The 144,179-nt window shown below is 38.3% G+C and overlaps 4 protein-coding genes across 4 annotated transcripts in view; 2 read left to right on the top strand and 2 right to left on the bottom strand.

Moving 5' to 3' along the window:
* Positions 1-47,713, bottom strand: part of TMEM163 (transmembrane protein 163) — a gene marked incomplete at both ends in the record, with an annotated part of 106,128 nt that extends 58,415 nt beyond the window's left edge. The window contains 2 exons of the mRNA XM_082484470.1: positions 42,262-42,381; positions 47,560-47,713. Coding sequence (XP_082340596.1) covers positions 42,262-42,381; positions 47,560-47,713 — 274 coding nt within the window. The remainder of the gene's footprint in view (positions 1-42,261; positions 42,382-47,559) is intronic.
* Positions 47,714-71,589: 23,876 nt separating this feature from the next.
* On the top strand, positions 71,590-97,812 carry ACMSD (aminocarboxymuconate semialdehyde decarboxylase; the record flags this gene model as incomplete). The annotated part of the gene is made up of 10 exons (XM_082484379.1): positions 71,590-71,646; positions 74,560-74,604; positions 80,298-80,394; positions 84,936-84,985; positions 86,175-86,411; positions 88,689-88,782; positions 90,440-90,535; positions 91,005-91,177; positions 97,437-97,535; positions 97,750-97,812. 10 exons carry the CDS (start codon positions 71,590-71,592, stop codon positions 97,810-97,812), a joined length of 1,011 nt encoding a protein of 336 aa, XP_082340505.1.
* Positions 97,813-102,628: 4,816 nt separating this feature from the next.
* Positions 102,629-128,759, top strand: CCNT2 (cyclin T2; the record flags this gene model as incomplete). The annotated part of the gene is given in 12 exon segments (XM_082483164.1): positions 102,629-102,831; positions 103,383-103,464; positions 111,326-111,454; positions 112,583-112,643; positions 113,761-113,823; positions 117,182-117,202; positions 117,205-117,281; positions 117,283-117,358; positions 120,267-120,312; positions 121,636-121,799; positions 123,591-123,661; positions 123,897-128,759. Coding segments are annotated over 12 exon segments (2,409 nt in total). The 3' UTR covers positions 125,313-128,759.
* Positions 128,760-132,771: 4,012 nt separating this feature from the next.
* MAP3K19 (mitogen-activated protein kinase kinase kinase 19) lies at positions 132,772-143,718 on the bottom strand (the record flags this gene model as incomplete). Its single annotated transcript, XM_082483293.1, has 8 exons — positions 132,772-132,838; positions 134,404-135,101; positions 135,322-135,471; positions 136,687-139,137; positions 141,268-141,311; positions 141,982-142,223; positions 143,045-143,129; positions 143,679-143,718. The coding sequence occupies 8 exons, from the start codon at positions 143,716-143,718 to the stop codon at positions 132,772-132,774; spliced, it is 3,777 nt and encodes a 1,258-aa protein (XP_082339419.1).
* Between the last annotated feature and the right edge of the window lie 461 nt (positions 143,719-144,179).

The following is a 144,179-nucleotide window of genomic DNA, read 5'->3' as shown; positions in this document are numbered from 1 at the left end:
ATTCGGGCAGGAGCCTGAATTAGCATTCAGCAATACACAGATTCTGATTTTTACACCTTAAGAAAACATTAAATATTTACTGCAACTTTGATTCTTTACAATTGAGGATCTGACAGTCACACTAGAACAGCTCTAGGCCTTTAACACTGGGTGATGTTCAGATAAGCTCTCAGAAAAGCTATTCTACTGGTGCTAATTTTTTTTTAAATTTCTGTCTTGCAGCTGACCTGAAGTAGATGTACAGCATCTGTTTCCTCTCAGCACCACTTTCAATTTATACAGTTCCATACCAAAAAATATACTTTCTACTGAAAAAATCTCACTGCAAAAACACAGATTTAAAACAAGAACCTCAAATACTTAATTACCTTTATATGACTGTTGGGAGAGAAAAATTTTTATTCCTGTGCAAATGAGACAAGCTGTTTGGGTTGTTTTGAAATATAAAATAATACCCCATCACCTTTTCTAGGCCCTTTTCAAAGCAAACTTACTGACAATGACAAAGGCTAATCACACAGAGAGATACCATAGTATCTACAAAACCTGGCTGATTTGCAATGACTTACCACACTTCTACATGATTCCTGTAGTTTGAGAGAGACTAACATAAGATACCATTGCCATTGGATAAACATGGAGAGAAATTAAAAACAATCACAACATGTAAATGTAGTTATATACCTGTTTATTCTATCTCATTTTAATATAGAATCCATCATTAAAATCAGGTCTTATCCAGCATCCAACAAAAATAATGGAATGACTTCAATTGATCTTAGTATACACTGGACCAGATCTACAATTTGTTTAGAAATATTATTTTGTTGTTATTAATTTTATATGTGGTAAGTATGTATACCTATACAAGTGGATTTCAACCTTTTCTAAAAATGCATTAAAACCTAATAAAAGTGAATCAGTGGCCTAATTCACTCTTGAAGATAGCTCACTACAAAGCTCTAGACTTAACGATCTTCAAAAAGAAGTCTTATTTTTGAAGCTAATCTACTCTAACAAAATGAAAGCAGTTATGCTCTTCCAATGTTACTTAAGCCCTATGTCTGAATACCAACATTTCAGTAGTTTTTCCACAACAACTTGAAAACATTTTTGATTCCTTATAAAACTAACTCTAAGAAGAAATTCTGATCCATCAGCAAAAAAATGTCAAATTAAAGCACACCAGTAAGCTACCGGTTCAGCCTTAAACTTCGAAAGAAATACTTAAGAATCCACCTAAAAGTTTATTACAGCAAAGATAATGGAAATATTCTTTCTTAAAGAAACAGTCATGTAGCTTAAAGAACAATATGTAACTACCTTTTGTTTTGCAACCAGACAGAAATGTTGGCTGAATAAAAATATCTACAAACAACATCAAAGAAAACCCTGTATAATGTTACTACACAGATCTGTATAATTATTAAAAATGTTATAAGACAAATGTCTGCATAGCAAGTTCTGCACAGAAGATGAGCTGATTTCCTAAAGAATTCGGTCAATTATATACCTTTTATGTTACTTTAAAGATGCAGGTCCTCTCTTTATTACAGAATTTAGTGTAATGTGTTCTTGTGACACATAACGGCATTATGAGAACATGAAACTTAAACAAATATATATTCTTATTTTTCCTTTGCTTTTTGGAACTACTGCAGAACAAGCACCGTCTCCAAAGCTGCTCAAGTAATGAAAAACATAGTAAAAACAACCAGCCAAAACTAATCCCTCAGCCCCTACACATTACTAAGGACTTGAGAAGCTGCACTGAAGTACAACAAAGCATAATTCAGATAAAATCAAAACAAATGCAAACTAGTAATTTGTACACATCTTCCAACTAAAGAAAAAGACCAGTTTCGCACAGCAAAGCATGTATATGGAGGCACAAATATACACGCATTGGGAGGACGGAAAGTAAACCAAACTGAGCTGACAGATGTGGCAATGTCCTACATTTGTAGAAACACAGATTGGTCCTAACACTGAGCTAGTCTGTGGGTAAGCTGGAAGAAGCGGAGTTGGCCTAAAACATCAAAGAGCAAGAAGGAATAGTCACACTTGCCAACATTCATCACCAGCAGATCCATCCTCAGGTCCCAGCATTGTGTCATCAGCAGAAAATGCTTCAAATGGGGGAAAGCAACAGGAATTGTATACAGTCTTAAACAAAGTCTTCAAATTCAACCACTCAAAGCTAGCTACCGCTTTTCCTATCTAATTTAATATATACTGCCAAAGCAAAACGAGAGATCAACATTCAGCTGGTTAGGTTGCAGGTTCAAAACAACAGGCAAGGTGTTGGCTTCAGCTTGGGCAAGCCTAAGACTTCTGCTTCGTCCATTCATGACACATCTTCAGCTGTTGCCATGACAACACTGACATCTCCCCATGCTGTGAAGTGCTCTCAGTTTAAATATTGTATAAATGAACATACATCTTTCATATATCTTATGCAGTTATTGTTTGTGAAATGGGGGCAGTATTCCTCTTCTCAGTTTTATTAGAGGAAGAAATATTATACAAATCAGTCATATTGTTGTTCAGTGAACACTGAAATTTTTCAATAGCCCAAGTCAGCATAACGTTAATATGTTTTATGAATAGCAGTACAGTAAGGCTCTCTGTATCTTGAGTACAGGAAAGGACAGTTGCAACCAATTTTCTGTCCTGAAAAATTCAGGTGTGATGGAAAACAAGACCTCTATGATAACTTATTTTCCATGTAGAGACTTAAGCTAGCTCAAGTAAAAGAATTTTTAGAAAAATAAGTGAGCATTTTGCAGAGTTTTTGATATTTTAATTCCTTTTGGATGTTCTTAGGACGAGGGGGAATGGCTTTAAACTGGAAGAGGGCAGGTTCAGATTAAACATTAGGAAGAAGTTTTTCACTTTGAGGGTGGTAAGGCACTGGCACAGGTTGCCCAGAGAGGTTGTTGAGACCCCATCCCTGGAGGTGTTCAAGGCCAGGCTGGACGTGGCCTTGGGCAACCTGGTCTAGTGGGAGGTGTCCCTGCCCATGGCAGGAGGGTTGGAACTCGATGATCTTCAAGGTCCCTTCCAACCTAAACCATTCTATGATTGAAAAATTTCTTAGGATAACAACACTCCTATTCATCTTCATTTGAGTCTCAAAGCACAAACACGATGCCATGCTTTCTCTCAGGGCATTCTGCACTTGAGAATCAGTACAAACCCTTATAGACAGAGTACAACTTCTATTATCACGTACATGTAAACCTGTAACAGATTCCATTATTTTAAATTCTACATTCATGGAAGTATTTGAGATAATCTAGAAATAAATTAGATCTTCCTAGTTTTCTATTTGATTGGAGAGTTTTTAGAACAAATACACAACAAAAGAACAGTCAACCCTTAAAAAAAAACAACAAAGCAGTACTTTTCCACTGCAAAGGCCTATGAAGACATTCATGTAGGTATTATGATGTAAAATGGACACCCATATGCTGTTATCACTTTACATCACTGCTTTTGATACCGATTGGTTGTTTAATAGGGTTGTCTTCTAGTGGGTGGACCCATGGCTTTTCTGACAGAGTTGATAAATTCCATCCACATTGGTAAAAACAAGGATGAGTTTATATAGGATGGAATGTAGCTTATAGGATTGGGAGTGCACATACTGCAGCAGACACTGTTAACATCAGAGACAGGGTGTTTTGACTACCCTAATAAATCCACACCCTTCAGGTCTTTTCCCCACAACAGAAATCAACCTTGTGTGAGCTCTCTATCCCGTGCCTTTCTTTCCATACAGAAAATACAGAGCTTCTACTAATGTCTCATAACATATATGTACATTTTCTATTACTTATATACAGATATTCCAGAATAAGATGACACTGGGGAGCAGGGTATTTTGTTTGCAAATACACAGCAATTCTGTAATGACCTCTAAGTAAATGCATGCGGTAACATCAGCCTCATCTTTAATCACTCCCTATATTTTCTTTACAGACAAGCAGATAGATAGATATTTCATCTTCTCATTTTTCTTTTCAGCTCACTTTTTGTGGCTGCTGTAGCATTTAAATAGAGTTAATCAGTTCCCTCTGGAGCAAAGGCGAGTACTATAAACAGAGCTGCATGGCTCAAGGGATGTTCAGCAAATGTGTTCAATCAACACTTGCTCCTTCTGGAATACAGAGGATGTGCCTCTGCATCAGATTTAGCCCTTGTCTACTATTTGAATAGTGGGGCAGTCTCTGTCTATGCCATAATGTGATTTGGATTGAGGGGAAAAGGGCATAGGGTTATTCTAAAACTGTACTGCAACGCCCAACTTTCATCTAATGAGGATTATCTAATTTACATCTGAAAACCTGTACCTACTGCAAACGTGCAAGTTACAAAAGAAGGCGTGTGCAGGGCTGGAGCTGCTGGTGGGAAGGCAGATTTAAATCCACTCTGCTAGGACCCTTATTCTCTATGAGCATGTGAATTATTATCACTAGAATAATGGTTTTATTAAACAAATGAATAAAATCTTGAATCACAATATTATCCTTTTTTTCTGATGAATGTACATACCTCAAAGTTAATTATAATTGAAAATAGCAAGCTGACAAGCATAGCATTTGCTAGTACATGAGGTGGCGTGCTGCTTTGAAAGGTGATAGTGATAGATAAGTCATTTAGTCGTAATATGCATTAAAGAAAGGATCCTTATGAATATCATCAATAAATATCAAATAGTAGTCTTGATTCTGTAAACCCCTACAGGAACCAGCAATTTCACCCATGTTTAATAACGCATTTAAACTGGTAAGATTATCCAAATTCTCACAGTAACACTCACTCTCTCTCTCTCTCTCTCTCATTATTTTAGTACATTACAGGTTAATTATTAAAAGATTTGGAGCCTTCCTGACCTATCATTTTACATCCCTGAAATCCATTAAGGAAAGATAACACAGGGCCATTGTTGAAGGCAGACACGTAGGTTCCTTTCATCTCTAGAGCCAAGTTGTATGACTCCAATTTCCCATTAATTAGATAATCTTTCAGAGGATTATTTGCTAATTATCCTCAGTAGGATTTCACCATATCAAAAAATACACAGGAAAAAAAAAAAAAAGACTTCTCTGAGAAACCTGGCATGCTGTATGGAACACAGTATGGGAATACCCCACAGATGCTTGGGACTCCTTCAACCACGACATTCCAGGTGTAAAAACCTAGTTGTGTTAACTGCTCCTGGGATACAAACTACCCACGGTCTACTATACTTCAAAATCATCCAACACCAGGCAGGATTTTGAAATAAGATTATTTTACTAAAAAGCATGTTTAAGCAACTACTTGACAGATTTGGAAATAAGCACAAAAAATAAGTGTGATATCTAATAAGCATGTGTCATTTATTAGCCAGGGGAATTTCCTTCTTTTTCATTCTGCTAGCAGAGCTGCAGACAGACACAGGAGGGATTTTCGCACTAGTAGTGACCAAGGATCAATTCTTAGATGAAGCAAGTTTTCCAAGCAGTCTCTTCCCAATCAGAAACGCTTGCTTGGGTGGGAATCTTCCCTACTACCTCCCTAATAAGAACTCCTTAATTCCTCAGGTTTCCTGCAATGTTTAATTCTGACAGCAAATTCAATCAAGAAATATTTTCAGCTTCCTTACTAATGAAATACTATTTGTGGCAGTCTTACTTTTAGCTATATGATGGTGCTTTTGAAATATGCAGTCCCTTCTGCCAGATCTAAAAAGTATTAGCACGTGGTTCACTAATAAAATATTCATATGATGCAAACATGATTAATTCTGCCAGAGCAGCTAAAGTCCTGGTACATGATATGCATTTTGAGAATCACTTCTCACACAACAATGTTAGTGACACTAACAAGTGCACCTTAATACTTGCTTATGATCAAAAATATCTGTGGCAGATTAATTCAAATTTGAGCATTCTGGTATATTTGGGCAAGGTTACAACTTTATCACAATTTCCAGGATTCAGAGGGCATAAGTTTCTATACACTCTTGCTGCCTATATGCTTTTTGCATATAGGTATTAATAATAAAGGTATCAAGATGATTCAATGCACTGGTCAAATGGGCTAAACAAGAAATGTTGAAGTGCTGCTTCAACTAGAGCTGAACATGTGGTAAAAAAAAAAAAGCACTCTCAGACATCATGTGCTTGAAGAAACCTTTTTTTCAGCCTTGCAGTTGTAACTATTCATCCTTTACAGACTTTCTTTCACAGTCCTTCACTTTCCTTCACAAAGTTAAACCACAGTTGCCTGATACTCATGTGTCCACCTGACATAAAAAGTCTAATTCTGGGTTCTGAGTTACAGGTTACATCTATAACCAGTAAATGGCTCCAAAACTGCTATTCAGTTGACAAATTAGACATCTATAACCAGAAAGGACGAAACAGGAGAGAGCTGTCAGATTTCTCCTAGCAGTAGCAGAGGTTTATTCCTTCACCTCCTCCCACTTAACCAAACCATGGCACAGAGTTTTGGCTGCTGCTGTCCTTGACTGTTCTGACTTGCTGCTGCCAGATCCTCCTCTTCCAATATTTCCAAGACATAGGAATGCCACTTCCGTTCCAGGATCTCCTACACCCAAAATCTGAGCAGCAATTTGCAATCGCATGATTTGATGCAACTAAGATAAGCAAAACGATACCTCAGCCAACTATCCAGCAACCGGAAAAACAGTGGATCAAAACTGGCAGCTGCAGACCAGTCTTTGTTTGCTGCTGAGTCAAGCATTTGCAGCACGTTTGACAGCAGCAGACACAGCCAAGTGTGTTTAAGTACCAACAGTGTGGAAGCATCCTGCCAGCAACTCCAGAGCCACAAAAATCCTAATGAAGACATGATCTAAGTTCATTAGCCTCCAAGTACTTACCGGATGTGAACTTTGGTCACTGAAGTTAAAAGAGCTATTCAGAGAAAGTCAAGCATTGTTTAAGCAGGTGTAGAACTTGGGTGCCTTGGGTATACGTCAGAAATTTGGAAAGAAAATAACCAAAAATGTTGTGTACATGTCTATATGTGAAAAAAGCATCTATCTCTTCTGATGATTTAAAGGAAAGGTAAAAATCCTTACCTATAATAGATTCATAAATACTTCTTATGCTACATTTCCTGTGTAATGTGCTGATGTCTTGAGTTACTGTAGATTGAGTATACTCAAGAAGATAAATATTACTGTCCTGTAGCACTTGTGTATAGCCTGACATAACAAGAATATTTTTCAGTTTGACAGAAAGGAAAGAAAAAATATCCATGAACTGTTCAACAAGAGCTGATGGTTTATTAGTAAAGATGACTTTCTTAGAGCACTTCAGAGACATCTGGATGTGCACTGCCTATACTTCCTTGAGGGATTGCTTTTTTAAAGAAGTAAGGCACCTAAGTTTTGAAGTTAAAATAATGAAATAAAAGATACTCCAGTCTTACATTCTTTTAATTATCAAGGAAGAAAGAACTGTCAAAATGTGTTATACGTCAACGTCTTGTTTTTAAAATTATCTACTTTTTACAAACCCATCACTGAAGAGTCATGCATGCTATTCTGCACCTCAACCCTTGTGATAACATTTAGAAATCTAAGGGATATTTTGTCATTGTTACAAACTTCATGGTTATAAAGATGTTGTTACTAGATTATGCTCCATGCCCCATTGAAGATTTCTGAGCACAGATACTCATTCACATGCACTAAAGGGTAAGAAATTCAGTCCTCAAAAAAGGAAAAGTAATCACTGCCACATATATTTGACACATATCTGGTGGCCAAACTTAAAAAATTGGCAATTGCTCTTTCTTCAGTAAATGATTTTATACTCATCTAACCATGTTGTCATGCATATGATGTGAAAGCAGGACACTAACACAATGTTACTTGGGAGAATATTAGGTGAGCTGGACAAGGCAGGCAAACACATTTTGTCCAGAAAAGGAAAAGATAAATTATAGTACATAATATGAAATTGTTACACTGTCTGTGGCATATAAGTGAAAGGTTCATAGGTGAATTTGGTGGGTATTCTGCAGATGTTACAGATATTGTCAGCATACTGTCATATTCACAGAAGTCCCAGAGCAAGCAAAGAAAACAGGGAGAGAGAGATTCAAAACAAAGCCATCTGGACAGTACATTTAAGCAAGACAACGTCCCATATTAATGAATGTGCAACTCAGGGTTCAGCTATTCTTCTCTCCGTACAGCTAAGGTCAAGGAGAAGAATGCATCGCTAATCTCTGCACTACCTTTATGAGAATCATTTTTAATTGAAATTCTCTGGTATATGCATTTGCTGCCAAAACTGGCTTCCCTTATACTTGTTCACTGAGAGTACAAATGCAGCGGTGCTTCAGACTTGCTTCTGGACAGTGTAAAGGGATGCATCTAGTGTGTGATACATAATTTTTACATTTCTATTGGCATCAAACTGCAACAAAATTTTGAGTTCCTTAGTTGTACCACACAAACATTGCTGGCATTAAAACTTAAAGAGCAGAATCATAGAATGGTTTAGGTTGGAAAGGACTTTGAAGATCATCGAGTTCCAACCCCCCTGCCATAGGCAGGGACACCTCCCACTAGACCAGGTTGCCCAAGGCCACGTCCAGCCTGGCCTTGAACACCTCCAGGGATGGGGTCTCAACAACCTCTCTGGGCAACCTGTGCCAGTGCCTTACCACCCTCACAGGGAAAAACTTCTTCCTAATGTTCAATCTGAACCTGCCCTCTTCCAGTTTAAAGCCATTCCCCCTCGTCCTATCGCTACATGCCCGAGTAAAAGTCCTTCCCCAGCTCTCCTGTAGGCCCCCTTTAGGGACTGGAAGGCTGCAATAAGATCTCCCTGGAGCCTTCTCTTCTCCAGGCTGAACAGCCCCAACTCTTTCAGCCTCTCCTCATAGGAGAGGTGCTCTAGCCCTTGGATCATCCTCGTGGCTCTTCACTGGACATGCTCCAGCAGGTCCATGTCCTTCTGTTGGGGACTCCAGAGGTGGATGCAGTACGCCAGGTGGGGTCTCACAAGAGTGGAGTAGAGGGGCAGAATCACCTCCTTTGACCTGCTGGCCACACTGCTTTTGATGCAGCCCAGGATACGGTTGGCCTTCTGGGTTGCGATCGCACACTGCTGGCTCATGTTGAGCTTCTCGTCAATCAGCACACCCAGGTCCTTCTCCTCAGGGCTGCTCTCCAGCCATTCCCCGCTGATCTTGTATTTGTGCTTGGGATTCCCCAACCCAGATGTAAGACCTTGCACTTGGCCTCGTTGAACTGCATGAGGTTGGCTTGGGCCCACCTCTGCAGCCAGTCCAGGTCCCTCTGGATGGCATCCCTCCCCTCCAGTGTGTCTACCTCACCAAAGAGTTTGGTATCATCGGCAAACTTGCTGAGGGTGCACTCAACCCCACTGTCCATGTCGCCGACAAAGATATTGAACAGTACAGGTCCCAGTACCTGCATTTGCATTTTTATTTTCTCTTTCCTGTTGTCTGTAATGCAATCTAAAAGGCCTTGCATCAGATCCAATATGCATATTAAAAAAATCTGTTTGGTTTCTATTTTTAAAATAACTGGAATAAAACAATGGGTTCAAAGTTTCATATGTATAATGAGCAGCCCCAGAACAGACTTCATTTTCCCCGGCAAACCTCCTATTATAAATGCAGATGTTGAAACACAAATATTAATGTCAACAACAAAAATAATTTGTATTTATATGTATTTATGGGCAAAATAGATGGACCTAAGGAGACCAATCATGCCACTATAGTCTACCATAATAATATATTTTAGAAAATTATATAAATACTCACCTTATAAGTAGGGTGGGTTTTTTTTAAAGATTCATTACAATCTCCCCAATAAATATCAGATGTTCTAGTGTTTTTAGAACCACTGTATTGTTGTAGTCAGTCCTTTCCCAAAAACAAGACTTAAAAGAGCAACATGAGGCGAGAGGTTATAGAGAGTTTAGCATTAAATTCTACACTTACATGATGCCAGTTCTGTTTATCCAAGCAAAAAGAGCAACTGTGTATGCTCAAACAGATCAGATTTTATTTTACGTTAAAAAGAAAAAACACTCACAAAAGACGGGAGTAAAATTTCCATGAGAACAAAACTCATACTGCTCTGGTATACTGTATTACCAATTTTACTGCTGAGAATGCTTCTGCACACATCAAGTTCCTAGAAACTTACTTTTTTCAACTCTTATTCAGGAGTCACATACAAACCTTTATATAATTAACAACTTGCAGTCTAAAATCATCCTGGAGATGACCAACACAATTTGTCTGAAAATAAGACTCCAATCATGAATCAATTTCAATTCATGCTCTTGCACATGCACTGAGGCAGTCTCATTTATGTCAAATGGTATCCATATTTAAACAAATTTAAGTAAATAAATATACATAAACAATATATATATAATATTGCTGCTTATTCTGAAACTTCCCTTTCTCCCAGTCCCTTCCCTTCCTACCACCATTCTGACATAGTAAGAACATACTCCAGTAAATCTTGGATTTATCAATGAAGTAGCCAGAAAAAAAATAAAAATCAACAACCAAACCTGTTATGAATAAGGATCACCATATGAATCTGATGATCTATATTCTTCTTTTCCAAATTTTTATATGCATTTCCTTTATAATATTACAGGACTGACAACTGTCATAATAAAGAACTAATCCTAAAATGAGCTCTAAGTATTTTTTAACTCACAATTTTATAGTAAGCCAGCTGTCTGGGGTGGTTCAAAGTTCAGAATCTCCTATGTCTGATTTTCAGCTGCTGAAATTATGAATTTGACAAGCTGTAGCTTTTGCATCTTATTCTACAGAATGGGATGTTATACAGACATCAGCTTAACAAAACACCTGAACCTCAGAGTAAAACTGCCTCCTGGTGCTCACAGAATTAACACTTAGTTTTTACCATTACACAGGCACTCCATTAGTATTTCAATTCTTTAGTTAACTATAGCCATGGACAGTACAGTTAAACACTATTAAAACATGTAACAAGCCCAGGAATTTGGATTTAACACAACAGCCATTTGCTACTCCTCTGCCAAAACAGAGCCTCAAAGGATTGCCAATATCAAAAATTTGAGTAAGAGGTGAGAAAAAATAATTGACTTGGAACCATTAATCTTCAACGAAGGACCTTCACTGGTCAAGACTTATGGCAGCTGATGACAGCAGTAGGTATCGTACTACAAATTGAAGATGAAATCCTGGCTCCAAAGCCCATGCCAAATTCCAGCAGTACTTTTGAGCAATTCTTAGCCCTTCTGACTCAGTTTTTGAACTGTCAGTTGAGTGGGAGGTGTGAATTGAGGAAATGTTTTCATGAGTTTCCTCATTTAGCCATTTTCCATAACATACATTGGCAGAGCTCAGAGAAAAAAAAAAAAAAAAAGGAGAAAAAAAAAAACCCACGCCACTCTGCAGACTGTTCACTGTTTTCTGAGTGAATTACTCAGCTTTTTAGCTAAGCCAACGCATACACCTCCCAGGGTTTCTAGAAATGCTGAAGGCTGCAATTCTTACTCCTCAACACAAAGAACCAAAACCCAGGAACAATTCTCTTTCTACAATTGTATTTGTGTAGGTCCCTCATCATACAGATATCCACACGAAACCTATTAAATTTTAAGCTATTACTGAAAGGAAAAAACTGCTTGGAGACTTCAACGCAAAAGAAGAAACACATATGAATGCATAATATCAATTATCATCATAACTTCAATACTTATCATAGCTTGAACTTCAGAAAAATTTGAGCAGGTTGGCGTAGGTAGGAATTCCAGAGCAAGAAAGCAAAGATGACTCTGACTAACACTTAAGCCAGGAGTTAGCAGTCTGATCTCTGGGGTCCCATTTCCAGCTCTGCTACTGCCTGATTCTGTGACTTCAGAGAGTGTGGTACAAAATGTAAAATGTAAAGATCCCTGTAGGGCCCAATCAGCTCGGTAAGTTTTGGCCTGCCTTTATGAATTCGTAACAGAGAGAATAAGAAACATCCATCTGCCTTTGAAACACTTACTTGAAAGGGGATAAACCTTCAGCATTCCTTGTCTAAGAGAACAAAATGTCAATTGGTTGGATGGTTGCAACCAGAGGGCTCAATGTCCAGAGGGAGATTGGTGACAACTGGTGTCCCTCAGGGGTCTGTATTGGGTCCAGTACTGTTCATCAGTGGGATACCTTCATCAAGAAAATAGACAGTGGGATCAAGCGCAAAGTTGGACAGGAGCCAACAATCTGCGCTCACAGCCCAGAAGGCCAACCACATCCTGGGCTGCATCAAAAGAAGTGTCGCCAGCAGGTCAAAGGAGGCGATTCTGTCCCTCTACTCTGTGCTTGTGAGACCCCACCTGGAGTACTGCATCCAGCTGTGGAGCCCTCAGCACAGGAAAAACATGGAGCTGTTGGAGTGGGTCCAGAGGAGGGTCACAAAAATGATCAGAGGGATGGAACACCTCTCCTTGAGGAAAGGTTGAGATGAGAGAGTTGGGGTTGTTCAGCCCGAAGAAGAGAAGGCTCCAGGGAGACCTTATTGAGGCCTTTCAGTACTTAAAGGGGGCCTACAGGAAAGATGGGGACAAACTTTTAGCAGGGCCTGTTGCAATAGGACAAGGGATAATGGTATTAAACTAAAAGAGAGAAGATTTAGACTAGATATAAGGAAGAAATGAGGGTGGCTAGACACTGGCACAGGTTGCCCAGAGAGTTGGTAGATGCCTCATCCCTGGAAACATTCAAGGCCAGGCTGAACAGGGCTCTGAGCAACCTGGTCTAGTGGAAGATGTCTCTGGTCATTTCAGGAGAGGTTGGACTAGATGACCTTTAAAGGTCCCTTTCAATCCAAATTATTCTATGATTCTATGAAAAGGTCAGACCTAGAGTTTTCAGCAGCAGGACTCTCCAGCCTTTACTGCTCCATAGTTTCAGGACCCCAGGTATTTTAAGCACTTACAGAGGTGCCTGCCTGGACGACCCTTGGCAAAATGGCCTTAAGAACAGCTGTCAAGGTATGGGTGCAAGTGTAATAACTATGAGTGAATGGAACACTCAAAAACTGTCTATGAAGTGTCTGCCCAAAACTGACTATAGAAGAGGACATAGGGGAAGCATGAAGAAACATTTGAAACAGAGAAATGTAAACATTTGTAATAACAGCAGGGAAGCAGCGGTGGAAACAGCAGTAATCAAAACCAGGTCTGGCACTACTAGAAGTCACCCCACCAGCATTGCAACCTCTGCCTAGGAGCCACAGTGCAGCCTCCTTGTCACGCCCCCTGAGAAGCTGGCACTCTAAGCTGTGGGGCAACAGTATGGGGTACAACAGGTAGGGATCCTGCATGCCTACGACCTTGCAGGGTACCCAAGGGTGTGAGTTACCAGACGCACAAAGTAAGAACACCCACATCTCCAACTGGAGGGGTGTGGGACAGGCCCAGCACGTGCCCAGAGAAGACGTGTTCTCATAAACCTTCCTTTCTATAATGCGGGCGCACATATAACCTTGGGAGGACTAGTGTTGCTTATAAAAGAGTATTTAGAAATTTGCTGTTGCATATAAATATTTTGTAAGCATCTAATATTGTGGTTTATCCATTGCATTGCCAATATTGATCCTTAATGTAGAATTTACTGATTGCCAGTTAATTACATGTCATTAATAAATCAATAAACCACTTTGATCCTTGTTCGATTTATTCTATGTTAACTGAGTAGTTTGTCCCTGCAACCAGCATTCAAATCAAGTTCCACTGCTGGAAGAAACCCAAAAGTCACTATTGGCTAAATAATTACCTGGATGTCCCCACATAAAAAATTCCTTTGTGGGCCACAACAGACATGGAGAGTTCCAGGGCAGATAGCATTTCCAGTCAGAACAGCAGCAGTCTCCAGATACACTACAGCTCCCTACACACATAAATCCAGGCTATTATTATATTGCTGTATGCCATTATGCATGCATAAGAGTACTTTGCAATGGTTGGGAGAGAGCCCAAACTCTAATCAATAAATACTAAACTTTGTTGCAGTCACAACTGGGAAAAGTGCATTTTAAGTACAATGTACCACCAAGAATCTCCTCAGTTTGAGACAATATTGCTTTCCATAGCAACAGCCATCACGCACAGAGTCTGCAGAAATGTATTTCAATGGATCTGTAAGCCTATTGCAGCTGATTTTATTTAAAAGATAACAACAATGGAATTAGCAGGGAGATAAAAAAAAAAAAGTAGAAAAAAATAAAATCCAAATACATTTTAAACGCAATCCTTTCCAACGGGTCAAATTACTTATCTTTCCCATGTTTACCATTATGAAAGCACTTTTCAGTTACACTGGTTTACTAATTGCCAGTCTCCCCACAAAATGTTGACAAAACAAAACCAAAAATAACAAACACAAGAATACACAGCACTAGTTTCTCAAGGGACCCATGTATTGTGTTGATGCATGACTGCAACATGCATAATTCAGAATCTTCCTATCTGAAAAGGGTTTTTACATAACAGAGGTCTAAACCCCCTTACATTCATTAAGAAAGATTAATAGCAAGACCTGCAAATTCTGGGATTTCTTATTGTCATTAGACTTAATGGTTAGAATGTGTGTTTTATACAGGCAAGGGACAATGATCTGTCCGTGCTCTGCATCTTCTGAATAAATCATTCAATAGCTTTTCCTTAAAATGCATTTTAATACTATTGATCACTCAGGTGTGTCACATTAAAAATGCACTATTTAAAATACTGTTAGGGTAAACAGCTAAATAAAAAGCTAAAAGGAAGCTTCTAATAAGCAACAGCATGAAGTCTGTCAACCAGACAATGATATGCAATTTTGTGTCATACCACTGATGAATCTGAGCAAATACTACATGGTTCTCAGGGACTCACCCTGACGCAAATGAAAATCCTTAGCAGGAGGGAGGAAAGGCAGTAGATCCTACAACAGCCACCCTCTCTTCTGCCAAGGGAAGACATTCCAGTTCCCTGCTTTTTGAAGATATTAGCAGATCATGCAAGTTAACAAGTCCTACAGTGACTTTTATTTACACCATGACACAGTTATCGCAAGGATGCGTGACCTGGACAGGCTGGAGAGTTGGGCAGGGAGGAACCTTATGAAATTCAACAAGGGTAAATGTAGGGTACTGCATCTGGGGAGGAATAACCCCACGCATCAGTACATGTTGGGGGCTGACCTCCTGGAGAGCAGCTCTGTGGAAAGGGACCTGGGAGTCCTGGTGGACAACAGGATGACCATGAGCCAGAAATGTGCCCTAGCAGCCAAGAGGGCCAATGGCATCCTGGGGTGCATCAAAAAGAGTGTGGCCAGCAGGTCAAGGGAGGTCATCCTCCCCCTCTACTCTGCCCTGGTGAGGCCGCATCTGGAGTACTGCGTCCAGTTCTGGGCTCCCCAGTTCAAGAAAGACAGGGATCTGCTGGAGAGGGTGCAGCAAAGGGCTACGAAGATGATTAGGGGATTAGAACATCTTTCATATGAGGAAAGTCTGAGGAACTTGGGTCTCTTTAGTCTAGAGAAAAGAAAAATGAGGGGGGATCTTATTAATGCTTTCAAATACTTAAAGGGAGGATGCCAGAGGGAGGGGAGGAGTCTTTTTTCAGTGGTGCCCATTGATAGGACGAGGGGTAATGGGCACAAGCTTGAACATAGGAAGTTCCATCTTAACATGAGGAGGAACTTCTTCACTTTGAGGGTAGTGGAGCACTGGAACAGGCTGCCCAGAAAGGTTGTGGAGTTCAAAACCCGCCTGGATGCTGTCCTGTGCAACCTGTTGTAGGTGACCCTGCTCTGGCAGGGGGGTTGGACTAGATGATCTCCAGAGGTCCCTTCCAACCCTGACTATTCTGTGATTCTGTGAAGTTCGGATAGGGGTGGGGAGGGAAGCAAGAGAGAGAAAATGCTCTAGGCTACCATTTTTGCAGTGTCCTAAGTCCAGTTAATTGCATTGCATGGAGTTCAAGTAGAATCCAGCGAAGCCCTACGAAATTCTCAATTCTGTCACTTGGGTGATAGCAAAGGATGATGTCCAATTATTGGTTAGCTTTAAACATTTTTTAAAGCAGAAAATGTGTTTATGCTTCCAAAGAGCGGCGTCTTCCAAGAAAAACAGTCAAAGCACCAAACCATAAATTAAATATCCCATAACCTTTTATAAGTGATCCCTCTAATATTAAATAAGGTTAAATAAGCCTCACTGAAATGATTCCATTGACGTATTTACATTCTGTATTTGCGGCTTGTGTGTTCTTCTGCAGACCCCACTAACGATAACAGGGCAATTCAATATACATGCATCACCCATTAAAGCCCAGATATCAAAAAATGTCTTTAGATAGTGTCACTTACTAATTTCTGGGTTTTGCTGAAGACATGTCTGGAGAACCAGTGTTATCCTAACAGACCCTTGAGATTAAACTACAGTAAGACTTCTTAAAGAAACACAAAATGAGTCAAACACCTCTTTCCATGCAGGTATAGTGAGACTCACATGAGAAAATACATCTCGAAGAGTTGAAATGCATTTGCTTGTAAACCTAAATAAAGCATGGGATCAACTCAACAGATCCACTGAGAAAGTTTATTTTTCCAACGAAGCTTTGAACCTTCTCCTTTGCAGCTAAGGCGATCGGTTCAACTGCTGTGGCTTAAACATAGCCACCCAGCTGAGAGAAGGGCCACTGTTTTAATAAGAGGAGTGAATGGTGAATGACCAAAGGGACACAATAAGCAGGAAACCAGAGAATTGCTACAAGGTAGCTGAGCAGCAAGGAAGCACCACTTCCCATGCCATTTGCTGTTTCATTGCTCTCTTCAGTACTTTTGGTCCAGGTCTGCACACAGTAAGCCCACAGGCCAGGTACGTCTTGCAATCACCAGTAAGACTATACTGTATTATGTTATAAATGATATTTCAAGAACACTGAATAATTTATATCAAGTATCACTTGTACTTCCAAATACTAAGACATCAGAAGGCACTATTCCAGGAAAGGAAATAATCACTGCATAAGTTGGAAGGAACTGTTCCCCTTAGGCAAAATATTAGCTACCAAAAATATAAGTGAGATTTTCAAGTTCCTCCAAATGTTTTCAACTTGCAAAATCCGAACCAGAAAAGCTCATGCTATGATGTCAGTAGTGCAGCAAAGCACACAGTCCAACCATTCCTTTCAGGCACAAGTATTTAATTGGTCTTAAAAGACTATATATATGATGATAAAAAGTCAGCATTAGGAAATAAACATAAAAAAACTTGGGCTAACTTAAAAATATCCAGTAAAAACACTGCATCTGGGAGACAAAACAGACAGAATTCATTACAGAGGGAAACATGCTCACATTGCAGTAGGGGAAACAGTGTCTATTTTTGGATATATAGGGTTTTTTTTTGTTTTTGGGGTTTTTCTGGGTTTGGGGTTTGTTTTTTTTTTGTTGTTGGGGTTTTTTTTGTTTGTTTGGTTTTTTGGTTGTTTGGGGCTTTTTTGTTTGTTTGTTTGTTTTTGTGTTTGTTTTTTTTTTTTTTTTACACATTATCCCACCAGTATCAAAAATATTTTTCAATAAGGAGAGCTTTCAGCCCTTGCACATTAGCACATTATATCCTCTAAGTACAATATTTCTGCAGGAAAGATGTTTCACATGCTTTACTTGGTATGGAACTCCACAGTAGGCTTTTTGATTTAGTTCAAAAAACATTTTCTCTCTAATGCAAGGAGATATTTTAAAGAATGGAATTATTAAGTGAAATTTTCTTGCAGAAAGTCCTATGCCAGACATTTTGAACCGCTCATGACAGCATGACAGTTTTAAGTTTCTCTACAATCCTCTCATGGAATTTCATGTCACTTTGCAAATTTCTACACAATTTCTTTCAGTGGTCTTTCTTATTCTAGGTCCATTAACATGTTATTGTTGACACACACGATTTTAGAGATCAAGAAAGTACACAGTACCCCCTCCATTACTACACAAGCTCTTAATTTCCAACATTGCCCTAACCAAAACTTTTCACATGAATGGTTCATTGCATAATTACCATTTCATTATCAGATGAAATAGATCAGACACCTCAAAGGCACTTCCTTTGATAGTCTCACTGTTTTAATAGCAACGCATCCTACCCAGCTGACATGTGACATGCGAAAGCTGATGGTGTAGAACTCCACAGTGGTAGCACCTTCAGGTTCTGACACAAACATAGCTTTAATCTATTCATTTACACAGTGCACAGCTTGTTAAAATATCTTGGTGTTTTCAGCTGGTATAAATTTAACTCATGGTGTAATTTTTAAAATTACAATTTCCCCCAGCAGATTGCTTCAAAGCAGAGCTTTAAGTTTATAAGATTCTTTCTGAATGCTTGCACTAATAAAATAAATATTTCATTGGAAATAATTTTGCTATCTTTTCCACTTTTCAAAAATCAATGCATATTTAGGACTACTATTCAGTGAACTCAATTATATTTATTATTAGAAGTACCCATGAGGACTATTACCATCACCTGCTTTCTTTCTGATAATTATAGTGTTGTTACACATGGAAAATCAACACATGACCAAATCAGAGTTCAGGTCAGATTGTCACTATACATAAATATTTGTTAGTAATTCATTAACATACTTCTCAGCTACACCACAAGCTCTTCATCTGTGATTCTAATGAAATGTGCTTCAACATTTTGTGTTTCCCAAAAATATTTGTTGCAGAAACATGCCTCACAAACAGTTATTAAACAATCTTTTCATTAGCGGTCACAGGCTTCCTACTGAAATTCTGACTCAAACTTCAAAAATTTATAACCTTCAAATCCTGACTTCACAAATTTTAAAAACTCCCTGTTAACACGGGGCACACCATGACAAACAGAAAGTTAAACTTCATTGTTTTGAAATCCTGAGTTGCCAATCCTAAGCACATAATGGGTTAGACTTTGTAAAAAAGAAACCTGATGGAAGACCAGTGTTCTGGCCTATGAGTCCTTTGGAATTAATAAACATAAATATGATTTTGAAAACATTACAGACAAATTTCCCTTAAAATGAAGAAGGTATGGGAAAAAGTTGCAAAATTTCTATAACTCATCTTAAATGGTTTAAGAAAAACATCATGCAATGCAAAACTATCCACTGGGAGAACATTCAAAGAGATGATCTGAGATACTAAGAGTCAAAATTAGGCCTCTGAAATCAGTATTCAAATGGTTCTTCTTCAGTGTAAATTTCCCAGTGGCATGGAATAGTAAATATGATCCAATTCACAGACATTTAGTTGCTAGTGATAAATAATAAACCAAAACCATAAAATACTGCAACATAACACAGATTCAGGATCTGAAACTAGTTTTGCGACATGATCAAGACAACAGCAGAGTTAGGTCCAGGGAAACTACAGAAACAAAGAGGATGGATGAGGAGCCGACTGAGAGCTTACAGGTCAAGATTAAAGGGAGGGCAAGGACAGGTGATGTTACAGTGGGCGTCTGCTACAGGCCACCTGACCAGGAAAACCAAGTCAACGAGGCCCTCTATAGACAGATAGGAACAGCCTCACATTCGCAAGCTCTGGTCCTCATGGGGGAGCCATGAGGACCATCCCAATATCTGTTGGAAGGACAACACAGCAGGGCATAAGCAATCCAGGCAGTTCCTGGAATGCCTCGACACTAACTTCCTTCTCCAAGTGACAGAGGAACCAATGAGGAAGAGGTGCCATGCCGGACCTTGTTCTCACCAATAAGGAGAGGCTGGTGGGGAATGTGAAGCTCAAGGGCAGCCATGGCTGCAGTGACCATGCAGGTACTCAACAACTTTTTTGCCTCAGTCTTCACTGGGAAGGGCTCTAACCACACTACCCAAGTTGCAGAAAGCAAAGGCAGGGACTGGAAGAATAAGGTACTGCCCGCTGTAGGAGAAGACCAGGTTCGAGACCAGCTGAGGAACCTGAAGGTGCACCAGTCCACGGGACCTGATGAGATTCATCTGCGGGTCCTGAGGGAACTGGTGCATGAAGTTGCCAAGCCACTATCCATCATATTTGAGAAGTTGTGGCAGTCTGGTGAAGTTCCCACTGAATGGAAAAGGGGAAACGTAATCCCTATTTTTAAAAAGGGGAAAAAAGAAGAAACAGGGAACTACAAGCTGGTCAGTCTCACCTCTGTGCCCAGCAAGATTATGGAGCAGATCCTCCTGGAAACTCTGCTAAGGCACATGGAAAATAAGCTGATTGGTAACAGCCAGCATGGCTTCACCAAGGGCAAATCATGCCTGACAAATTTGCTAACCTTCTACAATGGCGTTACAGCACTGGTGCGTAAGGGGAGAGCAACAGCTACCTGGACTGGTGCAAAGCACTTGACGACATCCTGGTGTCTAAATTCCAGAGACATGGATTTGACCAATGGACCACTTGGTGGATAAAGAACTGGCTGGACAGCCGCACTCAGAGTTGTGGTCAATAGCTCCATGTCCAAGTGGAGACCAATGATAAGGGACCGGTGCTGTTCAACATCTTTGTCAGAGACATGGACAGTGGGATGGAGTGTACCCTCAGCATATTTGCCAATGACACCAAGCTGTGTGGTGCAGTTGACAGGCTGGAGGGAAGGAATGCCATCCTGAGGGACCTGGACAGGCTGCAGAGGTGGGCCTGTGCAAACCTCATGCAGTTCAACAGGGCCAAGGGCAAGGTCCTACACCTGAGTCGGGGCAATCCCATGCACAAATACAGGCTGGGCAGAGAATGGATTGAGAGCAGCCCTGAGGAGAAAGACTTGGGGGTGTTAGTTGATGAGAAGCTCAACATGACCCAGCAATGTGTGCTTGCATCACAGAAGGCCAACCATATCCTGGGCTGCAACAGAAGAAGCGTGGCCAGCAGGGCGAGGGAGGTGATTCTGCCCCTCTACTCCACTCTCATGAGACCCCACCTGGAGTAATGCACCCAGCTCTGGAGTCCTCAGCACAGGAAAGACATGGACATGTTGGAGCAGGTCCAGAGAAGGGCCACAAAGATGATCAGAGGGCTGGAGCACCTCTGCAATGAAGACAGGCTGAGAGAGTTGGGGTTGTTTAGCCTGGAGAAGAGAAGACTCCGGGGAGACCTTGTAACAGCCTTCCAGTATCTGAAAGGGGCCTACAAGAAAGCTGGGACTTTTACAAAAGTAAAGAGTAAAAGAAAGAGGGACTTATTACAAGAGCATGTAGTAACAGGACAAGGGGTAACGGTTTTAAAATGGAAGAGATTTAGAATAGATATTAAGAAGAAATTCTTCACTTTGAGGGTAGTGAGGCACTGGAACAAATTGCTCAGGGAAATTGTGGAGGCCCCATCCCTGGAAACGTTCAAGGCCAGGGTGGATGGGGCTTTGAGCAACCTGGTCTAGTGGGAGGTGTCCCTGCCCATGACAGGGGGAGTGGAACTAGATGATCTTTAAGGTCCCTTCCAACCTAAACCATTCTATGATTCTATGACTTGGTTAAAATGCCCTTGAAACCACAAGGTAAGGTTATCAATGATAATCTTATTTAAAGCCTGGGAACAGCCTAAGAACAGGTGCCCCTGAAGTCAATAGTTGCTGTATATATAACCCAGACAGCAGAGTTTCACCTAAGAATGATAAAAGTGTAATAAAAAGTATAATGTTCAGTGACCAGAATGGTTTAAAATATGCTGTTTAAGCACTTGAACAAAGCATAGAGACCCAAAACAAATGGACACTTAAAAAAAAAAAAAAAAAATCACAAAGACAGGAATAGGGAAAAAAGGGAAGGGAGTGGAAGAGAAAGGCGATAGGCAGTTCTTTTAAATTTTATAACTTCTAAAATAGTATCTTAAATTATTAAGCATGTAATTTAATTCTAATGGAATTTTTATTCTAAAGGCTATTTCTTCAAAAGAGAAAGATTTTCTACTTATTTTTCAAAATATTTATACTCACAGAATAAACAAATAAATAAAAGAATAATGATCAGAGGGGACAAATTATCCATCGATTTGTAGCCCAGGAACCCACCACATCCACCAGACATGACTCTGAATTTGTATTCATCTTCCTTTAAGAATAAGTATCACCACATAGAAAACTGGAATTTGGACTGCATCTGTTTTCTCATTCTCTCCAGCTGGGAGTGAAGAGCAGAAGCACACTGCTTGTTTACTCCTCCAGAGGTTGAAGTACAGGCAAACACAATCCCCATCTTTCTAGGACTGTCAATTTCTCACTCAACAAACAGGGTAACATTCTTTTCCAGAATAAGATTGCTTCTCCTTCTCCAACCTTTTGTTTTCAATTTTAAACCTCAATTACAAAACAATTGCTTTCTCAAGTACTTCTGGAAAACCTAATTTAATTTTTTGAGATGACAAGCTACTCGGTTGCTAGGGGCTGAAAACCATTCAAACAAATGTCAACTGCTTTGAAGTCCACTACTTACAAAGCTGACCTAACTCCAGCTAAAGGCAATTAACTGTATGAACTACATCAGCAAAACAGACTTGTATCATGAAATATCAGAAATACCACATTATTACTTGTACAGTGAGCACAGAAGAGAGGTTAATATTCTTAATTTTCTACATAAATCATCTATCCTTCTGTTTAAAAAAAAAGCTAAGAAATTTTTCTGATTTGAAAAATGGTTTCATCTGATAGATACAGAGCAGAAATGCATAAAAAATTCATGTCTCCAGGTTCTGTTGCTTTCACACCGCCCCTTAAAGCTAAATTCTGCCTTTCTATAATCCAAGCAAATCATGGGGGAAAGAAAAGAAATTGTCAATTAATTTTGGACTCACAAACTTGACAGTTGTTCAAAGCAGCTACCCCTGCTATTTTTACTAATCTCAAAATTCAACATGCACTATGTGCAGTGTTATGAATCACTATGTTATTTTCTAAACCAACTCAGATTTAATCATCATTTCACAAAACAGAAAAGTAACATGATGTTCTGGATCCTTCATCAATATCTGGGGAAGTGGGCATGGCATTAGAGGCAGACACTATGTATGAGCTTTTAAGCGTGATTCAGTATCATAGCCTATGTGAAATAAAATACAGAGTACCGAAGCCCTTGCCAACAAGAAGGTGCACAAAAAATTTCAGATGATGTCAATGACCAAACTTTGTCATCTTTCCATCAGTCACGTAGACAAAAGTTTGTGTCTGTGTGGAGAAAGAAAGAAATCAGGCTCGCCACACCTCTGTATTGCTGTTAACTGCTGAAAACAGCATCCAGCAGTATCTTTCGGCTTAGATTTTCAAACAGCCTATTAGACTGTAAAGGAGTCATTTTCATATGGGAAATAGAATAAATAATACTAATATAAAAATGCCTATATTGCATCAGATTTTCTACTACCACAGAACAATATTTGAAGTTATTAACAAATACTGAAGACAAACAGACTTCGTGGTTTTTTTAACCAGTATAATATGATTACTTTAATAAAAAGAAGTTAAATTCCAGAATGGCATACTTCTTCCAGGATGGAGACACCTTTGAAAACATCAGCCTTAACGTTCATTTTTCAGGAAAAGAAAATTATTTTCAGTGACAGGGAAAGTTGTGCGCCCCACACTAAGGCACACACAGCATAACAGACCACCTGCTTAATTCTTAGCACAGCCTCCCAGAACAAGCAGTCCTTAGAGAAAGCCAACACTTCAGAGATGTCATCTGAACAGTAACTGCAGCATAGGTTGTGCTAGTCTCTTGTTCCAGCATTTTACATGCGCTGATCCACAACACCTTACCCTATTTTAACAGCAATTTTCCTGAACGGCTGTAGTGATGATGGCAGGAGCAAAGATAAAATGAGCTGTACAGTAATGTAGCCTTCTCCCTTAGCCTATGATCTGAAGCACTCTTCTTACTGGGCAGTGCTAATGGGGTTTAGTAAGTCATACTTTTTGAAACAGAAATAAAACATTATTATTTCCATCTACTACTGGAAAAAGGCAACGATGTAAAAACTTGGCCTCGAAAGCAGGGCATGCCAGCGTACAACACAGAATTGAAACATGATGCTTCTTCCTATAGGTAAGAAAGTCATTCTTACTGTGAACAAAAAAGAAAAAGGGCTTGGTTTTTTTATTCTCTACATAAAAAAAAAAATTAAACTAAATAGCCAAATTTTCAACAGTGGCTACTGCTTCCTCTCTAGTTCTCAATGAACACTATTATATATCAAAGATTATAAGCTTTTCAAAATGGACATAAAATTGCACTTAAAAATCCCAGAACCTAAAATCAAAAGGTGTTTTTCTCATCATTTTCTTGTCAGTCTCCACTGCCTCACAGGCAGCGTTCCACTCTGCATCATTAGCACTTCGATGAAAAAATAATATAAATTTAATTTTTAGACATTCCATAAAATCTCAGCCCATTATAAACCACACAAATTCCCTTGAATTTCAGAGTCTGAATTTGTTTTCAGTTTTTTTAAACCCTGCTTCCAGACACTATAACACAATAGAATTGCTCCTGTACATTCCTTCTTTGCTCTAACCTTTTGTCCTTCCAGAGATCAAAGAAGAAAAAAAACACAGTGTTTTTATACATAGCTGTTAGATTTCTCCTAAAATAAGAATGGGAACAGATGAGGCAATAGAGACATAAAGCACTGTTAAATATAATTGTGGGACATGAAGAGTTAGGTTTTGTTCTTCCACCTTGAGTTGAACACCATCACTGAATCAGAACACAGCAAGGTGAACAAACTATTCACGAACAGAAAACTATATTAAAGTTATAAATTTCATCATAGCAAGCAAAGACAGAAAGCATTCCAAAAAGGCCATACAAGCCAAGTGGAATGGAGAAAAACAAATTCTTGCAATTCTTAATACTGTTAATAAATGACATTCTGGACCTAATGAAGAAAGAGGAAGAATCCTACAAAAGCTTCCCTAGGGCCAGGTTTCTCATCCCTACCTCAAATTCTACAGTGTTGTACCTATGGGTGACAAGGAAGCGTGGCATTTTGATCCCATCCCACCCAACCTCAGTAGGAGGACTGAAGATGATCTGAAAAGCCAGTATTAGCATTCTGAATGATCTTCTTTCTTTTTTAGTAGATGAAGCTAAAATGAGGAAAGTCAACAAAACCATATGCAACTACATTTAAACCTCATTCAAGATCCTAAGTACCACCTGCTGTACTTCTGTGATTTCTATAGCTACCCTAGTGCTGTCATTTTTACCTAAAACTGGTTAAATTCTATACTCTACACTATACCAACACTTAGAAAAAATATTCTTTCCTGAAAATCTCAAAGCCTAAGACCAAGGCTTATGAATATAATGTGAATAATCTCAATGAAAACAAAACAAACAATTACATCAGTCACTTAAAGTTCTAATTTCTGTTTAATTTCTAATTCTTCATCTTAAATTATGACTAGAATGACTAGAACTGAATGCAGCCCTCAAAATCCAAGTGCAATGTGGTGACAGAAAAATTAGGTGACCTACCAGCAACAGAACTAGAAACTGAATTCAGATTTTATAGAGCCTATCATTTGCCTAAGCTAAAACAATTAACTTACATTAAAAAAAAAATATGGACTTTACGAGGTAGTAAATGAATAAACTCCATCCTGCTAACTCCATTGTAGGGACAGTATCCAGAGGTAACGGGACAGAGGAGACATTTGAGGAGAGTTTACTAATAACTTCTTAAACCACAAGAGCAAGATTTACAGAGCTCAATTGCTTCAGTGAAAATCCCACCTCTAAAGCATGAACAAGTGCTCACTGGAAGTATCTTCATAACGGGAATGTCTTTGAAGTAGATTGATTCTTAGCTTCGTTGGTCTGATGTTTCCAGACAGCTACAGTGCTGAGGGCATAGTACCTGGTTTACCCTGAATGCTTATAGGTTTCATTTTATTTTGTGGCACCTATGTAAGACTGAATTGGAAAACATAACCTAACTAGCTCTTTTTTATATTTTTATTCTTTGTTTCGTGCACTTTTTTGCAAAGTCAAATCTTCCCAGCCATGACCCTATGTCAAAGGACTTCTATTGACTGCAGTGAAGATAACGAATACCAAGTATCTCCCAAACAGAACCCCTTTATCAACATCTGCTGACCCAGGATGTTGACGGTCCTTATCTTAATTTTTTCATGGGCCACAAGACAAATACCATAGCTCATGAATATAAAAATCAAATCATGAATATAAAAATCACAAGTGAAATGAAGGCTGATACAGTACTGTGAGTAGGAGCACTACGCATCATTATTAATGGGATAAATTTTATTAATTTCCCTGAATTTTACCTAACCCCCTAGTGAAATCATTGTATACACATACAAGAAGTTAGAATGTAGAAAACAGATAGTAAATGTTTAGGTCTAAAAGGTGTTCTCGCACCACGCAGTAACTAATACTTTTTGCAGTTCCAGCTCACTGGAAATGTGAAGCCTAGGCCACCAGGAAAGGAAAAGCACACCATTTGCATTCATTCCTAATTGGACTGCAGAGATGGACACATTCAAAGTGAAGATCAAATCTTCAAATCTGCTGCTTTTTGGAATAAAACTGCTGTGTAACTGCGAAACTGCTGTAAAGCACAGGTAGCAATATCACCTCTTAAACTACAGTTAACAGTGAAATGTATCACTTGGATGATAGTTAAATAGATTCATTACGAGCAAAGGTCAGGTCCTCATGTGTCCTCTACTTTTGATGAATAACCTATTTATACTTGCATGAGAAATTCTGGGGGGAAAAAAAAAAAAAGACACAGCTAAACACCACGAGCATCAGCAAACGCAATTCTTTACCTTCAAAAGTGCCTTTCTCCAAAGCTATCTGAGTGTTTCAAAAACTGACAGTCTGGGACACTCTCCTTCTGAATTAAATCAGTTTTGTATCATTATTTGCCATAAGCAATCTTGCTCACTGTGCCAAACAGCAAGGGAACTGACTGTAGCGCACAACAGTGCAAGCCTGGTTTTATAACCCTTGTCCCTTAGCTACACCAACTCTCTTGAGAGTTTACTTTGTCTGAAACTGAGAATGCATTTTTAGAAACATTGCATCCACACAATGTAATTCCTTATTACATAGTACTTAGCAAGACACCACATAGTTTCTGCTCTTGCTTTAAATCAAACTATCTGCATGCTTATGTTTATACATTCCCATTAGATTTCCAAACCTGTTTATTAGTCCTGCAGCTTCTTTGCAACCCAATTGTGCAATTTCTTTTCCCATCTGCCCTCTGTTATGTAGGACAGGATGACTGAGTATCACCTCCTGGTTTATAAAGTGGTGTACTGCCTAGTTTGGTTGGTTTTACCCTGGATGATCCACTTCAGAGTCCATTAACATATTGACATCACTGAATTCCATCCCTCCTTCCCAATTGGAAGCATGTCTGCCTTATTGAATTATGTGAAAGTCATGGAAATCCTCAGGTCCACCTGCATTTTCAAGACTGTCATTAAAAGAAAGGCTGATTGTGCTCACCTTTACACAATATCACAGTAAAACTAAGAATACCCAAGGGGAATGCAAAAATCAAAAAACCTCCTATCTTTAAAAGCACTCAAGTTATCTGCCCCTATGATGACTAGACAAGCCTTTGGCTTTTCCTCATACCAGGAACACCAAGTATCGTCAATGTACATGAGAACAGTGAAGAACTGGGACCGAAAGCAGCTCTGTAAACAAAATGTGTTTCAAAGACTTGACAACCAAGACTTGTGACACACAAGACACCTAAACTTGCTCAGGACTGACCTGTAGACCCAGCAGATTCACTGTTAGCACATAATCTTCTATCCTTAACAACTCCTCTGTCTTTCCTAATTCCCATCCACATCCTCAAATGCTGATTATGCCATATGAGGCTGCAATAGCTCTGAAGATTAGGCAAGACAACAATTCTTTTGTAGCTCTTCCTCAAACCACCTATCCAAAGTTCCTCTCCATGCCAGGTATTGAAATGAGAAGTGTAACAAGTTCAAAAAAGAATATATCATCACAGAAACATGCACCTTGTACACTCAATAAGTGATACGATTTTGATCAAGAAAAATCGATGTCATCAGTGATAAGCACTGTCTATCTTAATTTTTAAACAAACAACACAGTATGTGGGGTGCTTTTTTTGTTTTGTTTAAATCAGTACCATACTTAGCAAACCTTTTCTCCTGTACTACTGAAGTTTGCATATTATTTTGGCTTGCTTTTCGTAAGAGCAAAATTTAGCAAGGTTTTTTTCTGCTCAGCAGAAAACTGCATTGCAGCAGAAAGCCTATGCAGAAAATGCATACAGTACATAGCAAGAGCAACAAATCACCAACTCCACTAAGCTACAGTGTGCCTAACAGTCACTGCAAAACAGCATTTATTTCACAGTGAACTCTAAGCATACCAGGAGGACATATAAAGTGAAACTTCATACCCAGAAAGTTGCTTATTATGGTTCTAATATCACAAGACTGTCTTCTCCATTGTAAAATAGGTGGATACAAACTTTCAGCCACCTAAGAAAACCATCAGGGACAGCATTCTGGTTTACAGTATCAATGTTCATGATGGTCTTTATAAATGGATTCTTGCTTAGTTTTTCAGCTACAAGGATTAGGGGGACAGCCTCCAACACCATAGCTATCTTCAGGGACATCACATGCTGTGACTAGTCTGACCCATTAGACTCCCATTTCACTTCCCTGTGTCATGCCCTGAAATATATTCACAGCTCCGTTACAAATTATAAGAACATTCTTACAGAGTAGTAAATGCAGTGATCAATCTGTCTACGTATTCTGTGAAAGATGTAACTTACCTAGTTTTAGAAGGGCATGCCCAAAACAGCCAAAACCCAAATGCCTGTTCAACTCTTGGCAAAAAAAAAAAAAAAAAAAAAAAAAAAAGTGAAGAAGAATAAAGGAGAAAACATTTTTGTAACCTCATGGAATCCAACCGCACTTTTGCTACAGCTTTCAAACCTTACTTTTGAACCACGGACTACTGAGCTTCATTACAAAAACCTCCAAGTTTCAAAACCTCAGGCTCAGATTTTTCCAAAAAAAGCAAAAGTACATGCAAGAAACCTAACATAGTCCTGCAAAAAATAACATCGGACTTGTGCTGACATGAAAAGTTACACTGAACAACAGGTCAAACATACAGCTAAAAAAATAGGTTCTTTCTTGAAAACCAAGGCCTCACTAATGCATTCCTGACAACTCTCAATGGTTAAAACCATCTTACTTGCTGCTCAAAGACACTTGAAAATTTTTTAAACTGCCACCCTCCATAAGGATCTCTTCCTTGATCTCAAAATCTTCACGCACTTAGAATTCAAGGCAGGTTAGTTCCTCGCATTATCCTGTCTTTTTTTATTTCTCAGTGGTACTCATTTGACAGCAGTTTTAAGTTCTAAAAGTTCTTTCCAACATCTATCTGACCAATGAAAATGGTTACTCAAAAAAACAGAAGAAACACAAGTTTCCCAGCACTGCAAAACAAATGTTAACATCATTTACCTTTCCCTACCATCTACAAATGGGAGGGAAGAAAAAAAGGAAAAAAAAGAAAAAGATCCAAGTCCCTAAGTACTTCACTTCATGAACCTCGAGAGGCACTGCACAACATGAAGCTCTTTCACCTACAGCCACCACCATACACAACTGCACAATCCAGTCCCTCAGAGCAGGGCCTCTGCTCTGTTCCAGGTCAGCAGCAAGCGGGCTAACTGCATCACCAAAATACAAACAAGAGTAAACACTATGTTCCTCCAAACTCATCAACCCAAAGCACGTCACTCACCCGTAAAGTTACTACTGCCCAGGCAACAAGAAGTCAAATACATCTAAACATATTCAATCACAAGCATTACAGCGCTAAAAAGTCTGTGACTTCGAAAGAGCTTTCACAAGGTAAACCACAACAAATGATCCCACAAATCAGTAGGTCTAGTACTGAGATGAAGCAGCCTGCAATACCTGCCTAGAACCGTACATACAAAATTCAGAGCATGTTGTCACTATGGATGACTTGGGATACACATAAACGTGTCAACTACTATATAGCAAAACACTCCAATTTTTTGGCAGAAAATTCAGTTAGTTTTTCACGTATCAAAACCTGATGTGTGCAGATGGAGAACAAGCTTACGGCAGTAAAATCGTTTTCCCAAGGCTACAAAGAAAGCTTGGGCTATGCCCAGGATTAGAATAGTCCCTGGAGCAAATTCTTGGCCCAGTCTCTGTGAACCTAGCAGGATCTGAGTTAGCGTTAATTCACCTTTTTTCCTCAGCATTTAAAAATGCTTGTGAAAGTTTAAACAGGCTGCCTTAAGCAAATACTGTCTCACAAAAATGAAAGACAAAACAAGACTTACTGTCAAAAAAACCCAAGAAAATGCTAAAAGGAGATACAAGTCTGAAAACATCTCATCTGGTGTAAGATCATGCTATCATTTGCCATAAGCTTTAGGGCCAGATGCTTATTTGTTTCCAATTGAAATAAACCCATAGAAGTCAACAAATCTACATACTCCAACTGAAGATCTGTCCCTACAAATTACTTTATGTGTATTTAGACTTCAAGCCTAAAGATTCCATAAGCCATTAAACCTTACTTGCAACATTATCCCTTAAATCCAAGTCTTGTTTTCATCCACCAGATGCTTCTCAGCAGGGAAATGTACACACAATAATCCAGTGAGTATCTCTTAGTGGGAGAGTAACAGGAAATCTCCCTTTGAACAGAGTTTACTTGAGTGTTCACCAGGATTCAAAATAACAAAATTGGATGATTTTGCTGCCCACATCTCAGTATCAGATTTTTTGGGGGTTGTTTTTGTTCATGGTTTGTTTTTTTGATTCGGTTGTGAGTTTTTGGTTTTTTAACACATGCAAAAGCAGTAACTATGGGTTTCCCACAATCAGAACTCACATGGCAAAAGGCACATAACTATGAATTTTACCCCCTTAACTAACGATCTGTACAAATTAATTTGCTGACCTATTTTTTCATGGCTAGAGAGAGAATTGTTAAACAACCTCTTTTTTTTTGCTGCAGCTAATTACACACAGAAATATCAAGTCATGCTAAATAAAAAGGACACACAGTTTATTAGTAGTTTCTAATGTGCCACAAAGATAAGCAAACGTATTGGCTCTTTTGGGTACTATTAGTTCCACATAGTTAGACATTATAGTCTGATATATGTTAGCTGCAGCAGCAAGTCAGGGAATAGTGATGCCTATCAAGTCAGGAGGCAGACAATAATCCTCCAGTCATACATATAGCCCTCATTTGGTCTCTTGCACAACAACAAGCTAAGACTGATGCCTTTCATCTGTCTTTCTGTATCCCTAGCAGCAGGCACTTACACACATACAAACTGATCAACATAAAATAATGCTAGTACCAGGCATCTTACTTTTTTTTTTGGTGCTGTTTAGCAGTTTTCTCATAACTCCTCAGCCATGCAGTCAGGAAGTGATCTGCCACCACTGCAATCGCTATCGGTTTTGTCACTAGCTTCCATGATACTAGCCAGGTCTGATGCTGGTTACTTGGCTCTGCCCTATGTTTTCCATGGAACTGTTAGAAACGTTTTTCTAGGATTAACTCAATTCACACTAAATGTGAAATTAACTGTTCCAAACATCACATATCTTTATTAAATATCTGAAGCCATTTGTTGCTTTGAAAGAGCATTCTTATCATGGAAGGATCACAAATCATTCTTTTTATCAAGGTAAAGGTATGGGGTTTCCACAAAACACTATTTCTAAGGAACTCTTTTTCTAATTTGGACTTCAGCCTTTCAAGTATACCTTAACCTGTCTGTCTGTTGTCTATCAGGCCTACCAGAATGGGAATGCATAGAGCGGCTTTTATTTTCCCCAGCTACACATCCTAGCTGTCACTGCAGGCTGCATTTCCATTCTATTAAATCTCCCACTGAACAGTAATAAATCTTTTCTCTAAAACTTGAGATTTTGCATTTCAGAGCCTGGGGAAATACTGTCATTCTTTGGCCACTGAAACATTTCATTTAAAAATGTGATCTGAGGACAATGCACTTAGAGGTATATTTTCTTCACCTTGATATACTGAAAAGATACATTATACTTAGCAGTTCCATGATGCATGATCTTTAATTGCAGAAGATAAACAGCCTTCATATCTGATGAGAAATCTTCATTTAGGATTCAGCAGAGAATCCTGTTCTGCAATAGATCTTACTCACGTTCTGAGCGTCACAGCTAGAATGAAAATGGCCCAGAGATCTCTCCAGAAAGGCAGAGTTCATGGCGCAAGTACCAAAAGCCACTTATTTTGCAGCAGTTCCTGGAAGGCAGATGCCTTTTTTCTAACTATTTTTATGGTATTTGTCAGACTATTCCCCTTCCTCTGCAGATTTTCTGTCTAGCAAAATACCAGCTGGTTATTTCTGGTCACTCCTCTTTGACAAAGCACTGACTAATCTGCTGCTTCTAACTCTGAAGTTAAGACTATCTGTCCCTTTTTCTGCACATCCAGCGAAAAAGGAATGGTAATGGGTCACACATGCAAGTCAGAAGAGATACTTAGAAGCTCTTTATGGTTTTTCTGGAGAAGGCTGGTTTGCAATTGAAGATTAGTGTCTATTAAAAGTTATCTTGCCTTCCCCAGTCTCCAGACTTTTGGTCTCAGTCTTTACCAAAGACTTAGGACAATCCTTATTTGAACAAAATTAATTTGACCGGCTTGTGCTACCCTTTTAATACCAGGTATCAAAGTTTTCAATCTTTCAGCCTGGAAGATTTGACCAACTGACACTACAGTTGCTTGACAGGATATGAAAATCTATGAATGCAAAACAGAGATCAGAACAACTGTGGGGAGAAAAAAAAAAACAACAAAAAAACCACAACACCAAACAACCCAACCCCACCATATTTTTATGGATTTTTATTTTAGATTAATATTTTTATAATATTTTCTGTAAAGTACAATAACGGATTGATCAAACCACACACACACATCATTTCACAATGTACCAGAAATGCACATCACTACGGTGGACAAGCACAGCTGTCTAACAGAGCATAATGGGGTTCTAGTACAGTTTATCACCTTCAATGATAAATAATTTTTTTCAAATTAAATTGTAGATTAATTTATCAAACTGTATTTTTCACAAGATCAGTATTAACTTGTCTTTTCTCACAAAGTGTCATAGCATGTGACAAAGAGGAGTATCTAGGACATAAGTTTAATGCTCTTGCTGGTGGTATTTTCAGGAACAAAAGTGTCCTTCAGTTAATACTGGCAGTGCTACCTATTCAAACAACATCACCCCCTGTTATAATAGATTTTCTCCGCTACCACTCTCTGTATAGCCACAGACTCTCAGATGCTCCTATTTCTCATCTAGTGCTACCATTGCTTCACAAGTGTTGGCATGTGCGTCAGCCAACCAAAAGTATGTTCTACTGCAACACGGTATAGACCTGCCGGGCATTACATTGCACTGTAAAGCAGCAGATGTTATTAATGTGATTATTTCACTACGTTCCTCCTACAGTGCAGGTATACTAAAACAAGATAAGTCATCCGCAAATAGAATTCTGTACTGAAAAAGTATTAAAACCTAACAAGCTTTGACCTTCAGTGAAAGGAACTCAAATACTCTTACTGAAAAAACACAGAGAGTAAGGGCCAAGGAGTAAACACCAAGCACTATCAACCTCCCTAGTAAAGAAAAAGTTATAAATTTTATTAAAAAAATTAAATCAGGTACAAGTTTACATTTTGTTGTCTACAAAGTTAAAACACATGAATATTTTAAAATTTCTGGCAGAAGTAAAAAAAATCTAAGGAAAAGAAAGATGTGTTCTCATTTTCATTACTTTCATTGCTTGCCTGAGGAGTTCGTTTAAATTCAGTAGTGCTTTAGAACCTCACGAACTTCAAACAATAAAGTGATACTGTACAATGACTGTTAAACACCCATTTTCTTTCATTAATCTTGATTTTCAGCTCCAGATACAAAGAATTACAAGTTCATCTCTGCCAATAAGCAAAGAAGCTCATTTTAAATTGGGAGAGCAGAGAAAATATTTCATGATGTATGAAAATCAAATTCTACTGGTATATCAGGCATTCATAAAGAAATCTGTTAACACATTCATGCCTTTGCACAAGAGGTAAACCTGCAACAGCTGAGGTATTACTTTGTGGAACTGATACTACAGTGATTGACTGAAAATACACTTGACTTCTAAGACTGCAGTGACGTTCCTTCAAAGGGCAGATGTACAATCACTTACCTATGTGATATACCAAATAAAGCAAGAGCAGCAATTCAGACTTGCACCAGAGGATAATTTAAATTCAATTTTATACAGGAAAAAGTCAGTCAGTTTTTTTACAGACAACACTTAATACCAATTACATGCAATAAACCTAATAATCCTTCCTTTTCTATTTCTGTTTACTTTTAGCCAAGATACAAATTTATCATCCACCACAGGTAGGGACAAATGTAGAGTACATCATTCCCACACCACCCAGTTATCGCCAAGTGATGTGCCCAAAACCCTTCTCATTAAGTTCTTCTTTTCCCATAGGCTCTCTACCTACGTCTGTCTCTAATGGCACAATATAACTCTCTCCGGGATACGAGTAGTATCCATGACACCAGCTCAATTACTTAACACCACCTAGTTCTTTAGCTTACTTATTTGTATATGGTACCTTGCAACACAACTGTATTCTCATAGTTGGAATCTCTGAATCATCAAACACAAAGTTGCCTTTAATGGAATCCTAGCAAAGATCTGATGGCAAAACTGAAGACCAAATTTCAAATGTCTAACATCTCCGGCTATAAAATAAATAAATATTAGAATATGTATATTACATTTTATATGGCATAAATTATGTAATATAATATAGGTGTTAATTCATTTAAAGGAGGTCACTGTTCTTAGTGGTCTAGATATTGCACAGAATTATTTCAGACTTTTGCACCAAAAAAAATCACAATCTCGGAAAGGAAAAATAAAACAACAAAGAAAAGAATTGTGACTATGATTTTTACACTAAATAGCCTAGACTTAACATACTTGCATGTTCCTCATTCTTCATGAAATGATGTTACAGTGCTAGTTTTCCCTCAGTATCAGCATCCTGGTTTACTTTCAGAATTCTTTGGGATGATCTTCTCTCATGAGAAAGTAATCAGTACTTAGCACAAGGAATGACTAAATTGCAATTTTCTAATGCAAAAACACAACAGGCTCATATGTTTAAAGGCTAGCATTTAAACACAAACTCAGTTGTTTTAATAAACTTCCACCAGAGCAACCATTTTTTAAATTGTTTACTCTTCAAATACATAGACAGAGATCATTATATAGCCTGTTCTAGATTTCACAAACTTCTATCATCATTTTGCCTGCCAACTAAGGAAAAGATTTCATGACGTGTGAAGCACTGCAGATTTTAGACCTATACTTCTGTTCAACAGCTATCTGTCTTGAACTTGACATCCATATGCTATTTTCTCCTCCCAAGAAAGTCATTTAGAGTTTTGTATGCCTATAAAAAGACAGGCCCTTACTGGCGTCTCATTTCATCTTCAGTGAATGAAAATTGCATTTTGCTGTTGCTAAGTAGAGACTGACCTATACAAAAGGCTATCTTTTGCCAGTGCTGCACATGCAATGGATTTTTTTGTCCTTTAGATGTTACATATAATATGGTTAGGACCAAACTGTATTGCATGAGAGTCACCAATATCAGAACTTTACCTTGGGAAATTAAGTTCTATATTTCATTAACACTTCTGTGAGACTACAGCCCTGAAGCATCTGTCTTTTTGTAACTGATGTAATTAAATGTCCCTGAGAAATACACAAAATGAGGGATCTGCATACTATCACATAGCAGTTCTATTCTGTATTTAGCCTTTATTTGGGTTCAAGGGCCTGCATGGTATTGTGACTTGAAATGTAACTTTCTGAATAAATGTAATGTGCTCCACTGGGAGGGGGAGGGGGGCTGTGTGTGAAACACCAGAAGAAACAAACCAAACCTCTCAGGTCTTTAGGAGTGAGAAATGCATGTCTGTATAGATGTTGGAAGAGGAAATACAAAGACCAAGACTTCTCATGTGGTCAGTGATCCTGGAGCATTCTGTTTAGGTACCCAGCTGAGACACTCTAAAACAGGCTTGAGTTCTGAATGACCACCATTTGTCTGAAATTTAGTGACCTTTAAAGAATGCTGAATTGGATATCCAAACTAAAGAAGCTCAGAACCATAAACTTTCACTTATATTCTTTATTAGCAGTAGTAATATTATTACGCCCAGCTGTGCCCAGGGTATACTAAGTATTGCACAAACATAAGGGAAAGCCTGCATATATTTGACTTTTCAAGCAAGAATAGGAATGGGTCACTGGGAAAATGATATATTAGTCAATAAATTAATATAATCACTCCCCAAATCAGTTGTCCGAGTAGTATGCCTGAGATGAGTGACAGAGTACATCAATACATCCACATCCAAGCATCCAGAAGATAACACCTTTAACTGCTCAATGTTTGTCCCACGTAACTGCATTCACAGTGCACCAGAGTAGCATAATATGGGAGAAGAACCAGTAGTCGTGTCCTATAGATAACCAAAATGAGATTTTATGGCTCAATTTAGTCATTCCAATGAAGAAAGAGGACCTGGATCCATACTTTCTATGGTTTGTTGGCATTTGAATCTGTCTGTTATAGAGTCTGACCTGGGATGAAGCTTTCATTTGAAAGCAAGCTCTACCCTCACATTTCAAAGCGTATAGACCATGCATTTCAAACAAAATGCCTCTCTAATCCCAGTATGTCAAAGCTCACTTTCATAAATTATTTTTCAGTATTTCATTTCGAAACAAATGATTTTGTGTACAAAACCAGAATGTCAGTTTCTTTGCATTTACTTGTAATATCTTATCAATGGGCTAATAGCTAATCCTATAAAATACTCCCACTAACAGAATTGTATCTATCTACCACGTTTCCATCTGAGATACTATACAGACTAATAGAATCATAGAATCACTTAGGTTGGAAAAAACATTTAAGATCATCAGTCCAACAATTAACATAGCACTGGCCAAGTCCACCACTAAACCACGTCCCTCAGCACCACATCTACACGTCTTTGAAATACCTCCAGGAATAGTGATTCAACCGCTTCCCTAGGCAGTCTGTTCCAATGCTCGATAACCCTTTCGGTCAATAAATTGTTCCTAATATCCAATCTAAACCTCCCCTGGCACAACCTGAGGACATTTCCTCTTATCGTGTTACTTGGGAGAAGAGACTGACCCCAACCTCGCTACAATCTCCTTTCAAGTAGTTGTCAAGAATGATAAGGTCTCCCCCTCAGCCTTGTTTTCTTGAGGCTAAACAACCTGAGTTCCCTCAGCTGCTCCTTATAAGACATGCTCTAGACCCTTCATCAGCTTCATTGCTCTTCTTTGGACACAATCCAGCCCCTCAATGTCTTTCTCATAGTGAATGAAATTCACCTTCTCAAAGTAACAGTGCATGTTTACTACACCAAACCAAACACTTAACAGGACAGGAACTCAAATCACGAGCCTATTGGTTGCACTGAAGTTTTTAGTTATTTCTATAAAGCCAAACCCTTAAATACGTCTGTGGTGATCTAAAAGCAGCAATCTCTAAAGCAACCATGAGGACAGACTTCACAACCTGCCTGCTGTTTCCCCAGCATTTTGTTAACAGCCCAACGTCAACTCTTCCCATGATGAACGAGCATGCAGGGTCTACTTGGGCGTGCTCTGACCACGCTGGGACAGGCCGTCTGCAAGTTCCATCTCGACAGCTGCCTCATGAAAGCCCTTTACAAAGCTCACATTTACTAAGGCATACATTCTAGATCTTCACTCAATCTCTGACTACAAAGAGAGCTTTTAGTGCTGAATTTGGTCTATACATTGTTTTGCTATATTGACATAACTACTGCATTCACCATGAAACAATTTTAGCTAGTCAAATCAGGAAGATGAAGGAACAGACTACATTCTGTGAATCACAAGTCTATACTGGACAAGAAATACCAGACAGAATGAGAGTTTGTTTTCTGCTTTGACAATATTATCAGAGATTAGCTGCTTGAGCAGAACGCTATAACAGCAAAACCTACATTTGCATATTTTTCAAAATTATGTTTTAGTAACATAAGTGTCGAGAAACTAAAAATAACGAGTTTCAAAACACCAGAGTTCCATTCCCCTGTAATAGCCCCTCATCCTCTATTATGATTCTGAAACTAGGCTCAGTATGAACCTCCAATATTGCAGCTACAGAGAAGCTGTAGAGGTTATAGTTGTTATTATGAAATTATTTAGACTGCAGCCTTATACTACACATATATATGTTGCAAAAAAAGATATTCATATTTTGTTATCAATCTTATATTATTGTAAAACAGAAAAAATAATTCTAATAAAATTATTATTCCAGTACTTACTTGGGGTGCTGAGGAATAAATTATGTTCATTTTAGTAATTTTTATCATGCCCAGTCTCAGTTTATGACTATGCATTTATAAAAATGTAAATCCACTCTTGTTAAGAATTCTGCAAGTATACATATTTCACACAGCATCAAAATGAAAAGTGAAATGAACTTATTCCTCAGCCATTGCTCAGTATCTGACCATAAAAGTACTGCACAAAATCAAAAATGTCAGAATATGCATAACTGATTCTAAGTGAATCTAACTTTCAGTCACTAAAGATGATACTTTATGGCTCCACCAATCTCAAGGATCTTACAAACTTAATTCTATAAAGATTTTACTGAAGCCTTGTGCAACTATATGCTGGAAAGCAACACCTTCAACGGCATCTAAAGCCAATGAGACCACAACCATTACCACGGAGTGCAGAAGCTGTATTTAGAGAGAGCAGTTGAAGCTTCCAAATAGTAGAGTAGAGCACTTCCGTAGTAAAATCCAGTATATTAAGTGCCCAATACTAAGAGATCTGTGCTTTCAGCTAAAGCAAAAAGCTGATTTTATGGTCTGTGTACACTCTAATTCTCAATACTAGTGAAGGGAAGATGACAATTTCACTTTCCCTTAAGCAGCCATCCTGCTCCATATCCAGTCTAGCCTAGTTTAGATTACTAAACCTAGAGCGACCAAATTCATTTTGATGTATACATAAGCATTTCATCTTCTGTGTTCCAATATATCAGGCCAAAACCAGCCCATCTCACAGAGAATACGTACTATAGAGCTGTTGTGTAGCAAATATATGACATGTATATAGGTATATCATAATTCAAATTTATACAGTTTTATAATACACTATACACAGGTTCTTTTTAATATTAAGTCTAACACACAGAATTCAGATCAATGGATCTTATACCTAATGTGCCATAGATCATTAGCTAATAAGGAAACTACTTCATGTATTCAGATCAAAGTAAGATTTATCAATCTCTTTCAATATTACCAAGCGAAAGTTCAGCTGGGGCATCATCGTAACCCCATCAAAAGAAAACACCTCATACCAGTCAAGATAAACCATTCCAACTTACTCCAATGATGGAAAAATATAGCTTTGGAAGCAAGTAGACTAGTTGGAAAGGAAGGATGGTGATCAAGCTGCAGCACTCAAGGGAGGGGGCAGACCATGAGGAAGTCTAATTACAAACGCTTGGTTGGAAAAGAAGGCTCCTGAATCACTTCCCCACTCTCCACAGAGACCACGCACACAAATATCATTCCCCTTAGTATTTTTCTTACCCTCCATGTCCTCTGTTTCTTCAACTACAGTTATCAAGTAAAGTCAGTTCCCCGGCCTAGTATCTTCACTATATCCTGTGCTGCTGCAAAAGCAGCACCGTAAGATACACTTGCAAGAAAATACTTTGAAACATATAAGACGAAGAAACAGAAATTTACAGGGAGACTTTATAGGGGAATCAGAAAGAGTAGTGAGAATACAGTCAGCGTAGCCCAACAATTAGCACAGCAGGTCACCATTTTTCACTGAAATGGAACATCAGGGATGTATTGCTAACACTTTACTATTACAGACAAGACGTAAAACAGAAACGGGATGTTTTAAATAGCAGGTGTTTGCAAAGAATTGGCTGTGCCAGACACCTCAAAGCAACAACTAGTCATTTATATCAAACAGGCAGCAAACTCTGGTCACCTGGCATGGCTCCCAACTCACGGATTGGCTAGAGGAACGTGCTAAAAGGACAGCACAAAGGAAGAGAGCAGACAATGTGAGACAATAAACTGAGTAGAACTGCTGAAATTGCATGGGGGAGCAAAGCAATTCTAGAGAATGTATGATCCTCAAAGATTAAAAAGTTTTTATATTAAGCATATCAAAAGCCCTGGCAATGCTTTTGTGGCACGTAAGTTATCTGTCAACTGTCTTATATTAAGAGTCTGTCTATACAGATTTAATGTGTATCTGCATGCTGCTTCCTCTATTCTTCTTTATAAATTTAGCCCCTACAAACAATGCGGAAAAATACATTTCAAAGACATATAACTGGTCAACTATTAAGAGCTGATTTCAGCAGTTCAATGCCTATCCACTCCAGCTGAGCATGCAGTCACAGTATATCCAGGCAGGACTACCTTCTCTGCTGGTTTTTTTTTTTTTGTAGGGTTTCTAAACACTGCCAGAGTGCCACAAATAAGGAAAACAGAAAATGAAAACTTTTATATAGCCTTACTTATCTTAGAAAATTTTTAAAAAGATCCTTTTAAAAGAAATTGAATGTTTTAGTTATCCATTTTATACTTATGTCTCACAACTCTGACAAATGAAAATGTAAAATAAAATGAAGCAATTTCTCAATAGTCCCTGAAATTATATTGTTAATAGGTAACAAAATTATTCTAAAACATAGTACTTACTTTTATGTTGCTTCAGTAGCAAAGACAGACTATTGCATTTTCATGAAGCAGAACAAACTGGAAACTCAGATGTCCTGCTTTCTTGCATACATTAAATTTTTTTAGTGTCAGATTCTGCTTTTAAGTGTTCCTTTTCTTTTCTCTTCTTTTTGAATCGAGCTATAGTACCTGTGTTTCTATATAAATCGTTCCAAGTAATGTATGTTGAGTTTTCAAAGACCGTTTGGTCAGATTCTAATAATCTCTCCTGGGAGCTGACACCAACTTCCAGCAGCAGGTCGTACACTGCAGATTAGAATACTAAAACACATGCTGCTGCAGCTTTAAAAAAAAAATAAAAATGCAAGTCTATCTTTATCAAGCTGAAGAACGATGTTTTGAGACATCTTAGATGTCTTGTCTCCCAGACAGAGCTTTCCTTTTGTTTACATAAACATGTAAATCCAGTCACTTCTGGTTTTTCCTTCTTTTAAACAGAGAATGTGCCATTGCAAAGATTTTGTTCCAGATTCCACATTTCTTTTTGTCCTTACAGTAATGCAGTATTACTTAATTGACGAAGATAGAAAGCTGGTATTTTACAAATTTGCACTGAACTAAAATATATCTTTATTTACACAATGTAGCATTTTTTCCTGTTTTGAAATAAAAGAAATAGATTTCCTTTTTTCCATATAAAAGTAGTTAGGTTTGGGTTTTTTTTCCAAATTCTTTGTGTAAAGCTAAAATAGACAAATGTCTTGAAACTTAAAGAAAAAACACTGGCTTAAAAAGAAACTGGTATTTCTCCTCCAGATTAGCATTGTGTTAGGGTGTGTCGGTGTAATAAAGATAAATAATACATTTCTCCCTTACAATTTGCTATTCTTTATTATAGTATTCCCACTACGAATCCCAGGTGGATTAAGACTTGTTATATTTGACCTCTTTGGTTAAAGGCTTCCACTGCATAATGATTTTTTCACTATTCTGTAAAATTAACTGTTCCACATGCATACATGTTAACAGGAATCAACATCTCCTGTTTCTTTCTCTGACCTTCAACAACCCTATCCTCTGCAGAAAAAAACCAACAGTTTTACTAATTTATAAGCACCATGCAGACACAGGCAGTCTAGAGAGAAACCTCTTTAGCAGTTGTGAAGAAAAAAACATGAGAAAGCTTCCACAAAGACAGAAATTCTAAGACCCCAAAAGAAAAAAAGAGGAAGAGGTGTGAAGATTTAAAATATTCCCAATACTCACTGAAAGCAGCCACCGCAAGAGCCAGTGTGACAATAATGGAGACCCAGGAAACCCACAATGCCTTCTTTCTGTAGCTTTGAGCTTCATGAGGTTTTAGCCTTGTACTGCTTTCTAGTAAACCTGATAAGCAATAAGCAAAGAAGGTATGAACAATATATTGTTCCTTTTAAAAACACAGCTGTGTTAGTTCAGACCTAGATCACATATTTACATTCTATATTACATATAGAATAATGGCAGAATCAAATCCCGCTCACGTTATTAAGGTTATGTGAATGAAGCCACCAGAAACACATGAGTAAGCAAGGGGAGCGCACAAAAGTTGTTTTGATTTGACATATCCCACATATCAGTCACTTAGAAGGAGCACTGCAATTGTAGGGCAGTTACGGAAATTCACATCACTTAGGTTTTCCACCTGTACATCTGCAAAAGAAAGGGCTCAGTCCTATACTCACTCGGATCAGAACTCATTTCAGAACTTCAGGATCCTGAACATAATTAACACAGGAGAAAAACTCGTGCTCACCAGTCTCTGCAAAATAACCTACCAATGCACAGGAATTACCGCACATTGAGCATCAAAGTAGAAGCAGGCATACTTTAAAATCAAAGCTATCACAGTTGACAGAAACTCTTGAAGCATAATGTCCTTCATGTGAGGTAAGAATACATCCCCATCTAGAACTACCTGAAGAACCCATTCTGTCCTTACTGTAATCGGCACAGAAGTCTGTTGAACACAAGAGAATGGGACTGCTTTCTCTTTTTTGATGCTTTCAATTTGTGGAAGTCTTTTGTCTACTCATCTTAAATCACAGCAAAGGATTTACGTTAAAAACAGAGAAAATAACAACATTCCTTGGTTTTCTCTCAGTCTGAGTCTCAAGCCACTTTTAAAACGCATTCAGATTTTAATATATTTGCCTTCTGTATATCCCATCCAGATTCTTTTGTGCTTAATATATTCATTTAATTTGAAACATACATTCTTTTTCACCAGCACGTTTCAGATCAAATCTGCTTAACAGGAGAGAACACCTGATGGCTTTTAACTTTCTTAATTAATTACTCCAGAAAATGTGGGTGGTTCCTCTTAGATGATGATCACCTTTCAGAGGGACTTGCCTGCACTGTATGCATTGAACTGGGGCATTGGCACAACATTTCAGTAGCTGGTCTGATGTCTTAGACAAAGGGTTGAGAACAGGGGCTCTGGCAGACTCAGCAGCAGATTAAAACATAACAGCTGAAGCTGTTAGTACCTTCACCTTCCCCAGTTTTCTCTTTGCTGGCAATTGCCACTTTCAAGGCAGGGACACCTAATCTAGTTATTGGTGTATTCCTGAATGCACACTGTGGTTCACCAAGTTTATTAACGTTAACAGATATTAATTTCAACTGACTGTAATATACTGGCTGAAAACTGCAATGGTTTTGGAATCAATTCAGAAGTGAATCAGACACCTCTGCCTCAGGGGCAGCAATGTGTCAGCAGAGGGGCACGCATCCAGAGATGGTAACAATTTGAGCCACCAGATTTTATTCTGCCACTTGAAGTCTGTGAAAATTACTGGGTCTAATCCTAGCATAATTGGTGGGATTCACACTGTCTTGGAAAAATTTTTCATGCTTTTTTCATCTCAATTACAATAAAGCAGAGAGCTTCTTTACAGTAGTTCAGAAAGCCACTGTGAGATTTTCATGCTTGCACTGTGATTTAGAAAATTTAAGATATTATCTCACTTTTGTGCTACACACTCCCCTCTTTACGAATGGAAAAGAATTTGCAAACTTGCAATGCAGGAGAATTACTAGGCCCTATATTGAAATGATGTCTGTTTCTCATTACGTGCATTCTTTGTCTGTTTAATACATGAAAACTACCAGATGACAACTGAAAGGTTTGAGTCTTTTACTGATAGTACTGCACAGCTATTTCTCACGTAGCCCACTTTCATTTATGTGAAGAAATTTTTTTTTTCCCCAATGGTTGGCCTATCTTCTGCCACTACATATAATGATGCACAGTTTAATTGCTGTCTGATATGAGGTAATTTAACAACATATCTTGAAGGAAGAGATTTCTATTAATATAACCATAGAGAAAACACATCTTCTCACGTTTTGCATGTTTGCCCCTCCTGCCCCCTCCCCAAACTAAGGATTTTAAATTATGGCCCAAATCTTGTTATAATGTATAGCAAAGTAGGTTTTCTTATCCAATTTTGATTCTTAGTATTTCAAACCTCAAATAAACACGGATCAGAATGACAGACATTCTCGCCTGTTTCTTTCTTTAAAGACATCCTATAATTCATGGCTACAGTTCACTATTCCCTGGGAAGTCCAACATACATGGTTGATATTTAAAAAACAAATAATATTCTAATTAAATTAAGAAATGAATAATAAGCCCCACAGCTAGTGCAGCACTGCTGATTGCTATTCACATGTCAAGCATGTGTCCAGTATGACAGAGACTGCAATCCTTGTAAAACTGAACCGCTTCTGCTGTGTGTGTGTGTCTTTCTCTCTCTCTCAAAATGGCTGGCATATTCTAGCTGTCAGAGATGTGATCCCTTCCTTCCTAAAATAATTCAAATACATTTTCTGTATTTACAATTTTCATCCCTGAGAAAGATCATGTTATTCTCACAAGTGTCCTAGGGGACGGCACAGAAAAATACAAACTCATTCACATGACTACCAAGCCCATAGCATAAAAATTATTGAGAAGCTCGTTAATTTACACGCAACAACACAATTCACAAGGTAAACCTCCATATTTTTTCCACGGACCATAAGGAAACAAGTTTTAAGCATCCACAGGAGGCTGAAAGATAATCTTTCAGTATGACCTGCATTGCTACAAAAATAAAAAGCTAGTATCTACTGATAAAATTCCTCCGCCCTGAAATTAACATACTGAGTAATTTTATTACCATTAATTTAACACATAAAATATCCTTAAGGTAAAGAAAAGATGATGAGCTGGTTAAATCCACTGGATTTTTACTTTATCTTGCAGTACCTTCATATATTAACAGATTTTCTTCCCATAAAAAAATCAGAAGGAGAAAAAACCTGCCTAACAGTTGCAGAACACAAGCTTGGCATATTTGTTAAGTGATTCTAGGATATTCTTTACCATATGCTGACTTACCAGAAGTACTTTTCTATTTGGCTAAGGGATCATTTTAAAATGTCAAGCTAGAATTTGTGGAAGAAATAAGGCTAATAGAAAAATTGTTCACCTAAGATGTTAATTTAAGGACCCCATCCACAAAATTATCACTGATTTTGGATCGGGCTCTTAAAGAGCAAATATCTTGTTCCAAAATTTAGGGTTAGTTTTTATTTTTAGCAAACATGGAAGTATCATCTCTATAACTGGATCTGATATGATTCATTGGAAAGGATCATAAGAAAAAGTACAATCTAAAAGGACAGACTGTAACAATTTCAACAGGGACAACCTGCAAAAAGCATACCCGATTTTCCTCTACAACAACTGGGAATTATCCTGGTAGATGGAATCGGTGTCTACAGGAAAGACTAAAAGAAAACTACTGCAAGGGCCATAGAAAGAGCGTGAAGGCAGGGAAAATAAAATCAGCATCTTTAGTCTCATCTCCCTCCTAGAAAGAGATAAGGTTAGGTACAACAGACACACTCTCTTTTTGGTATTACCCTTCATACCAATAGGGCCAGCTTTCAACTTTAGCTCTGTCATACTGGGCACAAATTAAAAATTTCTGTAATCAAACTTCCATGTTTGAACCATAATCAAAATTCCTGATTCCTGTTATTTAAAACAGAACCAAAGCCTCAAATTGCCCTCAGTCACAACGTCTGTCCTCTGCCATTGACGGTGACAGCGAGAGTATCCCTGGAAAAAAGGATGTCCCCAGCCCCGACACGACAGAAACCTGTCAGGGAAGATGGTGACTGCTCTTCCCCCTTACTTCGCTACTTCATATCTAGGATTTGTGAGCAGGCACAGGCACTTGGAAAGCTGGGGAAAGAACGGGAGGTACAGGGGTTATGCGTAGGATGGGATAAAGACTGAGAACACAAAAGGAACTCCGGGATGCTGAAAGCAAAAAGAGAAAGGAAGAAAAGGCAACAGAGAGGCTAAGGAAAGCCTATACGTGAAATTAAAAAAAAAAAAGGAGACAAATTGTGTGGAAGAGGAGCCTGGCGGCATTGTGGAGGACAGGGCAATGGGGAGGGTTAAAATGGCAGCTGCCTTTATGGGCAGCAGGTAAGGGAGTGCCTCACACATCGGGAACGGATGTTCGAAATCAGTGTGCTTCACATTAAAGAGTAACACGGTTTGGAAGCAGGCAGCTTTCCATCCCTGCTTAGATATTTAGGCAACTAATAAAGAAAACGAGCGATGTGGCAGTGCGTTATACTAGGGGACGGGAGACGAGGAGCAAGGTAAGCGCCCACTGCCCAGCCCGGGCTGTGGCGGACCACCACAGAAACGCCCCGTCGCGCCCCTGCTCGGAAGGCGGCTGCCACAAGCCCCGCCGGCAGGTAACCTCAGCGGCCTCTCTCCCTTCAGCGGCGAGACAACCTCCGGCACCTCCTGCCCCTCTCGGGAGCCCCCCATGGCCTCCGCCGCCACCTGCGCCCCTCGGCCCCGGCCTCTCCCCCTCGCCTGTGGAGCGGCAGCGGCGCCGTGTGCCGGCGCCCGCTCCCCCGGCCAGGCCGGCAAGTTTTCGGGCGAGGTGGGAAACAGCCACGAATAGAGTTTATAAAAATATTTCAAAGCTGTCGCGGGGTGCTCGCACGAGGACTAAAAGGGGCAAAAGCTTCGAGGGCGGCGCGGACGGGAGGGGGGGGGGACATTAAGCGAGTGCCCGCGGCGGGCTGAGGGGAGGCGGCGGCGGGGGGCGCTGAGGCGGCAGCAGGGCGGGAGTGGGGCCTGCAGGCCCTCACGCTGCGGGAGGCCGGGGGTTGTGGGCGAGGGAAGGGCAGGGGGGTCCGGAGGAGACTGGGGCGCTGAGAAGCGCGGCAGGCGGCTGCGGGCAGAGGGTGGCTGGTGGGGTCAGTTAGGAGGGCAGGAGCCGGTGTAGGGCTGCCAGGGGCTGAAGAAGCGGGGGCGGGAAGGGCTGCTGTGGCGGAATGAGGAGGAGGGCGCGGGTCCGGGAGGGCGAGGCGTGCGGGTGGTCGCAGGGAGGGTGTCGGAAAAGCTGTCGGGGGTGGGTGTCAGGCGTCTTGGGACGGAGGGGAGGCGATGGGGCATGCCACAGAGGAGGGCAGCGTGCAGGAAGGCGGGATGCTCACCTCTGTCTTCCAGCCCCTCGCTGAACTGCCCGCTCTCCCCGATCCGCAGCTGCTCCTGCTGCTGCTCCCGGGGTGGCACCGGCGGGCTGGCCCCGGGGGGCTGCACGATGGCGGGGTTCGGAGTGGTGTCCAGGGGGGCAGCGGACGGCTCCATGTCCTGCGGGGCGGCGGGAAGCGGTTGGCGACTGTGGTAGCGAAGCGAGGAGCGAGCGGAGCATCCAGCCCGGGTGCGAGCCCGGGGAGAAGGAGGAGACTCCGGCTCAGAGCATCAGGGAGACGGGGACAGGCAGCAAACAAACTCCTCCGGCTGCTCCCCGCCAGCCGCTCCCCGCGGCCGCCTCATCACTAACCTCGCCGCCGGCGGGGAGGGGGGGGGGAGCAGGTGGGAGAGCGGTGCCGCCTCCCCGCGCGGCCCTTCCCCTCCCCGCCCCGGGGAGCACCTCAGGCGGCGGGAGCGGCGCCCGGCTCGGCGGCGGGGCGGGGGCGGCAGCGGCAGCCGGGGCCGGGCGGCAGCTCGCCCCCGTGCGGAGCGGCGTGTGAGGGGACTGCGGGGGCAGGAGAGGTGGCGGGAAGGGCTCTGGTGAGTCGCCCTCGAGAGCCCGCAGGCAACCTGCGAAAGGTGCGGCAGGACCTTGGGGTTAAGGTACGTCCCCGGGGCCGGCCTGTCAGCTTCCCCTCGCCATGGCGGGTTCTGCCTTCCTCCTCCCGCTACCGGCTCCCTCGGGGGAAGAGTTGCCCGGTAACTCGGGGCCCTTGCGCGGCAGTGCCCGAGGGATGTGGGCGATGGCCCTGCCGTGCAAGGCCCTGTCTACCTCACCTCACCTCCCCTCCCCTCACACAGGTGAAACTCAGCGCTCCCCTTTGCTGGGGGATTTGCCCGTTCTCCATCCACCGTAGCCCCTTTTCGGGATCAGAAGCAAATCGCCACGCGTACGCACCTCCCAGACCCCCCCAGCGCTGAGGTTTCCTCACACTGACAGTTGGTTTGACCAATATTAGCCTAAAAACTGGCCCAGAACATACAGCAGCGGGGTGCTGAAGCATGGGCTTAGAGCTGGAGACTTGCTGGTGTTCAGGGCTGTTGTTGGTTCGCTCACCTGCCACTCCTAGGCTGCAGAAAACACTGAAAACCTTAGAACAGAAATGTTAAAAAAAAAAAAGGGGGGGGGAAATTTTACTCATAGGTCTGTGCTAAAGCTGTTTTCTTCTTCTCTGCTGGTTTCTAATGACTGGCTAGAGAGGTGCAAATAAACAAAAGCGTTTTCTGTGCGAGCACAGTCTCCCAGTTGCATGCTCACTAGCATACAGATAAATTTTGAAACCCCATTGTGTTTCGACTTGAGTCTAGGAAAATATCAGAAGACAATTAGACATTGCAGCCTAGGTCCTCAGCTGACATGCATGGATATTATCCCCACTGAAGTTATGTGAAGATCAGATTGCCTTTCACTTTTGACAAATTAGCAAATTTGGGGAGTATAGAAAGGCCAGCAGGAAATTAGTGTGTATGTTAGTATAGGAACATGATTTTATAAGCTGTCAGAATCTTGCTGATGTCAGCCTTAAAAAAAGTTTTGCCGTAGTTTAGTAATACCTATTTGGAAATGGTTGGTCAAACATTACTATTAGAGTCTTAATTTTAAACAATGCCTCTTAATGCAGTGTGCTGATCTTCAAAATCTTTTCAGCTGTATTTTAAAGCATTAATTATTTGAAAAAGTAAATATAAGTAAATGTTAAGGTAAGTGACATAAAATATTGTATTAGAAACTAACTGGCATTCTGGCAGCCTTGTGGAATGGAGATGACTGTTGAGGTGTAAGGGACTGGTGTTTGCTTTTTACAAATCTTACGATTTCTTTGTGTATAGTCTACCATACCTACTATATGAAATTTTCTGAAGTCTTTGTGCCTCTTGCCTAAATTTCGTCTTCACTTTTAGCTATCCTAGCCTGCTTTGTGATCCCAGAGCTCTCACTCTTGTAGTTGGATCAGCATTAATCTGAATATAAGCAATGCCCAAAGTATTTTTTTTCCCCTCATGTAATGAATACTAAATTGCAAAGTGCTTATTTGATGTTAATGTAAAAGAGGTTCTCATGTGCATAAGCTAACACAAGTGAGTTCTTTAGAGGGAAGTGTTATTTTGGGGGTTGAGGCTGAATTGGGAGGGGTTGGAAACTAGTAACTCCGTAAAACAAATATGGTTATTTTCTTTATGGGCTGTTTATTAAGCTCCGGTGATCTTGAACCTGTGAAATACGAAAGAAGATCTGTATGTCTATGCATGTGATAGATGAATGAAAAGTTCAAAATACTTACCTTTTGTTACTTGCCATAAATAATAGATTGTCATGTCTCTCTATCACTTAAAATGTGTTTGTAAAGAGAAAATCCTTAAATGAGTAGAACGAGTTTTGTAACCTGGTCAGAGGCAAGGGACTGGGGCCTCACTTTTCAGGACCTGGCAGGGGTACAGAAACCTTTGGTGAGTCAGTTTGGGGAGTTGCTTTCTTGTGCAGAGTACATCCAATACAAGCCGTGAAGAGTCCCTTAAATTGCTGCAACGGACATAACGCTCCCTACTCCTCTTGTAGGGAGATAGGTCCATATCTGATCCATTCCAGTAGGAACTTTCTTATTCCTTGCATAAATGAAAAATTGACTAGTGACTCTCATTGGACACTACCTCCTTTGTGTAAGTTTCTCTAAGCTATTTTGGTATTCTTAACAACTTCCAGAAATTAACCCAAGAGGGAAGTGCCTGGAGATTCCTAATTCCATTTCTTTAAAAGGAGGTGGAAGGGGCATGTTTCCAAATGATTTGGGGGAAAACAGGAACAAGGAACACCAAACCACAAGTTTTAAACCTTAATACATTCCTTTTTTTTTGGTTGTTCTCAATTGCTGTTCTGACATAAAACTCTGTCTGGCAGGGGCTGCAGCTGTCACTATTTGTATAAATGCTATAGCGTTCAGGCTATAGCAAAGAATATGAGGCTTGCAAAGAGTATTATAGTTTCTTTTAAATTACTCTCTTCAGTGCTTTCTAACATGCCCTCATGTGAGAAGGGATATACTCTGCATTTAGCAAACACAAATACAAACCATGAAGCAGATCCACAATGAAGATCCTTTCAGATCAGACCATTATTTATATAAACTAGCTACTAAGAAGCAGAAAGACTGCCATATCATAGCAGCTGGAAGCTGCTTTCCAGCATTGCCTCTTTCTTCTCATGATATGTCTTTCACACAAGATATATCCCATTGGATAAATGCATAGGACTAGGGTTTTAAAGATGTGGATCCTATTTTCTATCCCTGTTGGACTTCTTGTGTAGGAAGCCTGTAGGCAGTCAATGAAGAGAAAAAGGCCTGACCCTGGCAGTTATATTATTATATATGATTTTATTTCTTGGCCCCTCAAACCTCCCTTTGTTGGACATGAATAAGGAGAAGCCAAAATCAATTTAAAAAAAAAGATTCAATCTAAGTAGATTGACGCCATCCCTTGATTCATCTAAGTAGACTGATGCCATCCCATATTCTATAGCTGCTGCAAGATTAATACACACTTGCAGAACTTTGTTCCCAGCTGGAACTGCCTTTCATTTCCATAATATTTGACTTCCAGAGAAAGGTGATACCAGACAAGATGGAGGTCTCTCGCATCACAGCAACCAGCAACAACGAAGAGAACTTCTCTGGAACTTCATCTGGATTGTTTGTGGTCTGGTTTTGTTGTGGTTGTTTGTGGTGGTTCTTTTCTCTATTTTTTTCTGCCCTTCCTTCTTCTTTCTATTGAATAAATGAAAAATATCAGTCAGATTTGAGATTCTTCCTCTGGGCCCACCCTAACTCTCAGCAACGTCAGAGAAAGAACTTCAATTATATCTGACAAAAATTGTATTAGGTCCATCATTTTATTCTTTTCCAAGGTAGTCATTTCCCTGAGGGAATAAGCAATCTCTTGCCAGTAGGTCGGCCTGTTTTCCTAAGTTACAGTCCCTTTGTTTCACTGAAACATTATTCCCATACTACCATCAGCACCCATTACGGGATGACAGAGTAGCATGGTGCAAAAAGGCAGAAAGAATGCAGTGCTATTGTGTCATGTAGAGTCAAAGTAGAACCAATGGGTGACAATGGCAAAACAGTTTCTGGTCAGTGGTCACTATATGAATGCAGAACATTTGTTATTCCTCTTCAGTCTATGTGGAGTTGAAATAAGTCTGTTTTGATTGTAAGCAAGTTTGGATATGTTAGTATTGTATGTTCTTATGTCATTCTGAAAGAGCTGCATTGATTCTGGACTCCCTGTGTTTCCGTTCCTTTTTAGTACTACTGACTGGAATGTTTTCACCTGAATTAGCAGAACACCGTGGTGCATTCAGAGGCTTCTGAGAAGGAAGTTTGCTTGATTTCATTGATGTTAACTAGTCAATGTTCCATATTGACCATTATCTTAAGTGCAGCACTTAAATTAAGAGCACTTTTGCATATTTGGAAAGAGTTGGTAAGCTGGCCCAGTGATTATTTTTTAGTATTTTTAAAGGCACAAGAGCGAGATAATGATACTGTCGCCATTCACCATTTTGTTTGCAGGGTTTCATACACATACAAAACACAAAACTGCCTTTTTCTGGCAACAAAATACTGTATTTGTCACTGGTGTTGTATTGCAGTATTAGGGAGTGCTAGCGTAAGCCAGGATGGTTTATTAGTTTGGTCTATTAGATGTCTCATGCCTGACATTCAAAAGAAAATGCTCACTTCTTAATTTCATCAGTATGCCTTTCATGGAACTACAGCAGGAGGTAATGGCATCCCCATTAAGTTTTACAGGAGACCCATCTGAAACAAAACCAAGTACCAATCCAATTCTAAATGGACAGGCAGACATCAGTCCTGTAAAGGTCATCACTATAGATAATCTTCAGTGCTACTCCTCTAGGACCAAATTCTAAGACCGATTTTTCCTGATATTCCTAAAGGCAACACCTTTGAGTAAGCATTTATTCTGTTTAAATGTTCTGATAGTTTGCATTACAGCTACCATTTTGTGCCTGTTGTGTAGATAAGATGGTAAGATACTTCAGGTCATTATCATTTAGACACGTCCTCTGCTAAATGAATAGATTAAATAAGTCTCTTTAGTGATGAAAACCTCTAGATTCTGTATTTCACAGGCTTTTTTCATGAACCTGATCTTTTTTATTAATAGTCCTTTGACCATTTTGTGCAATATTGGCTACCATAGTTTCCTTTCACAAACACATACAAATTAGGCTACATTTTGTACATTTTATAGGATGTTTTTAAACTTTTTTTTTGTTTGCCAGCTTATTTGATGGCACATAGGCAGAGGCAGGTTCGTATTTTGCTGTTGTTTCATGGATCATCTATAGTCCCGTAGCATGTTCAGTGGTCAACAGGATGAGAAATTCTACGCTAGGTTCTTTTAGCTTGGTCTAGATACCTCTCAGCCTAGTATTTGTCACCCTGTGGTGGTTTTTTTTTTTTAATTTAAAACAAAACAATAATGATGATGGTAGTACAACAATGCTACATTAATTTTTAAACAGCAGGGCATGCTTAAATTATTATCTGATGTATGTAGGTAATTTACTGTTTTCTCTTGCACTGGGTTAAATAGACTTTAAATTGAAATCATCTCTCTTCTTGGCATTTTTAGACTGAATATTAACTTAGATCAAAAATAATCAGAATATTATTTTGAAAAAAGAATATGATAATTCAATATATTTTCCTTCAGGCTATGAAAGAGTGCCTATAATATGATTCTCACAAAATACAGCATGCGATGACCTTGGTAAGTAATTGATGACACCTCACATAAGCACCTACTCTGCCTCTATATGATGTTGTTGCAGGATCATGTTTGCAAAAAATGCCAAAGGTAGCAAGAGCCACAAGCCTTGATAAATTCCATTGTGGCAACAAAGGAGGAATAAAAACACAGAAAGCCAAACATGTCATCTTAAAGCGAGCAGAAGATCTTGAAAAAGATTCTTCACAGTGAGCATTTTCCATCTTAAAACTATTTAAAAATCTGTTTTTAATTTGAGTTAAAATTGCTATGTAAATGTGGGAAACCAAACGTTTGCCACAAAAACTAAACTTACTGTTTTGTTCAGAGATACATGCAGTCATGCAAGACTACACACCTCTATTCCACACAATGTTATTTCTTTATATCGCTGAAGATGTTTTGTTTCCAGTTTTTATGTAACTGAGTAAAACTGACTTATTTGACAGTGGTTTTATTTCATTGGTAACATTCACAAGTATTGAAGAGGAATTGAAGGGAAAATTAATTGAATTTTAAAGAGGTAGCAGCCTGTTACAGAAATAGTAATCTTCCTCTTTTTTTTCTTTTCTTTTTCTGCCTCCCATGCTCTCTTCCCATGCTATGTGGAAGGATCTTTCTTCTTCCAGTGAGACTCTAACCATAGCCTAATAGATGACATGAGTATAAGCATCAAAGAAAAGAAAAAAAGCTAGGAAATTCCTAGGAAGCAAAAGTCAATATAATTTTGTAATTAGCTTATCCAATGACTTAAAATTACTTGATAATAATTCCTATCCAAATACTTCTTAATGACTAGACACCTCCAATATATTTGCATAACTTCGTGTTTTCTCCCATATCTTTGCACAAATTATACACAATTTTCCATTAAGTTTATATGATTAATGATGATAAGATGAAGTAAACTACAGAAATCACAAAACATTCTTTTTTTTATATGCAGATTGGGTCACTTTTCCTGTTGCCAAGCCAGTGCTCATTCTTCCTGATGTGCCTGTCCACCAAGGCCTTTTCCCACCACGTCAGACCTAAGTTTTGTTATGAAGGGTGTATGCAAGGCAGACATACGTTTGTTTCCTAGTCAGATTAGACTCAATGCAGTTATGAATTATTTATAGTTTATAAATGTAACCTTATGCATTAAAAAAAGGTAAGAGTCCTAATCCCTACCTTGAAGGTCAGGATTTAATGAGTAAAGAAACTAATTGCATTTATTTATGGGATTTGCCTGTGTCAGAAGAGAGATGTAATAGGTTTTATGGGGAATAGCTCCCAACTCACATCTATTTTCTCTTCTGGTACTTTAAACTCTAATTTGTGATTTAGATTAATATCTTATTACTTGGCAATTACTGTCACCAGCAAACAAGTAATTTTTTTTTTTTTAATCTTGCTGTATTTTTATATTTTTAGCAAAAGACCATGCACAAGTATTTGAGGGAATGACCTTTCTACTAATCTATGGCAATAATATTTATATTGCTTCTAATGTACTGGTAAGTAAGTACTCCACAGCTCACTTTTTCTGTGAGTTGTTTGATAAACTGTATGATAAGAAAATATTTATGTATTGTCTTGAATAGCTAATCCACATTGTTTAGTGAGTTGAAAAAGAATATCTTACCCTTTTCTTATGCCAAGTGATTTGTAACTAGGGTTCTGCACATTTCCACTTGAGTATTTAGCTAGGATGATTATACAAGGGGCTTGAAAAAAGAATGATAGCCACAGCCAAAATGAATATTTTGAAAAACATGTTCTTCATAACTAGGAAACTATACACGTTCCATTGTGTGCCAGTTTTGGGCTTTTTTTTACATCTGCTTAAGCAGCTGTTTGACTCTATAAATCATTTAACTCTTCTAGGTTTTGATGGACATCAAATTCCCAAGTACCTAATGGAATCTGTTGCCCACTTAATGTTTTTTGTTTAGTTGGGTATTTTTCTGCTTTTTTTTTTCTGGAGGAAGTAGAATTAGTTTCCTGGGTCCTGTCATGCAATTTGAGTTTGAATACTTCATTGTAAAAGGAGATGCTGTAGGTAAAATCACGACATGCTTCAGGTAATTTTTGGAAGAGGCAAAGATAATGGGTTAGGCAAAAATAATGTGAACAACATATAGAGCAGTTTTAATAGGTTTCTGTGTCCTGTATTCTCAGGATATATTCATTGTTTCTCATCCTCTTAGGTAAAAATTTCAGTTGGCAATGGGAAAAATAGGAGGCAGTGACAATCCCTTTTGTAATTTTAAGAGAGTGAATCCTATAATTCACGGCATTCTTCTTGTAAGAAGAAATGGGAGCTATTTTTTGTGGAATTCAAACCCAAAACTTTATACTCTATTGCAGCCAAGCCTTTCTGCACGTGCAGCACCAGCAAAAGCAATGGATCTCTATTTGACCTACTGTGATGAAATATGCTGTGAATATTGACATTTATCTATCCATAGTGAATACTGTTTGATCTGGATTTATATAAGATGGATATGGTAGTTGGTTAATAAGCCTACTAAAACATTTATATTACATTTAGCAGAGATACAGAGTTGCACACAGTTATTAGCATTTGCTAATTTTATGAGGAAGAGGAGCATCTTTAGGAAATTGAGGCAGCACTTTTCTCTGTAGAATGAAGAGTGTTAAACACACTTCACCTATGAATGTCTTCTTAAGCAACCAGTAAAACCCAAATTTAAAGGCAGTTGAAGTTTGGAGTTTGAAACGTCAGTGACATTTTGAACCTCTGCTGCAATAAAATTGTCCTGTAACCAAAAAGGAAGAAGGAGATGTCAGTCATGCAATTTAATCAGATTAGGATAAAATTCAATTTCTGCCTCTCTTATATTTTCTGTAAAGGCATTGATGGTGCCTAAAAGTAATCAAGGGACAGGTAGTCATATAGTAATGCAAACAGCTTCCTCTCCACCATCAAGACTACACATATTTTCAGTATCGAGGTGCAGGGATGCTTCAATAGCCACAGAAGTTTCACTTAATTTTTACATCCTTTTATTATAAATTGAGTATTTTAAGAGGTTTTATTTTACTGACAAAGTTTATATACTTGGATTCATTTTACCTTATCCATTGACTATCACAGCTGTCACTGGACTATACAAATTAGGTATAGTTGTAGTTATAAATTTAGGCAAGCTGCAGCAAGATCTGTAAAAAGATATAATAAGTTTTATTAAACCAACTGGTGTAATTCATTTCCAACTAATACGCTCAGAAAATGTAGTTAGGTGTACAGTCTTCATGACTTCAGGAAAGGTTTGTGTCTCCAAAGGTCCCTGCTTTTTTCGCCCATTTGTTTAATTAAAAAAACTATCTCTAGACTTTGTCTTAACTTTGTACCAAAGTGTCTTCATTTCATATGTCTGTTTTTTGTCATATTTAGGATCTTGGTGTATAATTTGTTAGCAGGACATGCAACATAAAATGACTTTTCAGGTTGCATCAACTATGAGCCATATTTCAGTCAGATAGGATTTTTTTTGTGTCACAAGGAAAATACTTTCTTCTATAAAGTTTGAAATTCTGCAGTGGTCAGCAAGCAGAAGGGGAAAAAAAAAAAGCAAGGGCACTGAACTTTTTTTTTTTATTTCAGTTCCTAGAATCACCGCAGTTTCACTTCAGTAAGTTCTACAAATGTAATCCTTCATTCGAGACTCAACTCATTGCTTACAAAGAAACATTTAGTTGCTGTCTTAATAATGCTATTTACCAGTACTATATCTTGCCCTGCTGCTCGGTGAATCGTAGATTGTGCTGGCAAGCTGAATTTAGTAGGTGGGGCTCCCAAACGGGCAGTTAACCGTGTCAGTATGCTCTAAGTACAGGAAATACAGACTTGGCTATAGGACAGTACTGCTCAGGGGTGCATTTCCCTGGGCTCCACGCTCAGTGTATGAGGCTTGACAGTTCTGCCTGGCACTGCATGCGGATGTGTGATTTTCTACATCGCTCATGGTGGTTGTTATCAGTTGATGATTTGAACTGCTAGAACTGATGCAGCTGATGGTGGAGCTCAGTTATGGGTTTTGGTAGTCCATGTTTAGAATTTACTTAGTAGAGTGTCTGTGTCTTGTCTACATCTGTACTCCATGCCATCCATGTCAGCAGCTGTTCAGATGAAGGTAAGATAAAGATGCAAGGGGGTAAGGTGATGTGTTTTTTAATTAGCTGGGTTTTTAACAAGTGGGCTAATATTATAGCACATGTGAAGAAGATAAAGGCCTCACTCTGTTAGTTCCAGCCCTAAAATATTCTTACAGATCCACCTTACATTTTGTGTACAAGAGGAGCTCAGTTTCTGCTCCTGTAGCAGCCGAAAGCACTTCTTGCATCAGGCAATACTTGTCAGAGGTTACTAGTGCTTGAGTATAGTTGTTATTTAGTTATAAAATAGATCTGGCTTTTTGCTTCTTGGCTCTTAACTTACACTTCTCCAACTTTGCTATGCATTAGCACTGTCTTGGCTCATTTATTTGAGCTTTGCATGGAGACTGAGAATTTGGACACACATGTTCATGCAAGTTCATGCCCATAAGATACATTTTTTTCCATTATCTTCTGTCCAAAATCTGTTTAACTTCTTCAATAGAGTTGCTTGGTAATAGAGTTGCTTGGTTTTCTTCCCCTTTCAAAACTGAGGAGGGGAAATAAGCAGCATCATAAGAATGGATAGTCAGAGCCAGTGGTCACAAATTGTGTCTTGAGAGGTTCAGATATGACATTAGGAAAATAATCTTCACTATGATGTTAGTGCAGCACTAGATAAGGTTACTGAGAGAAGTGGTGGAATCTTTCTCCTTGGAGGATTTCTAAATTCAGCTAGCAAAAAAGCCACAGGTAATCACAGCTGACCTGGTATAGTGCTGCTTATAGTCCTTCTCAGAGAAGAGTTGAACTAAATGATCTCCGTAGGGTCCTTCAGGTCCACACTTGTATGATTCAACCAATATAAACATCAGGGGGTATGTAACTGTAAGGTTTTACCTAGTAAATGATAAATTAAGTCATATAAAAATAGGTTGATACACAATGTGCAGAGGTTTAGAGGCAGTGCTGGTTCAGGCCTAAGAGCAGGTTAATTCACCAATAAAGGGCAAGTGCTATGTTTTTATGAAGGATGAAATTCTGATGACTTACTCTTCTTGGATTGTTCCTTTCCTGTGGATTTTAGAAGGGCTATTAAGGGAGTATATTACTTATCTGATACAGACAGTCTCTCTAGGCCCCTTATTCTATTCTAATATTTTTATGACAAGCCTGTTTCCTTTCTCTTATATAACTTTGATTTTTAGGCTCTTTTTTTCACTGTTTCTGTTTTTATCTATGGGCTTAGAAAAGTGACCTCATAGTTATAAAGATGAAGATTATTAATTCTGAAACTCTCCGGAATTACAGGTTGTTCTGGCTGATGTATGAGTAAACTTCTTAGAATTGTCTCCTTTATCAGCTCAAAGTGTATGTAATTCTGTTGACCCAAAAATTCAATCTCTAAATAAAATTAAATTAGGAAAGAAAATCAAGAGCCTTCCAAGGTCTGTTCATTATAAATACAAGTTCACTGAGATTGTTTTGTGTATATTAACTTTGAGGATAAAATATCTTTGGAAGATCTTTTTTCATGGAGGTTTTGAAAATTAAGTTATTGTTCTTTTGCTTTAAATTTCAGTATTAACACCGTCAAGTGGTTGCAACACTAATTAGATTCATATTGCATGGGATAGCTAGATAGACTTATTGCATCTCTACTTGTTGATTTTTCCACTAGATGGCATTATGCTTTAACTGCAAGTTAATTTATGAGCTTAACTATAATTGCACATGCTAAAGATTTAAAAAGTAAGAAATGATCTATTGTGCTTGCTCTTATTCTGTCCAAGAGTGAAAGAATTGTGGCTTAAAAAAATCACTTGACCTACTTCTACCTAACAGTAACCCAATCCATCCTTAATGCATCAAATATGGATTTACTCAAAGCAATAAAGGAAGTCCGCCATGGCAACAATATCTGATCCTGTGTGCAGTGTGCCTTTTAGAACAAAACTCTTCCAACCTTTTCTGCATTTAATGTTTAAAGAGTGACTTCAGTGATGCAAATTACTTCCTTTCTGGCAACATGGCTTCAACTGAAGTGACAGGAAGTATCCTAAGTAAAGCTGCAGTGCTGAAGATTACTTTTCAATAAAGAGCCCCATATGAGCATTTTTTTTATTTAGTAGTTAATTCAGGGTAGATTATCAGAATAATTTATCACAGCAAGTTTAAATATAGATATGCTGTTGTTTCGTCCACCCAGATGAAAGGAACTCTTAGTGATCCCTTACAAAATTATATGGTGCTCAAGAGTAAGCTTTCTAGAACTTAAGGTCCTGACCAGTGACATACCATCTGATGTGGAGCAAGGTTCAAAAGAACCGACTAGTGGGATTTTTGCTTTAATCCCGAGATTTTTAGTGACTAGACAAGGAGAAATCAGCAATCCTGACAGCAAGAAGGCAATGGCAAGGATTTGGTATGTGAGAAGCAAGGAAGCAGCACTAGTCATCTGGATGGTGAAGAAGAAAGAAATTAAACAGGGGCAGATAGCAAAGCCACAGGTGAAGGAAAAGAGGAACCATGGAGGGAGAATAGTATGGTGACAGGAAGGCCCAAATTTTTCATGCCAAGCTTGCTAAGTATTTTATGCCTGCTAGTGTGTGTAGGTACATGGGTATTAATTTTAAATCTGTATTCTGGGGCAAAAGAGAGAGGTGGTCCTTTGTTTCAAACATGTTTTCCAGAACTAGAGATAGTATTCACAAAAGAGGGCTCATCAAATTGCTGATCAGATATGTATTATCTAGAGTATGCTTCACTGCATTCCGTATTCTGAGCTGGCTTTTTTCTTGATTCTTTGTGCAGAATATAAGAGGCTCCAGGCTGGAAAAGGGTAATCTAATATAATAACGTTTAACTGTAAGACGGGGTGTAGAATAAAAGCTGGATGAACCAGTTCAGTTAGCCTGGGCCAATAATGGAGAAGCATCCAAGGCCAAGAGAACACGTAAATATTAGCTTAGTATTAGACTGGTCTTTTAAATTCTCATAGTGGTTGAACACATAATAGAAAAGGAGTTAAACTTATGCTTAAGGTTGTTTCTGAATCGAGCTTTTGTGAAGAGGACATATTGATGCCACTTGTATAAACTTATCAAAAACATTGCCATAAATTCAGGCTGTTAAACTGTTTGTGTTTTCTATTATTATTTTACTTATGCTACCCCCTGAGCTTTAATAAACTACAATTTTAATTGTCCTATGCAGTGCATGGCTGTACATAATGCAACATATGATTCCTTGACATAGAAGAGTTTATGGTTTGTATTTGCATATGATGATTCAACTCTTTTGTAACACTGATATAAAAAAATATGTCATGATACATGCCTTCTATCAACAATGCTATTAATCTTTTTGGCCTAGGTCAGTAGGGTGGGCATCAGGAAATTTTGGGCAGGCATCCATCATCCACACTAATCTCTCCTGTCTTAATCCCCCAGCTCATGTTCCAGAGGCCAGAATCCGCTCACAGGTACGTTGCTGTATGATGGAGACTGTAACACAAGTTAATGCTGGTGGTAATGTCTGTCACCTCCTGTCACGCTGAGGTATGTATTTATTTATTTACGTATTCCAAGCAATTCAGGCTCTCATTCTGCTCTTGGAAGATCTTGCGTTTACCTGGAGGCTTTGCTCTTTTCCAGTATTTTTGCTATAAACAGAGGGAGACACCATCTACTAGGGAGAAGGGATGCATTATGTTTGGAATTGCAGTAGCATCCTGCAATAGTATCTGTACTTCTCATCAGTGACCAACAGCCAGAGTGTGAAGGAAAGAGAAGGCAGGAGCAAATACTTGGCAGCTGGATCAGTAGGGGATCCTGTTTCATTCCTGGCAGCACAGGTCTTGATAAACTCGTGATTCTGCTGGACCTAACGATGGGCATCCAGACATTGATGTCTGAACATTATTATTTCTGGTTCCCAAAGGGAAAAATATACTTGCAGTGTACATTGTTTTTACGTTTGGGGGGGGGGGAACACAAACCAACAAAAGAATTAAATATGAAATCCCCCTGGGAACATAGCAGAGGGTCCAGCTTACTGTGGTAGCCCTCTTTTGCTTTTCCTGGCCAGCTCTCTAGTCAGTAGGTGAGTGTCTGAAAGAGGCAGTACATACAAAGTATAGTAATACAGGTGAGAATGAAACAAATTCTGAGATTTTGAGTGAACTACAGAGAACCACATAAAACAGACTAATTTAAGAAGTCCTTTAACTATATTTCAGTTACATTGTTGAAGCGCCTACAAACTGCAAGTATGGACTAGCATATAGTTCCACTGAATTAGAGCAACTGGTTTCCTTTTGTCACTTGAGATGAAGACATTGAATGTAAGTTTTGGTTGGTTGATAATATTAGAAATTAATTATTGTTAATTGTATTATTGGCTTTTATAAGCCCACGTAATGCATTACTAGGATCCAAAACTTGAGAGCTTCATAAATGGCATCGAATCTTATTAGTAATTACCAGATTTTCGTATGAAAATGTTAGTGACAGGGACTTCCTTTATTATTTGGTAAGTGGTGAGCATTTACTGAAAATCAACATACAAACCCTAGTATTTGAAGTGTGTATTTTACATCATGATTCAAATGGTAGTGCTCCAAGCCCCCAGGAGATTTTAATATATCTTTTTTTTTAAGAACATATAGCAGAGGCAAGCAAGCATGTTTGAAAAATGGATATTTGGAAGCATGTATATTCTTTCTGTTCCTAAAAATGCTGTATTACTAGAGACAAAGGAATTTTAAAAGACTCATTCACCAAACAATGAATTATGTGAATGTGTAAAACATTCATTACAAATCCACCTTACTTAGCAGCAGTTCAACCCAGTTGTACTTTGACATTGCAGTGTCAGCCACAAAATCGGACAGTACAAGCGTGCGTCACTTACTGCAGGCAAAATCCACTTCAATCAATATGAAATAAGAGCTCTAATGTGTATATTGCAGTTGCTGTTTGGTGCTTCACTTAATACGCTACAAATTGCAACCTGTAGTATTCACAGTGAGCTGCACAAACGTTATTAACAGATTTATGATTTATAATGCAATTCTCTTTTTTGAGGCACCATACTGACATGGGCAATCAGACATAATCCAAAACCAGCACTCCAAACTGCTCTTGCATTTAATTACTGAACTCTGGGAAAAGTTTACCTGTAATTCTTCGTTTGAATTGGGCTGTCTTTCCAGTGGCTCAAAACTACTTTTTGAACCATTGCTTGATAGATCTCTTCTGAAATGACTGGATTTCCTGGTGACTTCAGTGGGCTTTCTGTTGGGTTCAAAATGATTAATGAGTAGAGTACTTCTAGAACACCTGCAATATTTTTAGATCATAAAAAAGTTAACATGAAATATTAGGTTGAGATGAGTGGCAATTTCCTGAAGAGGAAAATACATCTTATTTAGGAAGTAGCTTTGTTTATGACCTTCACACTCAGAAGTGAACATGGATGTTTTGATGTATCTTCAGTACAGTCCTGGCTGTAGCTGTGACCAAGAAAGTGCAAATTTCTTAATCTTTTTCAGCAAATAAAAAAAAATAATCAAGCAAACTAGTAAAGCACACTTGAACAGAGCCAGGAAGTCATGGATCTTTTTTTAGTAATTGTGAAGAAGTTTGTTCATCCTGAGAGGTTGTTGTTAAATTCCAAATGTTGAAATTAAAAAAGAAAAAGACAGTACCTGCCTTTTCCCAAGAGGAAAACTAAGTATAGATAGTTGAGAAAAGAATTCAAGTTTCAATGTTAGTTCTACATACATCAGCAGTTGCATTGGGTCTTTTGTCTGGATTTTATATGACACAAATTGTAAATCAAAGCGCACTTTAAAGACTTCTTAGTGAAAAGAAGTTTGTTTTTTTAAATGGATAACATGATTTTTTATCTGTAACCATAGTATAAATGTATTGAATCATTTTTGAAAACACACACTTTAAGACTGTAACTTGGTGGAGCTTTTATGCTTGATAGAGCATATGGAACAAAAATGACTCTTCAGAGGAGTCTCTGTGTTAGTGGTCTGGACTCACTCCACAGTGCTTTGACTAACAATCTTGAAGCCATTCTTTCTGTGCTCTCATTGTGTGCATATAATTGTTAGTAGAGCTTGTTGCCTGTAAGTATAAGCAGGACTGAGGTGAACACTCAGATACTCAATTGCATCCTGGGCTGCATCAAAAGCCGCATGGCCAGCAGGTTGAGAGAGCTGATTCTGCCCCTCTACTCCACCCTGGTGAGACCCCACCTGGAGTACTGCATCCAACTTTGGAGCCCTCAACACAGGGAAGACATGGACCTGTTGGAGCAGGTCCAGAGGAGATCACAAAAACAATCAGAGGGCCGGAGCACCTCTCCTATGAGGACAGGCTGAGAGAGTTGGGGTTGTTCAGCATGGAGAAGAGAAGGTTCTGGGGAGACCTTATAGCAGCCTTCCAGTACCTAAAGGGGACAAACTTTTTAGCAGAGCCTGTTGCGATAGGACAAGGGGCGATAGTTTTAAACTAAAAGAGGGAAGATTTAGACTAGATATAAGGAAGACATTTTTTACAATGAGGGTGGTGAAACACTGGCACAGTTTTCCCAGAGAGGTGGTAGATGCCCCATCCCTAGAAACATTCAAGGGCAGGCTGGACGGGGCTCTGAGCAATCTGATGTAGTTGAAGATGTCCCTGCTCATTGCAGGGGAGGTTGGACTAGATGACCTTTAAAGGTCCCTTCCAGCCCAAACTATTCTACGATTCTATGAATGCTGCAATTAGCATTTGCTTAATTTAGTAGTGATACTAATTCCAGTGGTCCTACTGTGTTATAAAATTAATCATCGATTTAAACATTGTTAGTCAACGTGAATGAAAGCACATGTTTCCATTTAGAGTGGAACTATCCCCAGGAAAGGCAAATTGAAGGTATCTTACTGGGGAAACAAAAAATCTTTCTTAAAAGCCATGGTAACAATATTAATGAGTAGCCTTCTAAAGGAGAAAAGCAAATACAACAGGTAATATTCTTTCTATTCCACTTGTGGAACTCACAGGCTAAAAGAAAATTATCAGAGCTGGTTGACTGAATTCAGTCATGGTGTAAGCCCACCAAATTAGTTGAGTTTTCTAGTCAGTGTTAGATTTGGCTTTTGGATAATAGTTACTTGTAAGAGTAACCAGCATTTGCAAAACTTAACCTTTAGTTGAAGCATTATTTCTAGAGGTGTTCTGTGTATTAATACACAGTCTTATGTTGCTTGGCATGGTTGGTTTACTAAAGTAATTCAAGTCCTAGACACGGTCATGCTAGGCTTTGAAATAAGTGAGCACATCAACCATGTATGTTGTTCTAACTATGCTTATTTACCTGTTACATACATGTCTTACTGCATATTTCTAAATGATTTGTTAGTCAAAAACAGATTGAAATGCATAATCCCATTGTATATCTTCACATATCAAAATATGAGCATTTATCACTTTAGCTGAAAAGTTAAGAAATGACCAGATAATTTGGAAAGAAAATAGGTACCAATTCTGCTGTCTGGATAACACTTATTAGTCAGAATTTTGCAGTTTAGCTATCACTTTTCAATCAAATTGCTAGGGAACTTGTTTTACCTAGTAATACTTTTCTTATGTTGAACAGTACTCATTAAGTTATCTTAATACAATGAAATGCTAATAGGGAATTCTGTAAACCTTTACTGAGTAACAGTTCTGAGCCTGTAGAACAGCAGTATGGCCTCTTCTGTGTTACAGAAATGTAGGCTGACCTGTAGCATCACCTTCTGATTCAACTGTAAATTCGCTTGTGACCAGACAACACAGCAGTACTTCCAGCAGTAGATTTGCTTGAAGTAATGCTAACCATCACGTAATCCTCCATAGTGCTAGTCTTTACTCAGGGGCACCACCAGTGGGAGACTATGAGTATCGTGACTATCTCCTTATAGTCCCTCAGCAACAACCAGTGTTTTTTCCAACTGATAGCATTTTCTGTGAGATGTTTGCATGAAGGCAGTAATTGTTAGGCCAAAAGTTTTCTTTGATTGCTGATATGACTTCAGTGGAAGAAGTGGAATGAGTGAAAGCTTCAATATTTGGATCTTTCTTAATTCCTGTGATAATCTGAACTGTATGAACTCTGGTTCATAATTTTAATATCTTGTGGATTTCAAAATAAACAATGTTGAGGCATAAATCCCATTTTGGAATTAATGTATGTGAAAGACAGAAAAATGTTTGCATCTGAACTCAGCGAGTGAAAGCAGGCTCCAGAAATCCTCTGGAGTCATTCCTATGCCAAGCTCCCTCCTCCAGATGAATGAACAAATGCAGCTGCAGTACTAAACCCTAAACATTTACATCGTAAACATCTGCATAGTTGGAAATGTCTTTGCTTTGGCACTCACTGCTGTAATCTACAGATATCAATATTTCTGCCTCTCAGAAAATAACTAAATGCATCATCAGTCTAAAGCCGTGGCTAACCACTTGCACAACATTTACTGTGAGCGAGGGTTTCATCTTAACCCCTTGCAGATCTCTTTGGTGACAGGGATTCACAGCTACTCAGAAATGATGGAACATAAAACTTCATGCGGAAGCAGACCTTGAGGACCCAGGAAGGAAGTCTGTTTCATTAGCCCAGTCCTAGTAGCACAGAGGAGGCATAAGCATGCTTCTGCAGAGTTCTAGAAGTAGGTATAGGAATTTGAATTTGTTCAGCTCCTTCAACAAATACTCGGAACGTGTTGGTTCCTTGGCTTACTCTCCAAAGCAGGAAAAGCTTTGAGAAGTCCATTCTTATCCTCAAAATCCAGGTACCCCCAAACAGTGGGACAGAGAGGCCTCTGCAAGGAGAGAAAGGGGGGGGACTTGAGTATCTACCTCACAGGGAAAAGAGTTGTTAAGATAACATTTGGCAACAGTTACTATTTATTTATTTTAGACACCAACCTTCTAAATAATTGCAATAATCTCAGATGTTACCATAGGGTATTAACTTGAAAATTATGACTTTTTAATATTGGTATCTGTAAGCTTTATTCCATCTGTTCTTTCTGGCCCACGTTTATGCTACTGGTATCTGTCTGGTTGCTCCCACTGCACGAGAGTGACACTTGGCCTAATGTATGCTTAAATAGAGTCTTTTTATTTGTTTGTGTCTACACATGAAAAAAATTAAAATTCTACTTTACTTGTACTCACATTTTGGAAAATACCTATTTAATTATCATTTTTGATACAAAATTTCTATGCAAGATAAATGCATGGTAATTGCAAATTGTGGAATTGCAACTGTAGTGTATTAAGAAAATAATTATATTATTTGAAAGATAGCCATGTATTTTTCTTTTGATTTAGAATACTAGTTGAGTTTCAACAATGTAATATTTTCTAGAAACCTGAAAATAAATGAGGATTTATTACGGCTTAACTTACACAGCAGAGAACACAGTAATGGTCAGGAATTTGGCATTGGATACGTTGTTTGCTTTCACCACAGTGTGATTCATCAGAACTCTTGCTAGGCTAGTAGTCACAAAGCAGTGCAGTGTGCTGCCAAAGGCGTCAGCAATCTTGGCCACCTTTACACTATAAATTTTAGTGACACAACTGTGGTGGCTGTGGCAGGTCTAATAGAGAGACTGCCTGGTGAGCATCATCCCGAGCTTGTACAACCATGAAGCTTCTCTACACAAATTTAACAGCTTAGATGTTGGAAGCACCAGAGATGCATCACATCTGAGCTAAAAAGCCCAACTTCTCTGCAAGGTTAAACTGACTCAGATACAGACCAGCATCAGCTCTGATGTTTGTCTAAACAAAGGCTCTTCCAGTTGTTGGTTTCTGCAAAGGCTTTTGAATAACAAAATGAAAAATCTACTCTACTTGTCTTCAGTATTTAATGATGAATGCACCTGCACTGCTGCCATTTTGAGCTGATTTAGTTGGCTCTAGATTGGAGATGTGAGTACCTTTTCTATTGCATTCTGTAAATGCGTCTAAATGAAACACAGACGTTGCAATCCAGCTAGCTACACAAGCCATCAGGAGTTCACAGTCACACTGGACTGTTTGGTGCATGGCATTTAAGAATGGGGAATCATAATGCCACCCGGTCTCTGGGATACAGATTCGTTAAGGAATTTAGTTGTGTAACTGCAGCTGGACATGTCCTCCTGGTGTAGCTGTGCTAGGTATACTGATGTCTTCCTATCAAAATAGCATCCACTGTAAAGCACTTGAGATCTATGTACAGAAAGTGCTACATGGAAACTGCGTAACATTATTCCTCATTAGAAGGGAAACCATAACCATTGTTATTATTCCCTGTAGAAGAGAAACCATACCACGTCCACTAAAGTCTGTGTTCTCTGGAGTCCCAGAAGAGGATTAAGTTCTGTGATTAGGCTAATTTAATAGGAGAGGTTTAATTATTTGATACCACACAAAAAAAAATAGAGTTACTGACTTTTGCATCCTTTCCAAATGTGACATTTCCAAGCAGGTCTTTAATGGCAGTCTCAAAGGACCAGTGCAGTCCCCAGCACAGCCAAAGGACAACCTGTTGCTAAGCAACCAATATAAGTGCACTGCTCAACATTTATTTCATTTGGAAAAGGACATATTCTTTAAGTACTTCATCTTAGCTACTGAGCACAAAGAGTTTTCCAGTTGTTTTTCCAGAGCTGTGCCCTTGTGTAAAATCACCAGTGTTCACAAACAGATGTGCAATTTAAAGAGCAGGTGCCAGAGAAGAACATGCAAAACTGAAGGTTTGAAAAACCAGCACAAGTATTTTAGCATTTTCCAACATCGGCATCCTGAATTTGCCTCTTTGTTTCTTTGTTCATCCTACTTGAAAACGGGCTGCCTTTGTAGCATGTATGTGGCAGAGCTGTCTGCAGAGTTTAACAATGTTTGTTAATGCACCCTCTTTTGAAGAGTGCTGTCATGGTTTCCCCACTGGTACGAGGAAATGCTTTCTCCCTGGTAAACAAAGGCCACAACCGGACACCCGCTTTCCAGCCTGAAGACTCCAAATCTCAGGTTCTGTAATTGTTTCAAAAAAGCAGCTAAATAGCTTTGGAAAAGAGCATTTAATGTCCTACATCTAACACCACTTTCACTTTAGTGCTTGTCCCTGTAGCGAAATAAACCCCTGTGGTTCTGCTAGACTTGTGTCTGCATATCTGAAATCGGCCCTGGCCTGAATAGTCTCTGGCTAATTTGTCTTGGAGGAGTTGTTCATCACATTTCCCAATCTAAACCCACACAAAGAGAAATCAGGTAGTGCACCTAAAAAATATGGGAAGTTGATCAAAATCAAGAATGCAGGTTGGTTTCTAATGGCCATAATAAATGTGTATTTTATTGCATGCAATCTTAGAGCCACATATACCATGCGTAAGTGTACTAAGGCAGGTGGGGCATGCCATCTTAATGTATAGAGGAGGCTACTTTTGGCTGGGAAGAAGTCTATGCATTTTAGTTCTCCTCTCTAGCAGATGTAGCAAGTATATTCATTGACTGATGTTTTGGGGTTTTTTCCGACAGGCTTTGTGTTCTCATCCAAATGCTCTAGGATGTAAATTATTTGTGGGTAGCCCAAGAATGGGTACAGTTCAGGTCTTATATGGGCCCACAAATGGTAAAATATAACTTTCTGCTGCCCCAGACATTGTGCATGTGAGGGTTTCCATGTGGTCACGACCTGCCTTACAGATAGCGCAGTGAATTTAAGCTCACCTCTGTCTGTGTAGGGACATCTGACACAGCTGCAGGTTTTCCTGGCTACTGTTGGCAATTCCTGTACCTCTGTGTCACACTCCAGAAATTCAGAACCAGCTGGAGAAAGATGGCAAGGGCCATGCTAAAAACCATTGTATTGCACACAAACTCAGCACAGAGAATGAGGCACGTCTCTCGCTGTTATCAGGCAGGTTGTCCAAAACATCAGTGATGGTGTCCTGTTTTTCAAACCCATACACTCAAAGTAGGTAGGGTGCCTGGGTAGCTGAAGATGCTTTTGTTTCTAGGCACTGACTGTCTTTCTGCTGCTGATCCATTGGATCATATCGGATATAGACAGATGTGTTACTGTCCGTTTGATCAAAGTGAAATGGATGCAAATTTTGCCCTTGACTGGTGTGGTCTCCAGATGATGTATTTTGTTAAATGAAATGCAGTGTGGGAGTACTGCACTGTTTGCAAGCTAAGCTGTGTCTTGGGAGCAACTAACAACTACATCTTTTTTTAGAGCTGAGAAAAGGAAAGTGCAGTGTTGAAGAAATGCTGATGATCTCTGCATGGTAGTCTGCAGCTATGGTGTCTTAAGAGAAAAAACTAGGTGTCAGACTATTCAGATACACAAATCTCTTTCTGCCTCCCTCCTTCACTAATACCTCTGTTTTCTATGCTTAAATAGGGAATTGTCTTCTAGACATCTCTTTATTGAAAGACTCACCTTAACTCTTTGCCTCATGTCTATGGATTCATAAGATTCATAACGCAGAGCTCCCACAGTTGAATCAATATTTCTTTTTTATCTCTGCTGTTGTACATGCAGGAACATTGCTTGCCAACAGGCCAACACTATAGTGCTAGATCACATAATGTAGCTGTCACACTTGGGAGCAAGAGAGCATTTGCTGCTTAACCTGGCAGCCTGGTCATAAAGAGGTTGGGTTTGATTTTGAGATGGAAATAATTGCTATTTTCAGTCTCATGGTTTTGTTCTGTTAAAGTGAATTATTGGTTGTCCTGCTTTATTTAGGGAATACTCTCCCAAAGTTGCTGCTTCCTATTTCTTTTGAACATTCAGTCTTCAGTGATCCCACATTGCAGTGAAGCACACCATCAAACAACCAACCCTGTCACAAGGAGTTGACTTGAAGAATTAATCTAAGAAGGTTAACAAATCAAAAGCAGACTTGCTTAATGAGTGAACAAGCAGCGAAATAGAAGAGTCCATTTTTTTTTAATCAAGTCCAAACAAAATAACAAAGTCAGAAAAAGGATGAAACAAAATGGGCCACTTGTTTTTCACGTTGCTTGATTACAAGTTGCAAGATTCACAACAGCATTTAGTTTTGAAAAAAAAACAGCATTTTTCACTAGAAAAAAACAATCAAGAAATAGCTAACCAGCTTTTGCAAGAAGGCACCATGTAAGCAGCATGCATTGAAATAAAACTATAGAAGAAATAAATAACAGAGAAAAATACAGCACAGATAAAAGGCAAGGGTATCTTGAGGAAAGAAGCATAATACTAAATCGTGTTAAGGGCAAAACATGAGATGTAGTTTCACAGAAAATCTGAGCTAGCTCCAGTTAAGCTTAACTTAGGATGCAGGAACTGTTTCCCATATTAGCTGGTGAACTTCAGTAGTATTAATTACTAAGGTAATCTAAGCCATTCTCCTGCCAGATTGGGAGCCAGCCTGAGAAGCTCTAAGCACCAGTATGCAATAGCATGGGTAAATATCCTAAGTGAACCAATAATCAGAAGGGGGAAATAAAGTGCAAAGCATAGATTTGCCTACAATTCAATATTTCTGTGATTTTTTTAATGTAACTCTAAAGAAAACGCAAGGGAAGGAGAAGAGGCTAGATGAGGAGGTAAGACTATCTACCAAGGGTATGTTATATGCTCTCTACAAATTATTTCAGACTCTAAGAGGGAGAAAGGAGGAAATTCAAGTCAGCATGTTTAATACAGATTCAATTTTATTGAATTATTTTCAACTGTAAACAATCTTCCATTTTAAATTCTGTGTTAAATAAATACCTTCATAGTGCCAATATAAACATACATCTTCCCTTTGCCCTCAGTCAGCTGTAGTTTATGCATTAACAGGGACTTTCTGCTAGAAGCCTTTGTTCTTTTAGAGGGCCACTCCTCTGGGATTTAGGCTCCCTGGTTGGCCACTGTACCGAGCTCTCCTGATAGGACAGCAGGTGGATCTGAACAGCCACCAAAGTTAATAACCTGCTAAACCAGGGACAGGAAGGACAGTAGCAATTATACAGAAAACATTTTCATAGAAAGAATATTTCTTCTTTGATACTTCAAAAATGAAAATTGATATTCATAGCCACATTCTACCTAAGGAATGGCCTGACCTAAAAAAGGTAATAAGAGTTTAGATATTCAGTGCCTTATGTTATCAGCAACCATTTCTACCTATATAATTTTTGAGAGAACAATGAATGAAGGGTTCTGCTATAAATATCTTAAGTTTTTTGTCTAATTTGTGTTTTTTTTCAGCTTTAAGTTATTTGTGTTGCATTACTTTGCAAAGCAAGAGTCCCAGTAAAAAAGGGATTGGCTCTGTTCCCCACTCTTTATTTAGTCTGCATCAATTCTTATATTTTTGCTTGGTTTTTTGTGAGACCTAAAATTGTGAAATGATGAGGACCAAATTCCTCTTTCTTGATAAGACCAGAGTTGTTGGGTTCCCAAATGGTATTCACTTTTGTTTTAAATAAGAGAAATATACAAATATTAGACAAGATTAATGTTACCTAGGACAAAATTCATTCACATCTTATACCCACAGGCATGAAACACATTAACATTAATAGGAGTGGGGTCACTCAAAGTATGGCTAATTGATGAAGATGATCATGTTATTTTTTCAGTTACTGGAAAGAAGTAGCATATTGTACTAAAAATACAAAATCTCAGTTGTCAGAACACTGAAGCTATAAGTCAACTTGTCTTAACTGTGAATCTTTGCGTGGTATTATTATCGTTCAATGACATAAATTTATTCTTGTCAGTAATAATTTTCATGATCCTGTGTAAAATATTTGAGAATGGAAAGTGTCATTTAGGTTTTCATGTAATAAATCTAATCCTTTTCTTATTTCAGACTATCAAAAGCCATGTAGTCATCTCATTCTGAATTAGGTTTGAGAGTTATTGCCTAAATACTTAAAATATAGAGATGTCTGGTCACTTTTTGACTCATAAGGCATCACATCTCCAATGCTACAAAGAGTACTGAAAAAGATCACACAAAACTATATTTATCTATAGTACAAACACACATATATATAAAATTATTTACAGTTAAAAATTTCATTCAGATTTCCAGGATATCTATTTTTTGTAACTCTTTAATGTTTTCATTCATGATAAAAAATCAGAGTAGAAAAGAGAAGACCTGCATCGGTACTTCTTTCCTTGTTGTAATTCTGTGTGGGTTGTAGTTTGAATGAACGTTCCCTGTGTCTGACAGTAGTATGGAACCACCTGGTTTCATTGTGCCTGTCTAACAACAAAAGAATACCATTATTTCAGCCATGCTCTTAGGCATCTGACACACTAACTGAAACTTTGTTTTACACTTTACATTTCTTTCACTTAATTATTTTGAGGTTGAGGTAAGTGTTTCATGTGTATTAGCTCTGTGTTTCTCTGATTTTAAGCATGACAGTCCAGTAACAGTTCAATATTAGCCAGTGAGCAGCTGGAAAGTGCAAACAGCATATTAGAAAAAAGTAATGAGAAAACCTGGCATTAAGAACATACATAGGATTATTTCTTGATTAGTAGTGAAAAATAACATTGTTATGCATAACATGTTTGTTTCCTTGTTTACTGAGGAAGATCTTTTTAAACATTTACTTGAACTTCCTATTTGTAATTATAAGAGCTGCTCAAACACACATACACTGGGTAATGAAGGTGAGACGACATATTTTTTAGAATTGTTTTTGTCTGTTTTAAACGGATAGAAGTTTATTTTTTGTCTGTTTTAAATGGATAGGAGTTTACATATCTAGATTAAAAACACAGGTTACTCTTGCTTGTTTCAGATTTTGTTGTCCCTGTTTGTGCAATATCCCTATAAAAACACCTATAAAATTCCTTCATTCTGATTTTACATGATTTTTAAAAGACTTTTTTGTCTGTATATACTTTAAAAGGGCAGTAAATTCGCAGAGGTAAAACCACCCCAAGAATCCCTGGATGTTCATGGACATACATCAAGGCTACGTTCACTACTGTTAGACAGCTTACAATTGCAATTAGCATGCAGCTAGTAAAAACTTAAAGTTCTCATTAGGTGTCACTCACAAAATTTTCCCTAAATTTAAATATTATATATATAAACCTATAAATTTCAAAATTTAAATAAAATATACATAGCTACATAGCTAAGCATAGCTAAATAACATATACATAGCTTCAGTCATTGGCATCTCTGGTTGGCTGAAGTCAGGAGGCTTGGCTTTGCACACCTCCCTTTAGGAAAGCTCACAGTGGCATTAAGTAATGATTTTTTATCTCAGGAAATTCAGGACTGTATTCAAATTGTTTACATTCAGTGAAAGAAATCCCTGCTTTTACTCAGTTTTCTTTGATATGTTTCTTTACAGAAAAATGGGAATTCTGAGCATTGTTTTCAGTCTATTATGATATTTCAAGATTTCATGTATTTCTAATCTGGTAATTTATGAAAATAAAAGAAATCAGCATCTTTTGTCGTTTTGGGGGTTTTTTGCATAAACATTTTTTAGTCTCTCTGGCAGAATCAATGAGCATCTAAGCTTCTCCTTTTTAGCTTCTCTTGGCTGTTTAAATATTAATAGACAAGAGACTGACCTTCAGTCCTGCTGCTGAATCATGGAAGCTGAAAAGTGGAATCAATACATCTTTGTGCTAATGATTAACTGATCACAGATTGGAAAATTGTCAGCTCAATTTTCATATTGCCAAATGCTTGATTTAATTTTTTCTGTGTTAAAATCATTCCAGTTATAATGTCAATATAGTAAGCAACTTTAAGCACTTTGAAATCAGTTGCAGGACTTACTTAAAAATGTTGTTGAACTGAGCTAAAAGTGATCTACAAACAAGTCCAGTCCCATTAAACTTCAGCACTTCTGCTGAAGGCAATGGGGCTACTCGTAGGCTTAAAGCTGAGCATATGCATGTTTCCCCTGAACAAGGTGCTGCTGGATTGTATGAACTGACATTTTTATTATTACTGTAGAGTGCTAACTTGCATGGGCTTTTTCTTCTTTCTTTCACAGAGATACGGATATGGTGGATGGGTACAGCTGCATCATCACTGCAAGGTTTGGGCTGTTTGGTGCTATAAGCTGATCTTGTGTTGTCATCAGGAATACAAATACAAATGCAGAGTAAATCTATTAAAAAGCAAAGTGGCAATAAGATTGGCTGTGTCTTTGATACAGTTTTCTCTAGAGGTCTGTCTTCTATGAAGTAATATCACTCTAAGTCCTAATATAAGTCACTAGAACTTTTTGCATGAGAGGTGAAACTCACATTCTCTTGTATGAACCAGTATCCATTTTTCATCATCATCTCATTTTAACACTTGGAAAGGATAGCTCTAAGGAATTCTTTTCAATAAGATAGGACAACCTAAAGGAGATTACATGTACTTTTTTTGTTTTTTAAGTTAAATGCAGTTGTCTGTATGAGAAGCAAAACCAAAAGGAACTGCCATTTTAATAAAAGTTGAAGAACTCAGATGTGAAAACATTTTCACATCTGAGTGAAAGGGAAAGAGTAATTTCTGTAACTTCATGACAAGGAGAACAAGTAGCAGAACAATAAGCCAAATCCATAGGTTTGGGGACTGTTATGTAGAAAAGTAGGAGCCTGAGGTTTATTGGCAAGTAAAAGGCAGATTGGATCTGATTTTACTTCACCTTTTTATTCTCGTCCACTCTATTAACTTTACAAACGCAATTCTGAGCTACATTAGGACAACTGAAACAACATGTCTTCAGATGTCATGAATCTATGCTAACAGTCCATCTGCATTCAGAATCCATCCTGCTGGTACTGAAGTTAGCAGAGTACATCTATTTACTCTGATGGGGACAGAACTGGTTCCTTAAAGGCTTCATTCTGATCTCGCTCAGAGTAGAGCAAATCGGCAGTAATTTCAGTAACATTCACAGTGATACAACAACGTAAGACTTCTAAAAGCAAGACTGACGTGGTGCAGTTTTTCTTTTTAAAAGAGCATTAAAAAATCACCAGTATTAGTGCTTTTTTTACAGGAGGGCACAAGGACCTAAGAGAGGTAAGGCTGATATGGCAGAGTAATTCCCTTTGTACATTACTATGTAGGTTAACTGTACCAGCTAGTTTTAAAGATGTTACGTCTGTTATGGTATAATAACTTTGGCGGCCAGACATCCCTGTCTATCTCAAACGCCATCACAGGAAGTCACTTCCTCCTGTGATCTGTCAGCTCCCCACTCCTAGGAATCTTTTGGAGATCCTGTCAGTGCAAATGGCATTGGCCTCTGGAAGGAGGGAGATTAGAAAGATGGCATTAAAAAGAGGTCTCGGAAGACTTCAGTTCACTTTCCACTTCACTTCATATGTACTTGTTCTAAGCTGAAAAACTTCATCTGTAATGCCTACCACAGGAATGTTATGAGTTGTACAGATATAGAAGGGAGAAAAGTAATGGAAGGTATTAGCCAGATAATTAAGGAAAAAATATGAAGACAACAGAGGTTGGGTAGATAAGAGCAGAAAGAATTTTGCATCTTTTGCTTTCCAGCTTACTATATCCAAATTGTTAAGAGCATGAATAACTCAACGAAGAGTGTCAGCACATAACCCACTTAAAGCATGTGAAGAGTGCAAATAAGTGGCTAAAACCAGCTATGTTATATACTGGCAGGCTGCATGCACAGTGTTTTACAAGGGTTAATCTGTCTCAGGCTTCTGAAATTCAGACGTGATCTCAATATAGAAATTCTATACTGTAAACTAGAGGGATAATTGATAGATTTAATACTTAACATTTTCAGGGTGACAGTGCCTCTCCCTATTTGGGGTAACCGTATAAAGAAAATAGTACCAAATCTTCCTCATTGTTTCTTTTTGTGACATGGATAATTCATTCATTCTCTGTAGAAATGCAACTTTTATTATCTTTAGAGAAGCAAGACTTGCATCTTTCAGGTAACCAAGGTCTTTAAATATACAGTTCCTGTTAATTTCACTGGAACTACACATTCCCTCATCCCCTTGTCACTTTGCAAAATCATACTTCTTTGTCATTGTATGTATAGTAGTAGATGTATATAGGAACTGAAATAAGCTGATAAAATGGATACAACAGTGTCTATTGCAACCTAATGATATCCACACTGTTGTCATTCTACAACATGCAAGGCTAACAACCCTTTATGAAAAAGAACCACAGAATATGAAGGTTGGGACCGAGAACGAGGAACAAATATTATGCTGAAATTTCAGATCTGAGTCTAAGCAGGCATAGGAGGAGAGAACAAGCCACCTGCTGAACCCAAGTGTGGATGGCACAGCTTCTGAGATACGTGGTAGGTGCAGGAAGGGGAGAATTGTTGGAGACATTTTTAGCAGCGTAGCTGTTTGATACAGGTCTGATGCTAAAATTCCTTGCTAAAAATAGTTTGCAAAGGAACTTTGTGGCAAGTCAATAATAGCCTTATACACTCTGCAGAGAATTCTGTCTAACCTACTTCTGTCTGAAAATGTTGCATGAAAAAAGTGCATGGCAAAATAAAATCCTGTTCAGATATGTGGAGCTGGGAAAGTTAACTCTTAAGATTAAAAAAAAGGAAAAGCTTTTCATATCATTCTGTGAAGAAGCATCAGGGTCAATCTGGAGGAAAATAGTTACATATATTTTTAAAGAAGTGCAGTTTGGGATGTGACTGAGTAGTTTAGTGATGGGATAATTTTAAATGTAGCTTGCTGAACCAAATCAGCCTGCTGGACTTAATTAGCAAACAAATCATATGAAGAGTGGTTGAAGGAGCTGGGACTGTTTATTTGGAGGAGGAGGAGGCTGAGGGGAGACCTCATCACTCTCTACAACTATTTGAAAGGACACTGTAGAGAGGTTGGTGCTGGTCTGTTCTCACAGGTAGTTAATGACAGAACAAGAGGGAATGGCGTCAAGCTCCAACAGGGTAGATTTAGACTGAACATTAGGAAAGAATTTTTCACAGAAAGGGTGGTCGGGCATTGGAATAGACTGCCCAGGGGGGTGGTTGAGTCACCATCCCTGGATGTGTTTAAGAGACGTTTAGATGTGGTGTTGGGGGATATGGTGTAGGGGAGAACTTTGTAGAGTAGGGTAGATGGTTGGACTCGATGATCCCAAGGGTCTCTTCCAACCTAGACAATTCTATGATTCTATGATTCTAATTCTTTAAAATTTCTCTCTTAACTTCCACATAAATTAATTAAAGCCTTAAGTATCAGATAATGTTTAGGATGGGATAGAATGGAATAGAATTAGAATAGAATAGAATAGAATTATAGTATATATGATAGAACTTGTGATAACCTTGCAAATAAAAATCTCTTGTCTTTTATGAGATTTTCAGCACTGCATCCGTTGTGTTGGAACCTGAAATTTTTTTTCCTGATCCTTGTTTCATTCTTACTACTGCAAAAAACTCTGAGAATTGTTTCCCACTTGAGGGGTCTGAGTAATTTCTCATTTTAAAAATATCAGGTGCAGATTAGTGGCAATGTCTAGAGACTATAGCAATATGACTCATTTTCCAGTCACAGTGTTGCTGGACCGGATCTTTCTATCCTTACATACAGGAGCATGAATCTATTCAAATGATCTTGTTTTGCTTTCCTGCATAATCAAGTTTGTTGTTGCTAGCATACATTGATGTGAGCTTAGCCTTGACCTGCAGTGTGTTCACAAAGAGTCGGTTAATGCCAATGAAAATAGCAGTGTTCAACTAATTCTTCAATGAGAATGGCACATGGCTTATTAGAAACCTTTCCTGTATTGCAAACACTGTTGCAGCATTCAGAGAACAACTATTTATCTCAGCATTTAGGTATGAGCACTGTCAAAGTTGCTAATAAAATTAAAATTTATCTAACATTGTTTTCAGTATTAGCAGAAGAAAATATATATGAGCAGGTCAGCTGCTATGCCTTAGCTGTGTATGACGAGAGAATTAAAAGTCACCTATGTTCACAGAAATGCTTCCAGTGGTAATCCAATAAAGGCCACATCATCTATTTGTATGTGATGCAATGCTCAGTTCTACTGTGTCTTTTTCTCTACTGACACCCTAAATATTTTTCTGTTATTAGGCAATCTGCAGCAATGCGCTGATATTTTTTGATGTGTTGGATTGTACAGCTAAAGTAAACCTTTCTGTCAGGTTGGAAAATCGATTTTACAAGAACCTGAAATATTTTACCAGAGGATCAGGACTACGTTGTTATTACTGACTAATATTTCAAGTAATTTTCACAACCTGTGATACAGCTAACAAGTAACCTGACAGTTTGCCAAGGCAGCACAGTTAGATTTGTTGAAGAGAGCTTTAAAACATTCATTAGGGCAGTATATTTGTGAATGATGTATGAAGTTAATAACAAATTCAAGGTTAAGAACAGTCTGACTTCTCAGGAGGGGACAGAAACCCAGCTCTGTGAGAAGCAGTGAAATTTTATTAGTTATATCTGGTTTAGCATACTAGTAGGGAATATTCTGATTTAACAGGTTTTTTATTTAGAAAAATAGGCAGGATCCTAAATAAACAAATTTTGAGAAGGAAAAGTGGCCTTTGGAGTGAGAGAATTCCTTTTCCAGAAGGGTCAGAAGACTCCCTGTGCTAAGCTTCTGTTTACAGTGAAGGTGAAGGAATAGCTGCTGTGTTTTCTTATGTGATTTTCAATTTTCAACTGCAGATGCAATGGGTTCCCTGTCCCATACATCTGCTGCATGACCGCACTTACCTATCCCAAATACACAGGATCATGTGGATCTTCTGACTTTCACCCATTTCCATTTATCCCTATAGTAGCTTCAAGCAACCAAGAAATACTCAAGCCTTGCAAGTATTGGTGAATTGTATTTCATCAATTCGTGCAAGCGTAAGCCAACAGAAAGACTGTTTTGTCTGTCTTTACAAGTCCATAGAAGCACGTGGATACATACAACTGTAACAGAGAATTTACTTTGCTTAATGTGGCAATGCTGTGCCTTCCCAACCTCTTTGGACTATTGACAAAGCAACCAAAAATTAAGCTTAAAAAGGAAGTTTCCATGTTCATAGTTAAAGGAAAAGTATTAGATTTCATGACATTGTTAATATTTTGAAGTTTGTAAGTTTGGGAATTGATGACATGGGGAAGATATTACACTAATTCAGGTAATGGTTTTATACTGCATTTAGGTTTTGTTCTGCTTGTTTTTTTTTTTTTTTTCCCAAATACAAATTCTTCAATAATTCTTTTTTTCCCCAGGAGAAAATGTAATCTGAACATAAGAGATCTCCTTTTGTCTCAGTATCACTGGTGATATGAAACAACTGGACTGAAATTAACAGAGTTGCAAATTATTTCTGTAGTTACTGGAATCATCATGATGCTATTGACTTTAAAAGAACACACACATACCCAAGGGGAAAATTTAGCACAGATGTAATTAGAGCGTTGTTTTGAGGTCAAAATTTGGTTTGAGGATAAACTTGGATTAAGGTACCTGATATCTTTTCCAAACAAATGTAGAATGATAGACGTCGCAAAAGAAAGGGGATTTTTTTTTTATTATGAAGAATTAAATCTGAACTTTAAATGACTGTTTTATTAATGACCATTTTAAAATAGTCTTTGATTAAAAATACCTACTGAATAAAAGAACAGAATTCTGTTACTGAATTTCTGTAGGGAGCACAGTATACTCAAGTGACTATAAATTAGCATGTACTACTTTGTCACATTTATAATATATGAAAATGTCATTTCACAGGGACAGGCAAAGATGATGAAGGATGGAAAGGTTTTTAGAGTTATTCAAGAGAACTGCTGGGATCCAGAAGTACGGATTAAAGAGATGGACCGATCAGGTACCTCCATAAAGGAATTGAAATCATTGTATCTCATTTAGAGTAAGAGCAGCATCTCTGTTAGTGCATCTGAAAGTGCTCAATAACAATTTAAAAATTAAAATGTTTAGCATTCAGTAGTTTAAATCTGTTGAAAGTCAGTGAAAATTGATATATGTTATATTCAGACTCAAATGGGACATGTTCCCATAATTTACCTCATTTTCAGTAGCAATTTATTCCCCACATGGGCTCACTGTTTTTGGTGGGATTGTTAATACAGTAAGGAACTAGTTGACATAAGGATGAATGACTGTGACCTTGAAAAGGCAACATGCATTCCAGGTAGAAAAGTGATTTACGTAAAAGAGCAAGCCGTTCCATTTTTGTTGCAAATGTTAAAAAGATTTTGTTTACTCATAGGATTTTTTGTATGTTTCTTTGCTTTTCTAATATTTTTTCCTGTTTAGATGTTGCAACTTCATTCTGTATTTTTGTTAGAGTCCTCTGAGCCTGGAGAAGTGGTACAATTACTTTCTTAGAAAAGAGTTTTCATGATTTAGAAAGAAACTTACCCAGATGCCGTATTTTCAAATTTCTTTTCCATCAAGTTTCTTACATGCCACTAAATAAGGTTTGTAAGATGGGAGACTGAGAATGGGAGAAGGAGCTTCTAGTCTGATCTTTTTTTGTCTGATTTTTGTTAGTTCTTATTAACACTGTAATTCCAAATTACTTGTGTGAAAGAAATATTATATTACTAAAGATGATTTATTTTTTTAAGATTAAGGCCTGAATAATCTCCTACATCAGTTTCTCAGTAGAAATAACTTGAATATCTTCTCCAACTTTTCGTAAGGAATAAACATCAGAATTCCTTCAAAGAGCGAGTATTTTATAAGTAGCATCTTTATGGTGATTGTTTCCTTCTCTCATGGGGTAGCATATTAGGAGATAGTTTGGGTCATTCTCTTTATGGATGTTTACTGCAACACATAACATAGGCCAATTTAGGAACTCAAGGGCTGGTGGGCAATTTATGTAAACACAACTTAGACCATTTTTAACTAACTCATTTTCGCCCTGGAGGACCAGTATTTCAATCTCCAACAATTAAACTATTAATGGCAATGCTAGAATGTCTCTTTGAACCTCTCTGAAATATGCTGCCTTGACTAGACTCTAATCATTCCCTGAGTTAGCTCAGGGATTTGGGGGATTTCCACATCATTCAACCACAGTGTGGATCATAAATAGCCTTTGTGCATCTTTCCTTTCAGATATTTCCCCCAACACTAATGACAAGTTTCTATAAAACAATTCTGCCCCATCTATTTGCTGTAGACAAAGGTAAAACAAGGAACAATTCTTCCAAATTTCTGCAACAGCTCTCCAGAAAAGAAAATGCATTATAAAGCCAACACCACAATATTTCTCCACAAACTAACCAGTGCTCACTTGTTTAAAAAAAAAAAAAAAAAAAAAAAAAAGTCTAAAACTGTGTGTTACAGCACCATCTGGTGACTTGTGCCATAAAAATGTCCCCTTTTATTACAGCACTTCAGAGATACAGGCATCAGCCAATTAAGTGTAAAAAGATAGGTCTTAGTGTTTTTCATTCTTACTGGTCTTCTAATGATAAAGACTGAGGGTCACATTTACTCTTTTCGGTTTACAAAGCTGCAGCTACTTAGTTCAAAGACCATTTTCTGTAACATAGACTGAGATAGATTATATCCAAAAATTTAACCTCCAAGCATGACATAATTTCGGAACAAAGATGCAAGGAGTCTCCCAGCTGAACAAAACTACTATCAGTCGCTGTAAGGTATGTAGTGGTGTAGCCCCAACTGGCAACAAAGCACCACACAGCTGCTTGCTCACTCCCCTTTCTGGTGGGATGGGGGAGAGAATTGGAAGGGTAAAAGTAAGAAAACTCATGGGTTGAGATAAAGACAGTTTAATGGGTGAAGCAAAATCTGCACGCACAAGCAAAGCAAAACAAGGAATTCATTCACAGCTTCCCATGGGCAGGGAGGTGTTCAGCCATCCCCAGGACAGCAGGGTTCCATCACAGATAATTGTTGCTTGGGAAGACAAATGCCATAACTCCAAATGTCCCCCCCCCTTCCTTCTTCTTCCCCCAGCTTTATATACTGAGCATGTCGTCATATGGTATGGGATATCCCTTTGGTCAGTTGGGGTCAGCTGTCCTTGTTGTGTCCCCTCCCAACTTCTTGTGCACCCTCAGCCTGCATGCTGGTGGGGTGGGGTGAGGAGCAGAGAAGGCCTTAACTCCTTAACTCTGTGTAAGCACTGCTTGGCAATAATGAAGACATCCCTGTGTTATCCACACTGTTTTCAGCACAAATCCAAAACACAGACCCATACAATGAAGAATATTATTAACTCAGAGAGATAATTTATGCTTGGTTGCAGAAAGGCTTTGTTTGTGCAATGCCCGATACGTCTTGCCAGTAATAAGAAATGGTAGCTAATGTACCATAGAGACTAAACTAGTTCTCATAATCATATGTCCTAGGTCTATTTGGTATACAAACCTGTGTCTTGATCCACTCAATAAAACAAGCTATCAAGGTAATTCAATAAAACAAGCTGTAAAGGTAATTAACACCACAGTTCCGTGACATAAATCATTACAATTTTGTTGGAGAAAATCTTTCAGTTAATCCTAACTGCCTCTTCTTATTACTTTCTCCTTTGTAAAACCCTCTGAAGAGGGTATAAAGTAGAGGGTTTTCTGTGCTGATTCTTCCTAAAGCTACTGTGTAGGAACGTTCAGCTTGGAAATATACCCTTAACATTTATGTTAAATTTGTTCAGAAGTGTAAAAATGGATTGAAACCAGATGCAATGCTTATTGTGGAAAACACAGTGAATGTTCTCAAACATACTAATCAAGTGTCCAGTAGGAATTGGTGGATATTACAACTTAGGCTGCACTTTGGTATATGTGTATTTTTGTGGACATAATCCTTAACCCCAAACCATTGCCACTGCACATAATATTAATCAGATCTTGTAAAAGAGAGTCAGTTTCCCCTGTTTTTCCCACTTAAAATACTGAGAAGGAGAATAAATAATTTTGTTAAACATTTGAGCGCTTTGTCAAGGTCACTGTCTTAGAAGAAATTCTCTTAGATTTTTTTCTGCCATCTTTTGCATTACAAGTTTCATTACTAACAACCAGGTTAAATTTTTTAAAGCATGACCAAATATGTCCATAAATATTACAATCAGACATAAAATTAAAAAAAAAATAGTTTTGCATGTAACTATTTAGTGAAGTCCTAATTATTGTTTATTGTTTCTTCTGTTGTTAATCTGCTAGGTTTGTTGTGTTCATTCCTGTAACCTGTCATACACAAAGTTATGTTATAGTGTTGCGTTTGAACAGAAACCAAACAACATAGACTTAATTCTCTTTATTGCTAACATGAAAGTTATTTCTAAAAACAGACAGAATTTCTTATACTTACAACCTCAGTAGTCCAGACAAAGGATGAATGAAATCTAACACAAGGGGTTTTGGGGAACATGTTGTTTGACAACCATTGTTAACATAACATTGTTTATCTTTGAGATAATTTATATATTTAATTATTAAATATATATGATGAATGTGACCCCAAAGTAAACTTAAGATACTGTATTCTTTTGGTTTAATGTCACATTCATTTATGTGACACCGGCTGGCACTGAGGCAGTCCCAGGCTGGACTCAGTGACGGATGGGAACTGGATTCCGGATCTGCATTCAGGATTGGGATCACAGGCAGACGAACAGAGCCCTCCTCAGACGTCAGCCATTGAAGGACGAGAGAGAGATGACCCTTTGATCCCTCAGCTTTTATACTGAGCATGAGGCAGATTGGATGGAATACCCCGTTGGTCAGTTTTGGGTCACCTGTCCTGTCCGCTCCCCCCTGCAGGTGGGACCCCACTATGCTTTTCCGCTTCCGACCCTCCAATGGGGCAAATAACAAAGTTGGTCTGCCTCGGGTGTTATAGCAATAAGTGTAAGCAGGAGCCTCTCTGCATCCCATGCCCGGGCATCAGCTATAAACAATTGGTCTTACCACTTGGAGAGAGTGAACACTGTCTGCACAATATGCAGTTAATTTCAGTAGTTAGAAGAGGCCCAGCTAAGAAGTGAAGTTACTGAACAAAATTGGTTCTGTTTTACCTCAAACCAGGACAGTGAGAGTAACATTAAATTGCTATTTTAATTAATTGTACACTTGCATACCAAATACTTCTAAAATCAAAATACTTATTTTCACAAAACAATCTAGTATGAGTATGAAAGTGTTATTTTTCCTTCTACTTAGCAAAAATATTCCAATCCTAATAAACTGATACACTACAAAATTTATTACCCCAATCCTCAATTAGCAAAAAAAAGATTCTATCCATAACACTGTTAAATCAGTCTTTCTTACCATTAAAGCTTTTTTACCTTTCAAACCGAAATCTTTCTTATTTTTAACATCTTACAAAAAAAATAAAAGGCAAGATTAATAACTGCTTTTTCTTACTCAGGAGTCACAGTCCAAGTCCTTTCCACAGTCCCTGTGATGTTCAGCTACTGGGTAGGTTCCTACTAGTGTATTTTCTAATTCATATGTTACAATTTTCTTAAAAAATAATGCACCCTCCTATAAATTGGGTTATTGAAGTAGTCACTAGAGCCCTGAAGTAAATGGGGAACTGTTATGCTGTGAAAAACAAAACACAAAAATACAGTCCAGGTACCAGAAGAGCCAACAGGGTGTCCTGGCAAAGCTCCACTCTGCAGTACACCCAGTAAGAAAGAATGAGATAAAATAATTTCTTCTGAGGACCTTATGGGGGGAGCTGGAAACAGAGAATTTACACAGTGTGAATCCATGGTTAGCAGGTTACACATATATGTACAGATTCCACGAAAGTTAGACATCAATCAGTATTGTCTCATGAAAAAAAGAAGTAGAAAATGCATTTGTGGTCTTGTCCCACTTTCTTAGAAATGTGGCATGGGACTCATTGACTTAGAATGCTTTGAATATTAAAATTCAGCTATGTGTACAAGTTGAGTTGTTATATGTCAACAGATATGCTACATTAAAAATCTTTGTGTTAAGCCCACATGTAAGTAGTACCACTGATCTTCAGCACTTCTTGTTGGGTGACATATCTTTAAAACTTTATTCTGGTATTTATGGGAATATTTTCCATTAAGTATGTATTAGGGGGAAAAACATTAAACTGATTATATGGATATTGCAGTTCCCTTATTAGAATTATGACTGTTATCTCCTTCTAAATGTTAGAGAGGTTTGCTCAAGTTTTCTCTGTAGAATTCTCATGCTCCAGCATCTCACATTTCTTATTTTTATCTCTTCAGCTCCAATAATAGGAGAGTAAATATTCACTGCTATGTTTTAAAATTATATGCTGAGGTTTTTGCATTGGGATAAACAAAAATAGAGGACTGGTTTACACAAAAGACCAGCTACTTAAGTGCATCAGCAACTCGGGCTTTATTACACGCATCCTGAGCAGTAAAGGCAACAACAGTTGATAAAATATTCAAGACAAGAAGCAGAACTGCACCCATAGGTTTTAAAATGAGGCAGAATTTAGCCCTACTGGTTTCCAGGCATTCAGAACTGTAAAGTAAATTTTAGGTTCAAAACCTGCCTCTGAATTGTTTGCTGTGACATTTATCCAATATCTTCAAAAGGTGATAACATTTGAGAACTATATTTTAATGTACTATTCTGCTTAATATCTTGCCAGGCCAAACCTCAGGATACTTTAGATCTAGCCCAGATATTAAATAATGACTTAGCTGCTACAGTAAAAAAGTACCCCAAGAGGTTTATTGGCTTGGGTACGTTACCTATGCAAGCTCCAGACCTGGCTGTGAAGGAAATGCATCGCTGCGTGAATGAACTTGGATTTCCAGGAGTACAAATAGGATCTCATGTCAATGAATGGGACCTGAATGCACCAGAACTGTATGATATTTATGCTGTGAGTAAATGTTTCTTTCCTTATTTGGGGGAATTCTGTGATATGGAATTCTGTCTAAAAATATCTTGGGACATACTCAATCATCAACTAAATTCACAGATACATTAAAACAATTGAGCCTTCTAATCTGCTTAGTATTCAGAGCTTTAATTGTATATGACAATTCATTATAGGATATAATTATATAGGATATAATGACAATAATACAATATAAAACATTCTGAAACACACTTTGTAATAATGAATAACAATCTTTTTATGATATGAGTTCTTACTGTAGAGTTGCCTTCTTGGTTTGTGAGGATAAATGCAGTACCAAATAAAGCATTTCTGCACTGTTTGCTTTTGGGTTCAAGTTTCTGTATCCGATCCTATTGATCTAATTGATAAAACTCTCAGAGATTTTCAGAGATACCTGTAGAGTCAAAGTACCATACAGAATTATGCAAATGGGACCAAAAGTTCCAAACTGAATGTTTGGATTATATTTGGATTATTAAATGAATTTGATTGCGTTTCCTGAATAGCCTGAGGTCCAGCTGAGGATGGTCATTTGTCTAAATTATGGGGTTTAAATAATGTACATTCTGTCTCTGTTTCACAGGTTATTGTAGCTGTCAGCTTGAAATTGATCCATAGAAGTTATTTTTCAGAATGCTCCATTTATTCAAGAATTCTGTTACTGCAGCATCTGGACTATTTGGTTTTGTGGTCATGTACAGTCAGTTATCAACTTCCACTCTTGGAGATGCACACATTCACAGAATCACAGCATGGCTGAGGTTGGAAGGGACCTCTGGAGGTCAGCTGGCCAACCCCCTGCTCAAGCAGGGCCACCTAGAGCCAGGTGCCCAGGACCATGCCCAGATGGTTTTTGAATATCTCCAAGGATGGAAATTCCACAACCTCTCTGGGCAACCTGTTCCAGTGCTCAGTCACAGTAAAAAAGTGTTTCCAGATGTTCACAGGGAACTTTCTGTGTTTCAGTTTGCGCCCATTGCCTCTGGTCCTGTCACAGGGCACCACAGAAAGGAGCCTGGCTCCATTTTCTTTACACCCTCCCTTCAGGTATTGATACACATTGATGAGATCCCCCCTGAACCTTCTCTTCTCGGGGCTAAACAGTCCCAGCTGTCTCAGTGTTACCTTATAGGAGAGATGCTCCGGTCCCTTCATCATCTTTGGACTCTCTCCAGTAGCCCCATTTCTCTCTTATACTGGAATCCCTCTCTTGTACTGGGATCTCTCTCTTATACTGTACATTCTTCAGCTTATGTTTAACACATGTAGGAAGTAACCTCTATCACTCTTAGAAACATCCTGGGATAATAAAGATTGTGAAATTAAGCCATATTTGATAATGAACTTTATCAATCTACCAAGCCAGTTATTGAATTGCTATTTTTAATTTATAAATGTAGATGGCAATTACTCCCTACAATCCAAAAGTTGCAGCTTTATTTATGCATGTATGGGTAAATAAACCCAAATTTTTCAAATGTGTGATAGTCTCCTTAGCAACAAGAGGAGGTCCAGAAATACATCTGACAAAACGAAGCTGTTAAATCCTGGTTAAGCATACGAATGACTCTGATGACTATATATTTAAATTGAAGCACATATTTAAATTGCTCAGTCAGAATCAGTATCCTATATTGTTCTTCTGTTTTCCTTTCCAAAGATGTCAGTAGTTTTGGAAAAATTAATATACTTGAGTGGAGATGGATTATCAATCAGAATTCAAACTCTTAGGGTGGATTAGGAATGTGTTTTTAAGACAGGTGGAGGATGAAAGGGGACAAATGTAGTGCAACAGCAATGAAAATTCCTGAATGCAGCTGGAACAATTCTGCAAAACCATTCTAAAATGGTTCTATAAAACATTATGAAAATTCATCCTCATATGTGTAATGAAACCAAAAGAATGGTAGTTTGAACCAAGTTTTATACTGCAGGATGGCTCACAAACACAGCTAAAAAAGCATTTTTGTACCGCATTAATCTGAGGAACACTTGGCTTACTAAAAAGATATTATCATCAGTGTTTCCAATCCTGTCATCTCAAAAAGAACTTTAAAACTCAGTGAGGACTTCAGGATATGGTGCAGAGAAGTAAATATAACCAACTATTGCTTATAGTTCCTATTTCTGGGCCTATTTTCATTACTAGTACTAATGCTCAGCACAATTTTGCAGGTAATCTTTAAAGCATGGCTAAGAATTAGGATGCATTTTGGTATGATTAGTCAAGATTTAGATTTTTTCTTTTTGCTGCAGGCTGCTGAACAATTAAATTGCTGTCTCTTTGTACATCCCTGGGACATGCAGATAGATGGAAGGATGTCCAAATATTGGTTTCCCTGGCTAATAGGTGAGTGTATATTTACTTTACTTGATCTAAATTTATGAACTGTCACTGAATTATGCCCAGAAGATTGTTGCAAAGGTACCAGTACAGAGAACAACTACGTGATTTTTCTATCAATCTTTTTTTTTTTTAACCCAAGTACTATGATTAAATCTGTTGTGTAAATTCAGCATTCATTTATTTTTAAGCTTGTTTAGTTTGTCTAACTTTTAAATACTGAGAATTAAAATTATTCAGACTAGCAACAGAATCTAGTATTTTCTTTTGTCCTAAATAGAAAGAGCAGATGACTAAGGAAAAGTGAATTGTCTCTGATATGAGGTCCTCAAAAATAATGTGAGTAAATGAAGGAATAGGAAAATACAAACATTACTTCCTGGAAATTCTTAGATTATTTCCTAGAAATTGGTTGATCAGAAGAAATAAATCTAAGTTCACATCAACTATATCTGCAACAGCATGTGCTTTGAAAGCTCCCCATAGATATAGGGAATGATCTAGTTTCTGGGTTTTTTTCCCCATCTGCGAGGTAAATCAGAACAACATTGAATAACAGGAGGTATCTTATAGTGCTACCTAGAAATGTTTTGACCTAATCCTACCCTCACTTATTCTGTTTTGCATTGTTTTGTTTTGCATGGTTTGGTACTGCCTCCAATCAAGGTATTCTGAAAAACATACAAATATAAGTATAATATACATTCTGCAATATACACGGGAAAATCTTAGTGTACCAATCACCAGTGAATTATCTTAAAACAATATCAGTCTTAATCAGAGCAGGCTCAACAATACAGATTTAAAAAGAGATTAAAATTACTGCATTTACTTAACAAAGTATAATTAAAATATTTTCCTACTAAGCCTTTGCATGGAATCATTGAAGTATTTAGGTTGGAAAAGACCCTTAAGATCATTGAGTCCAACTGTAAAGTCCAACACATTTGAGCTTATGGTAAAACATTAATGAAAGATAACCTTTTGAGCTGGATAGGTATTGGTTACCCCATAGATGAGGGGAACTGAATTCCTAATTTCAAGCTGGATGTCTGAAGTTAGGCACCTAAATGGCATGATATTCTAATATGTTAGGTGTGCCCAGAAACTGAGGCCTGATGTAGGAACCTAAATTGCTGTTATGTTCCTAACACTGGGCATCCAAGTTACCCAGTGGCAAAAAGAGACATAGGTTATTTCTAAACTGTAGGAACTGGCACCATGTCATAACTAAACCCCAAATCTATGTTGGAATATCCACCGACATATCTGCCCCACTTTCCATGTGAAGAAACCAGAAGCAGAGGTGAGAAGAGAACCTAACGTATTCCAGACTCGTCTTTGAGCTAGGATAACTGGGGAATCGAGCCTGTACTGCAGAGTTCGGGACATACCCGACCTGCCTGTCAGCTGTTCTAGTGCTGTAGGATAAAAACTGGGCTTAGAATTCAGAAGATCTTAGCTTCCAGTCCTGTGTCTTCATTCCAGTTAATGAATGTTCTACTCCATGTTCCCCTATTAGAAATAATGCATAACCTTTGGCAGCTGCTCTGTAACTATTATTTTTTCAGTAGGGTCAAGGCTAATTGAAGATCATATTTAAAACTCAAATGAGAAAATAAAAAATAACACTCTCATACAATAAAGCTTTTTTTGTTCTTAGGCATGCCAGCAGAAACAACCATAGCCATTTGCTCCATGATTATGGGAGGAATTTTCGAAAAATTTCCTAAGCTGAAAGTTTGCTTTGCACACGGAGGTAAGTAATATACCATATGAAACACCTACTCTTTAGTTGAGCTTGATACAACTGTCTTTTCTGGTATGCCAGCTAATAGGGTTACCATGTCAAGCCTGCCACCAGCTGAGTACTACTACCCCAAAGAAGATAATCTGCCAGACTGGCTGCTTGTATGAACACTCTTTAGCCTGTTTCAGCCAGTGTTTGAACTGTTACAATAGCCTTTAAGGGAAACGAGGAGGAAGGGAAGACAGGAGATCATTTGGGGAAAAGGACAAGGAAACAGCAGGAGGAATTTGGACATCACAGTCGTGAAGAAGTGAGGAAAACAGAGAAAGAAGCTAATGAACGGGAAGGAATAAAAAATTGCTGGTGCAGATGACTTTCTAAATACCTGACAGTAAAACTGATGGATCTCTGTTGATAATGTGGCTTTTTTTCCTCCTGCATATTTTCAGCTTCTGTTACTAAAAATTTATTCTTGCAGGTGGAGCTTTTCCATACACAGTGGGGCGAATCTCCCATGGATTCAACGTGCGCCCTGATTTATGTGCAGTGGATAATAAGGTGGATCCAAGAAAATACCTTGGTTCATTTTACACAGACTCTCTTGTCCATGATTGTGGTGCATTAAGGCTGCTAACAAGTGTAATAGGAGAGGTGAGTTTTAATGCTTCCAGAAGCAGGTGACTCATTCTTTATTTAATTCTCTATGAAATAGCAAAAGGAGAAGAGAAGAAGAAAGCAGGCAGAAGATAGCATATGAACCCGGTAAAATCAGAACTTAAGCTATTATAAACTGACATGCTTCTGCCATGTTGATAATGTTTCTACTATATGGAGTTATTGAAATGGTGGTTTTAATCCAGGAAATCATGAACTGTGAACATTAGTTCAGTGAAGCTAGTTCCTTGTGTAAGGTTGGTCAGGATGGGACGCAAGCAAAGACTGCTTCATTCGGGGCCTTGTTTTCAAATGGCATAATTTTCAAATTCAAGTGTATACTTGAAGAAACTAAATTGTATTTCCACTTGGGAAGTTATAAGCAGAAAAAAAAGTCAATAATAAAGTTTTTGTGAGGATCCTGGAGAGCACATTAAACATCATGGGTTTGCAAAAATATTTTAATTGTTATAGTAGAGAGTAAAGAAATCTTTGTAGTTTAGCAACCTGTTTAAATTGGGTACCGCACAGGATCGAAAAATCCAAAAACCATTCAAATAATTCCTTCTCATTAGTAAGTGCTCAGAAAGGGGTTGAAGATAGCATCACTTATGCCAACTTCCAATGGAAAGTTACAAATCAACATACAAGAGACCTGTATTTGTGTCTTGATCTCTGGACCTCATGGACTTTCTGCAGCTAGCAGGCAGATACCTACCAGATGTCAAAAACAGAAATGCAAGCTCTGACAATGACTTGTCTCAACAACTGTATTCCTGTTTCCTGTACCTTAATTTCTAGGCTCATGTAGTACTTTCTCACATACCAGGCTGTTCTTGTCATCAGGCCCTCTTGGATGACCGAAGTTCACAAAGACTAAGCCGAGTGTTTTCTTTCTCTCTACAGAAAAGATACTGTTGCTTTCCCATTTTCATCTCTAACAGTCTGAACGGGTTGCTGCAATAAATCTGTACTAGAACTGGTACAGAAGTGACTTGCCTAGGCCAGCCAAAAATAATAATGCAGAAGAAACTATTGCTTTTCTTTATCGTGGTACTCTAAGCCCGGGTCTCAACCATGGGGTTTCAGTCTGTGCTGCACAGGACATCTGTAGCTTTGAGACTGGACTTCTGCCTGCAGCTCCCCTACAGTACTTGCACCTTTTAGGAAAACTTTGTATTTGAAGATTCATGAAAAATTCAACAATGTGACAGCACAACTACAGCTTGAAACAATACTATAGACAGTTTTTGTAGTGTGTATGTATGTACACATACAATAACACTACAGCTCTAAGGAGAGGAGAGCCAATACATCTTTCTTAAATCCACCATGAACCAAAAATAGATTTATGGCAGGAGCCCCATAAAATATGCAAAGAAACTACCATGCAGCCTAGTTTTGTTAGAAACAAGTAAGATAAAACGCAGGTCAGTTTACTTGTCAAGAAATATACTAATAAGCTGTTAGTATTGAAAAGTTCTTATAACATCAGTGGGTATTAACTCGGGTGGCATTTGCTAAGTTCTTTCCATACATATAGATATGTTATAGCATTTTTTTTGGCAGTGCTAGTCCTAGTGAACACTGATGGAGAGATCTCTGTGTCAGGGATGAAGTTTTACGCACCACATAGGTTACTAACAAAATACTAGGGCTCCAGCCCATTACTGATTTCTGTTAGTTTCTGTTACCCACCTCTAAATAGTTAATATATCATGGTCAACAGCCAAGGACTTTTTACTGTGCATTGCCTTTTGAATCTAACTGTAGCTTACAGTAATTAAGTGGCCTTAAGTAGTTTTTACAATAGATTTAAAAATTTTACTGAATGTGATGTGCACTTCCATTTTACAGGACACCCAAAGGCTTATGGAGTAATAGATTCAGCAGCACTTGCCTTCAGTTATGTCCTTTTCTGAGAAGTCTCCCCAAATCTAGACCATGTTCATCCGAAGTATGTTCTCGTTCTACATGCAGTTATAGTATAGAGGGATGAGTCTAGCTCTTGAATTTTAAATTGCTATGTTTAGGTGGTCAGATTCCTTTTCTTTATTGCCATGGAGACAAGATCACTTGCTTGTTTCTTTTTTTTTTTTCCATTTTAAAATGTTAGGAGACATGTTTTACCATTGTTAGAAAGACCTTGGTAAATTAGAAGCTGTGTGACTCAGCATGGCTGAGACCCACAGATTCTTCTTCTGGTCTGATTCTGTTAAGCTGAACTGTAGATGTCAAGAGCAAAGCAGGAGAGGAAGTACAACAGGATGCATAATCTGTTGCTGACAAACTTAACTCTTTTTCTGTTTTAACTTGTATAGAAAGCAAGTCTCAGAGCAGTTCTGCCTCGGAGTAACAACTTCGGTTTGCATCTCAAGGCTGCTCTAAGCTGTTGCTATTGTGGGAAAGCTGTTGTCTTCACACCACACTTAAACTGTAACTTCTCTACTTTTTTTCCTCAGAAGAGATACATAGACTCTGGCCCTTAATCATGATTAGTCTTTGCAACTGAAATTTAGTTGTTTGAGGAGAGAGATTTTATGGATTCTAATTCAATAATCTAAAAGTCACTCAGCAATAGCCTCTCTGGTGTCTCATTTATTTTGTCAACAGACTTCTGAAATTAAGTTTCTTAACACAGTAAATTTGACCAGTGTGCTACATGGGATGTTTCTGTCTTCTTGAATTCTCCTCTGAGTATTTTGAGTTCAAGCAATGTGACATCAGGTGGAACCCCAGTGCTGAAAAGTCGTGAGTCAGATCCCCAAAACTTAAATGCTTTTAACACTCCAGAGAACTTGAAAAAAAAAAGTATATTTTCTTTCTCTCTTTCATAGCCTAAGACATCTTATCCTTGAAAAAAATATTCACTTCACATTTTCAAACTTTACTTTATAACCATGAAGATTAAAAAGTTCCCTCTTTTTTCCGATGAAAGTTGGTATTCTTACATAATACCATTCCAAGTGTCAAATTCTTAAAAAAATGCCAAATATCTCAGCATTTTCAGCACAGTCATGTGTTGGCAGAATAACAAATATAAGATGAGTAAATGCTGGGCTAAACCCAATGTGTTTGGGTCTTGAGTATGAGGCTGTAACTTTACGAGCTGAAGGTTCGAAATAGGACAGCTCTCTAGAGTATAGCCAAGAGCTGTGCAGGAAGGGCATTGGTGTGTGTAAAGATGTGCTTTGACATGGCTTTCGGTCCTTCGGGAACAGCCGTTACCTGCCATCAGAATGTAACGGGTTGGCTTTGAGCTTATGAATATTAAACTCCAGTGACAGCTGTGATGAGTCATGTACATTTAACTTCATCCCTTCTTAGTTTTGGGTGCAGGTTAATTGGAGCCTATCCCAGTTAAAGGAAGCAGAAGTATACATTTCTGAGAAAGATTTTTGTGAGGCTGCAAAATTGCTGCAGTCCTTCGCTCCCCCCATGGTGAGGTAGCATGAAGTGAATATAAATAAACACAAAATCCCCAATGATGCTGGCTATAAAAAGTGAAGAACTGGGTTGACAGGGGATTAAATGATTCAGTGTGTCTCTCCAAAAACTTCCCATGGTGATTTCTCAAGAGCCATCACCCAAAGGTGAAATGTTCTTTGGCCAGAAGGTGGAGCTGAACTGGCTATAGCAATCTGGCCTTTATTTGAGATGTATCCTGAGAGGAGGAAAGAAGGTGAAATTCAAGGCAAATACAATTTTTCACTAATATAAGAGAACAAATTCATGCTTGATGCTCTTTGAAATTCATTTTAAGAGTCAGGTTCCTATTACTGTGAAAAAAGGTCTGCTGAGTAGAAGGGTCCACTGAGGTTAATCATTAGCTATATGTGCCTTTTTAAAAGGAGAGATGCACTATTCAATGTATTGAACTAAAAGTCCTTGAGGGAAAACTGACTTTGTTGATATACTTTGGAATAATACAATAATACGTCTGTTATGTTAGGAGTATTACTTATCTGCAGAGACTTCACAGGACTGAGGCTGGGTGCTAAAGACAGGTATTACAATCCCCCATTTATAGATGGGTAAAAAACTGAAGCTCAAAGAGTATAAATGAATAACCTAATATCACTAGTAGCAGAGCAATAATGCCGCTTCTAAATTTTTCTTATTAATTTACAGCTCTTAATTTTTCTGCTAATGAATAGATCACATGAGCAGCTGTGAAACACTTTAAATTAGAGGAAAAGAAAAATATAATTGAAATAATATATAATTTGAATGAGAGCATGGGATTTCTTTCTGCTTTGTTATATAGCAGATGTAAACAAGAATGTACAAACCTTCCTGGCTTACTTAACCTTGACTAATAAACAGCTGGGCAAATACTGCATTTCCCTCTCCTTTACTTAGAAATCCAGTATCTCACATAAATCTAGTATGTTTAGTGGTTGTTTTGTGGTTTTTTTTTAATATGGCATACATTTATTTTTTGTATCTGAAGAAAATGTCTTGGTATCAGATTGACTATTATAAATAAAAGAATGCATTTAGCTGCTTAAATGTACCCATGTCCAAATATATTTTGTTTAATCTACACTCAAAACTTGATTTAGTATACAGAGGGTATAAATTCCCCTAATCTTATGGCAAGGCTTATATAATAAATTATAACACAAAAATATAGGACAGAACAATAGAATGTGTATCTTCTGTTTGGATTTCTTATAAGGTTTTGTATAGGTTCTTTCAGAGACTCTCGGGTGACATCTACTGGAGGTGAAAAAATAAAAATAAAAAAAGCGTTTGCAAATAAGAAAAACAAATCATTTCATAAAATAACTGAATAATGTTTTCTTCATCCTATTTCAGTATGGGTAACTGAGTTCAAATATTATAACAAGTGCTCCAAATTCATGAGCTTGACTTCAAATTCCCGAGACATTTAAAAACATATATTTTTAATGAAAACTGTGGTTTTCAAATATGCATGTCTCCAGGAGATATAGCTTAAAGGAAAATAAACTTTTGATAAAATCATGAGAGTTGGCAGAATGCAATCTCCAAGGTAGATAAAATGGAGAAATACCATTCCAGTATGAAAACAAACCTGTAACAATGTGGACCTATTGAGGATCTGCCTATTTCTTTTCCTCTCTGATAATAAGTATAATGCATAGAGATTTTTATTGAATTTCCTTTTCACTGACTTGCTTTCAGAAACAAATTATATCATGTCACTCATATTCTCAGATACCTGTTTCAAACGCACAACTAATATCCAATCCCAGTTAAAGAGAATGACATTTAAAAAAATTACAGACTTCCAAAAAGATATGAAATTTTGTACATGAGATTTTGATTTTGTTATCTGAAGCTGAATGCTAGTTAAATTAAATGAAATTGAATTCTTTTTTATGTTTCAGTAATTCTACATTGTACCATGCTTTAAGTAGTATCACACTGCAATTATTACAGCTTTTAAAATATGACACAAAAGATAATTTTGATTGCTTTGTATTTTTTACTATACGTTCTTCTCACATATATATAATTTTAAGTTTCTGTGTGTCTGTGTGTGTGTGTAGTCAAGAATTTCAAATGCAGGAATGCAAATTCAAGCTTCTTTTCTGAGTTTGGTGGAGAACTTCCTGAGATTCTTAGAAACGTGTCAAAAACTCTCATACTTATTTTGGACTGCACACAGCAGTGCAGAGCATGCAGTGAACACAAAAAAGAACCAAAAAGTCAAGAAACAGAAGGAAGAATTCTGTGTACCCTTTATTGGTCACTTAATTATGGCAACACTTAACCAAGATTAATCATTGCATTTTAGGCAAACTACTTGCAGAAGCAGTACGAGTAGTGTAGAACAACAGATGCCTTTCTCTTACATTTCAAACCAGCACTGCAGTACAGAAAATCAATCTGAGTAGGAAATTACCATTTGTGTTGTATTCACCTCAGCAACATACATTTATCCTACAGGCCTGGGATTTAAATTTTGAACTTTCTGTGTATCAGAATAAAAATACACCAAATTTTAGTTAGACACCACAAAAGCAGTAAATAACCTGTACTTTTTTCAAACTTAAATTCACCCAATAAACTCGAGTCATTGTTTTCAAGCTTTGTTTTTCTCCTGATGAAAGTTGGAACCCAGGCATTATCTTCATATTCACTTTCGTAATTAATCAGTCCAATGTATACATGTAATTTCCTGTGGTTTATTATAAATTCCAGAAAGCACACACAACTATATTGTTCAATGTTACTACAAAATGTACAACATGTTTTTTATTACCAGGACAAAGTTATTTTGGGGACAGATTACCCTTTTCCACTTGGGGAACTGGAACCTGGAAAATTGATTGATTCAATGGAAGATTTTGACAATAAACTGAAGGTATGGTCTTTACATTTTGGGTTTTTTTCCCTCCTTTTTAAGCCTCTGGTTTTAGACCTGAGATAAAACACTGGAAAATCAGTGTAGTATACTGATTTCTGGAAGAGGCCCTTTAGTCTCTTTGCAGCAGTTCATTTTAAAGCACATATAAAGGCATTTGAGTAAAATACGAGTTAAGCACACACAAACATATTCATGTGTTTTGTTTTTACAGGATAAACTCAAGGCTGGAAATGCTCTGGAATTTTTGGGTCTTAGCAGAAAACAATTTGAATAATTGTGAAGATATTAAAGAGACCAAACTTCAGAAATAATGCTGAATCCTTAGGGAAACTTCTCTTTGTATGTGCAATTATACAGATGAAAAATAAATTTGACAAATATATTACAGTCTACTGTTATTTCCAAAACAAAAGCAAGGGTACTGGAAATGAGTATGCTCAGGTATTTGTGTGCATTTGAGCATTTAGGTTGTCTTTAAACAATTTTGAAATCCGTACTTTCATAAAAAAAAAAAAGGAAATATTTCATCTTTTGCAGTTGTAATAAGAATCTCTGAATGATAATCAATGTCATGTTATTAGGATTTGATTCCCAGGAAGAAAGAACTGAGAAAATTATGACTTGTATCCATTACATTTCAGTCTTTGTTTGCCCAATAAACAGAATTTAAAAGAACCTTAAAACAGAATTTAAACAAAGTTTTGTTGATGCCCAATGTAAGGCAACATTTGCCTTTATCCGCTGATTGACATTGCAGCGTAGCACACTTCAGCTCAGCACTGCAAGCATACACACTGACGCTTGGTAAATGTTGTGATGGGATGAAACAGGGCTTAGTGGGGACTTGTACTTTTTAGCTGCCTCCTACACCACTGGCAACTTATTAATCAGGAACAGTTTGAACAATATGGTTTTAAGTGCAGAAATAATGTATTTGTGTGGGGAATACTTTGTGCGTCACTGTCAAAACAAATACTATTGTTTAGCAACAGTATGGTTTAATGTTCTGTTCCTTAAAAAAATACTTTCTACAAGTAAGGTTGGATACTTTAAATGTTGAAACGCTAATGCTGTATCTAGTTGGAGTTCTGTTATAGGAATGGAAAGACAGTTTACTTTATAGACTCTTGATTGAAATGGGTTTTCGCAATTATGCTGTGAGTGCACAGGCATCCTCCTCTTGAGAGGATTTTATACTAGTCAGAAAAATACTGATGAGCACTTGGAGTTTCCATTCTCATGGAATCGCTTGCTATGTGTGGTGTCACCATTCTTTGGTTTAGTCTTAGAACACTCCAGGAAAAAAACAGTATTAGACAGAATTTGTTTTGTAGCTGTGTCCATAACTGTCCTTATGTCACAGACTGAACCTAAGGATGTTGAACATCAGCAGTTCCTGCTGATGCCAGCCTCTGTTGGACTACAAAGGCGGCTTTGTCCTTCTTTACAGTGTCAAAAAACAAAACAAAACGAAAAGTGGTTTGTGCAGGTTAATTATATGTGTTCCTAGCCATGGCATTTGGATCTTTACTATATTACTTCTCCAAATATATTCCATAAATACAACTACAGGACATCAGAAGCTGAAGTACGCAGCAGCTCACGGGTTTAGTCCCTGGGAGCATCAGGTTTTCATGTAAGAGGAAAAGAAAACCTAGATAAAATAGCTTTAACAATATTTGTTGTCCTCAGGTTCGCAAGACTTCTGCTGACCTTTTTTGTTTAAATATCTACATGCAAGCATTCAGCTACTTCTAGGTATGATTTTTCAACCAGATCGTTTTAATTAAATTTCAAAGTAGAAGAAAGGCAACTTCATTCTCATATAATATTCTTTTACTTCAGCATATTTGGTTTTCACAGATGTTTAAATTGATTTAAGAGGAAAATACATTGTGATTCTTCCAATACATTTTAATTGGATTAATTCTTCAATTTTTTTTTTTTTTTTTTTTTTTTTTTAACCTGTTAAGTTAGTGAGAATGCAATGTTACATCTTTGGGGACCAGTGGCTGGAACCTCTCCAATAGCAAGAGCAGTATTTAATTACTTTAACCTATGACTGAGTGGGTGATTGCAGCACTCTGCATGGCAATTAATTAATGTACATACCCTGCATAAATCATATTCATTATGCAGTGTCATTATTTAATGATACTCTATTTATTCTCTACGTGTTAAGATTTTTAAGACAGGGATATATATATAATCTTCCCTACATCTTCCTTTTTTTTCATTAGCAAAGCTAATGTAAAATTCTAATTACAGGCAGACGAGAACGTTCTTAATACTCTTCCACCAATTACTGAAGGAATAAAAAATGTAAGTTGAACACCCAAACTCCATGAGTTTTACACAATGATTTAAACAGTGAAGTAAAACATTGCACTTTAAGATTGCTAAAGGCACAAAAATATGAAGGCAAAGATCAGCTCCTAATTACAACAGAAGTCTTTGTCATTAAATTTACTCTGCACATCCAAAATCTTAAAGATTATTTACAACTGGGAAGATCAGGCAAGTAACATATGCCTGTCTAGTTTGCATTATAGGTCTGTGTATTTCATTGGTGTTCTGTTGGGTCCAGTTATAAAATTATAACTGCTTGGAGAAAATTTGCTGTAAAGTTGTAAAAGAACTAGTTGTAACATAATTTTAGGTGTACAAAACTGCTGTAGAGTACTAGTGGCATATGCTAAACCCAAGAAGAGTACATGGAGCTCTCATTTTGACCCATGATGATCAGAATATTAAGACAAGTACCTTTTCATATCCTATGAACCCTGAATCCAGTAATCTCAAACCACTGCAGAAAATCAGTAACTGAATACGTAAGGCACTTAAGTTTTCTCTGTCCTCTGTATCCGAACGCCCAGTGAGAACTATCTATCTGAACTATCTGCAAGCTGCATTACAGCAGGTGTTAACATCAATTTAAATAGAGTTGCTGAGTAGACTGCACTTGAGATGTAAGGAAATTTAGGAGGACTACATGTTTTCCCAAAGGGAAGACAGGAGGCTGCATTTCTTCACCCCAAAGCAGTAAGAGACAGAAGTTAGGATGTTTCGTTCCAGCACTTTACCATGTAGGCTGTGTCACTACTTGGGCACCTGGGAATGTGTCTGAGGCTTAATCATAGTCATGTAAAAGTAAGATTTGGTAGCACATTATTATTTCAGGGTGAAATAGGAATCGGCAAAAAGTTTAGAAAGTGATCTCAATTCTTAGAGGTAGCTGAAGCGGGAGAGGTTTGGACAAGTTCCTATTCAATACAACGTGAACATACACATCTTCTCTATGTACTGGAGAATAATTGACTTGCTGGAGCTATTACTCTGGAAGGACACCAGGTATCACTGGACAGCTTTAATTCTGCCTTTTTGGCACCGAATTCCTGAGAAGTACTACCTGTAGAAGTAACTTATCGCTTATACAGGTGTGATTATCATATACAGCATACAGTGGAGATGCAGGAATTGCTCTGGGATGCGTAAGTGCTCCTGCCACTTGAGAGGACCGCTTTGCCTAGATCTTTGCTACTATCAAAATCAGGAACAGAATTACAGGCACAGCATGCCTCTCACAATCTTGACGTTTTTCCTGCAGAATGATTATAATGACTTTGAATAGATTAAAGGCCTTTCCACTTTCTCCCTGCAGCCTCTATCGCCAGCTCTTTTCTCTGCCCAACACAACAATCAATTAGGATTTCCAAACATTTTACCCTTATAGACAGATGTTCTTTTATTCTGGTGCTGCCACGCAGCTTATTTCAAATCTGCAAGAATCAGAAAGGCAAATTTCAGTTATCCTCTCCCACCCTGGCTGCATATCCACATCTCCATACAACAGCTTCTGCCCCTTTATTCACGCCACTGTGCGCTGTTTGCAAGGCAATACATCAGCTGGGTTGAAAAAACTTGATTGCTCGAAAAACTGTTTTTAAGAACAGCTACATAATCCATATGATACAGACATAACCATACTATAATTGTCAGACACACCACACTAGCACTACCACTGACTTCACTGAGAAAAACACATGCTCCTGCACATCAGGCTTTCGAACTACAGCACACAAGCACCAGCCAGATTAGAAACATCTAAATGCATTCTTCACACGTCTGAAATGTGTTTCCTGATGGTGCTTATTTTTTTTATTTCGATGGCAGAAGACAAAATCTAATTGCTGCTAGCTAAAATAATTCAAAGGTGAAAAGAAGTAGTATTATTTCTTCTAAACCACTAGTAAGAAGTCAGAATTCCTCTAACCAGATCAAAATTTACGATCCAGCAAAGGCCTGTAACACTTGTTGGCTTTTCGTGATAAAATAAAGACTGGGAGTAAGACAGATATTATGGTCTAGCCCAGGGCAGGCCGTGATCTGCCAAGGGACAGAATCGTGCAAACCTTGCGGCGTGAAGTTTGGGCAGGCAGGCACACAGCGGGTTAGAGCGTTAGCCCGCTCTTTCTCCTGGCACGAAGAGGCTGTTCACCCCAACACGCCGGGCGGCCAGCGCTACCCCACCGCTCCCGCAAGAAGCCGCCACAGAGAGCCGAGTCGGGGACACACACCCCCCTCCCCGACTCTGCTCCCCACCGGTGTCGGAAGGGCCCTCCCCTCGCAGCCGAAGAAAACCCCCTCAGTTCGCCACTACTCTCCGAGGCCCGCTCCTCTCCCCATCCCGCCCCACTGAAGTGGAGCCGCTGCCACACACACCCAACTGCCACCGCCCCGCGCGCGACGGAAAGGCTTATCCGCGCCACGCCACCGGCAGCCAATCAGCGCCCGGCGGCCAGCCAATGAAGAGGGGCGGTGGGCCGGCACTTCCGTATTCTAGAGTCTTGAGGCCAGTGCCGCCCTTCCTCCTCACGTCACGTGGTGTGGGAGCTATGGCCGCCCGCTGCAGGCCACGTGATCCTCCCCCGGGGCGGCCGCTCTTGCTGCGCAGCAGCCAGACTCTATGGTTCGGGGGCGCATAGGTGGGAGGCCGGCCGGGCCGGCAGTTCTCGCGAGAGTTGGCGATGGAGGGTGGGGGGGGGGTGGCGGCGGCAGCGGAGGAGGAGGAGGGAGGGGGAGGAAGTGTCATGGCGGCGGCGGCGGCGGGCTCAGGCGCGGGCTCCTCGGCGCGGGGCGGCGGCGGCTCCTCGACGGCGTCGCGCTGGTTCTTCAGCCGGGATCAGCTGGAGAACACGCCCTCGCGTCGCTGCGGCGTGGAGGCCGACAAGGAGCTCTCGTACCGGCAGCAGGCCGCTAACCTCATTCAAGATATGGGCCAGCGCCTCAACGTGTATCCGAGCGGGGCCTGCGGGGTGGCGGGGACGGGCGGAGGGAGGTGAGGGGCCGGGGCGGCGGGATCGCCTTCTCCCTCCACCTTCCCCCGTGAGGGAGGCTTCCCTGGGACTCTTCCCGTTCCTTCTCGGGGGATGGAGCTGCGGCCTTGAGGCACAAAATGGGAGGAGGAGCCTGGCCAAGCCCCCGCTTCGCCGCCTTTGTCGGCGTGTGAGGGAGGCACGGGATGTCGGGCTGGAGGTAGAGACGTCTCAGGTCTCCGAGGCGCCTCTCCTGAGGCGTCTCTACCCCCAGCCGCCTTTGTATCGATAGCTGCGGGTTTAGACACTTTAAAAGTGATCCCAGTTACTTACAGACCCGTTTTCCTTGGAGCGGGCATCTCCTCGTTACCCGTTTTTTTGAACAGAGATCGGAGTAAGACTAAAAACCTCAAAGCCCCGACTGAAGGCAGCACGCCGAAAACAACCATTGATGTGGAAAGCGCGTCGCTTTCTGTCCTTGTAAACAATTCTCTTAATATTGTAGTCTTTCCTTAATTGAATCTTCCAGATCTCAGCTTACGATAAATACTGCAATTGTTTACATGCACAGGTTTTATATGCATCATTCCTTCACAAAATTTAATCGAAATGTAAGTATGATTTTATATGCGGTAATAATATGCCCGTAATTTTGGCAGTCTAACTGGCAAGTGTTTTATTCCTTTGCTGGATCGTAAATTTCGGTCTGTTTAGAGGAATTCTAGCTTCTTATCAGTGGTTTAGAAGAAATAACGATACTTCTTTTCAACTTTGCATTATTTTAACTAGAGGCAATTAGATTTTATCTTCTGCCATCGAAATAAAAAAAAAATAGGCACCATCAGGAAACACATTTCAGATGTGTGAAGAATGCATTTAGATGTTTCTAATCTGGCTGGTGCTTATGTGCTGTAGTTTGAAAGGCTGATGTGTGGGAGCACACATTTTTCTTAATGAAGTCAGTGGTAGTGCTAGTGCAGTGTGTCTGACAATTATAGTATGGTTATGTCTGTATCCATATGGATTATGTAGCTGTTCTTAAAAACAGTGTAAATTCATTTAACTAGTCTAGTCTTAAGCAGTGTGATGATAAGTTGTATTAGACAAAAATCTTTAAATCTCATGAGAAAATGCTGGCTCTTATTTCAACTAATGAACTGAGAATGCTGAATCTGAATACAGAATAGGTTAATTCAGAAATGTTAATTCACTGAATTATTCTGTAAAAATACTCTCTGTAAGTGAGGTGGTTTTGAACAAGTATGCAACTGGGAATCCAACTTGAAAATTTTAATCCTTTTTTATGTCCAGAATTGGCTGCAACAGTTAGAAAAACAGTAACATTTCTGGGTATTTTTGTGTGTGTTTTTTTTTTTTTTTTAAACTACTTTGCATCAATACTTTATATCAACTTTGCAAGAACAGTTAATAATGATGGTGGTATATCACTAATTGGTTACGATGGTTTTTTTTGTATCTTGTTGATGATAAAAAACAAATTGAAATCGTGACAGATGTTATGATCTAGACCAGAGCAGACCTTGGTCAGCCAAGGGGTAGAATCTTGCAAACCTTGCACTATCTGAAATTCAGGCAGGTACACGTGAGTTACAGTGTTAGCCAACTTTTTTGCCTGGCATGAATTTCTTTATCATTGTTGGCTGAGCAAATGGACATCTTATTTGGTGTTTATTCAGCAGGAATTGCATATTAGTTTGTAGGTATATTTTAGAAGTGTATTTAATTATTTTTATGCCAAATTTGAGGTAAATTCAAACTTCCAGCCAGCTTGTTACCAAAACTGTGGCGTTACAGGTCTTAATGTAATAAAAGCTAAGTGTTTAAGTACAACCTGAGCTAAGAGTGCATAAGCGTGAAACGCTTTAACCAGAACAAATATATAATGTAGGTTTTGTTTGTGTACTGATAGAGAGCTATGTATTAGATGGGTATACATATAAATCAAAATGTAGTTCCTAAAACAGTTTTCTAGTTTTAGAGCAAGAATAGCACACCTGAGAACCAAGTTCCAGCAGGCTTTGGGGTGGAATATGCCCTGTGAAAGTGTTTCTCTAATATGTCAAGCAAAGGCAGTAAAACAGCTGTTCCATCTTTCTCCCCTCCACGTACTGCCCATGTAGCAGTAACCTGAAGCCAGTGGAAGAGGAGCTGGTGAGGCATCTGAAGTTTTCAGTGATTGTGGATGGTTTGCGGACTTGCTAAACTAGGCAGAGCTGTGTGGAATGGAGAGGTCGCTCTGTGTAGGGCTGCCGTAGTTGGGGCTTGTGTTATCTGCATGGCCGGTTAGATTACTGTTTGTACTGTCATCTCGTAATCTAGGATAGATTTAGGTAGCAAGAAGCTTTAGCTGCTGTGTTAAGGTTTTCAGCGGACACTGGAAAATGCTGGTCACTTGGAACTGGAAGCACAGTAGTATTTGGATATATAGCGCCCTTGTTATGAAAACTGTGCCTTAAGTTATATTTATGAATCGTAAAATTCACAAGTGAGCTATGTAAGGGCTGAATGCCCTGGAAACTGCAACTATTACAGGAGGGGGAAAGTGTATTGTTAAATTAATTCTCAGGTAATAGCATTCAAATAAATGTTAAAGGCCAGCACACTGCAAGTTAGCAGTCAGTAATACTGATTCCTGCTGGATTACTTTCTGTGGCCCTTAATGAGTGTAAGGCCAGACAGCAGTTTTTTGTGTGTGTACTGATGGGCAAATGTATTTTCTTACTCATTTTCCTACAGGGTACAGGGGGTGGTCTCAAAAGTGAATGCGAGTCACTTTTAAAATACTCCCAACCATCTGGCAGGTTTTCTGTAGAGAAAGCAAAAGCTAAGGACTGTGATAAATACTTAATATCAAATCTCCAGAGTACTTGGCAAGCTAAAAAATGTAACTATTCATCCACTGCAAGAAGAAACTAGCCCTTAGAAATTAAATAACAAGGTACTGGCAGTCTTGAAGCTAAGACTTAGCTAAAATTCTACAGTATATGGAGAATATCTCTAATGTTTCTTTGTTGTGTGCATGTAGCGATGTTTATCCATGGCAGGAAGGAATCTGAAGGCTGGGGCCAGAAAATTAGATGGCCATTGGTCAGAATGCCTTATGATCTCCAGCTGAAAAAATGTAGCCTTTGTTTTCTTGTTTTACTGGTAGGTTAATGTTTTTAGTCAAGTAATAAACACTTGCATATTTATCATCATGTATAATTGCTGGGTTATACAAATACATATGTATGTCACATATAAGTCACATGCAGTCAATTGTTAATAAACAGGTCTTCTAGTAGAAGCTCATTTACTGAATAGTTGTTGTCTTAATTCTTTTTTTATTTTCCTATACTAGAAGTTTCTGCTAAACAATTTCACAGACTTTAAAGATTTTGAGTCAACTGTGAATAGGGAACAGAATTCCCAACAGTATCTTCAATTTGTAGAGCTACAGGGGTGGCACATACCAGTTATTGTGTCTTGGCTCATTTTGAATGTATTACATTTATGGCTGTAATGACCAAATATCCCTATTTTTGCAAAGTTACTGTGTGCTAGCAAGTAGCTTTTGAATTGCTATGGATTATCTATGAAGTACATACATTTAGGTGCAAAGAAGAATGTATTAAAGTTTTGATGTCGCAATCAAAGCGGGTTAAGACCTTGCAAGGTTGCTGTGCTCCAGTGATAAGGTGGAAACATGCTTTACTAATTCTGGTAAGCAGAACTGGATGCCCTGACTACTAATTTTACCTTAGCCATGCAAATGACATTTCAGGAACTACTATGAATCTTCTCAGCAGTAGTTCAAATTATTCTTTCTACATTACTGTTGACCAGAGCATAGTAACTGTGGTTTGCTGGGTATAATGTTAGTCAGTGCTAATATCAGGGTGGGGAGGAAGTTTGCTAGCTTTTTATAGGAAATGCTAGCCTGACTGTTATACTTTAAAATATCCTGAAAATTAAAATTCTTCTGAAAATACTGTTTCTGTAGTACTTGGTGTGTTTGATGTTATATAGCAAATACCACTTTTAGAGACTTATTCTTCAGTGCACTGTGATTTGAAGAACAGAGAAGGGGGAGAAATCCTTGGTATGCTGGAAATGAGAGGTAAGGCATCCAAATGGTAGATGTATTTTTAAATATAATTCTTAGAAATGCCATGTGGAATACCAAGCCACCAGTTAAAAACTTACTTGATGATGTTAAGGGGTTTTTTTTGTGTGACTTTTGTGGAACTTAATAAAGTGCCTAAAGAAGGCTGTGGGAGGAATTTTTTCCCTCAAGTGCGAGGTAGGTGAATTGTACAGAGGGCTTTTTTTATTTCCCATCCCTCTGTATTCCCTTCCTGTCTCTTGTGCCCTATCCAAATTGCAGCATTAAACAGTTGACTTTGCAGTTATGCAAAGTTCTTAAAACTTTCATAATAGGCACCAAGCTTTAGCAAGGCTGTTCTGGGCATTTCAATTCTGGTTTTAATCTTGCAGTTTAACTTACTTGATGTTGTTATGCAATGTGAGCTCCTGGTTATAACAATAAAAAATAAAAAAATAAAAAAAAAACAACCCCAAACTTGCAACTCTTTGTTTTCACACTTGGAAAACCTCTATCATAGACTGGGACAGCTTAATGTCTTAAGCTAATTTGTATCAAGTCTAAAAACATACTAATATTGGCATTAAAAGGGAGAGGGAATTCTCAGAAAAATTACATCTTCTGAGGTGATTCCAAATGTCTTCATTATAGCTACACTGGTTTTACAATATGACTTGTATTTTTTAGGTGAAAAAGGACTTGTACCGCATTTGTCAATAAATCTTGCGGTGTAATGCTCTTGGACTGTCATAAGAAGGCTCTTACGTTTTGGTTTTTCTGTTTCAGTGGGACTTGGTTTCTGAGATTCTTAGCTAGTACAAAAATAGGATTTAATATCATAAAACGTGTGTGTTTTTCAAAATCTTAGAGAATATTTTGGGTGCATGGTAGATAATGTCTTTATTTAATTTGTTTTATGTCAAATGAAGATGTTTATATATAAGAAGCTTACAGCTTTGTCAAGTCTGTGTCTTTAATTTGGCTTTTTTGTTCTACTTTGCTTTTCTGTCATTTTTGAGAATTGGAAATGAATGAAAGTGTTTGAGTAACTTTGCCAGTTATACGCTTAGCAGGGTGTGTCATCTACACTGAAGACTGTATGCATGCCAAGTCTGAAATTTTATTAGGATGTCTGTTTTCCTGAATAAATACCAAGGGAGGCAAAAATACTGACCTACTCTGAGTGGGAATGAGAACCAAGACAAAGACCTGAAATGCTTTGACCAGAAGCCACCACTTCTTTTTTTAAGAAAATAGATAATTGGGGTGCACATAGATTTATGATGAACTTTGGTTAAATGCCAGTTAATCAGTTTGGCTTAAAGCAGCATCCAGAACTGTGTTTTATGTAAGGTCTTGGAGATCAGGAATTGTGTGGAGATTTCTTGGTCAGAACTGATCTGTTTCAGTAAGTTAGAAGATATCCTGAAGTCAGCCTGATGAAGGAGGTACTTTTTTGGAACAAGTGAAACTTCAGTGTAGTCAAACATAGAATAATAGTGAGTGAGAATTTTTCTGATTTAATTGTGCAGTTACTGGTGATTTAGTTCAAAGAATGTCTCTGTCAAATATAAATATTTTCAGCCATGGTAATTGTTGGAAGTTGATTTTTCTGAAAGGTAAATTGTAGAAATTCCATGTGTAACTACCCACAGGCTGTGTGGAGGGAGTTGTGTTAGGATGTCTTTGAATTAAACTTGTACACAAAGCTGGAAAAACTGTAAGGCCTGGATGCGGGTTCTTGGGGATAAGCGTGTGATGCTTGGTGAGGGTGGTAAGGCTGGAGAGAGGGGGAGAAGAGCAGGGAGCAACAGTTCATTGCTCACGGTGCAGTTGCTTTTGTTCTTCAGCCCAGCGGTAAGGCACTGCTACATGTTACTGACTGAATAGGTTTGGTTTGTTTTAAATTTAAAAAAAAAAAAAAAGGAAATTGTGTGATCCTGGGGAGATGGAAAAGATCTTCTACTTAACTTTCTATTAAAGCATCTTCCCGTTCTCCATTCTATTTCTGATTCTGCAGATGTCATGACTTAACTTTCATTCCTCAGTGACTTCACTATCTTGAGTCTTAGTTTTCAGTCCATCACGGTCTACCTCGTTATATCCTTTTCCCCAAGTAAAACAGAAAAATTGAAGAATTGAAGCAGTTCTAGTCTCTTCGGTGTCCTCATTAATACCTCCTTGTTTCTGTCCGATGTCTTGTTGTCAAACTTGTTTCTTCATAACTCTATTGATTCTTCAACATTACCAATTTCCTTTCTTCTGTTGTTCACGTTTCTCTGGTTTGCTGTCCCTGTCTGCTAATCTGGCTTTTCTCAAAATCTTGGGATTATGTCTGAGAATGTAATCCTTCCTCTTAGGCTGGCCCTGGTGTAGAAGGTGCTAGCCTCAGACACCTTCCTCAGTTAAGCTTGCCCTAAATTATTGAAGCACCCTGGGGAGAGGTTTCCACAGGGCTTATATGCATGAAACAACTGTAGACGAGAGAGGCTTGCCCGGGTTCCTGCATTACTGGGCTGGAGTACAGTTTGTCTGCACTATAAAGTATCTTTATGTGGCATGTGTATGTTGGGTTATACATGTACATCTTCTGGCATTTCAAAGCTGTTGATACTGAACTCCAGAAAGTCTTTCCTTCACATTTAGCATTTAAAAGTTTATCTCCCAGCTTAAGTGAGGTGCATTTCAAGTAGTGTGTCCCTCGTGAAGGGAATTTCTTCCAGAATTTCAAATCATTACTTCAAGCAATGTGAGTAGGAATGTCTTAAAAATCATCAGAAGTCTTAAATGACAGTGTTAATATGGCCTTGTTGAGCAGCACCCAACTTCAAGTTTTTATTTCATTCATTTGTAAGGCTTTAATTTACAAGGTTCTTAAAAAGAAAGTAGTTCTTTCGTCTCCGTTGTGGAAGAATTTGCTCCCTGTGACTTGTTTTGGGTGGTTTTGGTTTTTTTTAGAATACTAGATTTCTTCACAGCACATTTCTTTTCATCAAAGGGTATCACCTTCCCAGGGTGTCACTTTTCCTCGTCAACTTACAAGTTTTACGTTAAGATCCAAGTGGACATTTCAAAATTATTTAAGGAGGCAAAATGTAGTCCTTCAATACATTTGAAAGCTCCTGAAATGTAATGGGTAATCACTTAAATGTTTAATTCTAATTAGTTCATTGCAGGTTTTCATTTATTGCAAATTTTTATACCAAATGTTTTATTTGGACATAACAAGGGGCTGCTTGCTGACTGAAAAAAAAAAAAAAAAAAACAAAAACAAAAACCTCGATTTAAGGGGGAAGTATGGCTGCTATTCAGTTCATTCGGTCTAGTTCTACTTGGGCGTTGAAGGAGAAATCCAATACCTGCGCTGCTTGCACCATACATTAATTAAATACTCAACAAGCAGCTATTTCAGTCTCTGAATAAATGCTTTATACTGGCTTAATTTTAACCCATTTAATCTGCTCGTGTCTACACAAAGATTTCTACTGTCACTTTAATTCCTGTTTAACACGGCAACTTTTGCATGCAAAGAGGACCCTGATTCTTCCAAGTCATTTATGGTTAGCCATGTTCTGCGTATAGATGCATCAGTCATTCTAGCTGACAACTAGGCATCGAAACTTGACTTTGTAAAAACTCCTAGGTGATGCTGAACTGTGAACAGGTGCTTTGCTGCCAGCTTGTGACACCTAGAGTTTTATTAAAATTTTCATCTTTGAATGTAATTTGTAGTCTTTACTAACATTGGATGTAACCGCTGCTTTGTGAATCGTTGTGCTTTGTTCACCAGATACTGCTGGGTGTATAGTAAAGTTTCTAAGAGTAAGCTTTTACTTACAGAACCTGTGTTTATATAACAAGCTGTTTTCCTTAAAGTTCTTTGCAAAGTTTCTTGCTTTAGGAGAATCAAATGCTAGCAGAGCTGGTTTGACTTTTACTGAGAAGATGGTGTAATGGCTCACTACTGTGCAAGAAATTGGATGAACTTTCTCACAAAGTATATTTAACTTGAAACAGCCTGTTCTAGCATGACTAAATCTTCTGGACCAAATCTATTCTTTTTATGTTAAACTAGAATTAGTTTGACCTCAGACATCTTACTCACAAATGTAATTTAGTATTTATGCTACTCCTTCCCTCTGCTGCTGAGAGGATTACATCAGTTATAAAATAAAACATGACTCGTTATTTTTGTTGCCTTGCATGATTTCAGAACTGTTTAAAAACAAAAGCAAAAAACCCCACAAAAAATCCCACAAACACATACAACTTCTTAAACCTTTTCTAATTACCAGTTTAGACTCCCCATAAAAATACACGTCCTGCTTGTAAAAAGACTTAAAAATACATATGTTCTTCTTCTTCAGATCATATCTCCTACGGCATTGTTTTTGGCTGCAAAAGTGGAAGAACAGCCACGGAAACTTGAACACGTTATTAAAGTAGCGCATGCCTGTCTTCATCCTCAAGAGCCACAACTGGATACAAAGAGTGATGTAGGTGGAAGTCATGGTTTTAAAGATAATCAGATGACGCTTCATCTAATAATTTGTTACATTTTCTTGACTGGATTAATGCTGTCTGCAAACTAGGAAAAAAAAAAACAAAACACTTTTGGTTTTATACCATTTAAGTGTTTCGTATTACTTAATATAACTTATTAAAGGCTCAAATATTTGTATTATGAAACTTGAAGAGATTGCATCATGTTGAACTTGCATTATTTTTAAGACTTCTACATGTGTAGTAGAAGACCAGATGTTAAATAAGAAGTTTCGTGTGTGGTTGCATAAGCTACACAGTTTGTGCAGAGAGTTCAGGACACCGTGTTCATCTTTCTCAACCAGAGGCTCGCTGTGCACCATTGTCAACATTCTGATTTAAAGGATGCAATACACTTGTCAGCTGCTGCCTCTGCTGTACATTGGTCTTCCTTTTGTTTGCCAAAGTTTGTACAGCTTCTACTTACTTCTATAATTCACATTTTCTCTCCTGAGATGAGTCTTTCTGAAACCAAACGTAGGAGGAATTATGGTGGAAATGCACCAGGGTTGTTCAGCTTGAAGGTCAGGCTGAGCTAGTTACACCCTGCTGGACCTCAGCTGACGTATAAAACTATTTGAGCACCTTTGCTATGCTCCCAGTTCTTGGAATGACACATGGAGGGGGGTGGGGTGTGTGTGTGTATGTATGCGTTTGAGCCCACAAGCTTAAGCCAGCTTAACTGAGGCAAACTGAGTATCCCCAGCTGTATTTTAAAGTACTTGTAAAATGGATAACCTGCATGGGGATATTTGAGTTGATTTGCTCTGGCAAACCTTTGTAATTCTTGGAGCATCCCCCCTTTTCTGCAAAATGCTTTGTTGGAGTAGATTATATGAGATCCAGACTAAGTAAATCTTACTGTTAAAAGATGATTAGGCTGGTATAACTGAATTTGCAGTAACATATACTAGTAGAAGAAAGTACTACAGTAGTGAAGTGTTCTGAGTTGTCAGTTCTAACTGGCTTGGGTAGTGGTCTTAACTCGTGTGTCTAGTACCAGTGTTCAAATAGGAAGTGTATGATTAAAATTTTGAGATAATCAATAGCTATGTCTTAACCTGTTTGCTTATTTGTTTCAGGCATACCTTCAGCAAGCCCAAGAGCTGGTTATACTTGAAACAATAATGCTTCAAACTTTAGGTATGTCTTTCTAAATATCTCCTGTGCAGCCAGCTTACCATGAAGAAGTAATAGTAATAGACCCAAGTAACTGGATTTTTGATGTGCTAATGGTACACTAGACTTTTACTATTTTTGTGTACAACTTCTGACCTGTGAACTTAGTTTCGTATTAGCACTTCTGTTGTGTTCACATTGGAGAAAAAGGTATATCTGTCCTTGTGAAACAGATGTTTCTGACAGTTTGATGGGGTAGAAATGTGTACCTTTCTGAATAGGTTTTACTCCAAAGTAGTAATTACATTGATATTTCTTTATATGAGGTAGCATGTTATACTGGGTCAGCTGTGTATGTGTTCTGAACCAATTGGGAAGAGCTTTATACCAAGTGCTCTTTCCCATTTTGCCTGTCAATAGAAAAGCATGATGTAATTGAGCAGGGTTACTAACTCTGAATATTGTAAGTTGTAGTGTAACCGTTTAACAGTTCAGGTAATTCCAAAATTTGAAATGGAATGTTCTGATAAGAAACTCTTGTGACTTTAAAGTAACATAGAGACAATTACAGCTAGCAAGCCTGAGAACACTGACTTACTCAGGTATTCTTAAATACCATTTTGAGTATTTATTTTTTTTTTAAACAAAGCTAACAGTAATGACCTAATTCTTAAAATAGCATCGTAAACAAAGAAAGGTTTCTTAAGGCACTGACCTACAAATTGACTTAATTTGTAATTTCATAGGTGCAACATGTTTAAGTCCCAGAAATAAATGAATAAAGTGCATGTGCACACACATGTATTTCAGTGTGTAGTATAGCTTTTACTGACTTAGTAGTGTACTAAAAACTGTTCAGGTATGTTCGACTTTATATATACTTGGGGAAGTTACTGTATTTTTATATTTAGGACTGGAGATTACTGAAGGAATGTTTTACCAATTGATCTTGAAATGGCTATACCATCAACCATTCAAATGTATGAAAAAGTACAGAATAAAAGGCAGTTAAATAGTGTTACTTGATCTTTGGTGCAAAGATTTAGCAAGCATTTTAGGTCTGTGGGGAAAGGAAAGGAGTTTGGTTTTTTATTTAACAAATGGAAATGTATAGTTCTAAAATTTATTCTTAACTCTTCAGGTTTTGAGATTACCATTGAACATCCGCACACAGATGTTGTGAAATGTACGCAGTTAGTGAGAGGTCAGTGACTTTTAACCTCTTCTGTAAGTTTTTTATATTTCTAGTAAAATTTGAAGGTGATACTATTTGTCTAATATGATCTTCACCATCTATGTTATCCATAGAGGTTTTTTTTAAAGCTAATTACTAAAAGCTTGATCTTAAACCTGTAGATTCCAATAAAGAGTCCAGTTCTCTGTCCTTCATAATTTTTTTACTTGCTTATTAGCTTTGATTTTAGTAATGTCTTTTCAATGTTTTCATAAATGACAGAAGCAGTTAGTAGGGGAAAACTGAATAGCGTAATGCTGCTGATACTACTTAGTGTATTGTTCTGGGTTGATTGTTTTCACTCTGAAGTAGTTTTACCAAGTAAAGTTTAGTCTGCATATTGGTTGATGGCAAACACTAGCCTTCTGCCTAGCAAGTGCGTTTAAGTAATGAACTGAAGGATAAAGACAGTGCATAACAGGTCTGCTGTCACACGCAAATGCTTCAAGATGTGACTAATTCTTTTTCTGGAGCAGGGTGTACTTACTTGTTTTGGATGGTGGCACAAAACGCCAAACCTTTTGTTAAACAATCATTTCCTTTAACCTGTATGCAGTTCGTTAATGTGACTCTAGCTACAAACCTGTTTTGTTCTTTCATATTTTTTGTTGAATTTTGGCACACCTTTAATTCTTAAATTGGTTTCCTTTGGAGCTTTAAAAAAAGAAAAAAATCCTCTCATAAGATGAAGGATGGAAAAAAAAATAGGAATCAGTTGTAAAAGCACCTAAAATAAGCTTTTCACTTCAGTTATGTCCCTTAATTAAAAGTTGTTTGGAAAAGATTAGACCATGGTTGTTAGTCGTTAGTCATTAGCTGTTGTTGCACTGAAAAACACAAAGTTAAGTGCTTCAAAATTTTTTTGGTGTCTTTTCTCTGTAAAATATAGGAAAGGTAGGTGCTTAATTGTGTTAACTAGATCTGTTTTGTAGTAACTCTAGAATTAAAATTGTTCTCTGAAGGAAAAGTGTCTCCTCATTGTAAAGTAGCTTACTGATGTAGTGTCTTCAGAGTTTGACTCTAAGTATGACTGGTGGTGTGTGTAACTTACTTGCATATAAAGTAGCTTTATTGCTATTCTTGCTATAAGATAATGATTCTTTGCCTTCTGTCCAGATTTGATTGTCACTTGGTGCATAAGTTTAATTGCACCTAAGGTCTCAGTAGTGTGAATCAGCAGCTCTGTAGGGTTTTACTTTGGATTTTCTTAGCTGCGGGTCAATATAAATGTGAGCACATAGTTCACGGTTTTGTGTGAGCCCCTGCACTTCTGCTCGGTATTTGGGGCTGGAGGGGTGGCAGGCAGTATTGTAGCTGTGTCAGTATTTCCACATTAGCAAGTATATCTGACTCGAGCCTAAAAGAAGGCACACTGCTACACAAACTTCATTTCCTTCAGTCAAGGGTAGATACCCCTCTAAGGCAGTTCAGCTTTTTCCTTTGCGTTTTGTGTGCTACTTCTGTGTACTGACAAAATTCATACATTGAAGGTACATGCTAATTTTTAAATTTGACATTTTGAAGCTAATATTTAATGTCAGCACAGTTTTAACAAAATACTTAGAATTCTCAAATTATAGCAAGTCTTGAAATCAGAAGACTCCAGTGAGGGCTGAAAATCCATGTTCCTCAAGCACAGGTGCAAAGTGAACGTAATACATCTGATGCTTGAGAACCTCCTCGCTGGAGTCTGTGTGCTCTTTAGTATGTGTGTACGTAAATGGAATTCTTATCAGCATATACCTCTGCTAGGTGTGGTATAGGCTGTGAACATGAGACTCAAGTACCTCGTATAAAAAAAAAATTAATCTGTAATTAAAAACATTGAACATGAAATCCATAGTCATGTGTGCAAGTCAAGCAATTAGAGAATAATTGCTGTGGAACATTGGTCTTATGTATTGAGTGAATAAAGAGATGGGCTTGTGGGCACAGTGATATATCTTCAAAGATGTAGTGGTATGATTTTAGTTCTCTATCTCTTCACATTTATTTTTTGGACAATGTGTTGTTTTAATGTGAATAGGTGCAACACAGCTATCAAGTCCTGAAGTTTTCAAAATGTATCTAAGAGTTGTCAGTGTTAAGCCTTTAGTGCTAAAGGGATTGACTGAGAAGTTAAAGAAATGCAAGGTTGCTTCATCCAGTTCTGGTAACATGTCTTCTTGGGCAAAAAGTGCAATTTCAGAAGGCAGAGATACCCTTTTTATTAAAGGTGATTAACTTATCCAAGACTGTTGTGATTAAGACCTCCAACAGTATGTTTGGGGAGAGAAGGAAGGGAGGAATATAATGCAGCTGACTGTTTAAATATCAAAAGAGAGGCAACAAAGTTAGCCATGATATGCAAGTGTACTTAAAGTTTTGACTTAGCAGGTGTGCACTGAATTGTGGTGAGAAGATGCCCTTTTGCTGGCTAAGCTTAAGTGGCTAAGAGGAGGGCTGATTCTTTATATCACTTTTTGTTGTCTTGCATCCAGAGTAGTGGGCTTTATGCTGCCACTGTTGCCTGTATTAGTCTGTAAGCTACCCCCTTTAAAAACAAAATGGAAAAAAAACCAAACCAAAACAAAACAGGTTTTGTGGATGATGCTCAAAAGATTCAGCCACGTTCTTTGTCAGAAGACTGTCTGGTCTCATAGTGGCCTACCAGAATTAATTGCTGGAAGCTGAAGATGAATTAGTGAGTGGGAATTGGTGCAAATAAACATAATTGCTTCAACATAGAACTGAAGAAAAAGTTGAATTCTTCATCTCTAAGACTGAAGGCCTTTCTGAAGGTAGTATTAGACAACAGCAGAGATCATTCTAGGTAAGGGGTGACTGGATGGATACATAATGACTCGTGATGTTCAAGCATAAGGTATCTAATTATTCCTTCTGGTTTTCAGAGAGTCATGGGTTGATGAAATTGTTCCATCTTTACAGTTTGGTCAGTATAGTAGACAAGGGAAGTGGTGTGGGCTCAGTGTTTTTTCTGCACCATTCTTCCTCAGTGTCAAGAGACTGAGAAGAGGAGACAGGACCATCATTCCTTAGGATCCCACAGGTCCTCTAAAGAATCTGGAGGCAGTGGATCTGTGAAGGCCTGTCAGCAAGCTTCAGTGCCCATTCCAAGGATGCTGCAGTACTGAAGAGAGAAGAAAAGGAAAAAAGGAAAAGGAAAAACAAAAGGGGGGGGGGGGACAACAACAACACCAAAAACTGTTTGTGGTGTCAAACTACCTTACTGGCTTGAATGCTAGTTGAAGGATCAGCAGTGAAACTGCCCTAGTGCTGAGACCATAGAATCATAACATGGTCCTCTTAAACTCCAGTGCAAAATCAGTTTGTTGCCAGCCTGCTTCTGGTGGAATTTGAAGGGGAGGAATCTGTATCCTCATCTCCGTCTTGGGAAGCCTTCAGTCATTCCTTTTTCTGTGTTGGTTACACAACCTTCTTTTGGAACAGAAGATTGGATCGCAAGGATTTCTAGGATTGTTCTCGCTATTCTACAGGTTATCAGGTATCTTGAACACCCCTGATCCTTACTAATCCTTTGTGGAAATTACACTGTCAAATTCTTCAAACATACCATAGTATCTGTGTGCACGGCTGCCATTGGTTAAATTGGGCTGATAAAGACAAGGTGGCTGAAGAGGAGATGAATCTGAATGAATCTGCTTTTTCAGAGGGTATTCTGATGAGGAAAATTTAAATCTTAGTATACTAAGTGGTGTGGAAAGATCTTAAACACCAGCTGCACTCCAGCATTGCTACAGGTGGCCTTCACATTCTGTATAGGCTTTTACAGGCCTGTTCCCAAGGTTTACATACTTTCAAGAAAGTAAAGCCACCAGAACTGCTCAGACCTATATGCCTACACCGTGGCCTCCTCCAGTCCTTTCCAGATACAGCAGGCATCCACCAACATACCTCCATTCAAAGCCTGTAGCCTTTTTCCTTTTGCCCAGAAGGACTTCAGCAAACTTTCTGTCCTCTGACTGGCTTATCTGCAGTCTCCTCTTTCTGGGGAATGCTTACATATGCTGCCGGGGTCCTAGGCATGGTCAGCTACCACTCTCCAAAGGGTGACTTGGCAATCACATTTTCGTGATTATCTCAAGATCCAAGTTAACCTGGTGTTGAAGAAAGGACTCAGATATCTTGGAATTGCACCAGTTGAACTGTGTGGCTGTACCCAGTAAAAAACATTTTGGTTTCCACTTGGGAATTTCTTGGTGACAGTAGCCTTTTGGATGGTGTATCGGACAGCAAGTCCTGTTTCAAAATCTTGATTACTACTTTAGTAATCCCCTGCCTTATGGTTGCTTCTGCAGCAGTGAGACAGGGCGAGTGTTTTAAATCACTCCTGAATGATAAAATACAAACCTGATTATTAATGGCTGGCATCAGTCATCAGTCCTGCGACTTGTGAGTTATAACAGAAGCTCTGCTGGCTTGTTTTGACTTCTGCTTGAAGATTAATTTAATTTAGAGATGCACTTTCCACTACTATGAAGGAAATAACACACCAAAATATAGGAACCAAAATTCATTAGCTTTAATTTTAGTGATGGATACTACTAAACCAAAGATGTCCTAAGTGTAAGAGAAGAGCTGGGACAGATGTTTTCCATTGTGCCTTGTGTGACCATTTGCTTTAGTTGTGAGCTAAAGTTTCTTGCTGGTTTTGGCAATGATGATTATTCAGCTGTAAATAAGTTGAAGCAGTATCATACTGCTTGTAGTATAGGTAAGGTATTTAGCACATTAATTTTTGATTGAGGCTAAAATGTGTGTTTCAAGATGTGATTCTTTTCTTCCAGGTATGTGTTTTGATTTACTCAACTTTCAAGCTGATGTTAAATAGAAGTTTTCTGGCATCTGCTTTTCTTCATTGTTCAAAAGGGACTTTTCAGTGAGAGTAGAGATGCTTCTTGGTCCGGTCCCTTAATTCAAATATGTTGTAACTTAACAGAATATAGAAATCATTGAAGATCCTTTTAACGTTACTTTGATGAAAAACGAAGAGCAAGACATCAGTTTCAGTCTTACTCAAGCATTCTGTATTTTCTTTTGTTTTGTTATGATAGTCTCATTTCACTATTTTGGTAATACTGCCTTACATTTTTTTGATGGGAGGGAGAGGAAAAGGTCGAACTTCATGGTTATCTGGCGTGCAATTACCATGACAGTTTGCAAACTAAATATTATAGTATAACACTATGATATTGTCAGTTCACCTTTTTATTGTTATGGATTAGTAGAATTTGTGTGTAGGAACGGATCCTGTTACCTTGCTACTTCCACATTCTTCTCAAATTATGGCATTGCTCAGCTTTGTAGCATAAAGACAAATCTGATTTGTACTCCTTGGCAATCATTAGAAGTCAAGTTAAATCTCATTTCTAATATGCTTTTTAAAAATTAAATCTTAAAAGCCATTGCTGTCTTTCTCAAACTTTATGGAAAGCTTATTATTAAAATAGAAGTTTAACAATATTCCCTTTGACATAAAATTAAACCATACACTTTCTGCAGGTAGCACTGATTTCAAGTGATAGTGTCAAAGTAAGAATTCAATGAAGGCCGCATTCAATCTTCAGTTAAAACCATTGTGCCCAGCTATTCCATTATATGCATGTTACAGTAAGTTCTCTTACTTGAGTGAGGAGTGTTGGGGTTTCGCTGGTAGGGGTCAGTGCTAGATGGCTGTAACAGGCTAAATTGTTAGCTTTTCGTTTCTGGCACGTTGCAGTCTCATGTGGGGATTTTCTTCCTGACTGTAACTAAAATGAAGTTGTTTATTTCCTATTGAAGCTTTGCCATAGGTTAACGAACGTGGAACAAAATGTTATGAGTACGGTGCTCTTGATGAGAGGGAGCAGAAAACTTTTTTTACCATCTAGCTTGGGAGCTTGCTGTGTTGTAGGGCTTTGGGAGAGAGATGTGGCTGGTTTTGGGGAGGTGCTGGGGGTGGGAGGGTCTTCTCCAGCTCTCCTGCCATGCTCCTCTCCAAGAGCAGAACTTGCACTGTGCTGTGAATTGGCTTTTATTGCCTGCCTGCCTGCAGTCTGGGGTTATGCTAGGGGTCACCTGTGAAGGAGGGTGGGGAAGCAGGTATTCCCAGAAGAGCGCTCTCGTGCATGAGGCATTTGTGGGGTAGATAAGCGAAGGGAAACTGTCCTGTGGGTTGTACAGAGGGAGGGCCAGGGAGTGGGGGTGGAATGACTGGTCCATCTCCAGTTGCTGAATGTAACGGGCTCTTCTGTGTCTTGGAAAAGATGATTTTAAAGTCTAGTTAGCAAAATTCAGATCAGTTCCATGGCAATACCAAGTGGTGCTTTTGGAAGGTAAAACTGCTTTCATTTTGGAATGAACCTGACAAGTTAGTGCAGATACCTAATCTTTCCGTTTTTCTTTTCTTACAGCAAGCAAGGATTTGGCACAGACATCCTATTTCATGGCTACCAACAGGTTGTTATCCTGAACCTCTTTGTTGCACTGTTGTAGCACACTATAGCTTCCTTTACTGCAGGGCCCCCTCCATGTGTCTTACCCTTGTTGCAACGGGAGACTGGGCCATCTACAGTGGTGGTACCTTCCTGTCTGCAGTGCGGTGTATTGTACAAGGGCCTGACGGCACAAAGGGGTTAAATGCACAATGAGAAGTGTAGTGGTGCTTTCTGATGACATTTTCTCGATTGTGAGTGCCTAAGTCTAAAATTGGTAGCCTGAATAGCAGCTAAAGATTACAAAGAGCTAAACTTAACCTAGAAATTCGAGCATCTTGGTAAGTACAAAACTATTTTTAGTTTACACTTGTTAATGGCAGTTTTCTCTTAACTTTAAATAAATTGATCCAATCTTAACTTATAAAATGGGCCTAAGAACTTTTCAACTAGCTGATTTTTCTTTTCAGATAGGCCAGTAGTAGTCCAATGTTCTTCCTTTTAGAAACAGCTCTTTACTCTTTATATATAGTTTTAAAACTTGAGTGCTTACATAAATTTGAAGTTATAGGATTCCAAATAGGGATTGTGTATGCATAGCCGGCTGTAGAAAGATGGAATTTGAGAGCAGACTTTAGTCTTGATTTCTCGATGACTTCAGTTTACTTCTTGCAAAACAACTTTGAGCTTCATTTAATAGGATTAATTACCTGTAGATGGTTTTTAAGAAATTATCTGCTGGTTATTGGAATTCTTCCAAATATTTCTTGGTGGTTCCTTGATGGGCAGGGTTCTGTAGTTCAAACAGCTGTTAAGGAAAGCTGTGATAAAGCAGTGAAACCGAACCTTTATCTTTGTGCTGCTGCCAGCTGGAAGCTGAAGGCAAGTTCACAAATATCACAAATCCCGGCCTAGTGAAAGCTAAGCCCACAAGTTATTCACTTGGCCTCGGTGGAACTATTGGGTGCCTTCGTCTAATCGTCTCCTTCAGAGGCTGCATAGTCAGCTGCATGCTTTTTACTGTGAAACTTTAATTGACCATACTATACTTCTTTCTTTTATGTACTTAAGTACAGTAGAATAAGTGGTAAATTTGTTTACTGTTCATCACACTACTTGTAGCAAAAGCAAATTAAACTTTTCTACTAGAGGAATGCCCTGCCCTCTGTTTTCTGAAGGCAGTAAAATATCTTACAAACTTAATCAGAAGAATGTTCCATGAACTGATGTTTAACTGCTGTTGCTTGACAAGTTATCTCATTCTGAGTGTTAATGGTTGATTTGTTTGGGTTTTCTGTTTTACATGTTTGATTTCCTTTGGTTCCTCATTACGAAATTTGTGCAACAGTCTTCACCTTACTACATTCTGTCTTCAGTACAAGCCTACAGTGATAGCATGTGTGTGCATCCACTTGGCCTGCAAGTGGTCCAACTGGGAGATTCCAGTATCAACTGATGGAAAACACTGGTGGGAATATGTAGATCCTTCAGTTACTCTAGAATTACTAGATGGTAAGTAATACTGCCTTTTCACATCTCGAAATTCAAGGGTTTATTAGTGTAAAAATGGGAGCGTAGTATAGTAAGAGCATAGCTTTAAGCCTAAAAGAAGTCTCACTGATTTCACATACCGGATCCTCGGGTGAGAGAAAGGTATAGGAGAAGAGTGAACTTCGGAAGACAAAGTTAGTTTTGAGCCCCTTTTCATTTCATCCTGTGGGCTGGGGCATCCACGTACCTTTTGTAGGTGCACAATAGAATGTTGCTTTTAAGTGCTTTCCAGAACTATGAAAGAGATGGAGATCCACCAGTGGAAATTCATGCTGTCCTGGTCCAAGCTTATGGCTTCACTGTCACCGAGACAACTGTTCTTAAAGCTATACATAAAATTGCCGTATTTACAAAGGTAGTTCTATGTTAACAATTTGGTATAGCTTATGATACCTCAAACGCCTGTAAAACTTTGTTAAATGGCTTTTTTCCAGAAGAAAGCATATACTTAGAAGACCGTATATCTAGAAGTTTATTATCTTTTTAAATAGTACTTATTACAGTAGAGTCTGAATTTAAGGCCTACAGTTGTTACTGTAGTGGAGGTGGTGGCTTCTGGGGCTTTCAGATCTCTGTATTGGCCTTTGCTGTTAGTTGTAGAGTGAAACTTTTGTTTCAGAGTAGTGGCGGAGGCCTCCAGGCTCGGTATGGCCCAGCATAGCTCGCCATGGCCTGCTTTTCCCCTCTGCTGGGGGACAGTCTTGTTTTTCTTTGGAAGTGGAATCTTGAGTAGATGCCATGTGAGGCCCGCAACCAGAGTGAGCAACTTTAAATGTCTCTGTCTTAGTAGGCTCCTTTAAGTTGGATCTGTAGTTTCAAATACCACCCTGCCTTCCTTCTCATCTGGCAGTTGGTTTTGTGTGTTTGGGCGTTGTGTCATTTTGATTTTTAAAATCCCATGAGATGTGTACTGTGAGCTCACGGTGAATTAATTCTTCAAGCATTTATGCAGCTGGTGTGTGTAATAGACTCAGGCAGACCGAAGCGCTGAGGCAGTTTTGCACTTGGGAGCAGCTTAGTCTATAACTTGCTTGTGGAGTTCTGGAGAAGCCAGTTCTTCCAGACTTGCAAGAGATCTACTTTTGCATTCAAATTATGACTGTACCTACTTATTTTTAGTTTGTGAGTAAAATTAAATTTCAGTGGAAAGTATTTTTATTTGCAGCTGACAAGCAGAGAGACGTACATTTCCTTGGGGACATTCGAATGGACACAGGCAGCTACTTTGCCTTGAACGCAAATTAATCAAAAATCATTGTTTAAAACAGATTGCTTCAAAGGGTCCGGCTCATATTTTGTTCAGAGCTGTTGCTGGTTGTTCCTGAAGTTGGGTGGAATGACTGAAACAGTGACTTAGAAATTTATACTTTAAAGGAAACTTAACTTCATACAGGGAATGCCCAAGCTCAATGGCAAGTATGTTATTGTAGGAGCTATTGTTTGTACAGATCTCTAGAAATTTTTGGTGTTACAAATCCAGATTCTGCAAGAGGAAAAATAAAATCTCAAATTCAGACCTGTTTTTCAGAATGCATGTAGTCCTCAGAAGTCTGTCCGAGTGAAGTACTGTAGCTTTTTTTGTTCAACACTTGACTAACAAATTTCTTTATTAAATATAAATTCGAATAATGTGCAGCCTGTAGTAGCTACTGCAAAAGCTGTATACTGTTAGTCTGGAAAAAATGCTTAAAGTTTAACCTGCTTATTACAGAATCAGATGTAAGAAATGGCTTTGGTTTTTTTTCTACCCAGAGCTAACTCATGAGTTTCTGCAGATACTGGAGAAAACGCCTAGCAGGCTCAAGAGAATTAGAAATTGGCGGGTAAGAAATTTTCCTATAAAAGTGTCTAGCAAAAAGAGGTGAACTTCTAGGACAATTATGAACCAAGGGAAAAAAAAAAACTTAGTTATACCTTATTTGCTCTTTATTCCTGCAGCTGGGTTGGGAGGGGGTGAAACCTTGAGTCAGCTCTTATCCTCACCTTTGAGCTAAATGAGAACATACTGCACAAGTGTTCTAAGTTGTGTTTTTTCTCACTTCTTTCCTTTTTGCTTAGGCTAATCAGGCTGCAAGGAAACCTAAAGGTGATGGACAGGTATCCGAGAACTCGCTTCTTGGTTCATCTTTGGTCCAGAATTCCATTTTGGTGGATACAGTTACCGGTGTAGCTGCAAATGCAAGTTTCCAAAAACCATCAACATCGTTTCCTGCACCGGTACCTCTGACCTCAGGAAGTATTTCTGTTCCAGACAGTCATGCACCTGAAAATTTGGCAATACTAGCTACAGGAATGCCAAGTACCTCATACAGTTTGGCATCGCACCAGGAATGGCCTCAGCATCAAGAACAAACAAGGACAGAACAAATATACTCCCAAAAACAGGAGACGTTACCTGCTAGTCAGTACAATATGAACTTCCAACCGGGGGCATCTGTACAGTTGCACTCCGGAGTACATCACAGACCTGACAAACTTGCTGAGCATTCTACTGTCAAACAAGAATATTCTCATAAGTCAGGAAACAAACACCACGGACAAGTTGCTGCTCCTGTAATAATTCCTCAGAAAATGTCTTTGGATAAATACAGAGAGAAGCGCAAACTAGAAACCCTCGAACTGGACGTGAGAGAACACTACGTAGCAACCCCAGGTGAACAGCAGCATAAAAAACACATGCAGCCCCAGGCAGCCAGCAGTTCTTCTGTTACGTCTCCTATCAAAATGAAAATTCCTATCGCAAACGCGGAGAAGCCCGAAAAACACTTGTCTGATAAGAAAGAAAAGGGTGGCTCGCTCAAACTCCGTATACCGATCCCACCTGCAGAAAAGGGTGCCAGTAAGGAGGAGCTGAAAATGAAAATTAAAGTTTCTTCCTCAGAAAGGCATAGCTCATCGGACGAGGGTAGCGGAAAAAGTAAACATTCGAGTCCCCACGTTAGCAAAGAGCATAAGGAAAAACACAAAGAACATTCTTTAAATCGCCACCACAGTATCGGTCATAAGCACTCCCATTCCCACAGTGGTGGCAGCAGTAGCGGCGGCAGTAAGCATAGCACTGATGGAGTGACCCCAACTGTTTTGAGGAGTCCTGTTGGCCTGAGTAGCGATGGTAATTCCTCTAGTTCCGGCTCTTCAAGAAAGAAGTTGCACAGCAACGATGCTTCTCACAACCACCACTCCAAAATGAGCAAAAGTTCCAAAAGTTCAGGTAGTTCATCTAGTTCTTCCTCTGTTAAGCAGTATGTATCCTCTCACAACTCTGTTTTTAACCTTCCCTTACCCCCTCCTCCCCCTGTCACATACCAGGTGGGCTACGGACATCTCAGCACCCTCGTGAAACTGGACAAGAAACCAGTGGAGAACGGTCCTGATGCCAATCACCCGTACAGTACAAACAGCCAGCATATGGACTACAAAGATACATTCGACATGCTGGATTCGCTGTTAAGTGCCCAAGGAATGAACATGTAGTCAATTCTTAGCTTGTTTTTCTTTACTTTTTTTAATTTAAGAATTGTTAGAATGGAAAACTTCCTAATATAGCAGTAGCAACACCAGCCGTTGCTGCCGTGATTTCAGTATATGTAAGTGCTGCTTTATCCTTCACTCTGAAAAGAAGAGGTATAGTAAACAAGTCTTTATCTCCACATACGATAGTGTTATAAATACTGTAATAGCATGGAAGGTGCAAAAATCTCAGTATTTCTACAACTGCAGCTAAGAACAGTAGAATGAACGTCCGCTTTTAGGTGTATAGGATGCCTTGAGCATTAATTATTTATAAGTTCGAATACTGCAGCCACAACTTTTGTTGCGTAGTTTTTGAATGAGTGTAATTGTTTTCTTGTGTATTTATACTGTATGTATGATTTGCATGTTTCAAAGATAAAGGGATTAAAAACAGTATACTGACAACTGTTTACAAGAAAGTGGAGAAAAATGTACATACATTTTTGTATGTTTAGATTTACCATAAATACTCAGGATTGGAGCTGCTTGTAAGTATAACAAAATACACATAACTTTATTTTATCTTGCCAGAGTCCATCAGTTATCCAAACAAAGATGGCACTTTGTCTTGTTTATCTTTAAACTGTAGGCCTTATTGGAAGCCGCTTAAAAGGGACACTTCACTAGAGAAGGTATCCAGTGCCCTGTAGGGTCATCACCGGACAGTATTGCCAGAGAGGCAGGAAATCGGGTAGGCCTCTGCTCGCTCGTTATGGCCACACCTCGGAAATGTCCCTAGTTTTCTGAAGGAAAAAGGAATTAAAATAAAAGTTTACATAATCTTTTGATGTGAAGTGCATTTAAATGTTTATTGGCTTGATGCAGTAAAATAGACACAGAGCTGTTAAGAATGGTTATGTAGATTAGTGTGACTTAACTGCAATTCATAACTGCCATTGTGGAAAAATCATTTTTTTTTTTTTAAAAAAAAAGTCATAATTTATTTTAATAGTAAACAGGGGTCACTGTTTCCATTACCATTTCAGAATAATGCCCATGTTCTGAAATCCAAAAAGTGTACTTGTGTGTGATGCCATATTTCTTTTACAGGTGAATGCAGTCTTCACAGTAAATAAGAATAAAATTATTGATATCCCAACTTTATATTCCAACAATAAAATAGTTACCATTGATTCTGTGCATTGTACTTGTCATTAGTTACCAAATTGGAAGATACTTGTTCTGTTTTTTTCAGCTCTGTGGGGGTTAACAAACCCAATCAGTCTCACAGTTAAACCATTAGCACCCATGTAACCTGCCTGCCAGTGTCAGTGCGGTGGCTTGTGCGCTCTGTCCAGGGTGGTTTGCTCTTCAGAAGAAACGACAGGGGTGAATGTTCTTGTGTTCTCAAAGCCAATACTACAGCTCAGTCGCCTGGCTAACAGGGAACTGGCTGTCTGGGTGGTTATTCAAAACTATTCATAAGCTATGAAGTACCTCAACACGACTCAGTATATAGTAGCAACAACCAGTTTTTGGTGACTTAAGTTAGAAGTGAACATGTTGTGAAGTAAACTTTTTGCTAAGCCACCTCATTCCCTTAGTGCTCGTGTAGTTATGTAGGTCTCAGATGAAAAATCTGAAGCTTTGCCCTTTCAGTTAGGTGACTCACGTGTGCTTGAAATAAAATCGTTTGATCTCTACCCGGTCGGTAGTTGCTGTATTATGTAACTACAGGTATCTCAATTACTATGTAATACTCTGTTTCCAGTAATGCAAACGCTTGTAATGACTTGAATAAGTTTTATTTGAATGACGGATACTTTTTTTACACTTTAAGGAATATTTAAATGGAAACCTGACTGCATTTTCTGCTGAATCTTGCTTAAATCTTGGCCTGTGTACAAAATCCAAAGCTGTCTTATCCCTACCGACTTGGTTGTTTTTCTACATTCGGAATGTAGCTCTTGTTATGTACTTCTGCATTGTTGACTCTTTTCTATCCTTTTATAGCCTGTTTCCTTTCCATCTCCACTCTTGGGTCTGATTTTTAACAAACGTAATCCGCGTTACGTACTGTCCTAAAACTATAGCGTGGGCAACCAGATGAAATAGCAGTAAATTGTCTTAATTTTTCTTTGAAGCACTACAGTACTTTCTTTTCGTGTCTGTTTAAATAGTTGTGCCATGAAATGCATCTTATACAGCCACTCTGGATAAGCAATATATTGTACTGTAAATATAGCAATTGCTGTCATAACTTGGAGTTAAAATGTCTGGATGGTAACTAGTGCCTGTCTGCTATAAATGGGAAAAGAGCATAGGTCTTCATCCTAAGGTGCTGTTTCAAAAGAAGTATTTCCTATTTTGATTCTGGGAAATTGTGAAATATTGTGGACAAAATGTTGCTATGCTACATTGAGATCCAAACAGTGATTTTTTTGGTTTGTCTGTAAAGGATGTCCATAGAACTCATTGGTTTTGGTTTTCAGTGTCATTGTAAATATATGTGAAACTGTTTGTGTCTTTGTGTCTGAAACTAAATTCTGTGTGGCGATAGTAGGGGCTGAGAGGGAGGGAGAGGATACGAAACGAGATGCCACTAGTTTTCCCTGAGTGAAACCCACTGCAAATCAGTGAATTGTGTGAATTGCAGCCTGGCTGAGATGTTTGAAAAGAATGAAACTTAATGGGAACGGCGTCAGCCATGCAAGTGAATGACTGAATAAATGCAATAAAAGGCTGATAGACAACGCTCTTACTCTGTTCATCACTTTGATTGCAGATGTTTTTGTTAGAAATTTGAGTACATGCATTATGTAATTTGTAAAATGATGCTGTAGTGGAGACCTTGCTACAACACTATTAAAAATCTTCCCTTTTTGTGAGATAAGAGGTTTGTAAACTAGTGAGATTCTTTCGTATGTTGAATCTTAATCTGTTCTTAATGGTGGGAGTGCTGAAGTAATGTATCTCACTGTGATCCGGTACTTCGGTATTTGCATAAAATGGCAGTTCTGTATATTCTTTTGGCTAACTGTAAATATAAATGTTTCATATTAGCATAGTTGAATTTTTGAGGTACAGCCATTTGTGTGAGATTAGAAAAAACAACTTTATTTCTAAGAACTTGTAAAAAAAAAAAAAGTATTTTCAATAAAATTCCCTACCTCACCTCTATCGTGCAGAAATTATCCCATTTTACTATGTTTAATTTTCCAGCTTCATTTGTAAACACAAAGATGCCTTTTCAGTTATTGGCAAAACATTGCTGGTTTTAATCAAATCAGTCCAATAGGGGAATGCTTGAAAGTCGGAAGTCTAATTTGTTTCCTTTGCTTCCTTTGCATTATGATGATCAGGTATTTGATACCTGAAAAGTAAATACTCAAAATCTTATGCCATCTTAAGCTGCTCCCTCACTCTACTCTGGGGTGGGGAGGCTGTACCCTCTAATTTTATTGTATCCTGGCTGGCTGTGCTTGATTTTATTATTATTTTTATTAATTTTTTTTTTTAACGGGGGTGGGGGGTGGGGTGAGGGAGGGAGTGACAAGAGCGTACCATGGATCTTTGTAAGACCTCAGGGGGAGAGGTTCCCAATCCTTGTTTTGCAGTGACGGGGATTGAGGGATTGAGCAAGCACTTCGTTTGCTTTCTTTAACAGGCATGTGAATGCATGCTCCATAGTTGTTTCTAAAAATAACTTGAAAGTTATGCCAAATGGAGCTAGCTAATTAATTCTTCTTTTCTCTGAAAAGCTTAACTCCCTTACACCTTTAAAATATATATATATATATATAGTTAATGCCAGGAGCGTTCTCTCACATTGGTACTGGGAATGACTCTCTGGCCTCTCCTAAGGTAGATATAGCAAACCCAATCAAATTTTTAACCTTGAAAGCTTCAGTATGTGGGTTTGATTCCTCAGTATTTCTGCACTTACAACACCATTTTCTTACCGTAGTTCAGAGTTGTGTTCTTTCACAACACCCGTAAAATTCACTTTCTGAAGCTGTCTCATGGCACAGGTCCCCATGGAAAGTAGGGGAGAAAAGGCACTCTGCTGCCTGTACTGGAAACCCTTCCTCAGGAGAACTCTAGTTCTTTCTCACTTATGTGCAAGAACCAGAGTTTTGATAGGAGAGATTTAAAAAATGGCATGAGTTCCTGCTGAGCTTTGTGAAAAAGCACTAATTTTGAACCCAAATAATCTCAAAAGACACTGGGTTTTCTGGGCTCGATGGTGCTTCCTTGAGAAGAAAGGTTGATGTGTGTATTTTGAGATGCAAATTTTTACATCCTATTGCTGTTTGTAGTTTCAAGACCGGTGTAGAATAGCTGGGTTGGCATGCCTAAGAACCCGCCCTTTTCCTGAGACTTGAGCAATAGCTCAGAGCTTTAAATATTACTGCATAAAAGAACTACTAGTTATCCGCTACAGTGATAAAAAGACAGCATATTTTCAGGTTCTCAAATTTAAGCTCCAAATCTTGAGGAAACCTGGAATTCACAGCAAAGTGGTCGTACCTACTGTTTTAGAACAGGAAGGCTTACCTTGCTCAAATACTACAAATAATTAAGTAAGCGTGTCACTTTTCATTGAAAATAAAAGTTTTCAAGAAGATTTTTAAGGTTTCTCACCCTTTCCCCTTATTACATTAGATACCTTATTACAGGTATCTGAATTACCTGGATTTTGATGTGAAAATCTATGATCTTATAGAGTAAGATATGCAAAGTTAGACTTGTGTAGAGAACGTTCTACCAGACTGGACTCGGCCGAGCAACCCAAGGCACCCTAAACCACTGTACTTCTTGGTTTAGCTGTGCTGAGCGCAGGGCTGGGATGCAGCATCTCCCCTGTTCTCAGCATCATTAAGCTGAAATACCTTTGTTGCAAGTGCTGGCCTTAAACAACCACCTCATTCTCTAAGTCTGGTTAAACAGAAGCAAAAATGTGCTTTCACATTTTGATTAAAAACTCAGGTCGAAGTTTTACAAACCTTTAAGTTGGAGACTAATTTTAGTGTAATTAGCTGGATTAAACATTACAATTAAATTGCAAATAACTAATAACCTTAATATTGGAGAATTCAGACTTTAACAGAAGATGTTAGTTTTGCTTATAAGATGTGTGCATAAGGAGGGGGTTTTGTAATTCTGACATTTTTTAATTAACTGTATATCCTAGAGCATTCCCATTCTTTCCCTGCTTATGCCCGTCACCTCAGTTTCATTTCATGCTAAATAAAAACTCATATTTACTTTGCAGCTTTGTTGGAGACACTACCTTAACCTGAGAAGAATTAATGTGCATCATGGAATTATGTACATCCCGCTTGAGTTCATATGCCAGGGCTCCTACCTTTATTCTGCAAGGTACTTTAACATGAAGATACTTTAACGTGAAGTTGCCACGGAGTTTTGGCACGAAGACAAACCAGTATTCCTCAAAATGGGACTGTTAACTGTTTTGAACTTTGAAGATTACTGTGATATTAGGATTTCTCTTATACTGGCATAATGTTCTGTTATTGTTATGTGACGTTATACCTACAGAAACTATTAATAAAGACTTTTGCTAGAAGTACTGATTTCTCTTTGCTTTTACAAAGTTTACACCAACTCTGAAGTCAGGCTACTGGAATAAAACAAAGCTTGAAAGCTATTTAAGTAACTAAAATGTTTAGTGCTGTGGGGAAAGTTGATTACATATAAAACTTAGAACTTCCTTCCTTCCTTTTTGTAAAAAACTAATTTTCATGTTACTGCTGGCACTGAAGTCAGCGTCTTGACTTCTTGAGAGCTCAGCCCTTAACAGTTGTAGGGCTGAATTTTACTGCGTCTCTTCCTAGAGCCCAGGTGCTCACAAAGGCGTAAGGTTCAACGTATTCTGTTGCATTGAACCCAATTTTTGGTTTCTACAGTGTCTCATTCCCCTGAAATTTTTAATTTGAAAAATAGGAAGTAGCCTTATCAGAAAGAGGACAAGCTGAATACTAATACCTGATTTTTTTTGTTTGTTTTATTAATATATAATAACGTTCTTCAATTTTTATTTTGTGCAGTTAGTAGTAGCTAGTTATACTAACTGTAGAAATTATTTTTGCAGCGCAGATGGAGACTGTTACATGTCAACTAATTACATAGTGCTCACTCGAGTTTCTCAAAACAGTTCAAGTTTCAGAATCAACTTTGCTGTTCTATTTCAGATTAAGGAGATATTGAAAAAGAGCAGTGCAGTGTCTAGCAACTCAAACAGCGTTTCACAGCCTTTGCAAATAAGAGAAAGGTAACGCTCCTATGCCTTTGCTGCTCTGTATCAGCAAACGGAAGGGTGAGAATTACAACACATCGCTCTGAACACAGAAAATGTGCCACTCCATGAGGAAAGAGTAGGTTCGGAGGGAATTGTATCGATGTGTAGCAATACCAGATGGGGGCAGTAAGGAAGGCAGGGCTAGACTCTTCAGTGTTACCAGTGACAGGACAAGAGGCAACGGGCACAACTTGACGTACAAGACAGCCTTTTCAAACATAAACACATCCTTATTATGAGGGTGGTTGAAGAATGGAACGTGTTGCCTAGCGAGTCTGTGGAGTTTCCATCCATGGTGACGCTCAAAGCCAAGGGAACAAGGGCCTGAGCAACCCGCTTCAGTCAACCCTGCTCAGAACAATGGTGTTGGACTAGAGCATCTCCAGATGCCCCTTCCGACCTCAACCATTCTGTGACCTGAAACTGTCCATAAAATGCACTGCTTTGTTGCTAAAAGACTGTCACTAAGTTTAGATTCATAATTCTAGCCAGACTAGGAAATGATCTTGATGTAAGATTAATAAAGAAGCACATGTGTACACCTGGGTATCTCTTGTCTTTATCACTACAGTATCTCATAGTGATATGATACCTCGGTAACGAAGGACTGATATATATGTATGCAAAAACTAAGGTTTTTTTCCACCAGCTAAAAATTAAAGGGCCCATCTAGCTAAAGTTTCAGTACATTTTATGCCAATATAATTCTATGGTTTGGGGTTCCTATGGGATCATCACAGGCACACTTAATGACTCATCTATAAGTTTCAGAAAAGCTTCCTCCAGAGCTTTTGCAGAGCTTCCAGATCTGCAATACTTTCTGCCAACAGCGTACATTCCATAGGCTTTTACAGACAAATTGGCATTCCAACTTACCTGCCCTGTCACATACCGGTGATGGCGGTGTGTGGTTTTCTCCAAATACAACAAAACATGGCCCTGTGGTCATAGTGAAGGAATGCCCACTCCAATGACCACAAACATTGCAAAAAATGTTATTTTAATCATACCGACTGCTGTCTAAAAAGTAGACTCCTTGTACACAATTGCTCTCTAGTATACTGTCACTTTTAAGTCCAGTTCCTTCTGATCTTTTTTTCACAAGTGGAAATTTTTATGTGGATAATGTATACCCATTTGGCAAGAGTTTTGAAAGATTCACTGTCTTCCTTTCACAAAGGGATGGTCCAGCAACTGCAGAGCAGAAGGGCGTTCATGTTGATCTCTGCATAGAAGTTTTGAAAAATCAGTACATAAAATGAATATGCATGCCTGTGATGTAATTGTAAAATCCAAATGCAAACAGCATTTTTTTTTCTCCTCATTTCTCCAGTCAGGACTCACTTTTAGGTTTTTCTGATAAAGCTGGTAGAACAGAAGGCAGGATTTATTGGAAGAGACTGTTGGAATTTATGAATTATAAAACTGAGATATTTTATTATTACAGAAATCATTCTTTGTTCCTCTAAATTTCTTGCAAAACTTTTAATACTTCCGCTAATGTTTCAGGTGCACCAAAAATGTATTTAAGGAGGGTGATAATTGTTTGATTCTGTGTCAATCAGGCTGTTCTGCCATCTCCAATCAATGTCATGCCTGTTAAGGAGCCCATATGGAATTACAGTACAGTAACTACACATCGGCTTGCTAAAGCCAAGGGCTTTAGGCTTTTTGAACTCTCAATTTGGAGGAAAAAACAGGGGAAGGAGTAAAGGACACTGATCTCTTAAGTAATAAAATAATGGGGAAGATGGGATAAGGGAGGCATTTATATTTAGGACACGGTGAGATCATACATTAAAACTTTGCCGCCACAGGTGCATCCTGACTTTTGAAAAGTTACATACTTTACTTGAAAAGGTAAATGCTTTATATCTGTATATTTCCTTCTACCTAACAATTCCTTCTGCCTTTGAAATACTGTTCTCTCTGAATCAAAGCATATGTGATATCTCTATATATAGTCCACAGGTTTTCTTGTTATTGTTATATGGTCCACAGGAACTGTAACCATACCATAATAAGTCTAATCCAGGGATTAGCAACCAGGTTTCCTGCCTGCAAGACTGCTGCCATACCCACTGAATACCGTGCTTGTCTCTCGTGCTCAAATCTCATCTTTAGAGATACGTAAAAGACTGCTATTAATTTTATAAAGACTACCCGTTGAGGTCAGGAACTTAGCTCTTGAAATTGATAGTCCATTTAAAACACCTGGGACAAAGGTGATATTTAAAACAAAACAAACACCATAAAAATAATTCTTATAATGGGTGAAGGCTAGTGGTTTGGGTATTTTATAGAGAGAACTTTGTGTTTCAAATAAGTATATATTTCCTGGACTGATAATAGATTGTTCTACTGAAGAAGATAAGAATGAACTGAAAGCTCTTTCATTTAGAATATTGTCCTCAAAACAACTTGCCTGACATAGCCCAGACTCAGCCAATGTGATATTGGAACAGCAAGGCACGTCAAGGACATTTATCAAGCATTTTGTCTAAAGCTCAATGGTGCCATGTTTCTGCATGAAAATTACAAGGAAAGTAAATGATGAGTATAAGGCCTACAAAAATAGGCTGTGCAAGGGTTTTTTTATACCATTATAGAGAGTAAAGCTCTTTTATATATACTATTATTTAAAGGCTTTCCTGGAATGTTGAAAAACCTATGCATTTACAATACAGTCCTACGTACCATATAAGAGGTAACCTAAGCTCCCATCAACATTCTTTACAATACAAACTATCTGCATTTTTCCTTTCATTTTTCAGCTAAAAATCCACATACCTGGTTAAGCACGCATGCACAAAATCCACTGCAGTGCTGGAGAATCGATCAGGTAGGGAAGGCATCAGTCCTCTGTGGGCCCCAATATAGAACATGGCTGCTATCCTATCCATGGAAGCCAGTGGTGGTTTTCCAGTTGCCATCTCAAACACAGTGCAGCCAACGCTCCAGATGTCTGATTTTCTTCCATATCCAGATTCATTTATAACTTCTGGTGCCATCCAGTATGGAGTCCCATGCACAGACTTGAGCATCTCGCTCTGTGTGCCACTGAGGCTTACCCAAGCCAAACGCCTGGCACAGCCAAAGTCAATTAGCTTTACTATACCATTTGGCATAAGCATAACATTATTGCCTTTGATATCTCTATGTACCACACAATTGTCATGTAAATATGCAACCCCTTGTAGAATTTGTTTGGTATATTTACAAAGGACAATTTCTGGCAATGGACCAAAGCGATTAATAATACTAGAAATTGAGCCACCAGGAACAAACTCCATGAAAATGCTTAAAATGTTGTCTTCTAGACAAGTTCCTAAATAAGTTACAATATTGATGTGCTTCAATGTCTTCAAAAGATCAACTTCCTCATGAAACTTCTGATACTCCTTTTCTGTAGTGAGTTGATCTGACGTATCCAAAACAACCTGTTTTACAGCTATTAATTGTCCCTGGCTTGTCAGACCACAGTATACCTACAATGAAACTAGCATTTATTAAAATGAAACGTGAAATAAAACTGAGTATTTACTTATTTTAAGTAGTATCTTTGTGTTTGTCATGTTTCATGTCTCATTGTATAATCCAAAATATTTAAGTTATTGGTTGAACAGAACAACCAGTTATAAGGTAAGATGTAGCTCAAAGACAACCAACATATTAACATTCTCTTAACATATTCAGACTTTAACTTACTGTGCCATAAGCTCCCTTTCCAAGGACTTCACCTCTTGTCCACGTGATAGGATCTTTGTTAGTTAAACTGCTTCCTGGTAATTTAGCAGAGTCCTCAAAGTTTAGCAGGTCACTTTCTTCATTTGATGCCAAAAAGGCTTTACTGTAACTCTGCTTGAAGATGATGGTCAGTGCGGGGAGAAAGCAGGGAGGAAAAGAAAGGCTTCATATTATCCTCACATCTTTTTTAAGGAGCAATTTTTACCTGGCATGACTCTTCTCTATAGATTTATATGTATATTTAAATATATATATATACAGTCATTGCCCAGTTCATTGATACAATTGCTATACTAAGTAAATATTTTCAAGTATATATCACAATAGTGCATAACCAGAAGATTATAGCATGACATCTTATTCCATTGAGAGGAAGACAAACAGAAGGAACACTTAAAAGAGCAGGATATACATCTGCTTCCTACATTTTTTTTGGTTACATAGTCACAGTTTGCTAAGCTGAAGGGTGAATATGACTATCACCTTGCTCTAGGTAACACATGTAACCCAAGTGTGATGAAAACAATTTGGACATGACTTCACAGGAAGAAGAGCCTGCTTCAGAAAGATGGTAATAATTACTCCATCTAGCCATGGATGTCCCTAGGACAAGTGAGAATAGAGGCATAATTGGCACCTGTATCTGCAGAAGCATAAGGAAGTGCATCAACATGTAGTGAAAAAATTTCCTTATAAATTCATAGTTTAAATAGATGAAAAGGTAACAGGGCCAAGGAGAAGCAATATTGGTAGATAAGTACCTTATCAGGTGAAGGTTCTTAACTGACTTGGGGGCCAGAATCTAAGCCTTCTGAGCTTGAAGTTTTGATTAAACATTAATTAAACAGCCTTGAGTCTGTCTGATAAACGAATACTTGTAGTTCATACCTAGAAAAGTATCTGGTTGCACTCAAGAGATTCAAGGAAATTGCCCTTTTGTATATACAAGAACCATTTGTAATGTCTTTTCATATTCTTTAGGTGTCAAGATCTCAAGAGCTTTTGCCTTGCCCCAGCACCTTTTTATACATGCTCTTCAGTTAAAACAGCCAGATCTTTTTATCCACTGCAATTTCTCAATTTATCTTGACCCATAATATAAGCCTTGATAGCTATTCCTGTCGTGCCTTAGTACCACCTGGTTTGTGTCCTGACATGGAGCCTCTAGCATTGGTATCCTCAGATGGGCACTGGAAGAATTAGTGGGCAGCTGGCCCAAGGAAAAGAGACTTGATCATTAATGAGCACACATTTCCTATCTTTTATCCAAACTTGTGTTGAAGCATCACTCAAAGGAACTAGCAAGTTACAAGAAATTACTTTTACCTTCTCTAGAGCACTATTTACTATTGCTCCATCTCCATTCGTCGTATATTCTTCTTCTTTAGTATGTATATTTTGCATTTTAGAAACTGTATTTTTTGTTCTTGAAGAGTTGATGTCTTTTTCTTCAAGCATTAGCAATTCTTCGGCCAGACAACAAAGCAACTCATCAGTCACATCTGTATTATCTGCCCAGGACAAAATGTTTTGACTTGTCTGGAAACTGGGGCTTGTAACCCTTTTTGTCTGAATCACTGAAGGCTGAGTCAATTCATTTGCCAAACCACTGTTTTGAGGTGTGTATGCCCAATTGTGATTTAATTTTTTTGTAGGGGATTGACACTCCAGTCCATCTGAAAAGGGCAATGCTTCACATTTATTTATAGATTTGAAGGAGGCCTGGTCTGATTCCAGGCCTTTGCAGCCATCCATATCCACCCTGCACTGGGGTACACAAATGTTCTGGTCTGTTGTTAGTAGACTGCTACTTAGAGCAACACATTCTCTGTAGTCTTTATCACTGAGATGAAGAAGATTCTGGCTACAGGTAACAGCTCTCTGATGGTTGGATATATGCTGACTGTCTAAAGACTGCTCCAAAGAAAATTCTTTAATAGTTGATAAGTTTGAATGTGAAAAAATTGTATTTTGCTTAGTTGATTGTGAAAGCTTTTCTAAAAACGTAAGCTGATGATCTGTGTCTCCATGAAACAATGAAGTGTTTATTTGAAAATCTGAATCAGAAGTTATTACATTATCTTGCTCTATGTTGTTGTCACTCAGCTCAGTGCTTCCATCCTTTGTAATGAAACCTTTCTGCTTTGGTTTTGTGCCAGGTATGGTCTTCTTTGGCTTAGAACATGTTCTCTTTTGAGTATTTCTTACTCGGCTGCTCTCTTTCCCTTTACTACAGGTAGATCTGCAGGTGCTAGCGGTGCATCTCCCAGATGGAGCAGAGCAAACGTCTCTATAAAATCTGTTCTCATGTTGATCAAGCTCACGCATGTGGGAATAGACAGGAGTTCCAAACATTTCATAAATACCTGGGCCTTTGTCATTTGAATTTATTTTCTTGAACATGTCACTGTATTTCAGATCTACAAAATTTGAAGCAGACGGTGCATGTGGTAGAGAAAGCGGAGTAAGAGAGTTCTTTAACATAACTGACTTTTTGCAACTGCAGGAGAAACTTTGCTTTTTAAGTTTCTGGGCAGTCTGAGCAAAACGGTCTTTGTTTGCTTGAAGGTGCTTTTTTTGACGTGTCAGGGAAGTTTCAGATTCCACGTGTGGCAGTTCCAAAGGTGGGAAAATCCGATTCTTGGCATGAGGTTTTGTGGAAATCTCATCAGAAACAATTAAGTCTTCAGATATCTTTATCTTGCTACTCATTTTAGATTTTGATGAATATTTATTTCTATTCATCTTTATTTTACTTTTGTCATTTTCTTTGCGAGCAAGAATGTTGAAGCTCTGAGTAACATGAGGAGGCAGGCTACGAATGACACTCTTTTTTGTGGCAGGTTCTTTAGCAATGTGTGGTTCCCTAGCTGGTTCTTGTTCAGAGAATGTAATGTGAACAAGAGGTACAAGCTCACTTTGGTCTTTTGAAGTTGTTTCTGACACTGCTTCTTTTTCCATTTCAAAGTCAGAGAAACAAGTATTATTTTCTGTCTGTTTTCCAGAAGGATCTTGCACTTCTACTCTGGGAATTACTGCAGCTACAGAATTATCTTCTAAGGCATGATAGGCCTCAATCACTTCATTTTTACAGGAAGACTCTAAATCATGATTGTCAAGGACAAAGTTTACACTCTCAGCATCTTCATGTGGTTTATAATCCAGTATCATTTCTGTAGCATTTCCCTCCTCTCGACTAGTTACACAGCAATCCTCTGCTATTCTTTCCTCATTGCCAGCTCTCGAGGCATCTCTGTTGCTTGACATTGTAAATGTTGCCTGAGCTGTAAATATTCTACAGTTTATCAGAGCATTACGTGAGCTCAAATAAGGATGATTATCATCATAGAAAGTGGCTTGGGTCATAAGACCCACGTTCTTACAAGCCACTAAAAACTGGTATTTCATCCTGTCATTTTTTTCAGTATTGGCAGCTACCTGAGCTTCCCTCCATTTTAAATTGCTTTGAATTTCTTCTTTCTTGTTGTTAAGATACTTATTATAGTTACTCATGCTGTAGTAGTACAGGTCTTTCACTGGAGTGAACTTATCAGAAATAGTAGCCACAATCAGGTCTGATGACTTTTCAGTGTGCCTTTTTAATAGCTTGTCTAACTGATACTGATAAAATTTAGTAACTGGTTTTATAGGCTGAGGAATAGAGTTCATAATATTCAAAATATTTCTGATGTCGGTGCTTTCATTGACAACATTATCCTCTAGAGGAGCAAGATGAATTGTTCTTACAGGCTGAAATGTCACTGGTGGCAAGTGAAACTGTAATTTTCATAAAAACCATTATTAATGTGCTACACAACATACAGGTAAAATCTAATATTCTTTTATATATTCCCATATTTCGACTAATATGAAGTGTAATAGCAAAACCCTGAGAAAATACCTGAATTTTCTCACATCTATACATGAATTTTCTAACATCCAGAATTATTTTAAGTATTTCATAGTACAGAAAGTGGGATCCTTTGCTATAAGATACAAGTCATTCTCTGTGATGTAAAAATAACAAGCTCTGTCTGCACACACAAATCAACTCGTCAGTATGCCACATAGCATGTTTGCTACAGGAATTCAAAGGCTGGTCAGTGGCTTCACGTGCCAAAGTTTCTTTCTTGCTGTACACTCTCACTGAATGAGAGCATGTGCTGATATTTAAAGTCTTTTTATGTAACCCTCCAAAGAGTGCTGACACCCATAATTATATTCCCAAAGGAACTAGATCTCATGTAAGCAATTTTTAAAAAGACTGGACTATTATAACAGAATGCTATTTTATCCATGGAGAAAACAATTCATAAAAATTATTTATAGGTTTTAAAAGACATTATTATAAATCTAAACACATAGATTTTTGTATGTTTAGTGTAGCCTTATAAAATTCCATAAATCATGTTATATGGGCCACAGATTTAGCTCACAGAGTTTTAAGTATGTTGGAAGATAGCACAGTCTGTACTTCACTTGCAGTGAAGTTAAACGGATAGCTAGCAAAAGGCCATTTTTACATGGCAGGTAACGCAGAAGTCTGTTGTGTGGGGGGTGTATTTTATTATTCCTCCGTTCTTCCTTCTCTTCCCATCCCATTAATCGAAAGGTACCGTATATCTTTGAAACAGTCCAGATCTCAGAATTTGAGTACTTTGTTGAGATTATTCAGAAGAATAGTGAGAATAATTTTCTGAAAATCATATTTCTCTATTTTATAGGAAATGGAGAAGAAATAAGCTTGAATATACAGTATACTTTTGTGCAAATGAATGCAATAGAAATAATCGCAGTCATATGTTCTGAGTACTCATTTGCATGTCTATATTCAACATCAGTTTGCAATCTGCAGGAAATTTTTGTTTGCATTCCAAGGGCAAACTGAGGTTTGAATGTGCCAGGAAAAGCAATGTGTGCTGGTTTGAAATTTACAGTTCTTAAGGCCTTGTCTAATCTGCATGGCATTAATATGAATGCTCAGTTTATCCCAAATGGTATGCCTTTAGAAATCATCAGAGCCTAAGACATTAAATAAAACTGTATTAAATTACATTGAAGTCAGCTAAATTGTTTTTCTTAATCATTTCCCTCCATTCAAAATGTTTTTCTATAGCCCTTTTTACGATCCTCCATCAGAACTCTTGCTATTACTCCTATACTTTACTTTTCCTGTGAACTCTGTTGTATTCTGTAGTGGGTTCACTAAATTATACAGCTGATTCAGTAAGTCAAGTCTTTTGTACAAAAGGCTATTAATGAATATCCATAAAGACCAGATTCTCTTTTTACTAAATACAGTGTATTTGATCTTTTGTAACTTTTAAGGCTCATGTAGTGTGAAGCACTGATACATGTAAAATTGCTAGCTTGTTCGTAAGCACAAAAGTTTTGTCAGGAATCCTGTTTACACTTCTCACAAAATTTCATGTCAAATATGTTTAATCCTAAATCCTTAATTTTTATTTGCTAACACAATAAATTTCAGCAATCATCTAATATCTAATATCTAATATCTTCAATTCAGCTTCAATTTTAAATTACCACTCAATACAAGAAAATTGTTTTTTTAAATTTGACAAAACTAGACATCTAATATGTTTAACATATACGATGCATGGACTTGAAATTAACTCATATATTTCTATTTTTAAAGGTTTTATATCTTTTTGAACTTCCAACACTTAACCCCCCCAAAATCCCCGATGTAACATCTTATGGACAAATTGTTGTTATACATCTGAAGATTTGCTAACACATATATATATATAAAATATATGTTCATGCAAAAAAATGAAGACTAAGCAGAGGAAAATGCCTACACTTCTTCTGTATTTCTATTTTTAAGGTTTTGAAAGCATATAATACTTTTAACAGTGTTCAGTTTTATACACAATATCATCTTACCTTAGATCTCTTGTTCCTGGTTTTTAACATTGTTATATTTAACCCTTAAAAATCAAAACAAATGAAATGTTAATTCAATATTCTTAAACAGACTACAATTTTCATTTATAAACTAATTTCAAACTGTAGTTCTGGGGACCAAGAATCTGTCTGATGTGTTGATGTGTGGTTACAGGAATATGCTATAAATCTGCTATGCAGAAAAAAATTGTAAGTCAAAATTTAATTGTGATACTGATCTTTACAATTCCATTTTCTATAGAAAACTATAAAATATGATTATTTAAAAATACTTTAACTCTAATAATCTGAGCAAATATTACTCCTCATTTTCAGGTGTTTGCTAGCTTCAATATGTGGCTAATTAATATCGCCAGTATGTGGAAAAAAGTGGAAGAGACGCCATCACGTCCCCACTCCAGCTACAGAAAATTACACTTTACGTTTTGTTGGCTTGGTTTCATTATACAGAGAAACAGGAATGGTGAAGTCTGTCATTGCTTCTCTATCTATCTCCTTCATTCTGCAAACACACACACACATATATAATTAAAGAAGAGGGTCAACATGGCTGAAGTCTACTTTACAAGAAGTCAAACAGTCATAAAGGCAACTTAAAGTTCAAAGAAAAATGACTTCTAAGGCTTTGTAATCTAATTTGATAAGCAATATATAACTTTATTTAAAAGTTGTGAATTTTAAAATTGAACTTACTTTGTTGTATTTGTGCTTTTATTATCTGAAAATCATCTAAATCCATGAATGATTCTGAAATGTTGGATTCCGGGCATGAGGCCTGTAGCAGAAAGCTGAAGTCAAAGCCACGCCCTACTTTCTCTTTTTTCAGGAAGAAAGGTAAAGAAGTGTGATGTCTCATCTGTAATGCTAACTGATTTTTACTTGGAAAACATGCCACTTGTTGATCTGGCCACGGTCTGGATGTTGGTGCTATTCGGCTAAAAGGCAAAACCAAAAAAACAAAATACAGTGTGAAAATGAGTGGAAGGAGTCCACTCAGTTCAAATAATCATATGACTGGTGAATAATGTGAACAAGCAGATTGTAAGATCCAAGAATTCCAAACTATGTTTTCTTTCTTCATCCACCTGGGAAGTTGTGGCCCTCCCTGGAAGCAATCTGATTTTGATGCCAGAGATCGACTACAAGTGAGAATGAATGACACAAAATGTAAACCAAGCAACAATAGGAATGGAAAAACATATTGTCCACCTTTCCCTTCTTGAGAAAAACTGATTGCTTCCAGTACATATTTTTTATGAATCACCAGGAAAGTGTGTCAGAAGAATTCTGAAGACCACATGTGCCTTTGTCATTTATAAAATATGCTATGGCCTGCCTGAAAGAATAGAGGCTGTGTGGACAAACCTCAGATTTCTGCCACCTGGTTTCTGAAAAATGAAAAATCCAAATATAGAAAAAGATAAATACTGTGACTGAAAAGAGGTACAGAAATACAGTCTAAGTTAATCTTAAAGCTGTATGCAAGATAAGTGACTGTTTTTAATGTTACATGCTGATGTAAAACCATATACCATATGTTTTTTCATATCGTACCACATTATTTGTTCATCTAGTGCAATATCCTGCCTTCAGCAATGGCCAATAATTGACACTGGAAAGACAGAAACACTACACAACACATACAGCTGTATGTAACATCTGGCACTGAAGAAATCATGTCTTGCTCATAGACTACTACCTGCTTTGTCTACATTTTTGCATGCCCAACTGCAAATTAAATATTAATACTACTTACCTGTTTTTTCCTAGAGATTTGTATGGCTGATGCATTTCTTTCATTATCTTATCTGCATTCTGAAGAGCAACAACACCTCCACAACCTGCAACAATACATTAGCATTTCCATAAAAGCAGTAAAATTCACTGACTAGTAACACAATGCAAATGCAGTTAATTTTGGACGTTAGAATATTACAATAAAGAAATACAGAAAGTAACTATCAGGGGGGGAAAAGCATGTTTCATTTGACTAAGATACCTATACATTCTTCCTGTTATAATTTTTTGAAATGTGAATGTGTAAATCCAAATTATTTTTAGTTAATTAAGTAAGTGTTAAGTAAATATACTATAAAAACAAAGAACATCTAAAACATTCCAGTTACAGCTGCTATTTCAGTAGAACAGAAATGTAAGAAAAATATTGACAGAAACTCTACAAAACTAGAACATCTAAAAATAGGAAAGCTATTAAAACTAAAACAAATCTCAGAGCTTCTCAAAGGTGGAAAACAACTCTGAGTTTGATTTCAAATTTTTTTGTGGTTGCTTGGTTTTGACAAGTAGCCAGATCTCAAGTTAACATTGTCCTTTTTCTTCTTCAGGTGCCACATGTTACCCTTTATACATATAAACTTTGGTTATACTACCTTCTTTGCTTCTCTTCTTATTTTGTTGGTTGTGAGACATACTGTCCTTAGGTGTATTAAGGTCCAGAAACCTGAAAAAATGTTTCATTGATTGTTTTTCAACTCACATGTACAAAGCAGTACTTTATATTTCATTATTCCAGAGACATAAGCAAGACAAATGCAGCATTTCAAAAGCGCTTGAAATTATTAAAAATGTTATAATTTAACTTAACATCCAATGCCCTGCCCTGTGAATACACAGAACCAAACAGTCCAGGCACAGTTTTTATTGCTAAAAACTCAACATATGCTATCTTGAATAAGACATGAAAGCTGTCGGTATTATTTTGCTGATATCATCCTTGCTGTTGGGCCAGAAAGTCAACACTTCACATTTGGGAGATAATCGCATTTTTAACATATTACTGAGAAACAAGATCAGAATTAAATGTATATCTTTCTGTACTTGGTCAAAACTATGTCTCAGCAAGAGGTTCAACATCCAAAACTTTCTGAGCA

This window comes from Vanellus vanellus (genome assembly GCF_965231255.1).
Source record: "Vanellus vanellus genome assembly, chromosome: 5".
Lineage (NCBI taxonomy): Eukaryota > Metazoa > Chordata > Aves > Charadriiformes > Charadriidae > Vanellus > Vanellus vanellus.
Note: the sequence above shows the minus strand (reverse complement) of the source record. Positions and strands in the feature narration are given on the sequence as shown.